The 107,574-nt window shown below is 35.4% G+C and overlaps 2 protein-coding genes across 4 annotated transcripts in view; both read left to right on the top strand.

The window, feature by feature from the left end:
- zormin (spectrin and immunoglobulin domain-containing protein zormin) overlaps positions 1–11,091 on the top strand; it is a 168,240-nt gene extending 157,149 nt beyond the window's left edge. For all 3 annotated transcript variants that reach the window (XM_089097975.1, XM_089097974.1, XM_089097976.1), the window contains exon 17: positions 10,913–11,091. In XM_089097975.1, coding sequence (XP_088954101.1) covers positions 10,913–11,004 — 92 coding nt within the window. In that variant the 3' untranslated portion in view covers positions 11,005–11,091. The remainder of the gene's footprint in view (positions 1–10,912) is intronic.
- A 28,925-nt stretch (positions 11,092–40,016) lies between these two features.
- LOC148945757 (proteasome subunit beta type-2-like) lies at positions 40,017–86,255 on the top strand. The gene is made up of 4 exons (XM_089097737.1): positions 40,017–40,188; positions 75,213–75,406; positions 78,093–78,255; positions 85,998–86,255. The coding sequence occupies exons 1-4, from the start codon at positions 40,098–40,100 to the stop codon at positions 86,207–86,209; spliced, it is 660 nt and encodes a 219-aa protein (XP_088953863.1). The 5' UTR covers positions 40,017–40,097; the 3' UTR covers positions 86,210–86,255.
- The last annotated feature ends 21,319 nt before the right edge of the window (positions 86,256–107,574 follow it).

Raw genomic sequence — 107,574 nt, 5'->3', positions numbered from 1 at the left:
GACCACGGATTCAAATGGGGAGAGAAAAAGTCTCCTGGACTTGGATTATGCTGATGATTTAAGCATCCTAGATGAAAGTGTGAGCAAAATGAATGAAGTTTTAGAGGTTTTGCGAGTTCAGGGTGCTAGTATTGGTTTGAAAATTAATGTTAGGAAGACTAAGTCACTAAGGCTAGGAATAAGTGAAGATGAAAAGGTGACGTTGGGTAATGAAAAGATTGATCAGGTGGGCAGCTTCACTTACCTTGGTAGTATTATTAGTAAAGATGGTGGGATCAGTGAAGATGATAAAAATCGAATAGCAAAGGCTCAGGGTGTTTTTTTAAAGATAAAAAAAGTATGGAAGAACAGGAAGATAAGTCTGCTAACAACGTTTAGAATATTATAAGCTGCACTGATGACAGTGGTCAAATATAGCTCTGAAGCATGGATGTTCCGAAAAGAGGATGAAGATTTGCTAGATGTTTTCCAGAGAAATTGCTTAAGGATTGTTCTGGGTACCCGGCTGACTGACCGTATTTCAAACAATAGGCTATACGAAAAATGTGGTTCAATACCGCTTTCTAGGTCTATAATGAAAGAAAGGTTGAGGTGGTCAGGGCATGTTGTGCGGATGAAGGATGACAGATTGCCGAAGCTTGTTCTTTTCGGCCAACCATCTAGGGCTAAACGGAAAGCAGGTCGTCCCCTTCTGGGGTGGGACGACGTCATAAAGAAAGATTTAAAGGAAATGGGAACTTCGTGTGCAGGTGTAAAAAGAGAGGCCTTGAATCGAGTGGGGTGGAGGAGGAGCGGGCGTAGCTGTGTTGGCCTCAGGGGGCTTGGTGCTGCGATGAGTTGTTAGTAGTAGTAGTAGTAGTATCTTAGTTTTGATGAGATTTTTGAAGAAACTAAATTCCAGCTGGGCTGGAGGGCAAACGGAGCTCTGGCGAAGGCAGTTGCCCCCACACCCCAAAGCGAATTACGCCCCTATACAAAGACACAGCCTTAGTACGCAATAGCTGGGAACACATAGTGCAGATACAAGTTTTTTAATTCTCTGCTTCTGTAATACAAGTGTGACGTTAAAATAAAAAATAGACACAATGCTAATTACGTATTCCGTTCATAATTTGCCGCATTGAACAACGTTCAAATTGCAAGCATAAAACATAAAATTCACCAATCAGAAACCAGCTTCTAAACTACGAAAGATGGAAACTTATAAGAGCAGTTTTGTATCCGTAAGAGGAATCTGGCAGAAGTTACAAGGACAGTTGTGTAATTTCGTCGAAATCCTGGGGTAGGGGCAACGTTGGGGCCAATTTTCCAAAGTCAAGTGAAAATGACAGGGAAAACTGAAAAATGAGCGATATAGTACCATAAAGGCAAAATATACTAAAGATTTGCTTGAATCATGGAGGCTTCTAAAGTGATTAGTGCTATGTACGAGAATAACACTGCTGCGGTTAAGGTAGGAAGTACGGTTAGCAGCTGGTTTTGTATTAAATCAGGAGTTAAGCAGGATTGTGTTCTATCCCCCTTTATATGGATTATTTTGATCGACTTTGTCTTAAGAAGCGCAGGAAAGGCAATGGGAGACCAAGGAATCAAATGGGGAGGAAAAAGTCTCATAGACTTGGATTATGCTGATGATTTAAGCATCCTAGATTAAATTGTGAGCAAAATGAATGAAGTTTTAGAGGTTTTGAGAGTTCAGTGTGCTAGTATTGGTTTGAAAATTAATGTTAGGAAGACTAAGTCACTAAGGCTAGGAATAAGTGAAGATGAAAAGGTGACGTTCGGTAATGAAAAGATTGATCAGGTGGGCAGCTTCACTTACCTTGGTAGTATTATTAGTAAAGATGGTGGGAGCAGTGAAGATGTTAAAAATTGAATAACCAAGGCTCAGGTTGTTTTTTCAAAAATAAAAAAAGTCTGAAAGAATAGGAAGATAAGTCTGCAAACCAAGATTAGAATATTAGAAGCTACAGTGATGATACTGGTCAAATATGGCTCTGAAGCATGGACGCTCCGAAAAGCGGATGAAGATTTGCTAGATGTTTTCCAGAGAATTTGCTTAAGGATTGTTCTGGGTACCCGGCTGACTGACCGTATTTCAAACAATAGGCTATACGAAAAATGTGGTTCAATACCGCTTTCTAGGTCTATAATGAAAGAAAGGTTGAGGTGGTTAGGGCATGTTGTGTGGATGAAGGATGACAGATTGCCGAAGATTGTTCTTTTCGGCCAACCATCTAGGGCTAAAGGGAAAGCAGGTCGTCCCCGACTGGGGTGAGAGGACTTCATAAAGAAAGATTTAAAGGACATGGGAACTTCGTGTGCAGGTGTAAAAAGGGAGGCTTTGAATAGATTGGGGTGGAGGAGGAGCGTGCGTAGCTGTGTTGGCCTCAGGCGGCTTCGTGCTGCGATGAGTTGTTAGTAGTAGTAGTAGTAGTATCTTAGTTTTGATGAGATTTTTGAAGAAACTAAATTCCAGCTGGGCTGGAGGGCAAACGGAGCTCTGGCGAAGGCAGTTGCCCCCACACCCCAAAGCGAATTACGCCCCTATACAAAGACACAGCCTTAGTACGCAATAGCTGGGAACACATAGTGCAGATACAAGTTTTTTAATTCTCTGCTTCTGTAATACAAGTGTGACGTTAAAATAAAAAATAGACACAATGCTAATTACGTATTCCGTTCATAATTTGCCGCATTGAACAACGTTCAAATTGCAAGCATAAAACATAAAATTCACCAATCAGAAACCAGCTTCTAAACTACGAAAGATGGAAACTTATAAGAGCAGTTTTGTATCCGTAAGAGGAATCTGGCAGAAGTTACAAGGACAGTTGTGTAATTTCGTCGAAATCCTGGGGTAGGGGCAACGTTGGGGCCAATTTTCCAAAGTCAAGTGAAAATGACAGGGAAAACTGAAAAATGAGCGATATAGTACCATAAAGGCAAAATACACTAAAGATTTGCTTGAATCATGGAGGCTTATCTTAGTTTTGATGAGATTTTTGAAGAAACTAAATTCCAGCTGGGTTGGAGGGCAAACTGAGCTCTGGCGAGGGCAGTTGCCCCCATGCCCCAAAGCGAATTACGCCCCTATACTAAGATACAGCCTTAGTACGCAATAGCTGGGAACACATAGTACAGATACAAGTTTTTTAATTCTCTGCTTCTGTAATACAAGTGTGACGTTAAAATAAAAAGTAGACTCATATCATTCATGAATATAATTTTGTTTTACCATCAGATGTAGCCTACTTCCCAAGCCACATTACAGTTAAATTTATTGATAAAATCAAAAGTACGCATGACTACAGCACCAATTATGTATGATATTTGTAAAAAAAATATCAAGTTGAACATTGTTCAACATTCAAGCGTAAAATTCCTGATTGACTAATCAGAATCAAGATTTAAGACAAGATTTTTGAAACCAGAAAAAATGGAAGCTTAGAACAGCAATTTTCTATTATCTGTATTTGGAATCTGACAATAGTCAGGAAGACGTAACATTAGTAGAGAAGATTTGAAAACAAATTGGTGTTGATGCAAACTTGTTAAACAAATTTCTTACATTTTTATTTCGCGCTTCTGAAATAAAAGTGTGGCACCCAAATCAAGAAAAACCCCATGTCATTCATAAAGCTTGGCCTTTTTATCGAAAGATGTGTCTATTTTATAGCTCGGGCATACCTAGTGCATAATACGCTATAATAACGTTACGTGCTTAATAACGCTACTAACGTTATATGCACGTAACTAACGTTAGACTTAGACAACTTGCAGGTCTGACATCTTGAGTTTTTACATCTATTAAGTTTTGATAAATAAATAAATAAATAAAAGTAATTCACAAACCAAGAAACTAGTTTGATTGAAGAGAAAAAATGGAAAAAATAGAAAAAGTGAATGGAAGAAGCAAAGCATATGTTTTGGAAAGGACCTCCGCCAAGCCTTCCTCACTGCTCAACATACACGCACACACATACACACACACACAAACACACATGCGCACACAGACACTCATACAAAGGAAAAAAAACACTTACCTTTTGAATTGGATTCTAACAGGACAAAGCGAATACTAAAAAAAAAAATCCATAAAAAATTAAAGACCAAAAACTTGATTGAAAAAGAATTCTGTCCTTAGCGGCTAAGGCAGCAACGGTCAATTAGTCTTGGTTTAAAATGAGTAGGAATAATATTTTGTTTTCTTTGTGTTAAAGTATGGTAAATTATGTTTAGAGAAATATCTCCAGTGTCTCAATTTAAAGCAAAGTCTTTGTATTTTTTATTTATTTATTATAATTGCCTCCCTAAAAGACCGTGATAAACTATTTACTTTGAAAACTAAGGTTACCTCGTCAAAAAAAAAAAAAAAAAAAATAATTGGAGTGTTCAAAAGGAAAAAGGATCAAAGCAGAGTCAAATTCATAGCTTTTACTTTTTAGAGAATTTTTGTTAAAAGCTTGTGTTCGTGTAGTCTTTCTCCAAACTGTTGACGGGTTCTGGCAACGTAAAACTTCCCACAGGAGCATGGAACTCTGCAAACACAATAAAAATAATTCGCAGTCACATTAATGTTTTTTTTTTTTTATCAAACGTTATGTATAGCCAGTGTAGTCTTAGAACGTATTCTCTTGAGTTTTCCACACACTCTTGACTAAACATTATCAAATTATCATCGACTTTTAGTTAGTGTGTAGATTAGAGCCAGAGATAAATAAATAGTTTACTTGTAAGAAATGTTCTATCTGAAAAAATTAGTTTTCTATTGTCTTAAAATTTCATAAACAAGAACCAAGCAGGTTGATATACATTTTTTTTTTTTTTTTTTTTTTTTTTTTTTTTTTTTTACGGGCTCAAAGTTTAAAAAAGTACCAATGAGTAACCACACCAAGGTTAAAGAAAGTGGGGTTGTTTCCCTTCCTTTTCTGACATACACTTAAAGAATAATTTGATTGGTTTTCAAACTTATCTCACAAAGATGGACCAATAAAACTGACGCACACTTTTTATCATGGAAATTTAGGACGGTGGTCTCTCATTTTCATACAGTTCGTGGTAATGAACTGTAAGTAAGGAGCGACCCGGCTTAATAGTAACCGAAACTCTAAAAAATGGAATTTTGATACCAATAGATATAACAAAAGAATCAGGTATTTATGCTGATTTCAAATATATAAATTTCATCAAAATTAATCCTACCCATCAAAAGTTATGCGCCTGAGAAAATTTGCCTGATTTTCGATAAAAGGCGGGAACACCCCCTATAAGCTATAGAACCTTAATGAAAATAACACCATCAGATTCAGCATATCAGAAAACTCTACTGTAGAGGTTTCAAACTGCTATCTGCAAAAATGTGGAATTTTGTATTTTTTGCCAGAAGAAAGATCACGGATGCGTGTTTATTTGTTTTTTGTTTTTCTGTTGTTTTTTTTCCCAGGGGTGATCGTATTGACCCAGTGGTCCTAGAATATCGCGCTCATTTAAACGGAAATTAAAAGTTCTAGTGCCCCTTTTAAGTGACCAAACATGGAGGGCAACTAGGCCCCCTCCCACGCTCATTTTCCCCCCAAAGTCTCCCAATTAAAATTTTGAGATAGCCATTTTGTTCAGCATGGTCGAAAATATGACAAATTTTGTCTTTGAGGATGACTTAATCCCCCACAGTCCCCAGGGACGGGCTGCAAGTAATGAACTTTACCCAATGTTTACATATATTGGCTATTGGGAATTATACAGAGGTTTTCAGGGGGTTTTATTGTCGGGGTGGGGAGGGGGTGGGTCAGGGGTTACATAGGAGGATCTTTTCGTGAGGGAAGGGATATTGCTATGAAGGGGGCGCCGGATTTCTCAGCATTATTTAGAAAAACGATCAGAAATTAAATAAAAAATGCAAGTTATTCAACTGAAAGTAAGGAGCAACATCAAAACCAAAAACGAACAAAATTTATTACGTATATGATTAAGTTCGCCCCCTAGTCAATACCTCGCTCTTTACTCTAAAGATTTTTTAGTACTTTCATAAGAGCTATTTATTCTAATTAACGGCCTTTGTGATTAAGGGGTCATTTTTAAAGAACTGAAACAAAATTTGAATTTTAGCGTAAAGAGCGAGGAATGGACTAGGGAGCAAACCCCCTTATGTACGTATTAAAAATATACGAATACAGAAGTTTGTTACGTAAGTTAATTCGTAAGTTACGTATATCTATCAGAGGCAACGCTGTAGCGTTGCCTATAGTAAAGGCCATACGGCTCCAATGTTTTATTATTTATTTAATTTTTTTCCCAGAGGCACTTCATATGGAAGGGGTCGTCGTAGAAGCTTCAAAGGGGGCTCATTCGATTGGAAATCGAGAGTTCTAGTGCCCTTTTAATAGTCGAAAATGATTGGAGGGCAACTAGCCCCCCCCCACGCCGCTCATTTCCCCAAACACCTCCAATCAAAATTTTTAGATAGCCATTATGTTGAGCGTAATTGATTTCCAGATAGAAAATATATTTTTGAGGAGGATACTCCCCCACAACCCTCAATGCAAGGGTTTTAAGTTGTGCCCTGGGGGCATATAAGGTTTTTATAGAAGGCGTTGTCGTAGAAACTTCAAAAAAGGCTCATTCGATTGGAATTTCAAAGTGTTATTGCCCTTTTTAATAGTCTAAAGTTATTGGTGGGCAACTAGCCCCCCCCCCACACCCATCATTACCCCAAACACATCCAATCAAAATTTTGAGATAGCCATTTTCTTCAGCGTAGTTAATTTCGAGATAGAAAATATGTTTTTGAGGAGGAAACTCCCCCACAACCCTCAGGGCAAGAGTTTTAAGTTATGCCCTGGGGGCCTATAAGGTTTTTATAGAAGGCGTTGTCGTAGAAACTTCAAATCAAGCACATTCAATTGGAAATTCAAAGGGATAGTGCCCTTTTTAATAGTTGAAAATAATTGGAGGGCAACTAACCCCCCCCCACGCCCATCATTGCCCCAAAAACAACCAATCAAAAATTTGAGATAGCTATTTTGTTCAGCGTAGTTGATGTCCAGATAGAAAATATGTTTTTGAGGAGGACACTCACCCAAAACCCACCGTGCACCAGTTGCAAGTTATTCCCTGGGGGCCTATAAGGTTTTTATAGAAGGCGGTGTCGTAGAAACTTCAAAAAAGGCTCATTCGATTAGAAATTTCGAGGACTAGTGCCCTTTGTAATAGTCGAAAGTGATTTGAGGGCAACTAACTCCCCTCTCACGCCCACCTTTTCCCCAAGACATCCAATCAAAATTTTAAGACAGTCATTTTATTAAACAGTTTTAAGTTCTGGAAATTAGGTCTTTGAGGATTACAACTCCCCCAAAGCCCTCAGGGCAAGGGTTGTAATTTAAGGATTCTCCGAATCCTTCATATTATTTCTTATGGAAGGGATGCTCGTATAAACTTTAGAGAGGGCTCATTTGATTGGAAATTGTAAGTTCTTGTGTTCACTTTTTGAAAGTCAAAAGAGATTGAAGGGCAACTAGCCCCTCTCCCTCCTCCACGCCCTAAATGCATCAGATAAAAATTTTGAGATAAACAGTTTGTTGAAATAGTTCAAAGTTCTGATAACAAAAAACTCTGGTGTCGACACAGCCCACCAGGGCCCAGGGGTAGGCGTTGTAAGTTATGCCCTGGGGCATAACTTATTAAGGCGGGTTTATAACTTATGGGAAGGGGTTTCGTATGGGAAGAACACATAGGAAATCAATTATAATTATCCAATTATAAGGTTAAAATACATACTCTGTGATAGATGCAAAATTGCTTTAGCACACAAATTCCTATTAAGGTCAATTCCAAACAGTCCTGATCCCTTTGTGTCAGCAAGTGAAATGGTCTAAGCCCCCTTATTTGAGCTATTTTTCCGATCCATTAAATGTTGTCAATCGTTGTCCACAAGTTATGCAAGCTGTCTATTGTTCATATTTAAGGTTTTTATCAAAGAGGTAATCGTATAGACTTTGAAAAAAAACTCCTTCAATTTATAAATTAAAAGTTTTAGATCCTTTTTATAAATTCAAGAATAATCGGACCGCAAGCCCCCCCCATGCCATAAAAACTTGAAACTTTTAGCAATCAAAAACGAACAAAAATTAATTTAAAAAAAAAACTCCGAAAAACAAGTTTTTCAAAGAAAAAAGGCCATTTAAAACTTAAGCTCAGCGGATACAAATACCTGTTAAAATTCAAACTCAAAACGACCAAAAATGACTATTAAAGAATGAATAAAACCCAAGACGAACAGAAATTAAATTAACAATCATAGCAAAAAACATACAACAAGTAATAATATAAATGAATAAATAGATCTTAAAGCGAGTAATGCTTAGATTGAATATGAAAATCAAGCTTAAAACGAAAACAAATATTTTTCTATAAAAGTATAAATGAAACTTAAAACGAACAGAAATTAAAGAAACAATCAATGCGAACAAACATACAATATATATTAATGTAAATGAATAAATAAATCTTAAAACGAGTGAAACTTAAATTGAATATGCAAATCAGGTTTGAATCGAATAAAAATAACTACAAACAAGAGTTTGGGTATCGTCTCACTGCAGAAGCCTAAAACATACTGCGTCATTGGCGCTTTACTGAAAACGAATTATATTACAAATGTTTTCTTTTGTACTTAATATGGAAAATAAATATTAAAATTTCAGTAAAATTTTTAACTGATGAGCTTTTAGCAATTAATATCATTATGCATCAAATATTCAGTTTAATTTATTAGTTCTTTTCAAGAATGGTCAAGACAAACATAGTTTCACTACAAGCAAAATTTGGATACTGCCCCCTTCTTTAACTGTAAAAACCTAAAGCCTTCTGCGTCATTGGTGCTTCACTGAAAAAGAATTACTCATGTATTACAATTTTATTATTCTCCAGTTCTTACAGCATTGAAAATGAAAATAAAAATTACAGTGAAAAAAAAATCTTGAACGGATGGATCTGTCAACAATTAATATCATTATATATCTAATATTCAATTTGATTTTGTTTATACTTTTCAAGACTGTTCAAGACTCATATAGTTTTGCCATTTTTTTTAACCCTGCCATTTTTTGTAACTAATCGTGTTAGTTTGTTATGAAAACATTCTATGGCTTCTAGGCATTTCTATTTGAGCGGAAAACTGCACCTCAAACTTTGTGGAACATGCATTTTCTTCCATGAAACACCAAAATATAATAAAATGACAACTTTCGGAGTGTTCCACCACTCGCAAGCAAGTGCCATTGGTATTTTTGAATCCGCATGGTCAATTTAGGGGGTGGAGGGTAGGCTAATTCTCGTAGCAGCCCTATTCCGTCATGGTATGGTTCACATTTTCAACACCTGGCGTCTGGACTATCATACAATCTACCAAGCATACAACTACCCCAAATCAGTATCAATAAATAAATGAAACCCAAGACGAACAAAAATTAAAATAAATATTAGAGTCAAACTCAAAACGAGCATAAATTAATGTGATTAGGGTTCAAAACCCCTATGCTTTCTAAAAGCCAGAATATAATTTGTACTTTACTGAAAAAAATTCAAATGAGTTTACTGAAAAAAAAAATGTGCATTGTCAATTTAATATACATATGGTGATATTTATTCCCTAAAATCTTAATTAATTTTTGATTTCTTAATTTACAAAAGTGAAAATATTTCAAAGAACTGTTTTCAGTAAAGCGCCAATTACGTAGTAGGTTTTAGGCTTCTGCACTGAGACGATACCCAAACTCTTGTTTGTAGTTATTTTTATTCGATTCAAACTTGATTTACATATTCAATTTAAGTTTCACTGGTTTGAAGATTTATTTATTCATTTACATTAATATATATTGTATGTTTGTTCGCATTGATTGTTTATTCAATTTCTGTTCGTTTTAAGTTTCATTTATATTTTAATAGCAAAATATTTGTTTTCGTTTTAAGCATGATTTTCATATTCAATCTAAGCATTACTCGTTTTATGATCTATTTATTCATTTATATTATTACTTGTTGTATATATTATGCTATGATTGTTTATTTAATTTCTGTTCGTTTGAGGTTTTAGTTATTCTTTAACAATAGTTTTTGGCCGTTTTGAGTTTGAGTTTTAAAAGGCTTTTGAGTCCGCTTATGTTATGTTTAGAATGGCCTTTAAATTTCTTTCAAAAATTTATTTTTCGGACAGTTTTTTTTAATTAATTTATAGTAAAAACGTTCATAAATAGAATTAAATAACTTTCGAGAAAGCCATTTAACCAAAAAAAAGTGAGATTAATATGTAAATTTCGTTTTAATTATTCATGCACGGTGAGCCAAAATCAAAACCTGCATTAATTCAAAGAAGTTCAGAAATTAAATTAAAAAAACAATTTTTTTGATCTGAAAGTAAGGAGCGACATTAAAGCTTAAAACGAACAGAAATTATTCCGTATATGAAAGAGGCTGTTCCCTCCTCAACGCCTATCTTTACGCTAAAGTTAGACTCTTTTTCACCATTCTATTTTTCAAAACAATAAAAAACGTTAGCGTAAAGAGCAAGGCGTTAAGGAGGGGACAGCCCCTTTCATATACGGAATAATTTCTCTTCGTCTTAAGTTTTAATGTTGCTCCTTCCTTTCAGTTAAAAAAACTTTTTTTTTTTTAATCTCTTTAACAAAGCTATTAATACTGAATTATTTCGTTTGTAACTTGCAGTGAACTACTTTTGCAGTTTTCAATTATTTTTCAATATGTTGCTTATGTTACAGCTAATATTTAATTAATATTAAATTTAATATTATTTTATTAAACAATATAATTCGATTTAATTTATTATATCTATATTTAACTTAATTAAATTATTGTTAAACTTGATTCAGTATTAAATATTCAATTTCTTTTTCAGAGGACACAGGAAGCTACACTTGTACAGTTTCAAATCCACATGGTTCGGTTTCAACCACTGCTATATTGTGTGTGCATGGTGATAAACTCTAGTCTTGCAACTGCCATTAATATTTCTAGTCATCTTTTTCCTTCATGTTTTATTATGTTCATTCTGCATATTAAAGTAGTTCTGCATTCCTCAGTTGTTATATAATTGCAAGTCGTACTAAATTATGTCTTATAGTGGAGTCATGCTCTAAGCAGTATCAATTTGTGGGGGATTGGCATCCGTCTTTTTAATTTCACCCCTCCCTCTGCCCTGCTTCCCCCTTAGATTTTAATAAACACCTTGTTTGTGTTTTCATTAAAAAAAAAATTGAAAAATAGCAAAATTGCCCCACCCCCTAGATTTACAAAAAAAAAAATCATTTTTCCACCCCACCCCATAATTTTTTAGAATTAACGCCAAACTCCCCTATATGAACTAAAATGGAAAAATAGTGTAAAACTTGGAAGCTCTAAGTGTAAGGTTGTGATTTTCTGCCAAGGCTTAGATCATCAGTCTTCACTTTTTTTCTTTCTTTGTCAAAACCTTGTCTCTTTCGAAGTTTTAATAGTGAAAACAAAGTTTGCTTTGATCCTACTCACATAACTTTGATCAGACTCAAAACCACAGGTAAGGAATAATTTGCATATAGGAGCATGGCTCCCATGGCTTCCCTAAAAATATGCTTCCCTAAAAATATGGCTTCCCTAAAAATATGGCTTCCCTAAAAATATTAGGATACAAACTTTATAATTGCCACTCAATAAAATTTCAAGGATCACTTAGTGACGTGGACTTCGGATCCCAAATGTGTCTCTTCAACCAAAGGCCAATAAGTTTATTGGCCTTGCTGTAAATGTATCGAAATCAGAGTTATGTATATTTAACAGGCCTGCAAAGTATAGTTTTTCTACTTAGCTAGATATTGAAGGTATCGTTATTTATGAATCAGATCGTTTGCGGTATCTAAGTCCTACAACTAAATCGACTGTCGAGCTTATTAAAGATAATGTGTCTCGGTCTCTTACAAAATGTTATTGAAAAGCAGTAAGCTTGAGAAATGGTGTTAATAAATCGACTCTTGCTAAAATATTCAACGCTGTAGTTACGCCTTCTATTCTATATATATCTATATATATATATATATATATATATATATATATATATATATATATATATATATATATATATATATATATATATATATATATATATATATATATATATATATATATATATATATATATATATATAGAACCTTTCAATGGGAGTTTCAAACTACTATATATAAAAATGTGGAATTTTGCTATTTTTGCTTAAAGAAAGATCACGGATGTGTGTTTATTTGTTTTTTATGGTTTTTTTCCCAGAGGTTATCGTGTCGAAATAATGGTTTTAGAAGATCGGGAGAGGATGCTTTCGAACGAAAATTAAAAGTTCTTGTGCCCCTTTTTAAGTGACCAAAAAGATTGGAGGGAAACTGGCCTCCTTCCCACACCCCCTTTTCCCCAAAAGTTATCTGATAAAAATTTTGAGGTAGCCATTTTGTTCAGTATATCTGAAAAATCAAATAATTACGTCTTTAGGGATAAAATGACCCCCTCCCCCACAACCCGTGGGGATAAGCCTGTAAGTTATGAAACTTGCCCCTTGTTTATGTATAATATTTGTTATTAGCCTTTACCGTCTAATAATACATACTTTTTGGGCTGGGGGGGGGGGGACTTTTGTATCGGGAATGAATTTCTATATGGATAATCTTATTTGGAGAGGAAGATTTCCAGGGGTAAATTTTCCAGGGAAAATTTTTTCACTGGGGGTATTTGACAGAATTCCTATACGAAATCCTTTTTAATTGTCTTACATTTTGTTTGCCAACTCAATTTTGCATGTGAAGATGTCCTGAAGAAATTATCGTGGGGCTATTTTCGGCGTGTTTTGATTTCTGGGAACCGATTAGAAATTAAAGTCTTTTTCGAATGAAAGTATGATAAGGAGAATTTTTAAGGTTAAATTGATCGCAAGAAATGTTATTGAGGGGGGGGGATTTTCTGCGAAGATGAAACTGTCTGGAGAGACTTTGAGAGGCGGGGGGGGGGGGGTATTTTACGTTTGATTAAATTTACAATTGGTATTTCCCGTGAGGGGTTGTATACTTCATGGAGAGTGAGCCAGATTTACCGGCATTATTTGAAAAATGAGTTTTTTTTTTAAACTGAAAGTAAGGAGCAAAATTAAAACTCAAAATGAACAGAAATTATTCAGAATATGATGGGTTGCCTTCCCCCCTTTCAATATTTTACTCTTCACGCGAAAGTTCAGGTGTTTTCCCCAATTTCTTAAGAACAACCACTGAAATCGAGGGGCCGTTTAATCAGAACAGGAAGCTTTTTTTAAAAAACGCTACCAGCTTTAACGTAAAGAGCAAGGTATTTGAGAGGGGGCAACCCTTCATATACGGAATAATTTCTCATCAATTTGAGTTTTAATGTTGCTCCTTACTTTCAGTTAAAAAAATTCTTTTTTTATTTAATACTATCAAAAGCAAAAAAAGATTTAACGACTAACTGATCCTGTTTACTAGCCAAAATTCCAGGAGCACTTGCACAGCTACCATAAAATTTTGGTGATTTATTGTTCTTGTCTAGCATCCTAACTGTGAGAAACCTTGAGATTTACCTTTCGGGTTGTTAACCTCTTGGTATGAAAAAAAAAATCAGAAGAAAGTTTGTGGCTAGACAAAGACTAGTATGTCTCTAATACACACTTGGAGTGTTTTCCAGCTCAGTTAATTGTGGAGGGTGCATTTGTTCATGACATGCATAGCTGAAAAGTGTGCAAAAACCCACAAGCCAACAAGCCCCACAAACCAACGACTCCTCGACGGACTTGAATCATCATCCCACCTTGGCAATTACCAGGTAAACAGCTGTTTAATAGATTAACCCAATTCCACTATAGTTCCCTGCGAAGTTAATAATATCCCCGTAAATTATCTGCTGTATTCCTTTTCTCTCGGGCCCGGTCCAATCCCCCTTTTAATCCCGCTTCCCAAACGAACTTCAGTCTTCATCCCGAAAAAGATGGCGTCCCTCTACCGGATCCATGTTCCTCCCACTCCCTTTTAGATCCGATTAACAAACAAAAAAACTCCCTTCCAATTAAAACACAAAAAACTGTTCGCTTCAGTAACCGTCTTACTTTCCCGGAGTCCCTCGTTACTAACGCTGAAAGCTTTAATTTCAAAAAATTAATCGAACTGGAGACCCTCTCTCAAGTACACAAACTTGATGTAATTTCCATAGCAGAGGTCCGAGCGCAGAACCTTCACTTATAGAAACTTAATAACCATTCCTATCTAATAAGACTTCGTCCTCATGACTACCTCCTATATAAAAAGGGAGGTGGAATATTATTATTCGTAGGTAACCATTTTTCCCTAAATTAATTCATACTCCGAACCTTTCAGATTCTGATGAAATCATTTGGGTAAGTGTAAGACCCAAGGTTTTACAACGCCGTCTTAATTTGATTGGATTTTGCTATTTTTATTATTCTCCAAATCAAAATGCTGCACAAAGACAGCGATTCTACCTGCAACTGCATAGTAGTGCTGACTTTGTCCTCTAAAAATTCCCGAACGCCAGTATTTTTCTAGCAGGTGATGCTAATGATCTAAAGTTAAATCCCTTTATAGTTCCCTCAATTTAAAACACATAGTATAAATACCAACAACCAAAGGAAATTCTACCCTTGATTTGATTTCCACGAATATGCACGCTATTTACATTCCACCTGTCCCTTTGCCCCCTTTAGGAGGAAGCTACCATTTTTGTTTATTAATGAAGCTTTTCTCCAGCTTTAATCATACTTTGTGTGCTACTGAATTCGCTTATCGCCCAATTTCCCATGATGGTCTCTTTGAATTTTGATCTTGGATTACAAATGAAAACTGGCTAGCTTTCAAAGGAAACAATGGTATTAATGTTAATGTCTCTAACTTTCAAAATCTGATCAAAACAAAATACACAGATTCCTCCCTTGAGAAAAAAAAAGTTTTAATTACAAACCGTACATTACTAGCCAATTGAAAAAGCAAATTAGAAATAAAATGAATCTACTTAGAATGGTAAAACACCCTAAGCTAACTCGCTGCGTAAACACGTAAAGAAAGAAATTCGTAAATCTGCTTTCTCATATTACAAATATAAATTCAAAGATTTGTTTTCTACTAAGCCAAAACAATTGAATAATAGAATAGAAAAAAAGTGGGAAAAGCCGGAAAACACATAATAATCTTGATTTTCATTTCCAAGGAGAGTACTCAGTTACAGTAAATGATTTGAACAAATATCTTTCCTCCATAGTTCACAGCCTCCCTCCCCTCTCTTTTGATAATCTTTATTATTTGTGCTCTCTTAACTTCCCCATAATTTCGCCCTTAGATGTGGAGACAAAAATTAAGGACATTAAAAAGTACAGTACTTGTCCACTAGACATCCCGATTGTACTAATTAAAGCCTTAGCTGACCATCTTTCAGAACCTTTGTCCTTACTTTTTAATTAAATTACCTCTACTGGTAGGTTCCTCCCAAATTGTTGGAAATTAGGTTTTATTACTCCCGTTGTTGTTGTTGTTGTTTGGGGTTTCACACGTTCGACCAATGGGTCATATGCGTTCGTATCACTCAATCATTTTGTTCCTTCTGTAATCAAGCGCTTGCTTGGGTGTCACATCAGTCAATATTCACTGAACCAGATCATGTATCACTTGTCCTGATATTGGTAGGGGGTTATTCACCTGCAGCAACTGACAGCGTTGATAAACGGGAAGCAGAATAATGCAGCTGCGCTTTGTCATACATGAATTAAAATACACATACAAAACAATTAAAATAAATAATACAAATTTACATTATACCTGTCACATGCTTTCAAAAATCTAAAAATTTAAATCGATAAAATAAATATAATAAAACAAATAAAACAGTAAATGTAATAGCTCTAAGATCAATTAATATGGGTATAATAATAATAAAAAATCTTATAGGGAATGAACCAATCCAGTAGTTATAACAAATCTACCTAAAAGGTTAGTGCTTTGTCTTCTATCCCAAGGAGGAGACGTGTGACGTACCAGAACAGAACACATTGTGAATGCCTTAAATGCCTTCTCCCAGCAATTCCTTACTATTTCCCTTTCTTTTTCATATTTTCTACAGTTGAAGATGATGTGACGTATGTCTTCATATACTCCACATGCGTCGCAGTTGGGGGATGGGGCCATTTTACAATAGAATATTGTTGATTTTGTATTTGAATGGTCACATCTAAGACAAAAGAGAGAAGATGAAAGGATGTGAGATGTGAGGTACATTATCTTTTGATGACTTACTTGACTTTGGTCTCCTGTCGGGTGCTACTCGGCACAGAGAGTGACATCTGCCTCTTCCATCCATTTCGGTCCATTGCAAGGGTTTGCGCTTCACTTGGTCAGATATTTGCCATCGCTAGGATCTCGGATGGATCTCGGATACGTTGTCGGACCATCACTTCTTTGGTCGGCCGTGCGGTCGCTTCCAACCGGCCTTTTACAGGGTCAAAGTCGAAGATCATGTTTGCAGGTAAGTTCGGGGGTATTCGAAGTAGATGTTCAAATAATAGTAAGGTACGCTCGGCTGATGGGTAGAAAAACAGGACTGCTTTGTGAGATGCAGCAGCGTCTCGTTATTCACAAAGTCGACCCACCGTAGACCTTCTAACCTTCTCAGACTCTTTGACTGGAGTCTATCGATGGCCATTAGGGTTGCGCTTGATGCTTTCTGAGTCTCAGATCCATAAAGCATCACAAAACTGACGAGAGCGTTGAAAATTCGAAGTTTAGTTGAACGACTGATATTCGGTTTTCGCCAAAGGTGACGGTTCAACCTGCCGATGGCAGAATACGCCTTGGATAGCCTTGCTTGCAGCTCGGGGAGAAGGAAGCCATTTGAAGAAATCGTGGATCCCAGGTAGATAGTGGCGGATCTAGGGGGTGGGGGGAACGCGCCCCCCTAACATAGTCTAAAGTCGTTTAATTTACTTAATTAACGCAAGTTTGCTTTAATTAAACTTGCTCCTAGTGCAAGTTTACCGGATCAACTTATTTTGCCCCCCCCCTAAAAAATTCCTGGATCCACTACTGCAGGTAGATAAACTTTTGGACAACTTCACTGCTAGTTGTTGCGTCCAGACTGACTGGAGAAACGACAGCAAGAGAAACCGGGTCTATGGGCATAATTTTCGTTTTGTTTCAGTTTATGATTAGTCACACAATTGCGGCCTCTTCTCATAATATTGGAAGCGCTTTCATCAATTGATCCACGGAGTCTGCTAGGATGGCTAGATTGTCAGCAAAATCAGCATCTGAGATGAGATTTTCAATCTCAAAGGCAACATTTCTTGCTTGGAGTTGCTGGTGTGAAAGGTAATCCAGAGCTGATAGAGAATCAGTGCACACAATTTACTTCTGATGTTTGATCACTGTTTGGCTTGATATGGCTTGAAGAAAAAACTTAATTGGAAAAGCTCTGCAGAGAAAATTTTAAGGTTGGGGGGTAAACGGTAGGAAAGAGACAAGCTCTGGGAAGGTATAACTACTGCACAGCAGCATTTTGATTCTGCCTTTGAGCCATCTGTGTAAACTTGGATGTAGTCCTGATCTCCTGCCAACTTTCACAGGAATATGATTTTCGTCAGTGCTTGGGGAAGGCCCTCCTTTTTTCCAATGCTGATCTTAGAAATAACAAATTCCCCAATTCCTTTGGAGGCGCTAGTAAAATCATCATCCAAATTAACAGTCAGCCTGCCATTCTCCATGAACTCTTCCATGCCAGGAAGGCAAAGGAATCTCTGGAAAGAGTTCGTCTCTGTTGGCTTATAGCGGACATTAGGGTTATGGTAGCTAATGATTCCTTTGTAGATAAGGTGGTTCTTGAGTCTCACCTGATTTGCAAAATATCTTGCAAGGAGATATTTTCTTCTGGAGTGAATAGACTGGAACCCCATTTCACAGTGCATAACTGCAATAGAAGTTGATTTTAGGCAACCAAGGGCTCTTCGTAAGATTGCATGGAGGGTAGTAACAAGTTTCTTCATGAGACATTTCTTAGCAGATCAATATATAAATGATCCATAGTCTATCTTGGATATCACCACTGACTTGAAAATAGTTGAAGCAAAGGCTGTGGGAGCTCCTCTTCTTCCAACGCAGAGAGCATTAATGAAGTTTTGCCTTGGTTTGAGACTGCCAATCAGCTCATCCAGATGGGGTTTCTATGTCATTTTTTGGTCAAATATAACTCCCAGGAAGCCAGCATGTTCTTCAACTACAATCCCTTGTCGATTCATTTTCACCAGTGGTTTGAAAGCAGCCAGATTATGCATTTTGTGGAAAAACAAGCTAACTGACCTATGGCTTGAGAAAACCGTATTATTACTTTTTGCCCAAATTGATAGCATATCTACAGCTTTTTGGGAGGCTGAGTGTAAGTATAAAGGGCCTCCCCTCACAACTGCAACAGCAATATCATCGGCATGCAGAAAAAGCTCTGCTCAAAGGACAGAGCTTTCTTTTTTTACTCCCGTTAAAAAAAATGCTACCAAGCAAGGTTTCGATGTTGTCCGGCCCTTCACTCTTACTCCAATTTTTTCCAAGTTTTATATCGCTTTTTAGCTGAGTGGTTGAAAAAAAGATAATCCCAAATGTTTAACAAACACAATTTAGAAACTTGCGCTGTACATCTACAACCCACTATCTTATTCACCTCATGGACATAATATGTAACACACTTGAAAACCCCAATATCTGGTTAAATATTATCGTAGTGGACTTGCAAAACTTTTTGATTTAATCTACCACAACACATTGGTAAAAAAAAAAAATCCAATGACTTTCAAGTTGACACCTATTTAATTAGAATAATGGCATATTTCCTCTCTAATAGAATTTAAGTAATCAAATACCTGAATGTTTATTCTGATCCTCTCCCAATCTATAATGACGGGCCCCAGGGAACCCTCCTAGGCTCAATTTTATTTTTTACAATGATAAACAACCTTGGTGTCAGTTTCTAGGATAGATTGGAATTTTTTGATGACATAACTGTGTTAGGGGCATGTTTGAAAAAGTTAAAAAGTAGCTGAATGAACATCTTTGAATCGATATAAGACAAAGTTGTTACTAAAAATATTAGAGTCAACCCTTTAAAGTCAACGGTTTTAATTATTAATTTCCTTAAAACTCTGCCATTTTTCTGCTGCTCAATCCCTCTCTGAAACATCGGTCACTACTATGAAATTACTGATTGTTACCATCTCAAGTGACTGAAAATGTAATTGCCATATTAGCGATATTTTAACAAGTGCAAATACTGGATTTACCTCCTTAAACTCCTTAAAAATTTTGAATGCCCTAAATAGCATTGTTCGAGGATTTTTCTTTTATTTGTATGCCCAACCCTCGAGTATGCCTGTCGTGTTTGGCATCCTAACCTCTTCATTGAATTATCGGACAGAATAGAGGCATTCCAAAACAGTTGCATAAGAATTATCTTCAATGAGGGTAAAGTGCCTTACATTTCCCTGCTTTGGAGAAACAATCTAGTCACACTTAAGGAAAGGAGAGCAAAAATTTCCTTGCGTTTTACTAACGCAAAACGCACACTGTCCATTACATTTCCTTTCATAACCTTTGGACACTTAGCCTTTTCCCTAATTAGTGTTCGCGCCTTTGAGCCCACCTCCCGCGTTCTGCTTTAAAAAATATATTCCTTCTTGCCCCAGTAAAAGTTTCTACTGAAATATGTAGAAAAAAATTCATCCCTTACATAGTTGACATACCCGATCAGTGAATCTCCTCAAAACTTCCCCCGTTTACTCCGTTTTTACCTTATAATTTTATTTTTCATTTTGCAAATTTCCAGCTTTGTATTTTTTGGTCGCATAACTGCATTGTTTCAGTTTTAATTATTTTACTCTCTTTTTAGTTTTATAAGCTCTCATTGTTTTGACATTTTGCTGCTCAGCCGTTGAAAATAGCATCCATTATTCTGAATTGAAAGCTTTGTAGAACAAAATATTGTAAGTAACTGAGAAACTAATCATGTTTATTTGAAGTTTTTCATTAGTATTTGACAAATAATACTTAGCCCTTCACAGGTAAGCCCTTTGAATGTTATATTTGGTTCTTAGAACTTTATGTAGTATATTCCTTTGCATTTGCTTTTTAAATATCTCATAATATTTGATGCCGTTCAACGGCTGCAATGAACCGTTTCTGTGTGTAAAAAAAAAGAAAAAAAACTTATAACATTTTTGCGGTTTTCTGACCTGTTTTGCGTTAAAAAAATCGCAGAAATACGCCTGTTTTTTATAAAATCATCATTCCTCGTCATTCCTCATCATTCCACAATTTGTATGTTTTTTAATGGAAGGACTATAACTTTCGTTAACTAACAGAGGAATGTGCGAATTTCTTGTGTTTTATTAGAATTTACCGCAATTTTCAAAAAATCATAGCATGTCTTATGTTGGTAAATCTATTTTCATGCTTGAAGTGCGATATTCTCCAAAAGTCTGTAGTTAGTCTCATTTAGCAACTTTCTTGTCATATTTACAAGTGGAACTTCATTAAGGGTCTTTTATTTTGATTCTATCTGGTCTCTTATCATGATTCTACCTGGCTGAGAACCAAAGGTTATAATATTTTTACTGTTGCTTGTGTAATTTTTAGGGATTTTAATCTGCATAACGATCGCGCAAACTGCGCCGTTAAGGTTTAAGGCTGTGAACTAGCACCTTATAAATTTTCCGATCGCGCCACTTGTAACGCTAAGGATTTTGCCAATTGTGCCATCGAGGACTGCGCCACAGCAGTGGGGAGTAAGGTAAATGGGTGACCGCGCCATTCTCAATCTTAGAGAAAGAATAAAATAAGTCCCAACGAAAGTGTAACCTCTTTTCCTCGAGTTATCTCCAGATCAATTCCTTGGGGAGCGCTACCTATGGTGTATAATTGAACTAATCATCTATTGTGCGATGAGATACAGGCATATAATAAAAACAAACACAAATAGAAAAGTAAAAGTTTTATTGAGACTTACATTTCAGGTGGACAACAACGTATGTATATGAGCAATGGTTCACTTCAGTCAGAATAATAATTTCATAATTGCTCGCAGAATGGTAGGAACATACTATCTGTAATCATAATGCCTGGGTTCTGAATAATAATAATCCGAAAAACACTTTTCTAACATTATAAAACACAACTCTTGATTTTGCGCGCTAAGAGCTATTTCATGATTGGCCCAACTCTTTTGGAACGCCCGCTACCTTGTGATTATGTTTGCAAACTAAACTCATTGTGCTAACTGCCCATCCAATAATTTGTTTTCAATATTTTTGATGATTAAACATCCATACTCCTATGATAACTTAAACTTTCTTTGAAATGTGTATTTCGTGACTTTTTTATTGCCAAGTATCTTCATGAAATTCAAAACCGTCTCCCTTGATTAGCGCTGATGTTTGGCTGAGACTAAAATGCAGTTTTTCTTTTGCTGATTAAGAATTTAGACTCAAATTTGAAACGGGATTTAAGCTTAATTAGGGGAAGTTTAATTTGTGTCGGAAGTATCCTTCGAAAGAATTATTTTTTTATTGTATTTTAAATATATCACATATTACTCACGGTACATATCACCCTTCTCATTATTTAATGACGTCCCGTCATTAGGATTTGCTTACCCTTGGGTTTTTGAAATATTCGCGATTTATTTACTATTGGTCCTACGTAATTTTAATTGACATTGTATTATTTTATACTTTTATATAAGCTTAATCGGGAGTGCTAAAAATTTTCTCTATTACTTTACTTATTTTATTATAAATCCCTTTCTAAAGTTCCTCTACCGGACTAAGATTATATATGGTTATAGCATAGCTACTATACAAAAGATTTTTTTGTTTTTTCTACATCTAACACTGATGACGCCTACATTTCCAACTGTATCAAACATTAACATGGGAAATGTTTTATGTGGTTGGGACTATTCTACTATTAATATAAGATTTTTTTTGAAAATTCACCTTTTACAAGTTTTTTTTTATTTTACTAACTATAGGATAATTATGCTTCCTATCTACACTACATTAATGGGGAAATACATCGATTTTACATTAACTCTGTTTAAGTAACAAGTAATACATATATATATATATATATATATATATATATATATATATATATATATATATATATATATATATATATATATATATATATATATATATATATATATATATATATATATATATATATATATATATATATATATATGTATATATATATATATATATGAACGACTTAAAGCATATAATAATGTGTTCACTACATTCACTGGTAATCATTAAAACATTTTCACTGGGTTTTTTCATTATATAATTCTGATAATAATTTATCGAAGTTGTTTTTCAAAACTATTTTTTATGAAAACTCTTAAGATGTGAAATGTGTAAATTCAAACCTATTTTACCACCTTATGTGTCTCTTAGCGTACTCACTCTTTCTGTTTTAAATTATGGTTCTTCACTCCTTTCGTCTTGGCAAAAAATTTTAATACACTTACAATATAGTTTCTTCAGGGAACAGTTCAAGCATGGTTATGTTCATCTTGGACGAAACGCTTTCTCTAATTGTCAAACGGGAAATGATACTCCCAGGTACAGGTGTTTGGAATTTTGATGTCAGGGTTCATTCTCACCTGTTGTTTTTAGATAGTTCATAAGGTGCCTTATCGTTAATGGGTCGAACACTGGAACTGCGTTGATAAAGGATGGGTTGATTTTCTTCTCAGTATATCGTTCTTGGGATGTTTTAAAGTACATAGAGAATGTAATTATCGTATAAAATTGTTCGTTTGTGCACTTAGAGATTAAGTTCTCATATAAAATTGTTCGTGCATGGCTTGCACCTATTAGCTTTTGCGGTGATTCCTTGGTTAATCACAGGGGAATTGATGTTTGGATTTGGAATGGGTCGACATCAAACTTTAGTGACTCCTTCAACATATTGTCTTTAAATTGTGGGAGGAGTACATAGTAACTGGGAGGTTAGTCACTGGGGTTACTTTTGGTTTCTGCGATTCAATAGTTGGTTTTCAGGTCCATTTTTCAGAAATTATTTCGTAACATTTATGGGATAACAGCGATAGGAACTTTTCGCATTTGATAGAGGTGATAGGATGGGTCCCGAGAAATGGTCGAAAGGGATTCAACGCATGAATCTGCGACACGGACATAATTTGGGTTCATCAATTATCATAACTATACAGTAATATGGTGCATGGGTCCATAAGGATTATCAAGGGTGATATTTATATACTTATATCTTGTACTGGTCGATGGGGTTCTCAGGACTAATTTGTTTATATAGTTCGGTAATACACTGGATACTGAGATTTATTAGATAGTGTTACCTGATACATAATATGGTTTTTGATCGAGGAACAACGATCAAAAAGGTAACCGTAATTTTTGTAAACGAAGCTAGGATGAAAATTGCCTGGAGTCTGTGGTGAGTACGCTTCGTTGGTTGAGGTATGATGAAAATAGATGCTACCAGGTTGTATCTGCACGGGACTACGTATTGTAATGATTGATTTCCAATATGTCATTCCAATCCCTGGAATAAAAATAACTAGGCTGAATCACACGTTCTTTAAAACGAGTCGTCATAATACATAATAAGCAATACGATTGGTTACATTTAATTGTTAATGTTACGCTACAAGGCAATATTAAGCAAATACCAATATTAATGCACATGTATTGATTTTAACAAAATGACATTGTTACTTTAAGTAAGGTCTCTTATTATTTTCCTTAGTATACGTTATTACACACACTTTATCTTAATCTTCTTCAACCCTCATTTAATTCTACATTAGATTTAAAATAACCATTTAAACGTAAGTTACACTACATTATTTAGTTTGAGGTCTCAGTTTACAACATAATTAATGCCTTCATTGTTCACGCACTTCCGTGCTGTTTAAGACACGTATGTTGCAGCGTCGTAACCGCACGGTTTTACGTAAAAGACACTTACAATGAGGGAACAAGATATAGCAAGGACGAGTGGAGACCTCTATACCCACTTGTTTTCTAATTTCTTCCCTTTTTCTTGGCTTAGACGTTCTCATTGGGTTTCGGGTTGAACTTCTGCATTTAAGCCGTTTCCTCGTATTCTTTCTTTGGGTTTTGCCGTCTTAATCTCCAGACTTTTCAATTATTAAAACTCAGTAAGGTTCTCATAGTCAGGGTAATTGCGAATACGAAACACACGGTCTGTAGTATGTTCCACCAAGAATTGGTTGAGAATAATCCGCATCTATTATCCACGTACTTTAACCTCTGGTCTTCATTTGTAAATAGGGGGATCTGGGAGTCTAATGCTTCTCTTATTTTTGTAAGCCTTAATGTCCCTTTGTTCTTTTCTATTTTGGACCATATTGAGGTTTTCATTTCCTCACTTTCTATATTGGGAATAGTGTACGACAGGTTATTTGCCTTAAAATTGATTATTTTAGGACTTATAATATTTGTGCTCGTGGTAATTAACGGCGTTTGAACTGTTGACTCTTTAGTTACAAGTCGACATCCTTGTTTTATGGTTATCGTACCCGCATCTTGTAATAGTAATTCGGTCCTGTAACTTGGATCGATTCTTTCTGTATTATTATAACAAGACAAAGTTCCAACAGTTTCTTTGGGAACAGAAAATAACCAAAGATCATTTCTAAGGTGTATGAATATTTCTCGTTTAGTACTTCCTATCAAGGCTTCGCACGAATCAGGTATTTCTTCCTACTGTGCGTTTTTTAAAAATATATCTAACATGCAAGGTTCAGATTTGACATTATAAATAGGTAACGTAAGCTGGCATACTAGGTTTTTGAATAATACGCACTCTTTTAAGTCTTGTGGATTGGCTAGGGCATATTTTCTTCTATCTTGATCAACAAGTAAATACTCTGCTTCAGGTGTAATAGTCATAAGCGAATTTGTCTTCTTTATATTAGCAGGGAAGGTCGAAATTTTGTACAAGTCGTAAATGGATTGCTGGTTTATCAATGGAATTGTTACTACTGCGAATAAATGTTCATTTATTTCCGTGATGTGGACTTTTAATTTGGTTTAGTAAAGAAATAAATTTGATACTTCTGGCTCTACGGGTAAATGTAAACCAAACGTTAGTTGCGTTTTTATTTCGTCTAACATACTTTTTAGGTTAGAAGGATCTAGTAGGTCGTATGACAAAGTTCCTCCCGTGAGGGCAAATAATGCGAATTCGAACTTACTAACATCTGTCGCCAGATTTAGCAGTGACATGGTAATTGTATCGAGTGATACCATGGTAAGGCTTGCGTCTGTCACCACGCGATCCACTTCGTACCTTGTATAATTCATTACGTATTCGGTTTTTGATATTTTCTTAGATATCACTTCAATTTTGTCTCCCTGGTAATTTGTTATACTGGCTTGTATCTTCTGGATGTGTATCCTTACCTTTAGGGCATTATTCAACTTTTTTAAATTTTAGCTCAGGCTGTTTAAGTCTTCCTCCGTTGTCAGGCCAAAAAGGCGGGAGGCAAGTTCTCCGATGATGGGAATTAGGCCTGTAGCCCTACGGTATTTATTTCTTCGAAATTATACTTCAAAAATCTTCGTGGTACTTTGTTTTAATTTTTGTATTTCCGTATTAAATAGTTCAAATAAGGCTTGTAATCTTTGTCTATATAGTATTAAGAAGGCTTGATGAGTTGACACTTTTTGGGCGTTTTCCAGGTAATGGTTCGATACCTTCTTTTGTCGGCTCGTGGGCCATGGCTAGTCTATCACAAGTACGTTTACCGTCTATTGTCCAACATTTCTTATGTACGTAATTATCTTCTTCCTCTTTTTTATAATTATTTTTCTTTTCTTCTGGCTTCAGCCCTTGTACTTTTATCGTTTGTATTTCGGTATATCTTACCGGGATTCTTGCCCTTGCGTTTATAAGGAATGCGCCAAAAGGATGGGTGTGCGTAAACGTGGGCCAAGTCCATTTTGTAAATGTCGTGGGTTTTAGATAAGTTAATATAGTTGAATTTCCAGGTGATTCTTTGCTAAGTGCGATCAATTCTGGCACTGTGTTTGCCGTGGTTTCCAATATTGAAGATTGTGTCTCTTTGGTTGGGGTCTCATACGTAGTTGTGGTTGTTGTTATATCTTTTTCATTTCCTTCTGTGGGATTTGCATATTCGTAATCTTGTTGGGTACTTGAGAAATTGTTTATTGATATGTTTAACTCCTTGAGATTGGTATCTTGTTTGTTGCTACTTTCCTTCCTTAGTTTGGATAATGTTCGTTTTGTGACGTTTTTCTCAGCATGACTTTGCCATAATTCTTTGAGAAAGGTCCATAGGCTTGGTAGTTCGTTTATCATTGCGTAATTTCCATCATAATGTTTTCCTTCCCTTGTAGTCCGTAATTTAGGGTTTTCTATCGATTTCATTGCAGTAAAGTCTCTCGACAAGTATTCAATATTATTCGCTGATCTTTTTCTTCTGTCTTCCTTGGTGCTTGTTCCAAGTGCCATGTCAACTTTTGCCATTTTCTTATCAAAGTCATCTATTACGAATTTTTGTTTTAGTTTGGGGACACCAGGAATTGGAAACTCTTTATTATCTTTACTATGCATTATTTTACTGGCCTGTAATCCTTTATCCGACCTTAGGAATTGGAATATCGATTCTTTGAATTCATTCGTGTTTTTATCTAGTCTTGTTACTTGTTGAAACAAGGTTTCGAAGGGTTTGGGGTCCAATTTCATAAGAATTTTCCATGCATTATGGCTAGCTAGCAATGAATTTTCATGCTTGAACATTATTCCAGGCTTTACGATATCTTGGGCGGCTGCGTTAACAACGAGGATTATGATGATATTCTTAAGCCTCATCTTTTTGTTTGTTTCTAGAATTAAATTATCATTAATTTTACCCATTTTTGCAAAATTTGTTTATTTTGTATTTTATTATTATTTTATATCAATTCAATTTTCGAATTGCTTTATGGCATTGCCCGAACAAAACTAAATTGTATACGCAAAATGGAATTTCTGTTTATGAATTATGTTTTGCGATTAGACTGGTCGCGGAGGTCATATCTTTACCCTGGTTGTGATATGCCTTTATGAATGGTTGAGATATACCTTAAATGCTTAGTTAATAATTACTATACGACTTAATTTTATATTATATTTTTCGAATAAGCAACACATAAATAAGTAATCAAGCAACATATAAATACGCTGGTAACCTATGTTCATTATAAGCCTTTTAATAAGATTAATTTTGTTATTGCAACTAGAATTATTGGAATCTGCACTGAGACAAAATAATTTATATATATATATATATATATATATAAAACACACCAAAGAAAAAGAGACACCTATAAAAATAATAGCAATGAAATTAAAAGAAGATTCTAAACTCTAAACCTAACAAAAAAAAACCCATCATAACCTCTGTTTTCGAAATTTTTTTTCGCCAAAAATAGTAATAATAATGAATCAAGTGAATCAATATTAAGGAAATGGGAATATGTAACTATGGAATAAGTTAATCTCATATATATATATATATATATATATATATATATATATATATATATATATATATATATATATATATATATATATATATATATATATATATATATATATATATATATATATATATGAGATTAACTTATTCCATAGTTACATATTCCTATTTCCTTAGTATTGATTCAATTGATTCATTATTATTATTAGTTTTTGCGAAAAAAAAATTTCCAAAACAGAGGTTATGATGGGTTTTTTTTTGTTAGGTTTAGAGTTTAGAATCTTCTTTTAATTTTCTTGCTATTATTTTTATAGGCGTCTCTTTTTCTTTGGTGTGTTTTCATTCGTTTTAGAAACAATTACTACCCAGGGATTTGTATTCTACAGATTCAGGGTCGAATAATTTTTTTTTTATAATATTGAATTTCTGCTAAAGGATGATGTATGCCTTCGTATTTGACACATTGGGGATTTTTTTCAAGATTATAGCAAATTTTGGGGGCTCTCCATTTATCAAGGAGTAAAAGGTCTGTTTTAGTGGGTCCTTTAGAGTAGAAATATTTGATATTGAGGTTCTTTTGTAGACGTCTTATTAACAGTTGGAAACAACCAAGTTACTTCGCGCTTCTTTTTCTATGTTTTGTTTTGACTTCCCCTCTAGCCGGACGATACGTGGGGGTATTCGCGAGTGCTAATCCGTACTTATAAGTGTGGGGTTCATACCCTTTAAGATTGTAGGTTAAATCCCATTCTTTCACATATATCTGATTTCCTTTTCGTCAACCAGCTATGTTGGTGCTGGGGCTGCCAAATATATGATATTCTTTAATCTTTACTATGATTCGAGAATAAAAAATATTCTTTAATATACTATGTTGGTGGTTGAAGAATATATAATGTTTTCCTTCGCGTTCGTTATTGTAATAAATTCAGTATTAATTATCGCCTTACGGATAGGCTTTGATCCTGTCGTCATGATATCTGAAAATGATCAGTTGATAATTGCGTATATTTATACTAATGGTTTTTTGTTTTCAGAAATATTATTTTCTGTAAGACTATTTGCCATGTGCCTTCAGCACGAGAATTTATTTTTGATATACTACACATATACTGAAATATATTGGACAAAATTTTCTTTAATATTTTTATAGCTATACCATTTTTATTCCTAGACAAAGATTTTTAAATTATTGTTCCTTTATGACACCAAACTATTCAAAATCTCGTAATCCTGTACTGACTAAGGGTAATTCCATCTATCGGGTTTTTTAACCGTTCTACCCGATTGTGTTGTTACTTTCTCCTCGACTTCTTGCGGTTTTTTTCTTTTCGGTTTTGCTAGGGATATAAGATCAAACTTTTTGTATTGTTTTTTTCAAAAATTCTTGCCCTTTTAATTTTGTTTCTTTCGTGTGCGCGGCCGCTGAAGTCGGTTTTGATTTACCTATTTATTTAAATACTACATGGGGTCTGATTCACCGTCAGACTCTTCGGAACTGGTTTCCGATGATTCTACATTAGAACTTTTAGAAGTGGCATTGCACGTTTTTGTGGTATCACCTGCCCTTCCATCGAAAATTTCTACTCCTCTGGAAGTAGAAGGTTTATTCTCTAAGCCCTTGCTTTGAATTTTCAGCTCGGGAGATTTGAAAAACTCTTGAGAACTCTGAGAGGAATCAAAAGTTTTTGCAGGGTTCCTCCATTGTTTAAATGCCAGGTCTTCAGGGGGATGGGGCATTTTTTGCACTAGTGTTTCCCTCCCTGAAGTCTATTGTTTAGGCTTGACCTTGGACACAGGTATATCATGATATTGTCCTTGCTAATCGTCCTTGGGAGTTTGACTCCAAGGCAATGTACTTTGTTTCGTTTTTATGGGGAAATATATTAAATCCATAGCTTCTCGCAGATTTGTTTTAATTGAATCTTTAGGAGGAGTTTTCCTTACGGTAATACCCGGAGTTTCTACAGCTCTGTTCAATTCCTTCTGTAGCGACAGGGGTCTCTCTATTGGGATTGCTGGGGAAACCATATCATCTGGAAATCTTTTGGGGGGACAAGGGGTCTAAATTCTATCAGACAAAAAAAAAATTTCGGAGATATTGTAGAATCTAATTTTCCTGCGCTCTCCGATGATGAACTTTCTGGGCTTGTTGGAGTTTTTATTCTCACTGGTATTAAGGATTTTCTTTTAGAAATAACTAGATTTTTCATAGCTAAGAATTCTTTAAAGTTTTCCTCATCACTATCATTCTCAAAATAGTCTTGCTTGAAATTTAAGGGTTTTAGCTCTGCCAATCTTGATTTAGGGGAATCATTTTTTGCATCTGACGAATCGGTACAAGAAGGACACTATACCCATCTTTCCAGGAATTAGGCTCTTTTTATTTGGCTAACATGTGCCTTGTAAGTTCTTCCATTGTCGGGGTTCACCATTTTAAAAGTAAAATCGTTATCATACTTTTGACTATTCTGTAAGGTCCAGAATATTTATTGGAAAGTTTTTTGCCTTCCGTCTTTGCCTCATTTTTTAGGTTGACGCAATCTCCCATCTTAAAATCTATGTTCCCCTTGACTTTGGGTCTGTTTCTTAGCTCTTGGTTTATTTTACATTTTTCCAACTCTTGCCTAACTATCTTATAAGTTTTCCTTTCCTATTTATGAACTCTTGTTTGTAATCCTCTTTGTTATTGTAATATTGCCGGGACTCAATAATCTCATCATACGCGATTCTAAAATCGCGACCAGATAGTAAATAAAAAGGGTTGTCTTTGGTTGTTTCTGAATAAGCAGTACTAATTATCTTAGTTAAATAAGGTAAGAATTGATCCCAGTCGTTCCTGTTGTCTTTTGTATAAATGTTTAATACATTAGAAAATATTTTATGCCTATTTTATATTTTAGCATTAGCTTGTGGGTGATATGGGGATGTCACCAATTTCTCTATGTTAAGAAAACTCATTAAGTCCTTTGTTACTTTTGAAACAAAATTGCTTCCGTTATCACTTATAACCTTATTTGGAATGCTAAGTTTAAAAAATAATTTCGCTAACGCCTTACTCGTGTCAAAAGCGCCTTGATTCTTTAATGCTTTTGCAAAAGTAAATCCAGAAAAGTGATCTATAACTGAAAGAATACAAGTATGACGTGATTCACGTGATGTGAATCGCCTGCTTAGATAAACCGGTTTAAAGCGGACTATGAGTGTTGCAAGCGATAATGACAGGTATGTTTATTCGCCTGTTTTGAACTTTATCCAAGTGAATTTCGAAGCGGGAATTGACGACGATATTATTGTGAGTCATGCGGTTGATTTTTTCAAGAATTCGGCTGTTTCAACTGCAAAGATTGAACTTTATTCAGCTACAGTTCCAGATGACTGTTGTCTTAAGCGCGTTGGCAATAAAGCAATTACAAACAATATCAGAGATATGATTGATTTAATCCGGAAATGTGATTCTGAGAACATAACTATTCCTATTTATGTGATCCGACTTCCAACCGAAGTTCCTACCATACCGGCTGTAGCATATTCACGCTTAGCTACCAAGATTAATAATATTGGCCGAACTCTAGAAGTTATTGATTCTAAGCTAACAAATTATGATATGAATTTCCCGGCATTACCTACTGTCCCCGCGAATGATACTCTAGCCACAGTTGTTATCTCGAATGTGCCTAAGGTTTTTAATAACCCAGCAAAACGTAGAGAGGTAATTGACAAGATATCCGGTCATGAGGCAATTAGCAGCATACGGTCGTCTAACGATAAACTTGTTGTAAGAATTGATAATGTGGCCGTGAATGATTTTTGCAAGGCTGTGCCCTCAGTTTTAGTGAACTCTAAAGCCAAACTTATCGAAAAGAAATATTTTGGTCTATTAAAGGGTATAGACACTGATTACGATATCTCTCGCCTTACTAAATACCCTGGAGTCTCTGACGTGACAAGGCTTGGAATTTCCCATGCACTCAGAATTTCGTTTGTAGATGTTGCAACTAAGATCAATGCCATTAAAAATGGATTGAAAGTTGATTACGAATTTTTGCGCGTTTTTGAGTATTTTCCGATCCCGCGTTGTTGCCATAGATGCCGTTCTCCTGACCATGTAGTTGCCAATTGCAGAAGCCCAGTCGTGAAATGCTCCCGATGCTCCAATCCCTACGAATCATCAAAGGACTCTCCCTGTCAGTTGTACCCTAAATGCGCTAACTGTGGTGGAGACCATGTGTCATATAGTTTGCGATGTCCCAAGTTGCGTGCTATTGCTACCAAAGGTATTGCCAAATGATATCTTTGCCTATCTCTATTTGTTCTTTTAATATTAATGGGACCAAAGATAAGGACATTTGTATTGATAATCTTCTTGATACATTTGATGTAGTCCTTTTTCAAGAACATTTATTGCCGGCTGTGAGCGTAAATTTCCTTCGACGTAGCCCCGGCCAGATTGTTTTTTCTACAAATACCCGAAGAACTCGTGGTCGTCCCTCCGGTGGGTTGGCTTGCGTGCTGAATCGGAAACTCTCTTCCCTTTCCCCTCAGTGTTACAGATCTGATGATATTTATTTAGCCGTCAGGATTGGTGATCTTGTACTAGTCAATGTTTATTTGCCGCATAATAAGAATAATCTTGCGTCATTCACCCATTTTGTTAAAGCGTGCAAAAAACTGAAAAATTTGGTATCGGGTATTGAGAAACTTGGTTATGATTGGCTACTAATGGGTGACATGAACTGTGATATGACAATGTCCTCCCCCCGATCCGATTCACTACTCGAGTGCCTCCCCCCTGGTTTCCGGAGTCTGACAAAAGATCTTCCATTTACTTACATACATGCCAGTGGCTCCCGGTCTAACCTTGACCACTGTGTATGCTCTGCTGGTGTTACAACTTCAACTGTCCATGTTGATGAAGATGAAAGAGATTATGATCACATACCCATATCTCTGTGTGTGTCAGTCACATCTAAACTAATAATAAATGCTCCCCAATCCGTAGAAAAAAAGTGGTTTCAACGGCGAAATTGGAATCGTTGTGATTGGCCTTTATATGTGGCCACGCTTGCAAGCCTGCTGAGTACCATTAATGTGCCTTATAACCTCCTCTGTTGTGGAGTTAGCTCACCTAGTGCTCGTTTGCAATTGAATACGTATTATCATCAAATCATTTTATGTTTGAAAAAAAACGAACAAGTAGCTGTCCCAATTGAACATATTCGGTCCAACACGCGAAAGTTTGTTTGGAATTACGACCCTCTTCTGAAAAAAAGTGAAAAATCAGGCCAAGCTATGGTTACGTATTTGGATTGCTTGTGGGCGTCCCTCTCGTGGTACTGTTTTTGATATTAAATGTAAAACAAAAACGGCTTATAAAAGACAACTGCGGTCCGTTCGTGAAGCTGGAGTTAATTTTCCAAACAGTTCGAAAGAGTGGAAGTTTGTGACGAATTCTTCTAAGTTTACTGATTATAAGAGTGATAATATTCCGCAATCAGCTTGGATTCAACATTATTCTAATATTTTTTCCCGTGTTAATTTCGCTGTACATAGCCGATATTTCCAACTACTTGCTAAGTGCCTTCCCGAAAAAATGCAACAAAAGCACGTCCTTCTTGTGTCAGCTGATATAATTACTGAATCGATCAGGCGGCTGAAGTCTCAGTCTATTGATATTGATGGTATAAGCGTTTTTCATTTACGGGAAGATTCTCGGGACCTAGTAAAACATTTGCAGCTACTTTTTCAAATGTGTCTTTGTTGTTCTTTAGTGCCTGATAGTTTCCTATGTGGTACTGTTACCTCAATTGTAAAGAGAGGAAAAGACGTAAATAAATGTGATTCTTATAGGGCTATTACTGTCGCCTGCAATATTAGCAAACTTTTTGAATATGTGCTTCTTCCTTATATTATTGATTTTGTGAATTATGATGCTAATCAGTTTGGATTTAGAAAGGGGATTTCTTGTCATTATGCACATCGGGTGCTTGCTCTCCTTTTTAAGGATGCACAAACGAAAGGTCAATCATTACATATATTTGCTTTAGACATATCTAAAGCTTTCGACAGTGTTGTGCACCCTCAGGCTTTTTATTCTTTACATCAGCTTGGTATAAACCCATCGATTATTTCTCTGCTACGTTTTTGGTATTCGAATTCATATGTTAGATTGAAATCGAATGAATGTGTTTTTGGAAATATTCCTGTTAAAAGCGGGGTTAGGCAAGGAGGAGTTCTTTCGCCTTATATTTTTAATGCTTGTATTTCGAGTGTGATTAATAAGATTCCCTCCAGTTGTTTTTTTTGTTTTTCGGATGTGTCTTATTTAGCATATGCTGATGACCTCCTCCTGATTAGTCGTTCCAAAAGGAGGCTTGAATGGAATGTTAGCATGGTGGGATCTATGCTTAGTGAAATAGGCCTATCATTAAATACTTTGAAATGTGAATATTTACTCTTTAACGCTGTTAATCCCCCTGCTACTCCCCTTGCTTGCAATACTTTTACGGTACCTAGGGTCCCTGTTATTAAATGGCTTGGTATTTCCATTTGTGAATCCGTAGGAAGTATCCGACGTAAATTTATTTGTGATTCGAAGGATAAGCTTAAAGCTGGTTATGGGAAAATTGTTGCAAATCGTGGACGTTTTAATAGGCATGGTCTTGCTAAACTCTACTGTAGTTTCTGTGACCATGCGATTTTATCCGCTTCTGGGCTGTATCCGCTTTTTACTAAGCATGATCTGAAACAAATGAAGGTTAATTATTTTAGATATTGTAAGTTCCTATTATATTTGCCGCTTGCTGTGCGCAATAGGCGCCTTGTTGGTCGTTATGGTGCAACAGAAATTCTGTCCTCGCTTGAAATGGTGCAAGCGAAGATCAGTCAGGATGCTAGTTTTCGGTTGGGCCCACATCACAGTCTTATCTGTTTTTTTTATTAGTGTTTATATTTGTGGTTAGATTGTTGCTGTTCTTTTTCTTTTTTTTTTTGTGTTTGTATTACTCCACTATTTTACATTTATTGTACAGTGGGTTATAAATAAAATAAATAATAAATAAAATATAAATCAAATGAGACAATATCAAAGGGGAACCTCGTTACCGGGACTCTTTCCATTGGGGGGTTAGGATAGGCTTGGGGTTTTTTTCTTAAGTTCCACGCTTGGCATGTACTTACAAATTCTTTAAGTTTTGTTAATGCCGACGGCACGTAAAAATATTGTTTTAATTTATGAAAAGTTTTCGTTATTCCTAAATGTCCACCTATATCTGAATGAAAATATTCAAATGCAGGTATTGTTAAGTTTTCGGGTAATACAGGTAATACTGAAGTTTGGTTTCTGTTTGCCTCAGCAGTCATGATTCTGCATAGTATTTCTTCATCAAGATCATAGTAAAAATTATATATTTCTTTACTAAGAGTTTTGAATTTATCTGGTAACATATCATCATTCACAAAATAATTAATAAGTGCTAAACACATTTTGTCCTTTTTTTATTTCATTATATATTTTCTAAAGACAAGGGACAATAGTTATCCTTATTTTTTCTTACTGTGTCTTTGACTTTGTTTTTCTTACATTTATGTTTACTCTTAGTATTGATAGCGTTAATTTTGTTCTCCTCGGCTACTAACGGCGTATTTTCTGGTAATCTACACAAGAAGTCATAAGCTGCATTTTTTACCCTTTAAATATTCAAATTCATAATCTAGATCTTGGATTTTCATAATCCATCTAGCTAGAATTCCCATGGGGTTTTAAAAATTGCGAAGGTACTGCAAGCTTTTATGGTCTGATCGTAGTATAAATTTTCTACCAACTAAATAGTGTCTAAATTTATCCAAGTGGTGGATTATAGATAATAATTCTAAGTTTGTGGCGGAATAACTACTTTCGCCTTTTGATAAAGTTCTACTCGAATAGCATATAACTTTTTCTATTATATTTTGTGTAGGCGTTCCCTCTAGAGGACTAGGGTTTTCTACCGGGATTATCTACGAAAGAATAGCGCCAATGCCCTTCGAACTTGCATCGGTTTGTGACCCCGAATTGTCCGTTTTCAAAATCAGGCAGCAATAATATTGGTTCCGAAGTGAGTGCCTTTTCGAGACGGTCTAGGGAAGTTTGAGCTTCCTGTGACCAGGTAACATTTTGGGAGTTCCCTTTAGTTAATTCCGTGAGGGGTTTCGCAATTTGGGCGTAATTGCGGACGAATTTTCTAAAGTAACCAGTAAGACCTAAAATTCCTCTTAACTATTTTATAGTTCTAGGGGGTTTGAGGTATTCGACATATTTTTTTGTCTGGGTCTGGGGACATCACTCCATGCGTAGCCACTACTCCTAAAAATTTAATTTTAGGTGGAAATAAATTCACTTTTTCAGGCCGGTATTTTAGATTGCCCGCTCTGAATTTCTCGAACAGATTAGCTAATGTTGCTAAGTGTTGTTTAGCGTTTTCTCCTACGCATATGACATCATCAACAAAATGAATGATATTCTTCAATCCTCTTAATAGATGTAATAAGGGTCTACATAGCGCGCCTGAACTTGTCTTAAGTCCAAAAGGTACTCTTAAATATTTGTAGAAATCACATTCAGTTGTAGAAAATGCAGTTTATAGACATCTTTTTCGGCTATTTTCACTTGGTGGTAACCTTGGGTGAGATCCAAAGCAGTAAAAATTTTGTTTTTGCTCGAGATAGAGTCAAGGATTTCATCTATTCTTGGTAAAGGAAATTTATCACTAACTAATTGTTTATTAAGGGCTCTATAATCTACTTCAAGTCTTAGATCACCATTCTTTTTTGGTACCAAGACCACTGGCGCTGAATACGGACTTATACTGGGGCGTTTAATCTAATTTTTTTTCTAATTCATGAATTTCATTTTTTTAACCACTCTTTGTGCTTATACGGTACACGATATGGCTTTTTCGCGACGGGATTTCCGGTTATTATAATTTAATTTTAAAAAAACCTCATCAGTCCGATTTCATACTATGATTCGGAAAAAACATCTTAAAAATTACATAATAATTAGCATAATTTTTTACCAAGATCTAAGTACGTAATATGATACATATTAAATTTGTTTAAGAATTGCGATATAGTTAGAGGGTATTTGTTATTTGAGGTATTAATGCCGTTAACTAGGTTTCTTTTGGAATTTTCCCATCTATCTAAATCATTCTCCGAGATAACTTGGATTTGAACAAGACATATTCCCTTTTTTATTGTAATTGCATCATTTTCGTGGTTATTAGTTACCCAAATAAAACCTTCTCCTTTGTCGTAAGATATAATCTGTTCTTCACATAACAGATTTTCAGGAATTTCATTTGACGGGATCGCGAGCCATATTTATGATTTGCTATCCACTGGTTCAATCATTTGGGATATTTGAACTCTTTGCATCGTTTTGGGAGGGACTTTTGTTTTCCGTATTGCGAATGCATTATATTTTTCTTTATTTTCATTGTCTATTAAATTTAGACTGGCGCTATCCGCCAATGACATTAGGTGCGCCTGAACCGCATTGGGGTTCCCTACTTTCTTCCATAATTCCGCTATTTCCTTGATTTCATTCGACCTATATCGTCGCATATCTCCTATTTTTATTTTTGCAGATTCAATCCACTTATTATTTAAATTTACTTCATTTCTGCAATGTCTCTCAGAATAATTAAACAAATTTCTGATTATGCCATGTCCTCTTTGTAGCGAGACATGAGGTTCAAAAGAATGCGATATGATACCGCCAGAAATTTTATTTACTGTTACATTCTCTTCGTAACCTCTGTTACAATGTCTTAAGATAGAAATTCCTTCCCCTACCTTAGCCAGGTAGACAAGCCTTTTGTTCGCTACGTCTAATAGTACTCTATTAGACCTTAAAAAATTTGTGCCGCTAATGGCTTCATATAAAAATTTTTTGAATATTTTAAAGTTTGTCGGGAAAATTCTATTATCCCTTTTTATGTCCAGGCGAATTAAACCTTTTGCATCCAATTTATGCCCTGTTATGCTAGTTAAATTGGTATTATTAAAATTCCTCTGTCTCCAAATATGTGGAGGCAACATATTAAATACGCATGAGTTTATGATATTAACCGTGGCACCAGAGTCAATTAAAGCCTTAAAGTAAACATTTGCCACACAATAATCATTAAATATAGGTAACTTATTATTACTATCACTAAAGGACAGTACTATTATTGATTTGGACCTATAAAATATTCTGGGCCCTTTCTGGGTCCAATTTATTCTTCTGAGGGGCCTTCCCTGAAGATTTATTTCATACGTCGGTGTCTGCAATAGAGATTCAGATATGTCCATGGAATCTCTATCTAATTGATTTACATTTGTTTCTCGATTTTGCCATGTATTATTACGATAGTTTAGATTTCTTACGCCAGTGCCGGGTGCTGGCGTCAACTGCAAATGTCGTTGGCTTGAAAAATTTGCAAATCCTGTCGGCAGATTTTCGGGATTTCTATATACCATTCTTGCACCATATTGGTTTTGACGAGTATTTGGGTTTTCGAATCGATAATTATTTTGTCTATTGGGGGGAGGATTGTACAAATTTGGTTGGTACACGTTGTGAGGTACTGGTGTTTGCAATCTTCCCTGCCTATAACCTTGTGCACCATTGACGGTAAAATTTGTTCCCCCGAACAAATGGTTGCCATAATTATGCGTATTACCGACGGCATTCCTTGGTGCCGTTTTGTCTCTAATCCTAAAGCGGTACTCTCTCGCGATATGCCCAGGTCGATTACAGTTATAGCATCTTACAATTGTGGAACTATTTCCATAATTGATTGGTTTAATGGGCTGAAAACGTACGAATTTCTGCCTATTGGGTTCTTGCGTTCTATTTCTTTCTGGCACTGGGGAGTTATCCCTTGAAAAGAAATTTGGAGAAGCTTGATCGCCCTTGAAAGTCAGGCTTGCGTTTGATTCGCCTAGGCTATTTATTTGTTTTACAGTGATTTGCCACGATCGTAAATTTCGATCATTCGTCCCATTTCCTAAACTGCAAGGTCCAACGTTTGGATGTTTTTGGATATTACCATTCTATATAATTTTGGGGGTAGCCCTTGCAAAAAGGCTTTTCATACAATTCTCCTGAACCTTTTCCGAATTTTGCTTCTACTGAAATCCGTATATTGTGAAAATATTCCCTTATATGGTCATGGTCAAAGCAAGGTCAAAGCTGTGTATGGTCAAAGTATACCATTCCGTGTTTTAATTTATTAGTTGAACTAGTTTCGATTAATCTATCTTTGAATGCCGTTAACAATTTTTCTATTGTATTTATCGGCAAGCTGTCATCATCTCCTATAGTATTTTCAATTTGCTTTAGGAAGATTAAGACCTGCCCTCTTAATCTTAGTAGGAGCTTAATCTTTCAGGTGGACAACAACGTATGTATATGAGCAAAGCTTCGCTTCAGTCAGGATAATAATTTCATAATTGCTCGCAGAATGGTAGGAACATATTGTCTGTAATCATAATGCCTGGGTTCTGAATAATAATAATCCGAAAAACACTTTTCTAATATTATAAAACACTAGTCTTTATTCTGCGCGCTAAGAGCTATTTTACGATTTTTCCAACTCTTGTGGAGGGCCCGCTGCCTTGTAATTATGTTTGCAAACTAAAATCATTATTCTAACTGCCCATCCAATCATTGTTTTCAATATTTTTGATGATTAAACATCCATACTCCTATATGATAACTTAAACCTCCTGTGAACTTTGCATCTCGCGATTTTTTTATTGCCAAGTATCTTCGCAAAATTCAAAACCGTGTCCCTTGATTAGCGCCGATGTTTGGCTGAGACTGAAATGCAGTTTTTTTTTTGGCTGATTAAGAATCTAGACTCAAGTTTGAAACAGGATTTAAGCTTAATTAGGGGAAGTTTAATTTGTGTCGGAAGTATCCATAGAAAGACTTGAACTTTTTTGTATTTTAAATATATCACATATTACTTACGATACACTTGTTTTTGGTTTTCGTGAGCCATTTTACGTTAAAAAATTGCATCAATGGAAGCCAAAGGCTATAAATTTCTCGTTGCTGCTTGTTTTTGGCTCTTTTTTTGTTTTTTGACGCTAAAATGCAAATTCGGCTGATATGGGCTTGTGATAGCTGTTTTTTAGTAATAAATCTATTCTTACCAGAATTAATTTTCTCAAGCTGTCTGAAAACATTCTTTTGTAGCCATATGAACTATTTCTTTATGTAAAACCACAATTTTTGCTGTCCTTTCAGTATTGATCTTCTTTCTTTCCATCATTCCGATTATTCTATCCATCAAACCGTGTTAAAGTTTCGGTGCAATACTGACACACTTACAATGACAAACTTGACAACACAGACAAATGACTTGAAGTTTTGCTAGGCTATTATTATAGGCTGCTGGAAATCTACAATTTTTTAACTTTCTTATTCAAACATGGAATGCATCATAGGAGTTGCTTTTAAGGACTTTGTAATTGTTGCTACAGATGCAACTTCTGTATCCAGTATTATTGTTCAGAAACATAGTAAGTTTTGTTAGCCAAAGATTAAAACCATGTTTCATTGCTTATTTTTTTTTGCATTCTCTGACTTCACCTAACACACTGCTGCTAAATAAGTATATTCATCTATGTTGGGTTATATCTAAGGACTTTGGGGCTACCTAAAGCTAAGACAGGTGAGGACCTGTTTTCTGTGCAAATTTCTAAGCCCTGGCAATAGCCTAAGGAAGATTAGCCTATCGGTCAATATATACCAAATCATATTATTGAGTTAGGACTAAAGTGAATACACCATTCTATGCCTTTTTTGGTAAAATTCTACTTTAGCTACTTTTGACTATCTTAGAATAGGGTTAGGTTAGGAAGACGGAAGGTTCAGGGATAGTCCTAGAGGCTAAAGTATGTCCCGGGAAGATATTTTGAAGTACCCACCTCCACTCCTCCCTCCAGAGGGTCCTGACCTTTGATGACCTTTAAAAATATGTGAGTTATCAAAGTGAAACCTTGCAAAATAGATCTTCTGCTTAAATAAAGTAGGCTACAACAAAATTGTTTTCAGCTTCACAACTTTGCTCAATCCTAATTTATAAGGTTTTAAAGATATGCAAATACATTTCCTAAATTTTGGAAATAAACTATTTATATGTCTTAAAATTCTGCTCAAATACCTGAAATTGCATTTTCAGAGCTAAAGCCAGAGAAAAAGAAACTGATAACTGAAAATTAAGGTAAAATGTTGTTTTGTCAAAATTTCAATGGGTACAGATCTGTCATGTAGGCAAATTTCATGACCCTCTAGAGGGAGAAGGAGTGGAGGTAGGTACTTCAAAATACCTTCCTGGGACATACTTTAGCCTGTAGACCCATCCCTGAAAGTTTCATTGTCCTAACCCAACTCCTTTCTAAGATAGTCATAAGTAGCTAAAGTAGAATTTTACCCTTTTTTTTATGCTGATTATCAATATAATAAGCATTTGTATCGTAAATTAATTTCAGCCCCCCCCCTATCTCGACCGATTCAGGGTGAGGTTAGGTTAGGTATAGCCTAGATAGGGGGGGGGGGCTGAAATTAAGTTATAATATAAAAAATTATTATATTTATAATCAGCATAAAAAAGGCATCGAATGGTGTATTCACTTTAGTCCTAACTCAATAATATGATTTGGAATATATTGACCAAAATAGGAGCTTGAAACACCTTCACAGGGTATTATTTAGACCATGAATTCATTCCAGAAAACTTTTGTACTTATTATAGGGTTATGTCTAGACTTTAGTAAGGTAATGTTAAGACACAATTGCAAAAGGGTAAATATCTACCAAATCATATTATTGAGTTAGGAATAATGTGAATACACCATTCAATGCCTTTTTTTATGCTTATTAAAAATATAATAATCATTTCTATCGGAAATGAATATCTGCTCCCCCCCCCCTATACAGACCTACCCTAACCCTGAATTGGCCGATCGAGGGGGGGGGCTGAAATTCATTTCTGATAGAAATGCCTATTATATTTGTAATCAGAATAAAAAAAGGCATCAAATGGTGTATTCACTTTAGTCCTAACTCAATAATATGATTTGGTAGATATTTACCTGAAAAAGATCTTACTTTTGGCAAATGAAATGGTATCATTCTTATTGGACATCTTTAAAGAAAGAAAATAAAAGTAGTAGTATTAGGTTGATTTCATACTTTATTTTTTTTTTTTAATACAATTGTTTTTGCCTTGACAATGCACACTTCCCCTCCTAATGGTCTCATATATGGCCCTTTGGTATGTAAAAACTAAAACAGTAGAGCAAAAGATAACATGATCACATTTAAAACCATTGATTCATGGACAGATTTTTAAAGAGTAAAAATAGAGTAACCAAGTTCCTTTGTTTAAATTTTCAAGAGGCTGAGTCAAATGTTGCCCAAAAATGTTTTGGAAACCAAGGTTCCAAATTGGATGCCAATCTTTGGCATCCACTTCTTCTATACATCCTGAAATGTCATAGTATTGATCCTGAAAAATCGCAACTTTTCAAAAGAGTATTAAGTTCAGTCTTCACACAAACCCCAGCAGAAAAACATCCTCAATTCACTCCTTCTGATTTATTATTAAGAATTTGATGGTTCAGATTTCATTGTTCAAAATTTGTGCTCTAGAAAGGCACTTCATTGATGGGTATTCAAATATAATGTTATGAAAACTTAACTTAGTGCTTGTAGGACCAATCATATATCTGTTTACTTGTCATATAACTTGTCAAAGAAATATTAATTTACCAATGATGCTTTGTCATCCCCTATGCCTATGATAAGCACAGTTCTGCAAGGTAGTTGTCTTACCCATGGTTCACAAATATTTGTTTGTTCTTGTTTTTTTCATGCAAAATGGCTTGCACATAACAGGTGCAGCAAAAATGCAGAACTGTTCATATTGCCTTTTGCATTTGCCATAAGTCTGTAATTCAAAAATTTGTCAACCTTGCATTGGTCCACATCACCAACATAAATACTCTGGTTAAGAGAACAGACATTAAGAAACATTATAAAGAAGTGAAGGAACTTTTAAAGGAAATATTAATTTACCAGATACCAAAACTTTAAAGAAAGTTGCTTAGTTAATGGAGGATCAGGGATACTCGCAAACAGAAAGAGGGTGGAAAAGCCCCTCTTGGAACAAGAAGATATTAAAAACTTGGTGACAGGACTATGCTCTACACTAGTGGGGGAGCTAATCTTCACCTTTACATCAACTTACCAAAAATTTAGCAACTATTTAAGGAATAGTAATCAACAATCAAATTTGTATTGTAAGTAAGCTATCAAATTAGCTAAGCTAGACTTGTCTAGAAAAATTTTCCTTCTAACCTCTTAGGCCAGTTTTCTCTGAAACTTTTCCCCAAGCTTTAGTCAACAAATGGCACTTACAGTGGTCTGAATACTTTTTATCATAAATAATTGGTCTGCATCTTACTGCTAAGATAAGTTTCTCAGTAATTTCTATTTTTAAAATTTTGAAACTTCTTTTTTTGCTGGACAAGTGCAAATATTTTAATGCATGTGTCAATCCATTGTAATGCAGAAATGTACATCAGACAACAGATAGAGGAACTTGACAGGTCATGTAAAATGTGCATTTTTGCATGAAATTGCATCTGTGTAAACCTAGAGTAAGGCGAGTACTCTTCTGAAGATAATTTCTTAAACCACATTGCTTTGCCATAATGTAAGAAAAGGAAATGATCAAAAATTGGGTTCTTAAGGCCAAACAAGAATACTGAATAAACAAACAATGTGAATATTTCAAGAGGACGGCTGCCTCTCTTCTTCAGAACAACACAAAATAATAGGTTATATTCAAGGAAAGTGCCAAAGAAAAAACCAACAAAACAAGCATGGAAAGTCAATATAAACTAATGAAATGTTTTTGGCCTTAAAAAATCCCATTTTTGATTGTTTCTTTTTCTTACAGCACTCTTCTGCCTTTTTATCAATGATTTCCCATATGTTCAAAAACATTCAACAAAAAAAAAATGTTCACAAATACAAATGACAGGAAACTATACAGTTCAGTTATGAATAAGCATGAGATTTTGTTATGTCAAGAAGATTTAAATGCTCTGCATAGGTGGTTTACCACAAAATTTGGGAGGGGGATAACATTGACAGAACAGCCACCATCATGGTTGGAAAGAGCATAAAATAAGGAATTTTATGTTACTACTTTTTTTTAGCATGTTTCCATCAGCCCATTGACTAAATATTTACCCAGAAAAGTGATGAAATTCTTACTTTATAATCTGCAGGGTGTTTCTATTCATTACACTATCATGTTTCCTTCCCTTAATATCCTCATTTTAAACAATATTTTATCTAATGGTTTCATTGACATCACTTATACTTACTGGTGTTTATATATCACAAATTCAGCAAACCCATTTAATCAAAGAATACTGGATACATCACAATACAATAATCAACAAAGAAATATATTATCCAAGACTATATATGGAACAACCAGGAGAGGGGGGGGGGGTGTGGTATTGTCAGGCATACAACTGTTACATTGAAAAGGTGGCTAGAGCAAGGAATATAATAGGCTACTTATTTATTCAAGTTCTATCCATTGTCATGAGACATTATTACCTTAAATTGCAGCTAGGAGCAATCTAAGGATTTCTCCTTTTAGAGCTCTGGAATGATGATTAATTGTATGCAAGAATCAATTTATATGTTATATGCGGCTTTTTTGAAATTTCAGAAAAAACAATGGTGAATTTGCTGCTCTGTTGGGTGCAGCTCTAGACAGTCAGTCAATAGGTAGGTAGTGTATTTCAAAAGCCCAAGGACCATATACACAACAAGGAGATCCCTTATAAAACAAACTACAAAATGGTAAATACCTAATCTGCAAACCAGATTTCTCAATCATTTAATTTTTTTTCTAAACATTTATCTATAAACACACCAACTAGACTTCTTGTGGTTGGGCTACCACTTTGCAGAATACCAAGAAGCAGCAAATCAATCTCATGTAAAAATTTTCCCCATGAATAAAAAAGCACCAGGCACTTTGAAAGAAAAGGGTCCAAGTCTTTATCCTCATCTTTACAAAGAGGACAAGCATAGGCCACTGCTCTTCAGGAACCACTCTTTTTATCAAATACCTTTTATATGCTATTGTTCAAAGTAAGTCCACCTCTTACAAGTTCTTCCCTGCAATCAGTGTCCTTCAACTGTCCCCTCTAGTGAAATCTTAGTTAGGCTAAGGGGATCCATTCTCCTGGCATGCCACAACTTGCCCCCCCCCTAATGGCCAGATGTAGCCTTAGGCTTGCCTACTTTTCTTTCTAAAATTTCATCTATAAACACCAACTTGAGTTATTGTGGTTGGGTTACTACTTTGTAGAATACCAAGAAGCAGCAAATCAATTCCATTTAAATATTTTCCCCTTAAATAAAAGAGTACCAGGCACTTTGAAAGAAAAGGGTCCAAGTCTTCAGGCGTGAACTCTGTCAGTGCGATTGGTCATTTGTCAAAACGATGGAGGTAGAGGACACGTGGGAGAAAATGAAAAATATGTTGTTAGACACCGTCAGTAGAAATACAACTACCACGTGGAGACAAAAACCGAAAACTCTTCCCTTTATGACCAGAGAAATGAAAACTGCAAGGAACAAGAAGAAGAAACTGTCGAAGCTCATAAATCAGGACCCCCACAGAACGGACTACCTGGTAAAGTTCAAAGCAGCAAGGACCAAAGTTCGAGCCCTGTCGAGAGAACTGATAGATAAATACGAGGAGGCCATCGCAGCAACCTCAAAAACCAATCCCAAGAAGTTCTGGAAATATGCCTCAGCACATAAGCCTGGTAGACACACGGTTTCGGAGCTGGTTTGTAATGGAGCCCAGTCAAACAACCCCCAAGAAATTGCTGATGCCTTGAACCTCCAATTTACATCAGTTTTCACACCCGCAGACAAAGCCCCCCTGCCAACCCCACCATGCTACAAAATCACCACTCAAATGTCACCAATAAGAGTAGATCAGGCTGAGCTCGAATCTCGGCTTAAAAAGCTTAATCCAAATAAGTCTGTTGGGCCAGATGGCATACATCCACGACTCTTAAAGGAAGCTCATTCCCAACTAGCAATACCCCTCTCAAGACTCTTCCAGCAATCTATTGACACTAAAGTCATACCAATGGACTGGAAAGTAGCCCATATCTCGCCAATACATAAAGGAGGAGAAAAGAGCAAAGCTTGCAGTTATCAGCCAATCAGTATTACATCTGCTGATGGGAAAATCCTTGAAGATATTGTCAATACTGCTGTTCTTAGACATTTGATCACAAATAACCTTCTATCAAAACAACAACATGGTTTCCGACCAGGCAGATCAGTCGAAACCAATCTGATTGACTCATATAATTACATAACTGAGCTCCTCAACCAAGGTCTCCCAGTGGATATGGTCTTGCTAGACTTTGCTAAAGCCTTCGAAAAAGTCTGCCATCGAAGGCTTCATTTGAAACTGAAGGCACTTGGAATTCAAGAGGGAGTGGTGGACTGGATCATGTCTTTCCTAAAGGGAAGAAAGCAGCAGGTCAGAGTTTTTGGTGAAGGTGGCAGAGCTTACTACTCCAAAATAGCTGAGGTCTTAAGCGGGGTTCCTCAAGGAACAGTTTTGGGACCTACACTCTTCAATGTATATATTAATGACGCTCCAAGAACTGTTATAAGCAAGCTTAGCCTGTATGCCGACAACTCGAAGCTCATTGGTCCTGTCGGAACTCAGCAAGGTGTGACCTCAATACAGTCAGATCTTGACAGCTTTAGTAAATGGGCCAAGATATGGAGGCTTGAGTTTAATGTCGAAAAGTGCAAGGTTCTCCATTTTGGAAGAAATAACCCACGATGGCAATACTCGATGTCAGCAAATGCCGGTGTGAGACAGCCACTCTCTGAGAGCCCCTCTGAAAGAGATATGGGGGTCGTTGTAGACGAAGACCTTAATTTCAACTGCCACACCCGAGCTGCAGTAGCAAAGGCAAACCAAACTCTTGGTCTCATCAAACGTACAATGACAAGTAGATCCCCTGCAATAATCACAAAACTTTACAAGAGCCTGGTGAGACCGAGATTAGAATTTGGAATGTGTGTTGCCACGCCAATTAATAAAACAGACCAGATGGCTCTCAATTCTGTCCAAAGACGGGAGTCAAAATGCGTAAAGGGGCTCAGAGACAAAGAGTATGAATGCCGACTGCAGAGCCTCAAGCTACCAACTCTGACATACCGTCAGCGAAGAGGTGATATGATAATGACCTACAAACTGCTCAAGTCTGACGACAAGGACCTCTTTCAGCCTGCCCAGTTGTCAAGAACCAGGGGTCATTCAGCAAAGCTTTTTCGGAAGTGTGCTAATACAAGAAAGAGGAACCATTTCTTCTCCACCCGCATCATAAGCCTCTGGAACGATCTGAGCAAAACGACTGTGAGTTCACCATCTGTTGACAGTTTCAAAGCCAATCTTGATAAGGAATGGGAAACCAAACTATGGCTCACGCAATGGGATGAAGCTGATGTCCCGCGCCCCTATCATCATTAACTGGCGTACACTGGACTCGTCCATATCGCTAGCAAGTGCGATTTAAGGTAATTTAAGGTAAGTCTTTATCCTCATCTTTACAAAAGGGACAAGCATACTGCCCTTCAGGAACCACTCTTTTTTATCTAACACCTTTTACATGCTATTGGTCAAAGTTGCCAGTCCACCTCTTAGAAGGTCTTTCCTGCAATCAGTATCCTTCAACTGTCCCCTCTAGTGAAATCTTATTTAGGCTAAGGGGATCCATTCTCCTGGCATGCTCAAACCAGTGCATCTGCTGTTGTTTAATTCTGCATATGATTGTGCCTGGTGATTAGTCTTCTTCTAAATTCTTTATTTGTGACATGGCCAGTATATACAATCTTTGCTGTCTGACAAGAGCATCCCATGCGGCCTCCAATTAAACTGCATTCGCCCATCCCTCCTCCCCCCATCATTCCCAGATGTAGCCTCAGGCTTGCCTATTTATGAAAGAGTAAAAATTTTGTTGCTTTTTCTTTCAAATTAAATTTTACCAAATGTGTTTCTTTTTCAAAGGAAATTAAAGAGCAACATCAAAACTTAAAACAAACAGAAATTATTCTTGATGAAAAAAGGTTGCCCCTTCTTTTTTATGTTAAAATTTTACACTGCTGTGCAGATATTAGTTTAGTAGCTAATTGCAAGGGAGAGATTTACAAGTACTACCAGGAGCTTTTTTTTGCCAAAATTTAAGTTGTGATGTATCTCACTTTCTTGTTTATATACAATGTTAAATGGCTTATTGTTTCACAGGAGTATTGCGTTCCTACTGGCATCTAATTCCTATAAATATAAAAATTGTCATGTAATAATAGAAATGATGAGTTATTTTAGAATCAGCATAAATAACAGATTTTGTTGTTGTGCATATTGGAATCAAAACTTAGTTTTTTAGACTTTTGGTTTCTATTCATGAGTGTAACTCTTTACTTACAGTTGAGCTGTTACTATGAGGTGGTTAATATGAGTCACTCTGAATTGTAATGGGGACTGCTACCGTTTCCATCAATACTGAATTTTTACATTCGAGTTTAATACCTGTACAACAATGCCTCAAGAATCACAATTATCTCTGAAAAACTATACCCTTCCAAATATTTATTAGGAGGGGAGGGGTTTAAAATATCCAAAATTTATTATAGTGTGACCTCTTCCATAGTTTTTAAAATGGGTTGTTCAAACAAATCTTTTTCACAGGGATGTTCCCATGGATACTGGCAGGGGGCCAGGTGAGTAATACCCCAGTAAACAAGAAAACATGAAAAAATGTATACAAGTAGGGAAATAAAATATATTCACATTTAAATCTTGGCAAAGAAAGCTCCTGGGAGCACTTGCCCCCCCCTTCAGAAAATTTCCTGGTAGTGTTCAGGAACCCTCCCCCACCTCTCAAACTTTGTGCTAGTAAGAATATGAATATAACGTTTTATGTTATACAGAACATAAAATGAAAGCTTTTCTGCAATAAATGAAGAGCTTTTACACCACAGCAGCCATATTGGAGGCTCAATAAAAAAAAAAATCCTGGGAATGAAGAAAGATTAGATTTTTATTACAAGAACCCACAAAAAAAAATGTATACAAGCAGGGAAATGAAATACATTCAGTTCTAAATCTTGCCAAAGAAAGCTCCTGGAAGCATTTGCCCCCCCCCCCCTCAAAACAATTTCCTGGTAGTGTTGACTGTTCTGTAGAGCCTAAAATGAAAAGATTTTCTGCAATAAATGAAGAGAGATTAGAAGTTTATCCCCCTTCCCCTTAAACCAAGCTCTTAAAATAAATGTCTGTATTTAAGTTCTTTACTGTGTGACATTGTTGCATTTGAAATTTTAGTTCTGAAATAAATATAGATTTTCAACAATTTAAATTGGTTGGGTATGTCAAAATTTTCACTTTGTAATGTTTTGGCCCTCTTTTAACCAAAATTGTTGTTTTGCACTATAAAATGGCAGATTATAGAACCATTGGTGTGATTCGATTATCCTGGGAGAAAACAAAATCCCAAATTTTGGCAGATAAGAGCTCAGGGTTTTCTAATGTGCTAAATTTGGTGGTTTAACTCTCATCATGATTACTCAGCCTGTTGGGACTGCTTTAATGTTAGTTTTTGAAAGTCATGTCTGTAACTTTTGGTATGTAACTTTAGATTTAATGAATGTTATATATTTATAGTCATGATAAAAATCCTATTCTTTAGATGTATGTATTGTTATCAAAATTCCTTTCTTTAGAGTTTGGTTACTATTAGTACAAGTTGCTCCTTAATTACATTTTTTTACCAGAAACTGTTTGTTTGTCAGTTTGAACCAATGAGGAATAAATTGAAGCCCCAAAAAACAGGAAGATTTTGCAAGTAGCCTTGGTTATATCCAAACATTAAGCAGTGGAGGGAGCTGAAATCCAGTTAAATAATGAGTAACTCTGAACATCCACCAAATAGAAATTTTCTGAATGTAGCAAAGTAATGATTCTTCAAATTGTTATGTTTCTTTTAGAGTTGGAGATAAACTCCACTATTAGTCTTATCTCCACTCCTCTATTTTTAATACTTGGAAGATTACACAGAAGACTTGACATTGCCAAAAGTTGTTTCCTTGTTTTTGATGAGTTTAATTTTCAGTTTCTGAATTTTCCATTTTTATAGCACAAATTTCATCTAAAATCATCAATATACAATAAAATTCATGGATTAATTTTATTGTGAATGCCTTTGCAACAATTGGGGAATGCTAGCAGTGATGCAATTATTTTTTTACATTTCATGTCACTATACAATTATTTTTAGTTATGTAGACCATATTGTCTTGAGACTAGCACCGTTTTTATGCATATTTGTTCTGGTATTGTGATGAAGGAAATTAATCATGAATTTAATAAGCAAAAGGTTGTGATGTAATTACTTGCCAAAGTTGGGAAGGTGCACTCAAAAACTCTTAAGATGATGAAGCCAGTTTGCTGGGATTGGCTTATAATCTAGGCTATATCCAAACTTTACATTTTTGTTGTACAAATTTTATCTAAAGTCATCAAAGGTTGTGGTTAGTGCACTTTAGAAGGTATAGATATAGCTTCTTTGAAGCCTTTGTCTGGGATATAGTTAAGCTCTGAATCCAGTCCTGAAAATTACGTTCACCTAATTGAACTACTCTCCAAGGTAGAAGAAAGCATATTAATAAAAGTCCACCTAAAAAAACAACTATAAACCAATATAAAATCTGGACCATACATTGGTAATTTCCAAAATGAGTTTTTACATTTCATTAAATAAACTATATCAAACGTTTTAGGGATTTGTTTTATAACAGATGTGCCTCCTGGAAATGCTGTTCTTTGTTCCTGAGAAAAAGTTGATGAAATTTTGAAAGTAAAGAATAACATCAACAAATAAGTAAATTCAAAAGGAGCTTTTAAAAACTGTTGTTCTTTTCAGTGGTAAGTACAACACTAATGAGACAGTGGCTGGGGAATTGGAAGGTTGCAAGGGTCCATCACTTAGTTTTCTTATATAAACTAAATTTATCTGAGGGAGCCTTATAACTTGTAAGGGCATCTCCTGGTATACCAATTAGGACCATTTTCTTTTCGTTATTTTTCATCAAATTATAATCTAGAAGGAAATTTATTTGTTTTTGAGGGGAATTTTTTTCTTTTTTCTATTTTTTTTTTATAGAAAATCTTATATAGCCTAATGTTCTGCAGCTTTCAGATATTTTGTTTTCATTAGAGACTGGACATTGTATGATAATATCTTCATTTCACCTATTTAGCACTGATATTAATTAATAATTTCATGAATTTCTGTAGAATTTATTTCCATTTTGAATGGAGTGTCTATTAAAGTACATTGTTTCCGCCATCTCTAGTTCCTCAATATCAGTAACTTCTGGTGCTTTGACCACAAATACAACAAGAGTTCTGAGTATATCTTTGTTGATTTTTCCTTCAATATTATTTTGCTAAGAAAAAGTTGTTCCTGAGAAAAAGTTGATGAAATTTTGAAAGTAAAGAATAACATCGACAAATAAGTAAATTCAAAAGGAGCTTTTAAAAACTGTTGTTCTTTTCAGTGGTAAGTACAACACTAATGAGACAGTGGCTGGGGAATTGGAAGGCTGCAAGGGTCCATCACTTTAGTTTTCTTATATATACTAAATTTATCTGAGAGAGCCTTATAACTTGTAAGGGATCTCCTGGTATACCAATTAGGACCATTTTCTTTTTCGTTATTTTTCATCAAATTATAATCTAGAAGGAAATTTATTTGTTTTTGAGGGGAATTTTTTTCTTTTTTCTATTTTTTTTTATAGAAAATCTTATATAGCCTAATGTTCTGCAGCTTTCAGATATTTTGTTTTCATTAGAGACTGGACATTGTATGATAATATCTTCATTTCACCTATTTAGCACTGATATTAATAATTTCATGAATTTCTGTAGAATTTATTTCCATTTTGAATGGAGTGTCTATTAAAGTACATTGTTTCCGCCATCTCTAGTTCCTCAATATCAGTAACTTCTGGTGCTTTGACCACAAATACAACAAGAGTTCTGAGTATATCTTTGTTGATTTTTCATTCAATATTATTTTGCTAATGGGATCCTTTGTCTGGAATTAACAGCATCTGCATAAGACCTGTAGGTAGCTGGAGCTCTTAAAGCTTGTACCAAGATTATTTACAATTTCATTTACTTCAGTGTTTTGAACCCTACCAGGACATACTCTGAAGGCGTTGTTATGGTTACCACCACAATATCTGCATGAATATGTTATGTAACATTCTTTATTTTCCCTTCAGAAGACATTCTTGAGCCATGTTCACCAGAGTAGTTTAAGCAGGTATGAAGGGAGTCTCTGCACTTGTCTTGAATGTGGCCATAATGTTGGTTTTTACGGCCCTGTGATATGTGCCTGTTATGTTCATGGATTTCTCCTTTTCTTTCCAATTCCCATGGATGTATTTACTTTCAAACAATGCCCAAATTGAAAGGCTATTTTCTGGTTTCTTTTGTTCTTATTAAATCGTTTCAGCCCTCTCACGCTTTATATACAACATTACATTCATTGCTCAAGTCAATCATGAACTCTTCTTCTGTTTCAGAAGAAGAGTTTTCATTGCTCAAGTCACTCATGAACCTTGCTTTACTCCATAAGTGGCACTTTCTTGGTTCTCTGCATTTACTTCTATTTTACCAATTCTAGTCATTTCTTACACTTTTTCTTTTGTTTGTTTGTCCTTCACATGCACAAATGCTATACTTTTAATGCTATTGCAAACAAACTCAAATCTTACACCTACTATTGTGTTTTGAGCATTTTTGTTATCTCTGATTCTGATAGGAGTTTATTGTCATTGCTTTTCACCTTAACAACCAGATTGTGACAATACTCAGCAATTTTTTCTGTTTTTCTCCTCATTTTATCAGGGATTCCTGCTGTTGGTGGATTTTCAAGATCAGGTGAAATTGTCCTTTTCCTATTTAGGGAGTTTCCCAGATCAGATACACCTTTGTTTTTGCCAAAAATCTCTTAATAAACTCAAACTAGACATTCTAGGATTGCCTGTTATACCTTCAAGAACCAACTTCAAGGTCAACTGCTTGCCCATGTTCTTTTTCATCATCACTAATAACTAAATTATGATTTCGTTAATAATTATAATTTAATAACTAAATTATAATTTAATAACTAAATTTCGCTTTATTTAATGGTGATAATGGAGCAAACTTGATAGTATCTACTATTCTCATAAGTACACAAGAGATTTTGAAAATTGACCAATTCAATATTAACAATATTGCTATATAATTTGTAATTGCCTCCACCATGCCTAAATTTTGAGAAACACCTATTTCAAGAAATTGGAAAAGCAACAAACTGCCCTCCTCCTATGTTTGACAATTAATTAAACAAAAAAAGTTTTTCTGAGGGAAGTAAAAAACGAAGTTAAAACTTAAAACGAACAAAATTACTAGTTCATGGTCTATCTAACATATATCAATAAAACTAGCACAAAAAAAAACAACTGATGATATTTCCCTATGTTTGTAGGATTATAGAAAACAAGTGCTTTAGTGGAAACAATAAACAATGTAGGATTTTTGGTACAGTAAAAGTAGACCATTTAAGGTTGATTTTTACAGTACAAAAATAAAGCGTTTTTGGAACATTTCATTATTATTTTTTTGACAAGTTTGAAGTGAAGCCATCTTGATAGTGTTAGGACTATAGACTAGCTTTAGAATTTTAATCATAACTTGAAACTCTCCATTGTGTAGACAGAATAACTGGATTTCCAGAGTTCATATTATGGTTTACTTGTTCTTCATTTTGAGTAATATTAAAGCGTGTTTTTTTTTACAATTTAAAATTAAATATTTCTCACTATTGGCATTGTAACTGGCAAGACCAGCTATAATAAGTTTCTATTATAATTTTAATTTATACTGAAAGCTACTGATATCACAGCTGATGTAAGATTATGAAAAGCGTTATAGATTAGATTGTTGCTGTGACACTATGTACTCACTTTTGATTCCTAAATCCATATTCTTTTTTTGCTTGGCTCTTGTGTTTTCAGTAAAGCACTCGTTTTTTATGATTCTACAAACATATGGAAATATCATCAGTTAAATTACTTTTACTAGTTTTATTGATATATGTTAGATAGACTGTAAAGTAATAATTTTTGTTCGTTTTAACTTCCAACTTTGCTCTTTACTTCTTTCAGAAAAATGTTTTTTTTTTTTTATTAATCTTTGGCCATTTTTGATTAAAAACGTTGTTAATTAGAAATTTCAGTCGCCCACTCGTTTGCAAATCCTGTGGACATGGTTGGTCATTAATCTTTGGATCATTTTTGGTCTCCAATAGCCTTCAAATTATTCACAGAACTGATAGACTGTCTAAATTACACTTATTTTATGACTATCTGCCTTAGGTCTGCCCTAGGATGGTAGAATATTATCAAGAAGTGAAAATAATTATTTTTCTACAACTCTGAAAAAGTTATGCCAGCTTTCTCTCTCATGGAGACTATCTAGCTCTCAAGCCTTTCATCACAAAAGGATTACAAAATATTTATAGTTCAAATCTTCCTGATTCATCCAGTGTAGCTCCAAATCTTTGCGAACCAGCAAGAAAACATTCGCTCTTCTATCAACTTCAACAATCAACTTCTAAGATGTGTACTACATATTGATTTCCTTGGTATTCTAGAAGTAATTGTTTTTCTCAAGAAGATTTTTAAGGTTTTCAAAACCTAAGCGTAATTTCCGCATCTATCATAAAGTTTTGTGAAGTTATACTGTACAACCTAACTTTGAAACAAAGAAGTTTCGATTATTTATTTTTAATGGGCTACCAATACAGCTTTGTATGTTCATTGTCCCAATCATTCAAGTGTGACTCATGGGTCCGAATTTATTTTCCCAGTACCACAAAATGCAATTATAAAGGGAAATTCCAAAAGTAATTTTTGGAAATTTTTGGAAATTTTGTCAACAAGGTAAATGACTGAAGGAGTTTCACCTGAGGACTTTTTAGAAGGTTGAAGGGACTTCTAGATTTTTCTAAAAATAGTCTAAAAGGATGGAAGCATTACCTGGAGAAATGATTGGACATTGAAGGAGGTTATGTTGAAAAATCCATTGTAATAGAAAAATCAATAAACAATTACAAAGTTCTGCTTATTTTTTTGTAATGGCCTTCTAGTATCAGAAATATGAACCGTGTTTATATGGAGCGTTCTTGAAGTAACTATTTTCCTATATAAGATTTTCAAGGTTTTCAAAACATAAGCAAAATTTTCGTATCTGTACCTTATTTCACTACCCCCCCCCTGTTTAACACCAAAAACTTTAGACATACAGGTGTGGAATAGCAATAAGCAAAAAAAGTTGGAATGTAACCTGACCCTCAAAAAATATCACAAGAAAAAAAATGCAAATAGGTTTTTTGTACTATGATTTCTCTATAGGTTATACATTACTAATAGTTTTATCTTGTCTATTAAATAGTAAAAATAAGTCGATAATTTGAATAAGTAAACATAACAGTAAGTAATCCTTCTTTTAGAATACACATTTGAGTGGTTCCAGAACCACTTGCCTACACTTCTCCAACCCCTAAGTGGCAACGGGTTGGGGTATGGATTTAGTGATGTACTAGAATGTAGTTGCAAACCATGGAACTAGATTATCTTCATTCCCTTTTGAATCAAAATACTTGACAAGCTTATGAAATAAGTGCATCACATTTACAAAAATATTGAATTATCAGCAAAATAATCATATTGAAGGGACAAAACCCTGATTGAAAAAAAACATACCAAAACAGAAATTGAATGCTTGACATTCTGACTTGAATGCTAAAGTGCTACTGACTGGACTGTGGGTCTGTTAATCTAATTTGATCTAATGGTATTTTAGGACAATAATTGCGTAACTTAATAAGGGGCTTAGAGGGGGAGTATGCGGGAAGTGTTCTTGTAAACCTCCAGTAAAGGGTTTTAGACCATAATTATTACAATGATACCGTTTTATGCTCCCAAGCTTTTCCACTTAAGAAGTGGCACCAAAAGTGTTGTTTCTTTGCTATGTTGCAGTTACGGATAGTAGAATGGATAAAAAGCACGTAGATTTGAGACCCAGCCCCAAAAGTGCCATTTGGCACTTGTAGAGAGTTGAATTTATAGGAAGAACGTAGATATGAGCAATATGAACTATGAAATATATGTATACAATGTTCTGGTAGCCCGCTAGCCATATCCTTTGAGAAATGGCTCAAAAGGTGCCATTTGTAGTGCCATATGGCACTTGCAGATGATGGACTTTGTAAAAAGCACGTAGATATGATAAATAGCTTTTAAACGAACCATTAAACATTTCTCTGATATCAGTAGAGATGCCATAATATCTCCGGTACCCACACCATATATGGGCATAGAACCACGTGGTTTATGGACTTTGTCAGTGAGAATTTGAAAAACAGGAATTTTGTCACATTTATGGATGGTTTTATGGATTTTGTCAGTGAGAATTTGAAAAACAGGGGCTTTCTCACATTTTTGTATGTTTTTATGGTTTTTGTCAGTGAGAATTTGAAAAAACAGGAACTTTCTCACATTTTTGTATGTTTTTATGGTTTTTGTCAGTGAGAATTTGAAAAAACAGGAACTTTCTCAAATTTTTGTATGTTTTTATGGTTTTTGTCAGTGATAATTTGAAAAAACAGGAACTTTCTCACTGAGAAAACCATAAACCACATGGTGCTGTCACGAGTCAGAACACCTGTGCTGTCGACCTCAATTCACCTATCGTGAATCAATAATTCCCCTTAGAAACAACAAATTAATTTCCCATTTCCTGACAGATCAATCAATCAATGACATCATCTGTCAGACTTTAAAAATTTTCGCCTAGAAACATTTCTCCAGGAATAGATCCAAGTCATTAATGTCTTCGCCTCGGGAACAGTTCTACTGGTCGAACTCCAAAAGATATTAATAACCAACGGCCATGGAAACAATTAGGCAAGAAACATCTTAGCGATGAATTGTTTTAGCGCGCGAAATGGTTTCATATTAATTTGAAATGCGTTAGCGCAGAGATACCAATAACAAAGGAACACGCTGAATTTACGTTTAGGGATTATTTGGGTGAAACCGTTTTAGACAGGTTATGGAACTATTTCGGCGAAACAGATAGAGACATTTTAAAAGAAGATTTTTGAAGAGATTTTAGAAGAGAATTTAATGGTGAAACTCTGTGGTCGTTATAATACACAAGCTTCATTTGAACAGTGTTGTGAGGTCCTCTAACCCAACCCCAAAGGGTTCCGATCCTCCTACCCCAACCCCGAAGGAGGCCCCCGGTCCTCAAAGCCCCCCCAGCTCCCCCCGGGCCCCCCGCGCCCCCAAAGGCCCACCCAGACCCCCAAAGGCCATCCCCAGGCCCCAAATGTCCCCCAGGCCCCCAACTGTCCCCCCGGACCCCCAAAGGCCCTCCCTGTGACCCAAAGGTCCTCCTCCGGTCCCCAAAGGCCCATCGAGCTCCCACAGGACCAACGGGGTCACAAAGGCCCTCCACAAGCCGCCCAATGTCCCCTCGGCCCCCCCCGGCCCACCCGGTGCCCCCCAAAGGCCCACCACGCTCCCAAAGGCTAACCGGCGCCCCCCAAGGCCCACCCCGTCCCCCAAAGGCCATCCCCGGGCCCCACAAAGGAATTATTTACTGACCTTCAGTTGTTGTGATTTTAAAAGTTCTGCTTTTGTTTTCTAAAATCATCGCCTAAAACGCCTCAAACTGTTTCACCCAAAGAGACACTTACACAGAGACACACACACAGAGACACAAACAGAGACAAACACACAGAGACACACCCAGAGAGACACACACACAGAGACACACACACAGAGACACACGCACAGAGACACACACCCAGAGACACACACAGGTTGTGGTTTACCTTGTCACAGTTACATTTTCATGATTTTTTCAAAGTTCATTTTGAATTTCTTTCGTTGAAATGCAAGAGTTGGAATATTTCAGCAGTGTTTGGTTCTGGTTTACCTTGTCACAGCTACATTTTCTTGATTTTTCAAAGTTCATTTTGAATTTCTTTCGTTGAAATGCAAGAGTTGAAATATTTCAGTAGTGTTTTGTTGTGGTTTAACTTTTCACAGGTACATTTTCTTGATTTTTCAAAGTTAATTTGAATTTGTTTTGTTGAAATGCAAGAGCTGGACTATTTCAGTTGCGTTCGGTTGTGGTTTAACTTGTCAAAGTTAAATTTTCTTGATTTTTCAAAGTTAATTTTGAATTTCTTTCATTGAAATGCAAGAGTTGGAATATTTCAGTAGAGTTTGGTTGTGGTTTACCTTGTAACAGTTAAATTTTCTTGATTTTTCAAAGTTCATTTTGAATTTCATTTGTTGAAATGCAAGAGTTGGAATATTTCAGTAGCGTTCGGTTGTGGTTTAACTTGTCACAGTTACATTTTCTTGATTTTTCAAAGTTCATTTTGAATTTCCTTTGTTGAAATGCAAGAGTTGGAATATTTAAGTAGTGTTTGGTCGTGGTTTACCTTGTCACAGTTACATTTTCTTGATTTTTCAAAGTTCATTTTGAATTTCTTTCGTTGAAAAGCAAGAGTTGGAATATTTCAGTAGTGTTTGGATGTGGATTACCTTGTCACAGTTACATTTTCTTGATTTTTCAAAGTTCATTTGAATTTCTTTCGTTGAAATGCAAGAGTTGGACTATTTCAGTGGTGCTTGGTTATGGTTTACCTTGTCACAGTTACATTTTAATTATTTTTCAAAGCTCATTTTGAATTTATTTAGTTGAAGTGAAAGAGTTGTAATATTTCAGTATTGTATGGTTGTGGTTTACCTTGTCACAGTTACATTTTCTTGATTTTTCAAAGTTCATTTTGAATTTCTTTCGTTGAAATGCAAGAGTTGGAATATTTCAGTAGTGTTTGGTTATGGTTTACCTTGTCAAAGTTACATTTTCTTGTTTTTTCAAAGTTCATTTCGAATTTCTTTCGTTGAAAAGCAAGAGTTGGAATATTTCAGTGGTGTTTGGTTATGGTTTACCTTGTCAAAGTTAAATTTTCATGATTTTTCAAAGTTCATTTTGATTTTCATTCCTTGAAGTGCAAGAGTTGGAATATTTCAGTAGTGTTTGGTTGTGGTTTACCTTGTCACAGTTACATTTTCTTGATTTTTCAAAGTTCATTTAGAATTTCTTTCGTTGAAATGCAAGAGTTGGAATATTTCAGTGGTGTTTGGTTGTGGATTACCTTGTCACAGTTACATTTTCCTGATTTTTCAAAGTTCATTTTGAATTTCTTTCGTGGAAATGCAAGAGTTGGACTATTTTAGTAGTGTATGGTCGTGGTTTACCTTGTCACAGTTACATTTTATTGATTATTCAAAGTTCATTTTGAATTTCTTTCATTGAAATGCAAGAGTTGGAATATTTCAGTAGTGTTTGGTGGTGGTTTACCTTGTCACAGTTACATTTTCTTGATTTTACAAAGTTCATTTTGAATTGCTTTCTTTGAAATGCAAGAGTTGGAATATTTCAGTAGTGTTTGGTTGTGGTTTACCTTGTCACAGTTACATTTTCCTGATTTTTCAAAGTTCATTTTGTATTTCTTTCGTTGAAATGCAAGAGTTGGAATATTTCAGTAGTGTATTGTCGTGGTTTACCTTGTCACAGTTACATTTTCTTGATTTTTCAAAGTTCATTTTGAATTTCTTTCATTGAAATGCAAGAGTTGGAATATTTCTGTAGCGTTTGGTTGTGGTTTAACTTGTAACATTTACATTTTCTTTATTTTTCAAAGTTCATTTTGAATTTCTTTCGTTGAAATGCAAGAGTTGGAATATTTCAGTAGTGTTTGGTTGTGGTTTACCTTGTCAAAGTTACATTCTCTTGATTTTTCAAAGTTCATTTTGAATTTCTTTCCTTGAAATGCAAGAGTTGGAATATTCCACTAGTGTTTGGTTGTGGTGTACCTTGTCAAAATCAGATTTTCTCGATTTTTAAAAGTTAATTTTTGAATTTCTTTAGTTGAAAAGCAAGAGTTGGAATATTTCAGAAGTGCTTGGTTGTGGTTTACCTTGTCACAGTTACATTTTCTTGATTTTTCAAAGTTCATTTTGAATTTCTTTCGTTGAAATGCAAGAGTTGGAATATTTCAGTAGTGTTTGGTTTTGGTTTACCTTGTCCCAGTTACATTTTCTTGATTTTTCAAAGTTCATTTTGAATTTCTTTCATTGAAATGTAAGAGTTGGAATATTTCAGTAGTGTTTGGTAGTGGTTCACCTTGTCACAGTTAAATTTTCTTTATTTTTCAAAGATCATTTTGAATTTCTTTCGTTGAAAAATAAGAGCTGGAATATTTCAGCAGCGTTCGGTTGTGGTTTACCATGTCAAAGTTATATTCTCCTGATTTTTCAAATTTTATTTTTAATTTATTTCTTTTTAGTTCAAGAGTTGTAATATTTAAGTAGTTTTTGATTGTGGTTTACCTTGTCACAGTTACATTTTCTTGATTTTCAAAGTTAATTTTGAATTTCTTTCGTTGAAAAGCAAGAGTTGGAATATTTCAGTAGTGTTTGCTTGTGGTTTACCTTGTCACAGTTACATTTTCCTGATTTTTCAAAGTTCATTTGTATTTCTTTCATTTGAAATGCAAGAGTTGGAATATTTCAGAAGTGTTTGGTTGTGGTTTACCTTGTCACAGTTACATTTTCTTGATTTTTCAAAGTTCATTTTGAATTTCTTTCGTTGAAATGCAATAGTTGGAATATTTCAGTAGTGTTTGGTAGTGGTTTACCTTGTCACAGTTACATTTTCATGATTTTTCAAAGTTCATTTTGAATTTCTTTCATTGAAATGCAAGAGTTGGAATATTTCAGTAGTGTTTGGTTTTGGTTTACCTTGTCACAGTTACATTTTCTTGATTTTTAAAAGCACATTTTGAATTTCTTTCGTTGAAATTCAAGAGTTGGTATATTTCAGTAGTGTATGGCCGTGGTTTACCTTGTCACAGTTACATTTTCTTGATTTTTCAAAGTTCATTTTGAATTTCTTTCTTTGAAATGCAAGAGTTGGAATATTTCAGTAGTGTTTGCTTATGGTTTACCTTGTCACAGTTACATTTTCTCGATTTTTCAAAGTTCATTTCGAATTTCTTTTGTTGAAATGCAAGAGTTGGACTATTTCAGTGGTGTATGGTTATGGTTAACCTTATCACAGTTACATTTTCTTGATTTTTCAAAGCTCATTTTGAATTTCTTTCGTTGAAATGCAAGAGTTGGAATATTTCAGCAGTGTTTGGCTATGGTTTACCTTGTCACAGTTACATTTTCTTGATTTTTCAAAGTTCATTTTGAATTTCTTTTGTTGAAATGTAAGAATTGGAATATTTCAGTAGTGTTTGGTTGTGGTTTACCTTGTCAGAGCTAAATTTTCTTAATTTTTCACATTTCATTTGAATTTCTTTTGTTGAAATGCAAGAGTTGGAATATTTCAGTAGCGTTTGGTTATGGATTAACTTGACACTTTTAAATTCTCGTTATTTTTATATTTTCTTTACTAATTTCTTTCTTTTAAATGCAAGAGTTTTAATATTTAATAAGTGTTTTGTCGTGTTTTACCTTTTAAAATTTACATTTTCTTTATTTTTAAATTTTTATTTTGAATTTCTTTAGTTGAAAAGCAAGAGTTTGAATATTACAGTAGGGTTTGCTTGTGGTTTAACTTGTCACAGTTACATTTTCTTGATTTTTCAAAGTTAATTTTAATTTATTTCATTTGAAATGCAAGAGTTGGAATATTTCAGAAGTGTTTGGTTGTGGTTTACCTTATCACAGTTACATTTTCATGATTTTTCAAAGTTCATTTTGATTTTCTTTCTTTGAAATGCAAGAGTTGGAATATTTCAGTAGTGTATGGTTGTGGTTTACCTTGTCACATTTACATTTTCTTTATATTTCAAAGTTCATTTTGAATTTCTTTCATTGAAATGCAAGAGTTGGAATATTTAAGTATTGTTTGGTTTTGGTTTACCATTTAAAAGTTAAATTTTCTTGAGTTTTCAAAGTAAATTTTTAATTTATTTCGTTGAAATGCAAGAGTTGGAATATTTCAGTAGTGTATGGTCGTGGTTTTACCTTTTCACAGTTACATTTTCTTGATTTTTCAAAGTTCATTTTGAATTTCTTTCGTTGAAATGCAAGAGTGGGAATATTTCAGTAGTGTTTGGTTATGGTTTACCTTGTCACAGTTACATTTTCTTGATTTTTCAAAGTTCATTTCGAATTTCTTTCGTTGAAATGCAAGAGTTGGACTATTTCAGTGGTGTTTGGTTATGGTTTACATTATCACAGTTACATTTTCTTGATTTTTCAAAGATCATTTTGAATTTCTTTCGTTGAAATGCAAGAGTTGGAATATTTCACTAGTGTTTGGTTGTGGTTTACCTTGTCACAGATGCATTTTCTTGATTTTTCAAAGTTCATTTTTGAATTTCTTTCGTTGAAATGCAAGAGTTGGAATATTTCAGTAGTGTTTGCTTGTGGTTTACCTTGTCACAGTTACATTTTCTTGATTTTTCAAAGTTCATTTCGAATTTCTTTCGTTGAAATGCAAGAGTTGGAATATTTCAGGGGTGTTAGGTTATGGTTTACCTTATCACAGTTACATTTTCTTGATTTTCAAATTCATTTTGAATTTCTTTCGTTGAAATGCAAGAGTTGGAATATTTCACTAGTGTTTGGTTCTGGTTTACCTTGCCACATTTACACACATGTATACACATTTACACACATGTGCTTATCTTGAGTGCTCATGATAAGTTAACCTAACCTTTTCCGGTGAGTATGGTTAGGTTAGACTAGATTAAGTTAGGTTAGATTAGGTTAGGTTAGGTTAGCCTACGTACGCTTCACTTAGGTTAGCTTAGGTTAGGTGAGAGACATGCGAAAAGTTAGGTGTATGATTAGGTCAGGTTAGGTTAGATTAAGTTAGGTTAGGTTAAGTTAGGTTAGGCTAGGTTAGCCTACGTACGCGCGCGTACGTAGGCTAACCTAGCCTAACCTAACTTAACATAACCTAACTTAATCTAACCTAACCTAACCTAATCATACACCTAACTTTTCGCTTGTCTCTCACCTAACCTAAGCTAACCTAAGTGAAGCGTACGTAGGCTAACCTAACCTAATCTAACCTAACTTAATCTAGTCTAACCTAAGCATACTCAGCGGAAAGGGTTAGGTTAACTTATCATGAGCACACATGATAAGCACATGTGTGTACATGTGTATAAATGTGTGTAACTGTGGCAAGGTAAACCAGAACCAAACACTAGTGAAATATTCCAACTCTTGCATTTCAACGAGAGAAATTCAAAATGAATTTTAAAATCAAGAAAATGTAACTGTGATAAGGTAAACCATAACCTAACATCCCTGAAATATTCCAACTCTTGAATTTCAACGAAAGAAATTCGAAATTAACTTTGAAAAATCATGAAAATGAAACTGTGACCAGGTAAACCACAAGCAAACACTACTGAAATATTCCAACTCTTGCATTTCAACGAAAGAAATTCAAAAATGAACTTTGAAAAATCAAGAAAATGCATCTGTGACAAGGTAAACCACAACCAAACACTAGTGAAATATTCCAACTCTTGCATTTCAACGAAATAAAATAAATATGATCATAGAAAAATCAATATAATTTAGCTGTTATAAGCTTAACCAAAACAAAACACTTTTGAAATAGTCCAATTCTTGCATTTAAACGAAAGAAATTCAAAATGAAATTTTAAAAATCAAGAAATGTAACTGCGATGATGTGATTACTACGCAACAACCCGTGAAATAGTCCAACTCTTGCATTTCAACGAAATAAATTCAAAATGAACTTTTAAAAATCAAGAAAATGTAACTGTGACAAGGTAAAACCACGACCATACACTACTGAAATATTCCAACTATTGCATTTCAACGAAATAAATTCACAATAGGCTTTGAAAAATCAAGAAAATGTAACTGTGACAAGGTAAACCACAACCAAACACTACTGAAATATTCCAACTCTTGCAATTCAATGAAAGAAATTCAAAATGTAATTTGAAAAATCAAGAAAATTTAACTGTGACAAGGTAAACCAATACCAAACACTACTGAAATAATCCAACTATTGCATTTCAACGAAAGAAATTCAAAATGAACTTATAAAAATCAAGAAAATGTAACTGTGACAAGGTAAACCACAACCAAACACTACTGAAATATTCCAACTCTTGCATTTCAAATTAAAGAAATACAAATGAACTTTGAAAAATCAAGAAAATTTAACTGTGACAAGGTAAACCACAACCAAACGCTGCTGAAATATTCCAACTCTTTCATTTCATCCAAATAAATTCAAAATGAACTTTGAAAAATCAAGAAAATGTAACTGTGACAAGGTAAACCACAACCTAACGCTACTGAAATATTCCAACTCTTGCATTTCAACAAAAGAAATTCAAAATGAACTTTGAAAAATCAAGAAAATGTAACTGTGACAAGGTAAACCACAACCGAACACTACTGAAATATTCCAACTCTTGCATTTCAACGAAAGAAATTCAAAATGAACTTTGAAAAATCAAGAAAATGTAACTGTGACAAGGTAAACCATAGCCAAACACTGCTGAAATATTCCAACTCTTGCATTTCAACGAAAGAAATTCAAAATGAGCTTTGAAAAATCAATAAAATGTAACTGTGATAAGTTAAACCATAACCAAACAACACTGAAATAGTCCAACTCTTTCATTTCAACGAAAGAAAATAGAAATGAACTTTGAAAAATCAATAAAATGTAACTGTGACAAGGTAAACCATAACCAAACACTACTGAAATATTCCAACTATTGCATTTCAACAAAAGAAATTCAAAATGAACTTTAAAAAATCAAGAAAATGTAACTGTGACATGGTAAAACACCGGCCAAACACTACTGAAATATTCCAACTCTTGAATTTCAACGAAATAAATTCAAAATGGGCTTTGAAAAATCAAGAAAATGTAACTTTGACAAGGTAAACCAAAACCAAACACTACTGAAATATTCCAACTCTTGCATTTCAATGAAAGAAATTCAAAATGAACTTTGAAAAATCACGAAAATGTAACTGTGACAAGGTAAACCACAACCAAACACTACTGAAATATTCCAACTATTGCATTTCAACGAAAGAAATTCAAAATGAACTTTGAAAAATCAAGAAAATGTAACTGTGACAAGGTAAACCACAACCAAACACTTCTGAAATATTCCAACTCTTGCATTTCAAAGGAAAGAAATAAAAATGAACTTTGAAAAATCAAGAAAATGTAACTGTGACAAGGTAAACCACAAGCAAACACTACTGAAATATTCCAACTCTTGCTTTTCAACGACAGAAATTCAAAATGAACTTTGAAAATCAATAAAATGTAAATGTGAAAATTTAAACCACAACCAAACACTACTTAAATATTCCAACTCTTGCATTTAAACTAAAGAAATTCAAAATGAACTTTGAAAAATCTAGAAAATGTAACTGTGACAAGGTAAACCACAACCAAACACTACTGAAATATTCCAACTCTTGCATTTCAACAAAAGAAATTCAAAATGAACTTTGAAAAATCAAGAAAATGTAACTGTGACAAGGTAAACCACAACCAAACACTACTGAAATATTCCAACTCTTGCATTTCAACGAAAGAAATTCAAAATGAACTTTGGAAAATCAAGAAAATGTAACTATGAAAAGTTAAAACATAACCTAACATAACTTAAATAGTCCAACTCTTGAATTTTAATTAAATAAATTCGAAATTAAAATTTAAAAATAAAGAAAATGTAAAACTGACAATGTACAAAAAAAGCAAAAACATGTTAAATATACAAAATCTTGCATTTACTAGACATAAATAAAAAAATGAAATTTTAAAAATAAATAAAATTCAACTGTGAAAAGTTAAACCAAAACGACACACAACTTAAATATTCCAAATCTTGATTTTCAACGAAAGAAATTCAAAATGAGCTTTGAAAAATCAAGAAAATGTACCTGTGATAAGGTAAACCATAACCAAACACCACTGAAATAGTCCAACTCTTGCATTTCAACGAAAGAAATTCGAAATGAACTTTGAAAAATCAAGAAAATGTAACTCTGACAAGGTAAACCATAACCAAACACTACTGAAATATTCCAACTCTTGCATTTCAACGAAAGAAATTCAAAATGAACTTTTAAAAATAAAGAAAATGTAACGGTGAAAATGTAAACCACGACCATACACTACTGAAATATTCCAACTCTTGCATTTCAACGAAAGAAATTCACAATAGGCTTTGAAAAATCAATAAAATGTGACTGTGACAATTTAAACCATACCCACACATTACTGAAATAGTCCAAATATTTAATTTCAAAGCAATAAATTCAAAATGAACTTTGAAAAATCAAGAAAATGTAACTGTGACAAGGTAAACCACAACCAAACACTACTGAAATATTCCAACTATTGCATTTCAACGAAAGAAATTCGAAATGAACTTTGAAAAATCAAGAAAATTTAACTGTGACAAGGTAAACCATGAGCAAACACTACTGAAATATTCCAACTATTGCATTTCAACTGAAGGAAATAAAAATGAACTTTGAAAAATCAAGAAAATGTAACTGTGATAAGGTAAACCACAACCAAACACTACTGAAATATTCCAACTCTTGCATTTCAACGAAAGAAATTCAAAATGAACTTTGAAAAATCAAGAAAATGTATCTGTGACAAGGTAAACCACAACCTAACGCTACTGAAATATTCCAACTCTTGCATTTCAACAAAAGAAATTCAAAATGAACTTTGAAAAATCAAGAAAATGTAACTGTGACAAGGTAAACCACAACCAAACACTACTGAAATATACCAAATCTTGCATTTAAACGAAATAAATACGAAATGAACTTTGAAAAATCAAGAGAATGTAACTGTGACAAGGTAAACCATAACCAAACACTGCTGAAATATTCCAACTCTTGCATTTCAACGAAAGAAATTCAAAATGAGCTTTGAAAAATCAAGAAAATGTAACTGTGATATTGTAAACCATAACCAAACACCTCTGAAATAGTCAAACTCTTGCATTTCAACGAGAGAAATTCTAAATAAACTTTGAAAAATCAAGAAAATGTAACTGTGACAAGGTAAACCATAACCAAACACTACTGAAATATTCCAACTCTTGCATTTCAACGAAAGAACTTCAAAATGAACTTTGAAAAATCAAGAAAATGTAACTGTGACAAGGTAAACCACGACCAGACACTACTGAAATATTCCAGTTTTTGCATTTCAACGAAAGAAATTCAAAATGGGCTTTGAAAAATCAAGAAAATGTAACTGTGACAAGGTGAACCATAACCAAACACTACTGAAATATTCCAACTCTTGCATTTCAACGAAAGAAATTCAAAATGAACTTTGAAAAATCACGAAAATGCAACTGTGACAAGGTAAACCACAACCAAACACTACTGAAATATTCCAACTATTGCATTTCAACGATAGAAATTCAAAATAAACTTTGAAAAATCAACAAAATGTACCTTTGACAAGGTAAACCACAACCAAACACTTCTGAAATATTCCAACTCGTGCATTTCAAAGGAAAGAAATTCAAATGAACTTTGAAAAATCAAGAAAATGTAACTGTGACAAGGTAAACCACAATCAAACACTACTGAAATATTCCAACTCTTGCTTTTCAACGAAAGAAATTCAAAATGAACTTTGAATAATCAAGAAAATGTAACTGTGACAAGGTAAACCACAATCAAACACTACTGAAATATTCCAAATCTTGCATTTCAACGAAAGAAATTCAAAATGAACTTTGAAAAATCAAGAAAATGTAACTGTGACAAGGTAAACCACAACCTAACGCTACTGAAATATTCCAACTCTTTCATTTCAACAAAATAAATTCAAAATGAACTTTGAAAAATCAAGAAAATTTAACTGTGACAAGGTAAACCATAAGCGAACGCTACTGAAATAGTCCAACTCTTGCATTTCAAAGAAAGAAATTAAAAATAAACTTTGAAACATCGAGAGAATGTAAATGTGACAAGGTATACCGTAAGCAAACACTACTGAAATATTCCAACTCTTGCATTTCAACGAAAGAAATTCAAAGTGAACTTTGAAAAATCAAGAAAATGTACCTGTGACAAGGTAAACCACAACCAAACACTTCTGAAATATTCCAACTCTTGCTTTTCAACGAAAGAAATTCAAAAATGAACTTTGAAAAATCAAGAAAATGTAACTGTGACAAGGTAAACAACAACCAAACACTAGTGAAATATTCAAACTATTGATTTTCAACGAAAGAAATTCAAAATGAACTTTGAAAAATCAAGAAAATGTAACTGTGACAAGGTAAACCACAACCAAACACTACTGAAATATTCCAACTCTTGCATTTCAACAAAAATAATTCAAAATGAACTTTGAAAAATCAAGAAAATTTAACTGTGACAAGTTAAACCACAACCGAACGCTACTGAAATATTCCAACTCATGCATTTCAATGAAAGAAATTCAAAATGAACTTTGAAAAATCAAGAAAATGTAACTGTGACAAGGTAAACCACGACCAAACACTACTGAAATATTCCAGCTCTTGCATTTCAACGAAAGAAATTCAAAATGAACTTTGAAAAATCACGAAAATGTAACTGTGACAAGGTAAACCATAACCAAACACCACTGAAATATTCCAACTCTTGCATTTCAACGAAAGAAATTCGAAATGAACTTTGAAAAATCAAGAAAATGTAACTGTGACAAGGTAAACCACAACCAAACACTACTGAAATATTCCAACTCTTGCACTTCAAGGAAAGAAATTCAAAATGAACTTTGAAAAATCAAGAAAATTTAACTGTGACAAGGTAAACCATAACCAAACACCACTGAAATATTCCAACTCTTGCATTTCAACGAAAGAAATTCGAAATGAACTTTGAAAAAACAAGAAAATGTAACTGTGACAAGGTAAACCACAACCGAACACTACTGAAATATTCCAACTTTTGCATTTCAACTAATGAAATTCAAAATGAAGTTTTAATAATCAAGAAACTGTAACTGTTACATGGTAAACCACAACCATACACTACTGAAATATTCCAACTCTTGCACTTCAATGAAAGAAATTCATAATGAGCTTTGAAAAAAAATTAACATGTAACTGTGACAATGTAACCCATAACAAAACACCACTGAAATAGTCCAACTCTTGCATTTCAACGAAAGAAATTCAAATGAACTTTGAAAAATCAAGAAAATGTAACTGTGACAAGGTAATCCACAGCCAAACACTACTGAAATATTCCAACTCTTGCTTTTCAACGAAAGAAATTCAAAATGAACTTTGAAAAATCAAGAAAATTTAACTGTGACAAGGTGAACCACAACCAAACACTACTGAAATATTCCAACTCTTGCATTTCAACAAAAGAAATTCAAAATGAACTTTTAAAAATCAAGAATATGTAACTTTGACAATTTAAACCACAACCGAACTCTACTGAAATATTCCAACTCATTCATTTCAACAAAGGAAATTCAAAATGAACTTTGAAAAATCAAGAAAATTTAACTGTGACAAGGTAAACCACGACCAAACACTACTGAAATATTCCAACTCTTTCATTTCAACGAAAGAAATTCAAAATGAACTTTGAAAAATCAAGAAAATGTATCTGTGACAAGGTAATCCACAACCGAACGCCACTGAAATATTCCAAATCTTGCACTTAAACAATATAAATTCAAAATGAACTTTTAAAAATAAAGAAAATGTAACTGTGAGATGGTAAACCATGACCAAACACCACTGAAACATTCCAAATATTGCATCTCAAAGATAGAAATTCAAAATGAACTTTGAAAAAATCAAGAAATTGTAACTGTGACAAGGTAAACCACAACCGAACACTGCTGAAATATTCCAACTCTTGCATTTCAACGAAAGAAATTCAAAATGAACTTTGAAAAAATCATGAAAATGTAACTGTGACAAGGTAAACCACAACCTGTGTGTGTCTCTGTGTGTGTGTCTCTGTGTGTGTGTCTCTGTGTGTGTGTCTCTGTGTGTGTGTCTCTCTGTGTGTGTCTCTGTGTGTTTGTCTCTGTTTGTGTCTCTGTGTGTTTGTCTCTGTGTATGTGTCTCTTTGGGTGAAACAGTTTGAGGCATTTTAGGCGATGATTTTAGAAAACAAAAGCAGAACTTTTAAAATCACAACAACTGAAGGTCAGTAAATAATTCCTTTGTGGGGCCCGGGGATGGCCTTTGGGGGGCTGGGTGGGCCTTTGGGGGCGCCGGTGATCCTTTGGGAGCTTGGGGGGCCTTTGGGGGGCACAGGGAGGGCCTTTGGGTGCCTGGGGGACTTTTGGGGACAGGTGGAGGGCCTTTGAGACCCAGTTGGTCCTTTGGGAGCCCGTTGGACCGTTGGGGACCGGGGGAGGGGGTTTGGGACCCCGTTGGTCCTTTGGGAGCTCGATGGGCCTTTGGGGACCGGAGGAGGACCTTTGGGGCACAGGGAGGGCCTTTGGGGGTCCGGGGGGCCAGGTGGGGGCGTGGGGGACTTTTGGGGCGGGGGGATGGCCTTTGGGGGTCTGGGTGGGCCTTTGGGGGCGCCGGTGGCCCTTTGGGAGCTTGGGGGGCTTTGAGGACCGGGGGCTTCCTTCGGGGTTGGGGTAGGAGGATCGGAACCCTTTGGGGTTGGGTTAGAGGACCTCACAACACTGTTCAAATGAAGCTTGTGTATTATAACAACCACAGAGTTTCACCATTAAATTCTCTTCTAAAATCTCTTCAAAAATCTTCTTTTAAAATGTCTCTATCTGTTTCGCCGAAATAGTTCCATAACCTGTCTAAAACAGTTTCGCCCAAATAATCCCTAAACGTAAATTCAGCGTGTTCCTTTGTTATTGGCATCTCTGCGCTAACGCATTTCAAATTAATATGAAAGCATTTCGCGCGCTAAAACAATTCATCGCTAAGATGTTTCTTGCCTAATTGTTTCCATGGCCGTTGGTTATTAATATCTTTTGGAGTTCGACCAGTAGAACTGTTCCCGAGGCGAAGACATTAATGACTTGGATCTATTCCTGGAGAAATGTTTCTAGGCGAAAATTTTTAAAGTCTGACAGATGATGTCATTGATTGATTGATCTGTCAGGAAATGGGAAATTAATTTGTTGTTTCTAAGGGGAATTATTGATTCACGATAGGTGAATTGAGGTTGACAGCACAGGTGTTCTGAATCGTGACAGCACCATGTGGTTTATGGTTTTCTCAGTGAGAAAGTTCCTGTTTTTTCAAATTCTCACTGAAAAAAACCATAAAAACATACAAATATTTGAGAAAGCTCCTGTTTTTTCAAATTCTAACTGACAAAAACAACAAAAACATACAAAAATGTGACAAAGTTCCGGTTTTTTCAAATTATCACTGACAAAAACCATAAAAACATACAAAAATGTGAGAAAGCCCCTGTTTTTCAAATTCTCACTGAGAAAAACCATAAAAACATACATAAATGTGACAAAATTCCTGTTTTTCAAATTCTCACTGACAAAGTCCATAAACCACGTGGTTCTATGCCCATATATGGTGTGGGTCCCGGAGATATTATGGCATCTCTACTGATATCATTTGGAAGTGTCCTTACGGTTTCAAGAAAGAAAGAAATTAAATTCAGGAATCAAATAAAAAGAAACAAGAAGACTCTGTAAGTAGAACAGTATGAGAGATGAAGAGGCAATGTAGACAGGGGCAGATCCAGGATTTTTTTCAGGGGGGGGCGCAAAATAGGTTGATCCACTAAACTTGCGGTAGGAGCACGTTTAATTAACGCAAACTTGCGTGAATTAAGTAAATGACACTACTTTAGACTACGTTAGGGGGGCCCGAGCCCCCTCGCCCCTCCCCTTGATCCGCCACTGAATGTAGATAAACTGGTGGAAGGAGAACACCCATAAGACAGTGCTGATGAAAAGTATACATGCTGATAATTCGTATATCACATTACTCTCAGTATATTCATTGATTTGTCACTTTTTGGATTCACACAGCTTTTATTGTGAGGTGAAGAAAAGGTGATACCATTTTTCTTGGGAGGGGGGGTCAAAACTATAGAGGAATGTAGTTTTCATTGCTCATTTTCCAAGGGGTTTGAAGTTGAATGTTTAGCCTGAATATGGATTCAAGAAGGTGTTTTGAACTTCATATATAGTCTTTCCGTAATGGTAAGGTTTGGTAAAGTGTGAAAAGGGGATTTAACCTTGAACAGAAATTTTAATTTGGCATAGGACAGCTCCAATTGTGAGAACTGCCTTATCAAGAACTAGAGCCTTGAGAAGTGTACTCTTAAGTATGTCAGCTGAAATATATGAAGTTCAGAGAGATTTACCTATCTCCACTGAAATCAACTGTTTCAGCAAAAATTTAAATTTTGTTCAAAGCAAGGGCCTATTTTCTTAGAATATCTCAAATTCCAAAAGTCAAAAACAACTATTGATACTTTTGTTTTACGAATTGAAAATAACTTCTTTGGTCCTTATTGAGGCTAAAGGTTCACATCTCAAAAGTTATATTGAACTGACACAACATTTTCCCAAGTTCATGTAGATTTGGCATCCTGAAGTATGAAGGAGGTTGGGTGAAGATAGGTTCTTTAAAACATTTTTTTTACTATGATTTGGATTTATATCTGCTTCCAAAAGTTTTGCTCATGTAGCATAAAAACCTTTGGAGGTATGGAAAAGCTACTATGCTGCGATTTTATTGTTTTTCTAACTAGAAAATGTTTTGCCATGCTATGCAACATAAAAACTTCCAGGAATAGATCTACAGCCAAAATTTGCGCTTAGGAAGAAATTTGTAAGCTCATGCCTCTACCCCTTCCCTCTTCCAGAACAGTGATAACTTGTAAACTTAAAAAGTCATTGTGCTACATGAGTGAAATCTTCAGTTTCTACTGTCCAAATTGTCTTCTATAAAATTTTACCTATCTCCAGCCTACCAACCAAATCGTTTTTAGATTTTTTACTGTTTTTGGTTAGAGCTGAGGATGACTTGTTGCTTTTTCCCCAGGTTATACAGATATTCACAATATACATATATATATATATACATATATATATATATATATATATATATATATATATATATATATATATATATATATATATATATATATATATATATATATATATATATAGTACCGAGAGCCCGGCGGCGAACGGTACGCGGCAGGCTTCTATATATGGATTCTCACTGTCGCTTGTCTTCTAAACGCAGACGATTTGCGCCTTTTCTTGATGTCTTGACGTCCAAATAGATTTTAAATTAGAAGTAGTGCCTTAGTAAAATTATGTTCTTTTTTATTGGGCCTTTAACTTTTGCCTCGGCTTGTCTTTTGTCATTATGAAAGACATATCACCAAACTTTTGTCTCTTTTAGTTGTTCAGGTGGAGGAACAAAAACTTCTTCTTTTCAGTTTGTTTTATTTCCAAAGGTATGGTAGGCATTGATGACCACTTTTGTTTCTTTTAATTGTTCAGGTGGTGGGACAAAAACTTTTATTTTGCCTCGGCTTGTCTTTTGTAATTATGAAAGACATATTGCCGACCCTTTGTTTCTTTTAATTGTTCAGGTGGTGGGACTAAAACTTTTATTTTGCCTTGGCTTGTCTTTTGTCATTATGAAAGACATGTTGCCGACCTTTTGTTTTTTTAATTGTTCAGGTGGTGGGACAAAGACTTTGTCTTCCAACGATTTATCTAGTCCAGGTTTTTTATTTTCAAAGGTACGGTAGGCGCTGATGACCTTATCCATGTCAAAATCCAAAACCGAATCATTATATCTATCATTTTCAATTCGTTTGTTTCGTTTTACCTCGACTTGTCTTCCCTCATTATGAAATTCATATCGCCGAACCTTTGTTTTTTTTTTAAAAAGGAATGGTAGGTATTGATGACGTTATCCATGTAAAAATCCCAAAGCCAATCATCATCGCTACCATTTTCAGTTTCAACATGTTTTGATTCTTGCTGTCCAGGTTAATTTTCATTGACTCGCTCACATGTTCGGTGTTGCATGTCTTCTAACCGCATGTGTCTTTGCTCTTCATTTTCATTTTTGACTTGCTCACATGCTCAGTGTCGCATATCTTCTAACCCTGTGTGTCTTTGCTCTTCATTTTCATTTATGACGCGCCGCTGCTGTTCTTCTGACCGCTTGTGTCTTTTCTCTTCACTTTTATTTTGAGACGTTTTTGGATTACTTCAGACAATTTAGAAATGGCCTTTGCTTTAGCTTCCCATATTGGTGATGTTGCAATTGATGGTCCAGGTTGTCAGTTTTCACATCTTATCATGTTTGATAGTTGAGTTGTTGGCTGTTGGTGTAGTAACTACAACTGCAAATTTTAGTTTCTGGGCCTTCCAATCTAATGCAAGGTTTGGTGATGACAGGTTAGGTTAGAATAGATTGTTTGGTTAGGTTAGATTAGCTTAGGTTAGGTTTTTAACCCATTTCTGATATTTATAACCAAATTTAACCTAATGCTAACTTTACCTTTTACCATAATGGTTTGCATAAGACTGAAAAAGCTGGCTCGCAAAGCTAATTTTAATCAAAGCAGAGAAAAAGAAATTTTGGACATTCACCAGTGAATGTCAACATTAATCAAATTTTGGACATTCATGGTAATATATATATATATATATATATATATATATATATATATATATATATATATATATATATATATATATATATATATAGCATGGTAAAAGCTGAAGCCCCCCCCCCCAAGTTTTTTTTTATATTCTTTCTTTTAATTTAACTGGGCCCAAGACACAATTTGTTAGGTGGATATGAGTTTCTGATTAATATAAAATTTGAACTTGGTATTTCTTTACTTTTCTTTCTTCTTTCTTCTTTTTTTTTACACCATAACATTGCTAGAATTAAAAATACAGCAATAAAAAGGCAAGTTCAAGTCTTGCTCAGTATGGGAAGTGATAGTGTCTCATTTCAACCAATACACTTTTTTTCATGATTAGACTTAGTCACATCCTTAAGCTCTTTGCTAATACTTTATGAGTTTTATGATTACTAAGCCTGTATGTTTCAAGTTCTGTTGAATAATTGGAAAGAAATATTTTATTTTTTAAAAGTGTTGGTGGCAAGTATTTAAGTTTTAGTACTTAGGATTTTAATACTGTGTTAGTTATATTTGTCTCATAGAATCATAACACTTCTTATAGACGAGGAAAAAGTGTACAAATTGTCTGATCATCTAATGATGGCTGTTTCTGGTGAATCTGGGGATACACATCAGTTTGCTGAATTTATTGCCAAGAATGTTCAGCTGTATAAGATGCGAAATAATTATGAGTTATCAACAGCAGCTGCTGCACATTTCACCAGACAAAATCTGGCTCAGTCACTTAGAAGTAGAGTAAGTTTAGTTACTAATCTTATGACAATTAAATTATAAATTATCTTTGTAAAGAGAGGTGCTTATAGGGGAGGGAAGAAAGAACCTGCCCTCATCTCCCTGGAAAACTGAATGTAGACTCTTGTAATTTTCCTAAACAAACACATTTTAGCAAGATCCTTAAACCTTTGCCTCCTCCCCCTTAAAAAGTATTATTTGAGTGATTGGTGTTAATGGTAAATGGATTAGCGAAAGGAAAAACGTCTTTTCCTAGAAGATTAATTCATACTATCTTTATTCTCATCATTGTGAAGGAGTACTACTGTTTTTGTAGTTTATTTTTATATTTGTGGTCTGTACCCTGGTAATGGGTAGAGATGGAAAAAAATGGTATTGGAATTGCAATACGGAGAAAAAAATTTCAAAGGAGTTAATAAATTTCCAGTAATTTTTCAGAAGAAATTACACCATTTTTCTTCTAGCTTACTAGATAGTTTAGCCTAGAAGAAATTTTAAACTATCTTGATTGAAAAAATAAAATTCTCACAGATTCTTTAATGTTAGACCCACAAAGAGAAAAAATTTTTAGTCTGAGCTTAATAATTGTGTGTCTCTGGTAGATTTATAGGAAATAATTCAGTAAAAGTAAATTAGAAATTTGTGAATTCGAATGTATTTTTTCAATCATTTTCCAGCATCGGAATACAGCATCGGAAGTGAGGATCAGACCAATTCGGCCCCCCCCCCCCTAAAATTCCGCTTATGAACGCCAATGACTGCAACTCATGAATATGAGGACTAATCTTTCATGAGTTACTGTATTAATCATATTATCATTTGTGTCTTAGGGGATTATGAGAACCTAGTCCCACAATATGGTTGGTTGATGTGATGAGAGAAGGGTCTTTAAATTCTTGTCATCAGGATATATGAAAAACCAGCAATTGGATCCCAATGAGATTTTGTCAGAAGTAAAGCTTAGTGTCTCAGTTGAGCCTTTAGGGTTTCCAAGCACAATCCATCTTCTTTGGGGGGAGGAGCTCCCTAAATTCTCGTCGTTAGAACTTTACCGGGATAGGTAGTCAATCTTGACCACAGTTCACACAAATTAAGAGTTAGTGTCTTGTTTATGAATTTGATGGAAGCATATCTGAGATGACGTTTGTGGGGGAGGTAAAAGGGAGAGAAACCTAGATTTTTATCGTGAGAACATCCAGCAGAAAGTTATTGCATGTCAACCATATTTGGCTAAAACTAAGAGTAAATGTCCTATCTGTGCTTTTTTGGGTCCGTGCCAACGAAACACGAAATGCTGTCCTAGGATATTGAGTATGTATCTCAGTTGTTCTTTTGGGGTTTAATTCATGGCTTTAAATTACTCAGTTCAATCCATGTGGAACCTAAATGGGTTCTTGGATTTGAACAAAAGTTGGTGGGAAGTAAAAGTTCAACTATTAACTCTACTCTTCGGGGATTGTTATTTAATCTTGTTTTTTTAGTAGGAGGAGGGGGCCTAGATTTTTGCGATCAGGTTGCCTGGCTGAAAGGGGCTATTAGGTCTAAACAAAATTCGATGAAGGAGGTTGAAGTGTCCTAGGTATGCTGTTTGAGGCGATTGTATGCATTCTGAACTCTTGGAGGGGATGGTCCCTAGCTTCTTGTTCCCAAGGTATTCATTAGAAGGGGTTGTTGGCTCATAAAGAAACTCGTTCTGACCTCTTTGAGTGGAGGATCCTCAAGGTATTCTTCAGAAGGGACGGTGGGATCATGAAGAAATTTGTGGGGAATTTAAAGCTAATGTAATGACTATTCTTTAGAGATTATACTGCAATTTAACTTTTTTATTGGAGGGAACGTGGAGGAGCTCTAGCTTCTTGCCATATGGATCACTAGGTCTGTACATCTATGAGAAGTGATTATTGAATCTCAGCCAAGCTTGGTCAGAAGATTGGATGATGCCTTGGGGTCATAATCCTTTTTAAAAGCCTAATTCTGGGAAATTTCATTTAAGAAGACCTGGTCTGTGGCTGTATGTTTGGTAATGTGTACTATTTTCTTGTCATCTGAATGCATAAATATGGTCCTTCTGGCCTCAATAAAATTTGGTTGGAATTGACAGCTAAAAATTATGTTCTTCCTTTTTATTATTGCGGTATCTGCCTGAAAAAGCAAATTTGGAGGGGGAGGGGGAGAGGCGGATTTGTAGTTGCTTCAAACGTTGCCACAAGGATATAGATTTGTGTCAAGATGTTCAATAGAATATCAAAACATTTTTGCGGGAGGGGCGGCAGAACCTTAGGAGTATTTATTTTAAATCTTCCACTGTAAAAACATCAAATACATAGAGACTCTGTTTCCTTTTAGTTGGAGTTCTCTAGTCTGGGGAGCTTAAGGGTCTACAAATTCTCATAATACATAAAAAATACAGATACCAGGTTAGACAGAAAATGTCTGGTCTTGCTGCCAACAACCAAATAAATGAATTCTCTCCTAGGAGATTCCGTTATCTAGGTAAAACAAAGGCTTTCCCAAAAAAGCTTCTCGGGTTTTTGTTCCAAAACCGGAAATTTATTTTTAAATAAGTTTTGTATTTAGTACTTGAAGTAGGATATCGAAGGGGATCGACAAAGAGAAGGTCGTCCAGAATGTCAGCATATCATGGAGGGGAAAATATAATTTGAGATATTAATTTTGACTAAATTTTCAGTCAGCATACAATGTGAACATGTTGCTGGCTGGGTTTGACAACGATGCTGGAGGAGAACTTTTTTTTCTTGATTATTTGGCAGCATCCATAAAGTTGAATTATGGTGCACATGGCTATGGAGGAATGTTTGCAACAAGCATTTTGGACCGATATTATAGAAAAGGTATGCTCTTACTGTCTTGTATCTTTCTCTTTTTTTCTGAATGATGTATTTATTTATGTATGATTGGAATTCCAAAGCTTCATTTTGTAAAGGACGTCTTATTTGTGATTTAAGCCGGAATTTAATTTCTTTATACTAATTCAAAAACCACGGGTGTCAAAATCACCTCCTAGATTTTGAAAAATACTTTTTTTGGTATTTTCATTGAAAAATACCCTCGTTTTTGGTATTTTCATTGACAAACAATAGCAAGATCGCTCTCTAGACTTTGAAAAATATGGTTAGCCTCTGGGCCCTCCTCCTTACCTTTTTATTAACTGGCGTCCTTGTCAAAAACAGTAACAAAAGGATTTTCCAAAGCTGCCTTTGAAATTAGACATGCAGAACAATACATAAAATTTTTGCTTTATATTTCCTGCCTTTATATATTTTAGACTTGCATATACTCATCTCTAATCCAGAATAGAAATCAATTCTATTTATGGACTGTAGATTTGGCTGATCTGTCGTCTATTTTTACTTAGTTATTTCCTTGTTCTTCTTTTTTTTTCGTTTTTAACTGTTGATTGATTTGCTTGCTGTCAATAATGTTTTTTTCTATTCTCTCTATCTTTTGTTCTTTTTTGCTACCGATAAGAAATTCTGGGGGGGGGCTTCTTCCCCTGCTTATGCAGATGAAATACTTGGATGAATTTTCTTTCTTTGAATTTCTCTGGCTGAGAGTCCAGTTTTCTTCTTGTTTTCTGAGTTTCTCCCCCATTTTTATAGCCAAACGGATTTACACGAACTTTACCGAATTTATAATTATAGTATAAGTTAATTTGTAAGTATAATCTTAGTTTAGCAATTTCCGGGAGCTTCTTCCCCTGCTTATGCAGATAAAATACTTGAATATGTTTTCTTTCTTTGAAATTCTCTGGCTGAGAGTCCAGTTTTCTTCTTGTTTCTCATTTTCCTGAAGCAGGAAAATAAGTTGGCTTTTACGTCAGTTTACATAGTTTTTAAACTTTTTTTTGCTACCTCTGAAATTTATTTTCAAGGTTAATGTGTTTTGTTAAACATGCCATATACATTTTTTCTTTATCTCTTTAAAGTCTGAAACATTTTATAAATTTAGTTTCGAAATATTAAACAAATTCCGAACCTGTTAGTTCAATTTTGAAACCTGGACTGAAGAGGTGGTGTCAGTAATGTTAGATGAGATGAAGCTTAAATAAAGGGTTTCCTGTGCAGGGGTATGAAATACTATAAAAAGGTATTTTAAAAATCTGGGGGAGGGGGAGTAAAACTTGCTGACAAATGGCATAAAGCAAGACTTGTTTTTAACTCTGTTATTTGACACATTATAAGCGACTTTGGGAGTGATCTTATATCCTACTAGAGTATAGAAACCGGTTTATCTGAATCACCGGCCAGTGATGGATCTGAATTTCAAGGTATCAATGAACTCTGTAGAAACTTCTGATATGTTTGTCGATGTGTACTTCAATGATACTTTGTTTAAGTTCCTTACCTTTATTTTAATATTATCGGCTACTATTTTGTTTTTTCCGATATTTGTAGGAATATGTTTATATTCCTTTATGGAATTTGATTTTAAAGGATCTTTGATTGTTTATTTTGTAATCGACAAGAAGATATTTACTGGTTTATAGTAGGCCCGACCGATATGGATTTTTGGGGTTCGATACCGATATTGATATATCGGTATCATACCGATATAATTTTCCGATAAATTCCCCTCCGGAAAAAGATCTTACCTAAAGTTTAACCCCCCTCCCCCCCATTCTCTGCCCAAATTCACATTCACATATTTCTCCCTGGTCTACTACACACCCAAGAACAACCTCAAATAATTCACTGTGGATTTCAAAAATTAGGCTATTTACAAGAATTGTTTGCTTTTCGTTACCTTTTCTAATCAAGAGCTTCTGAGCACACAAACGAAATGGCTGATATTAACGGAAGTGAAAAATGAGAAAAACATTGATCAAGGAAGTCGGTTTAGTTACATAAAGACAAATATGTGAAAATCTGATTGAAAAAAGTGTAATATGCTTGTTGAAATCGATTACTCACAACCCAAATTTCAATAGCGGGACTTTGAATTTTAATCATTCACGTATTAATGTGAAAATTTTACTTTACACTCCTATGAAATGGTCTCTTACTTACGAGTTCATGCTAGGCACACTGGATACACAGGAGTTCAGGTTGAGTTTTAAGTTAGGAGGAGAGGATTAACGAATATGCTGACAAAATCGTCCAGTACACCGACAAATGCAGACACACAAGCTAAATTTCCAAGGTAAATTTTTCAAGGTATTGACACGTGGCGGTGACATCGTGGACCCCTTCCCACCTTACAACATCCCCTCTCCCCCTTAGCTGCGCCCTGAATGGATATCATGGTTTAAACCAATTGAATCTTGGGTCTTCCCCTCATGCAAGTGAACATTCATTGAACAGAAATGTATGGTTTAGTGTATTCTTTTTTGCTATTTTGGTAGAAGATGTACGTTCTTGAAGTCACCAGATATTTAGAACGTTGCTACACCCGGTGTGTATTGACAACAAATATACTTTGACTTCATTTGAGTCGCCTCTGCTGCTCTCTCCACCATAGTCAGACTTAGCTGGTGGATCCGTCCCCCAAAGACTGAACAAGCAACAAAAAAAAGAAATAAAAATTCTTAAATTCAAAAAGAAATCAAATAAAATTTCAGAAAAAGAGATATTCAAAAAAATATATATTCAAAAAAAGAAATATTCAAAAAAATATTCAAAAATTTTAATAACAATAAAAATTCAAAAAAAAAGAAATAAAAAAAAGAAAAAGAGAAAAAATTCTAAGATTTCCGAGAAAGTAGGTTTCGGCTTTTATTTTTCTATCGCTTATTCGGATCTCTTATCAAAGCTCTATAAGTTATGGCAAGACGTCTCAATTAATTCCAAATAGTTTGGCCATGCATTCTAAAAAATTATAATGGACAAGATGAGAGGATTCTTCATTGCACCTCGTCGCCTTAAAGTGTTTTTTACTTTAGTATATCATGGTGCGTTTATTATCCCGTTAAGGCCCAAGAATAAATATGTCGGAGATTCTAATTGTCCTTTTCACCAGTTTATTTTATCACATAAGTAAGCCAAAGGCGCATTAGCAGATTTTTCCCGTTTTCGGTTTCCGAGATACAAGCTGTCCTATTTTTTAAGACAGTGGGCTTGTGGCATACAATTTCATCAAATATGTTTTTAGTTCCACATATTCAGTTAAATGCAATACAAAACCAAAACAAATAAAAAAATTAATTTGTTAAGACGCAAAACAGGTGAAGGAGGAAGGAGGCCCCTCAAATGTAGACTCAACAGGGCCCATCGGTATGTGTACACGTCCCTTGAGCTACAAACCTTCTCCAAGTAATGGGTTAAATTGCACGGTGATTCAGAACACCATCGTGGGAGGATCCTTTATTGGAAGGCAACTGCGGCAGGGCCAAAGATCCAGATCTATGGACAAGGGCCTCTGCAAAGAGCTGCCTCGACCATTTCGGGGTACCTGCAAGACTAGGGACCTTGCGGTCAACTTTATCCCCACTTGAAGAGGGGTGCCCTTCGAGGAAATTGTTGCCTAGTAAACGACACAGCATTCGCACGGAATTCTGATTGATTAATAATTCTTATGGGCTTGTTCTGTTTTGGTGAGTGTTTTCGGGCGGAAAAAAACCCTTTCTAGCTAATGTATCTACTATGGGCTGCCTCCCCGTAGTAGCATAATATTTGTAGGCATGAATATATAATGAGTCGGAGGTAATAGGCTTGAGACTGTCTTTGCAGGATTTCGACTCTTGTTGATAGAAGAGCGTCGCCAAGTGCTGAAGACCATGTTGTGACAAAGATAGGCCCGGGACTGCACAAAGCCTTCATTCATACTGGAGGTCCCAAGGACTTCTTGCTAAGCCGGCTTAAGCGCTTTGGTGTAGACTTGGGAAGATGTGTTGGTCCCCGCCCTGCACTGGTATCCGGGACCATTACTTTTCCTGAGGCCAAAATAATTTCAATGATTTAAAGATTATGTAAATTGGAACTTGGAATATTAAGACTTTAAAAAATAACTGTTGTATCGACATTTTGACTGTCGATTTCAGACGATTCAAACTGGACTTCCTAGGAATTTCAGAAACTCATATCCCAGGGGTAGGAAGCATGAAATTAGGTGATATAGAATTTATTTATTTACTAAGGCTGGAAGGATGGGGTACATAAACAGGGAGTAAGGCTCATAATGAATAAGGAAGCTGTTAAGTCTTGTTTGGACTGGGAAGGTATTAATAATAAAATACTAATCGCTCATTTTATGACTAAAAAGTTCAGGGTATCAATTATAGCAGTATATGCCCCTGTAGAACCGACTTACGGAGAACTAGTGACTCAGATTAATTTTACTTACAGTTACAAGAGAAAATAGACCGGGTCCTAGGTAAAAATATGGTGTTTTTATTAGGAGATTTTAACTCCCAAGTCGGTAGAAATAGGGATAGATGGTATCCTAATCTAGGTAAATTTGTTATAGGAAAAGAAAACAGCAATGGCTACGGACAGTTGAAATTTTGTAGGTATAACAACCTAGTTATAACCAATACGGGATTTGGTCATAAAACGTGGTATTCATACAACGGTCGTAAGTTAACATGGTATTCATGTGATGGTAAGACAACAAACCTTATTGATTATGTAATTGTAAACCGAAGACTGGCATGATCAATACAAGATACTAGGATATATAGGAGTGCTGTTATTAATGTTAAAGGTCAAGATCTAGTAGTGTCTAGGGCTAACTCAAAGCTAAAATTTCGGAGGGGTAACTACCTCCCGGGAAGTTATGATGTTGGTAGACTCCAGGATGAAAATTTGAGAGAAGCTTTCCAGGACCAGTTGAACACTAAGGTGGAGAGTTTAAAATTTGACAATGTGGAAGATGGATGGAATAATTTTAGGAAAATAATTTGTGTAGTTGCTGATGATGTCTCAGGGAAGAAAGTTTGGAGTGCAGCTAGAAATATTAGTGAAAAAGCTTTATGTTCAATAGACAGGAAGGGGCTTGTACAAGAATTATCTGAGTGATAGATCATATGAAAACATAAGGAATGTAAAGAAAGTGGAGAGAGCATTAAATAGGAGATGTGAAATGGAGGTCATGGATAAAATTGCTGAGGACCTGAAAAATGCAGCTAGACGACATAATAGTAAAATATTGTACTTGCATGTTAATAAATTGAGAGGGAGTAGTCAATCAGGACTTGCCCCAGTTAAAGATAGGAACGGGGCCATAATAGTGATAAGGAAAGAGTTTGAGAGAGATGAAAAGAACATTTTAAGATTGTGCTAAACCGAGATACAGTTGCAGGAAAAGATGTAGAGGAAAATGAAAAAATTTGTGATAACTTGGATGGGAAGGAAGATTTGTTTTGTCAGGAAGAACTAGCTACCGTACTAAAAGGACTTAAAAAAAATAATAAGGCTCCAGGTGCTGAAGTGCGGTAAATGATTTTCTCAAATATGGTGGCTCTGAGGTTTGAAATAAGTTACTGAAGATTATGAATATGATTTTTGAGAAATGGGAAGTACCTAGCAATTTTAGGAAAACCTTAATTAAACCACTGTATAAGAAATTTGTTAAGAGTTAGTGTGGTGATTATTGCGGCATTAATCTGGTCTCTGTATGTAGCGAATTATTACAGAATATTTTTTACTTAGATATGCTGTAGACAAAGCTATAAGAGAAGAATAGTGTGGTTTTAGGAAATGTAGAGGATGTGTCGACCAAATTTTTACTATTTAATAATTAATAATTAATAATAGTTAATAATTGAGAAGTGTCTGAGTTTTCAAACGCCTTTGGTCCCCAGTTTTATAGATTATGAACAAGCATTCGATTCTGTTGATGCAAGAGCTTAAGCGAAGGTCTTATCCTTGTATGACATACCAGACAAATAGATTAAGATGATTAGTGCTATGTACGGGAGTAACAATGTAGCCCTTCAATTTAGTGAAGGTTTTTTTAATTATATGAAATAAGTAAAGATGGCATGTTGAGGATAAGGCAATGGGAAGAAAAGAAATCTCTACAAAGGAATTTTTTTAACATTATTTAGTTAGTCTAATACTATTAGATTAGCAGATGTCATGTAGATTGGTAGATGTTTTATGTACTTGGTTCACACTTAATCACAGTGTTAGCTGAACAAGGGATCAGTTGACGCAGCCCCCCCGCCCGCCCGCCCCACCCCAAGTGGATTCATGCGTACGAACCTGATATGTGGTTTTGATTTAATGATAACTTTGTGATTCTATTTTAAAGCTTGACTCTTAAATGTCTCCATTACTTTTATTTGTATTGGCTTCTCATTATTCTTTTCTTTTATATTTAATTTAAATCAATACAATTTTCTGGCTAATTTCTCCTCACTAATAATAAACATTGAAAAATATTAATACCATGTCTGACGAAAAAATAAATACAAGAGCAAAAAACAAAGATAGATTAAAACTGACTACCGTACGTTTAAAACGCTTTGTGCCGTTTAAAACGCTTTGTACGATTAAAACGCTCAAATCCATTTTTGCCTCATTATACGTCAGTGTTTAGTTACTGCTAAACAGTATTTTTTTTTTATGGTAGCTAATTTTGATATTACTCCATAACTGATGTTTAATTTTGTATGTTTGCCGAATTATATTTTCGAAATTTGGTTCTTGTGGTTTTTAAATGAAAATTGGTTGAAAATCGTTGAAAAAGGGACAGTTTTCTATTTTTTTTAAGTCAGGTTAGATTCTTCTCCAAGAAGAAGTCAAAACAAAATTGTAGTTCCGGTTCAATGAATGGATAGATCTGAGCCTAATCGATTCAATGACAACTATCTTGTCCTTTTTGCTGAAAGTTTCAGCCGTACTCTTGTTGCGAACCATGGGCGTAGGCAGCATCTTGTCGGGGATTCTATGATGGAGGGGTGGGGGCTTATAAATACTATCCGAGGTTCTTTTAATATAGGTCTTTAGAAACTTGTCATTCTATATTTCGCTAAAAATGGGCCATTAGCATTTTTGATGTTCTGTTTTTCTGGCATTACTATAATATAATAAACCTACTTATAATTCTACTTATAATTTCCAGAAAACATAAACACCATAAAAGCGATTGGACACCAGTCACATTATGGTTAGATAACAGCTTCTTGTTCTAACAATTCAATTCAAATGTTTTAACTTGGACGATATTAGATATCAGAATTGATATACCTATATATCGGACCTAAAATCAATATTGAATACCGAATCGTAAATATAGATATCGAAAACGATATTTGGAAATTTCTGTTGGTTTTCACTTTTTTCGACCATCTACTAGTGAACATCCAACAGGAAAATTCCATCATATGAAAATTTCTCGTTAATATCTAGTGTAGATTTGAATTTCTAGGGGGGGGGGCTGCCCCCCCCCTTTTCCTACGCCCATGTTACAAACTCGCTTATCTTAAGAAAAATATACCTTAAAGTCTGCATTGTCTTCTATAATGCGTTTAAAATTACTTAGGATTAGATCCTAAATGTTTGGCTTAGTATTAGAAAAAATACTGAGTACAGTAAATGTTTTTGTAAGTATGAGTGTCATTTAGTTGGAATTTATTTTTTACTGCGACAGCTTGTATGAATAAAATGATCTGATTCTAAACGATTTTTCACAGATATGAATGAAGACGAGGCTTACAAACTGATTAAGATGTGCGTTTCTGATATTCACCGAAGATTACTTGTAAATCTAGCAAGGTTCCATGTCCATGTAGTTGACAAAGATGGTCTTAGAAAACTGGATCCAATTGTTATTGAAGGAGATAATCTTGTCCTTGGCAAGAGACCAGGAGATGAACCTATGGTTCTTGAAGAGATTATGGCCTAATTTTTGTATTTTTTTTTTTTTTTCATTTGATCATAATAAAGTATAGAAAATATTAGTGTTGTTATGTCAATCAGGCCATGAAAGAAGTGCTTGTCTAACTTATGATAGTCAGGATTGTCCTTCAGACAAATATGAATTTTCACCCATTAGAAAAAAGGACAATTTTTTTTTTTGGGGGGGGGGACTGTAAAATATGAGAGACTGCTGAAGGGGCTCTTCTTTCGAATGTCCCTGACCATTATTAATTTTAAAAAAAACTTTTCCACAAAATAAATTTTTCAAAGGAAAGTAAAGAACTCCATTAAACAAAAAAAGAGCAAAAATAAAATCAAACAATCTACTAAGCGTGAAACTACCACAAATGAGCATCGATAAATAAATGAAACCCAAAACGAACAGAAATTACAATAAATAGCCGAGCCAAACTCAAAACGAGCAGAAATTAACATTAGTTGGGCTCAAAACCCCTATGCCTTCCCAAGGCCAGAACATATGCACTTTACTGGAAAAATATATAATTTTTATACTTTTATAACTGTAATAAATCAAATAATATTAACATTTTGATTGCTAAATATCAGTATATTTATGTTAAACTGACAATGCACATTCTTTTATATATGTTTCAGTAAAGTGCAAATTATGATCTGGCCTTGGGACGGCATAGGGGTTTTGAGCCCTACTCATGTTAATTTCTGCTCGTTTTGAAGATTTCAATAAAAACTTATATGCCCCCAGGGATTAACTTATAACCCTTGCCCTGAAGACTGTGGGGGAGTGTCCTAATCAAATGTATAATTTCCTGAACTTTAAACTGCGTGGAACAAAATGGCTATCTCAAAATTTTGATTGGATATTTTTGGGGAAATATTGGGCGTAGAAGGGGTGTTAGTTGCCTTCCAATCATTTTCGACTATTAAAAAGGGCACTAGCCATTTCCAATCGTTTGATCCATTTTTGAAGTTTCTACGACAATGCGTTCTATAAAAACCTTATATGCCCCAAGGGCATAACTTACAACCCTTGCCCTGAGGGCTGGTGGAGGGGTTGTCATCCTCAAAGACTTGATTCCCTGAACTTTCACCTACGTTGAATAAAATGGGTGTAATAAAATTTTGATTGGATATGTGTGGAATGATGGTGGGCAGGACAGGGGGGTTAGCTGCCATCTTCATTCACTTTCGACCATTGGAAAGGGCTCGAGCTTCCTGATCTCCCGATCAAATTAGCCCATTTTGAATTTTATAAGGCAAAACTCTCTATAAAAACCTTATATCTCCCTGGGACATAATTTACACCTCTGGCCCAGGGGGCTGTGGGGGAGTGTCCTCCTCAAAAACATAATTTCTATCTTGAAATCAACTACGCTGAACAAAATTGCTATCTAAAAATTTTGATTGGATGTGTTTGGGGAAAAGGTCGGCGTGAGAGTTGGGTTAGTTGCCTTCAAATCATTTTCGACTATTAAAAAGGGCACTAGACTTTTGAATTTCCAATCGAATGAGCCCTTTTTCAAGTTTCTACGACAGAGATTTCAATAAAAATTTATATGCCCACGGGGCATAACTTATAACCCTTGCCCTGAAGACTGTGGGGAGTGCCTTGCTCAAAGGTATAATTTCCTGAACTTTAAACTACGCGGAACAGCAAGGCTATCTCAAAATTTTGATTGGATGAGTTTGGGGAAATGGTGGGCGTGGACAAATGAAACTCAGAGAGGAAAGAAAATATCAAAATGAAAAATAAAATCAAAAAAGGTGAAAAGGTGGCCGTGGAAGGGGTGTGTTGCCTTCCAATCACTTTTGACTATTAAATGGGTACTAGCCATTTCAATTTCCAATCGAATCAGCCCTTTTTGAAGTTTCTACGACAACGCGTTCTATAAAAACCTTATATGCAACCAGGGCATGACTTACAACCTTTGCCCTGAGGGCTGGGGGGAGTTGTCATCCTCAAAGACCTAATTTCCAGAACTTTCAACTCCGTTGAACAAAATGGATATCTTAAAGTTTTGATTGGAAGTGTTTGGGGAAAAGGTGGGCGTGAGAGGTAGGTTAGTTGCCCTCCAAATCACTTTCGACTATTAAAAGCCCTTTGAATTTCCAATCGAATGAGCCTTTTTTGAAGTTTTAGCCTTTTTTAGACAACGCTTTCTATAAAAAACCTTATATGCCCCCAGGGCATAACTTACAACCCTTGCCCTGAGGGCTGTGGGGGAGTATCCTCCTCAAAAACATCAATTTCTATCCGGAAATCAACTACGCTGAACAAAATGGCTATCTCAGAATTTTGATTGGATGTGTTTCGGGCAATGGTGAGCATGGAAGGGGTGTTAGTTGCCTTCCAATTACTTTCGACTATTAAAAAGAGCAGTATCCATTTCAATTTCTAATCGAATCAGCCCTTTTTGAAGTTTCAACGACAACGCGTTCGATAAAATCCTTATATGCCCCCAGGGAATAACTTACAACCCTTGCCCTGAGGGCTGTGAAGGGTTGTCATCCTCAAAGACCTAATTTCCAGAACTTAAAACTACGTTGAATAAAATGGCTATCTTAAAATTTTGATTGGATGTGTTTGGGGAAAAGGTGGGCGTGAGAGAGGGGTTAGTTGCCCTCCAATTACTTTTGACTATTGAAAAGGGCACTAGCCCTTTGAATTTCCAATCCAATGAGCCTTTTTTGAAGTTTCTACGACAACACCTTCTATAAAAAACCTTATATGCCCCCAGGGCATAACTTACAACCCTTGCCCTGAAGGCTGTAGGGGATTGTCCTTCTCAAAAACATAATTTCTGTCTGGAAATCAACTATGCTTAACAAAATGGATATCTCAAAGTTTTGATGGGTTATGTTTGGAGAATTAATGGGCGTGGTTGCGGGGTTAGTCGCCTTCCAATCGCTTTCGAATATTAAAAAAGAAAAAAGCCACTTCAGTTTTCCATTGAAAGAACCCCTTTACGATGATTTTACGGCAACTCTTTTTATTCAAAGCGCTCTTGTTTAAAAGAAAAAATAATAAATAACACATTCTGCCAATATCGTTCTTATATGCCCTCAGGGCATAACTTAAAACCCTTGCCCTGAGGGTTGTTGGGGAGTATCCTCCTCAAAAACATATTTTCTATCTGGAAATCAACTACGCTGAACAAAATGGCTATCTCAAAATTTGCCCTCCAATCACTTTCGACAATTAAAAAGGGCACTAGCTACTCCAATTTCCAATCGAATAAGCCCTTTTCGAAGTTTCTACGACAACTCCTTCAATCCGAAGTGCTCGGGTATGGAAACAAAAAAATAAATAATGCATTGTGCCAACATCATTCTTTACTTAGGCAGCGCTATTACGCTGCCTATGATAAATTGCTACTGTTCTGTAAAAATATGTCTTCATACCCATCACAATATACTGACTGTTGTAGTGACTCAAAAATCGTGTGCCGACAACCCTTCATGTCAACTCTTCGACAACTCAGCTAAGAAAGATGGGCTTGAAAATTATAGAACTAGGAATAAAGGTGTTGTAACGTGATTTTTATGGTATTTGGGTGATGTTGTGGTAGATACCTTTATTCTCCCTTTATAGGGGAGGTAAACTATGGCCCTAAGGTAATTAAACTTTGGTAGCGTGCCTTAGGCTATGAGCTGACTATTGAGACGTACCAGCTGGGTATATTCGAGGGACTAAATGTAAATTGTACAGAGGTTGGCTATAATATTATACTTTTATTCAGTTAACATATACTAATACAAGGTTTGATAATATATATATATTCTACTGGGACTGGTTGTCCCAAGTAGACCACAAGTCTCAAAAAACTACAATAATCTATAATAAGATATTTAGACACTTACAATAATCCGGCACTATTCCAAGGTATTCCTAATACGATAATAAACGGGCAGAGGTTCGCCTTGCAAGTCAAAAATTCCGCCCTCAGTCTAAAAAATCTGAGTATACGTATGAAAAACCAACCGCGTCCATCCGGTTCATTGACGTACTTAGCCAGGAAATTGGCTAATGAGAAAGTTCCCTCCTAGCTTACACATTCCAGGATGTGTATCTTTATCTTAATAAAAAGTGGTATTTCAAAACTTTTGTATTTGCGTCTTAATATTTTTACTAAATTCCAAATTGACTTAATTAGAAAGCTTCACCACAAAGGTATGAAATTCAGAGAGTTTGTCATTGAATAAATAATCTTTATTAATTACTGTAGAAGAAGAAGAAGCTAACACAATTATGTTGATAAAAGAAAATGCAAAGCCCCAAGTGCTACTTCAATGTTAACAAATTTAGACGTAATGAAATGTTAAGCAATAAAATTTTTGGTTAAATATAAAAAAAAAGACTAAAAGAATGTGGTATGGTAATTTTCAATCCCTACCGGTGGTGCCAATTTCCATTTCATGGCCCTTCAGCCAGTAAGAGCAATGGGTGGTTGGTGGCCAGCCATCCTGTACTTTCTCACACCCTTCCTGTTTACCTGCCACAGATTCCTCCAGGTACCCATTTAAAAATGGGTTGACTCTGGTTAAACTTACACAGTCACGCCACTGACCCCTGTTCCCCACCAAATAACCAGCGACACCAGGAATCGAACCTCCATCCTCACGGACGAAAAATTTCAAGTCAAGTCTAATTGTTGCTAAATTGTAACTTACTTTTGGTAAGAATTAAGGTGCACTCTTTGAGTTTGTCTGGTATATTACTTCGTTTGCAAATCATTTTTGTAGGGGGAAGAATGATATTGTGAAAACAGACAGTAGGTATTTCGGTCCAAAGTCCGTGGTAATTTCATGCTCCCTCATTTCTGAAGAAGTTGGTGAAGCTGATTTCATATCATGCGTACAATGCTTGCTGTCACAAGTGTGCAAGGGTTTCCTCTTCTGGGAGCTCATGGCTAAAACGTAGTTTTCGAGCATTTGAACCCCCCCACTCCAAACCATTCAAAAGTCAATCTATAAACTGAAAATTCAAATCCTCAACAGGAATGGTATCTAATCAACATTTAGGTTGGATTTGGTATATAAAGTGACCACTTAGACATGGCTATCGATAAATCAGTTATTTTCTTCGGCGCCGTGTATTTGAATAGGAAGGTTGGGCAGGGCTCACCCCCCTCGGGGCTCACCATTGTCATTTAACTAATAGTCGAAAGTGATTGGGGGGCAACCAACCCCTCTCCGACGCCCACCATTTCCCCAAATACATCAAATCGAAATTTTGAGATAAACATTTTATTCAACGTAGTTGAAAGGTTCGGAAATTTTGTATTTGAGTATGACAACCCCCCTACAGCCGTCAGGGCAAAGGTTGTAAGTTATGCCTTGGAGGCATATAAGGTTTATATAGAAAGGGTGATCGTATAAACTTCGGAGGGGGCTTATTGGATTACTAATCAGAAGATTTAGTGCTCTTTTTGAGATTCAGAGTGATGGGAGGGTGGATACCCCCACACCTCATATTTTCCCGAAATTCATCTGATAGAAATTTTGAGATGACCATTTGTTGTCGTAGAGACTTTGAAAAAGGCTCGTTCGATTTGAAATTGAAAGAGCTAGTGCCCTTTCTAATAGTCAAAAGTGGTTGGAGGGCAACCAATCCCCCCCACGCCTACCATTTTCCCGAACACATTCAATCAAATTTTTGAGATAGCCATTTTTTTCAACGTAAATGAAAGTCCGGAAATTATGTCTATGAGGATGACAACCCCCCGCCCAAACCCCTCAGGACAAGAGCTATAGGTTATGTCATGGTGGAATAGAAGGCATATATAGAAAGGGTGATCGTATAAACTTTGGAGGGGGATCATTGTATTGGTAGTTAGAATTTCTAGTGCCCTTGTTAACATTCAGAGGGAACTATTCGCAGGGTGGATGATACCCACCTACACACCTCATATTTTCCCGAAATGCTTCTAATAGAAATTTTAAGGTGGCCATTTCTTGTCGTAGAGACTTCAAAAAGAGCTCATTCGTTTGGAAATTGAAATTGCTAGTGCCTTTTTTAATACCAGAAAGTGATTGAAGGGCAACTAACCGCTCCTCCCACGCCCACCATTTCCCAAAACACATCCAATCAGGATTTTGAGATAGCCATTTTTTCAACGTAAATGAAAGGTCCAGAAATTATGTCTTTGAGGATGACAACCCCCCCCCCTCCAGCCCTCAGGGCCCGGGTGGTAAGTTATGCCCGGGAGGTATATAAGGTATATATAGAAAGGGTTATCGTATAAACTTCGAAGGGGGCTCATTGGAATGTTAGTCAGAAGTTCTAGTGCCCTTTATAAGATTCAGAGTGATCGGAGGGTGGATACCCACCCACACACCTCGTATTTTCCCGAAATGCTTCTAACAGAAATTTTGAGATGGACATTTGTTGTCGTAGAAACTTCAAAAAGAGCTCATTCGATTGGAAATTGAAAGGGCTAGTGCTTTTTTTAATACCAGAAAGTGATTGAAGGGCAACTAACCGCTCCTCCCACGCCCGCCATTTCCCAAAACACATCCAATCAGAATTTTGAGACAGTCATTTTGTTCAGCGTATTGAAAGGTCCAGAAATTATGTCTTTCGGAAAGACAACCTCCCCCCTCCCCAGAGCCCACAGGGCAAGGGTTGTAAGTTATGTCCTGGGGACATATAAGGTATATATAGAAAGAATGATCTTATAAACTTCGGAGGGGGCTCATTGGATTGGTAATTAGAAGTTCTAGTGCCCTTTTTATGATTCAGTGTGTTCGGAGGGTGGATAACCTCCACCTCGTATTTTCCCGAAATGCATGTGAGAGAAATGGAGACTGCCATTTGTTAACGTAGAAACTTCGAAAGGAGCTCATTCGATTGGAAGTTGAAAGGGCTAGTGCCCTATTTAATAGTAGAAAGTAATTGGAGGGCGACTAGCCCCCCCGCCCCTGCCCACCATTCCCGCAAACACATGCAATCAAAATTTTGAGATAGCCATTTTGTTCAACGTAATTGAAGGTTCCAGAAATTTTATCTTTGAGGATTGCAATCCCCCCCCCAAGCCCTCAGGGCAAGGTTTTTAAGTTATGCCCTGGGGGCATATATAATATCGATAAATCACTTATTTTCTACATTTCAGTTATCTTCGGCGCCGTGTATTTGAATACAGTTGGGCAGGGCTCACCCCCCTCGGGGCACACCATTGTCATTTAACTAATAGTCGAAAGTGATTGGGGGGGGGGGGGGGCAACCAACCCCTCTCCGACGCCCACCATTTCCCCAAACATATCAAATCGAAATTTTGGGATAAACATTTTATTCAACGTAGTTGAAAGGTTCGGAAATTTTGTATTTGAGGATGACAACCCCCCTATAGCCTTCAGGGCAAAGGTTGTAAGTTATCCCCTGGAGGCATATAAGGTTTATATAGAGAGTGATCGTATAAGCTTCAGAGGGGGCTCATTGGATTGGTAATCAGAAGTTCTAGTTTCCTTTTTAAGATTGAGAGTGATCGAAGGGTACCCCCCTCAACACCTCGTATTTTCCCGAAATGCATCTGATAGAAATTTTGAGTTGTCCTTTTGGTGTCGTAGAAACTTCGGAAAAATCTCATTCAATTGGAAATTGAAAGGGAGAGCGCCCTTTTTATTAGTCAAAAGTGATTGGAGGGCAACAATCCCCCTCCCCACGTCCATCGATTCCCAGAACACATATAATCAAAATTTTGAGATAGCCATTTTGTTCAGCGTAGTTGAAAGGTCTAAAAATTATGTCTTTGACAACCCCCATACCTTCTCAAAACCAGAACATAATTTGCACTTTACTGAAAAAAAAAATGGCAAGAGGGGTCCCTATCTGGATAGTCGAAGGGCATGGGATGTATAATATTTTTCTCCACATTATTGGTGGGGGGGGGCAAATGCCCCCCATGCCACCCCCAAACGACGCCTTTGCCTCGTGGGCATATAAGATTTTAATGGAAGGTATGGTTGTTTGAACTTTAGAGGAAGCTCATTTGATAGGAAATGTATAAATCTAGTTTACTTTTCAAAATCAAAATAGATGTAGAGAAACTAGCCCCCCCCCCTCCCTGACAACCGGTTTTCCCCAAACGCATCTAATAAAAACTATGAGATAGCCATTTTGTTCACAATAGTTCAAAGAGCATATAACAATAGTGTCAACTATCAGGGTGAACACATCCCTCAAGAGTATAAGGGTAAGGGTTTAAGTTATATCCTGTACATATAAGGTTTTTATGGAAAGGATGTTCGAATAAACTTTGGATCGGATGGGGCTCATTCGAATGGGTGTTGGAAGATCTAGTGCCCTTTTGAAGAGTCAAAGTAAAAGGAGGACAACCAGCCTCCCCCCGCAATCCTATCTTTCACAAAAACACATCCAATTAAAATTTTGAGAGAACTATTTTGTTCAGCATTATTGAAAGGTCCAGTAATTGTCTTTGGGGATGTCAACCTCCCCACATTGTCAACTTATATTATATGAACTTATATTATGAGTTTAGACCTTTAAGGGTAAGTTGTGAGGGATTTTGAACTAGCAAGAAGGCATTATATGTATACTTTCAATGCTGCCACTACAGTTAATGTAACTAACGACGCTAAAGGTATTAAGATGAAACTCTTAGGGAACGTTTAGGAGTTTCAATTAAAGGAAAAAACTGTATGCAGGCAGGTTTTCAAAAGGGCATATAAGCAATATCATAGGCAGCACTACTATATAATAGCTAGAAATATCATTGAAACTTTTAAAGGAGCTAATTCCATTTAAAATTGAAAGTTCTGGAGCCCTTTTTAAGAGTAACAAGAGATTTGGAGGGCGAGCAGCCCTTCTCTCAAACCCATCAGTAGAGTAGTACATTATACTTCTACGGGACATATAAGAATTACCATGCTATTCTACGGGCCCTCTACACCTTTTCAAAGAGAGTCAGAACTCCCTCACACAGTTTGACGCAGACATTTTTTTTTTAAGTTGGTAAGGTATAATGTGGTCTAACATGTTTTGAGAGTATGCAGTTTGTTATTAAAAAATTGGATGCTACAATCAGAATTGTTTGATTGACATTTAAAAAGGGGTAATGGGATTTGCGAATTGGAGTGTAGGATTTGCAAATTTGATCCTATTAAGGATTGACTTGAAATACAAATTTTTAACAAGAAATGGCTGAAAAGTGTTTTGTGGCAGATGGGGTGATTGTGTACTGTATAATACACAAGTGATGTTTGGACAGTGTTGTCAATTTAAAATAGTTTAACGTTATACTATACGAAGAAGTTGATTGTGTGTGTCTCTTTGGACTGGGTGTCTTTTTGGGGTGTTTGAGTCTTTTTGGTCTGTATGTGCCTCGTTGGGTTATGTGGGTCTCTTTAGGCTGTTTGAGTCTTTTTGGACTGTGTATGTCTCTTTGGACTGTTTGTGTCTCTTTGAACTGTTTGTGTTTCTTTGGGCTATGTGTGTCTCTTTGGGTTGTTTGAGTCATGTTGGTCTGTGTGTGTTTCTTTTGGCTGTTTGTGTTTCTTAGGGCCGTGTGTGTCTCTTTGGGCTATGTGTGTCTCTTTGGTCTGTTTGAATCTTTTTGGTCTGTATGTGTCTGTATGTGAGTGTTTTTTCTCTTTTGTCGTTGTTTGTCTCATTTGGCTTTGTGTGTCTCTTATGGGTGTGTGAGTGTTTTTGGTCTGTTTGTGTCTCTTTGGGTTGTTTGAGTCTTTTTGGTCTGTGTTTGTCTCTTTGGGCTGTTTGTGTCTCTTTGGACTGTTTGCGTTTCTTTGGGCTAAGTGTGTCTCTTTGGGCTGTTTGAGTCTTTTTGGTCTGTTTGGGTCTGTTTGTGCTGTTTGAGACTTTTTTGTCTGTATGTGTCTGTATGGGCGTTTTTTGTATCTTTGGTCTGTGTGTATCTCCTTTGGCTATTTGTGTCTATTCGGGCTGTTCGAGTCTTTTTTGTCTGTTTGTGTCTCTTTGGGTTGTTTGAGTCTTTTTGTTCTGTGTTTGTCTCTTTGGGCTGTTTGTGTCTCTTTGGACTGTTTGCGTTTCTTTGGGCTATGTGTGTCTCTTTGGGCTGTTTGAGTATTTTTGGTCAGTTTGTGTATCTTTTGGCTGTTTGAGTCTTTTTGGTCTGTGTTTGTCTCTTTGGGCTGTTTGTGTCTCTTTGGGCTGTTTGTATTTCTTTGGGCTATTTGTGTCTCTTTGGGCTGTTTGAGTCATTTTGGTCTGTGTGTGTTTCTTTAGCCTGTGTGTATCTCTTTGGGCTGTGTGTGTCTCTTTAGACTGTGTGTCTCTTTGGGCGGTTTGAATCTTTTTGGTCTGTGTGTGTCTCTTTTGGATGTTTGTGTCGTTTTGGGCTGTGCGTCTCTCTTTTGGCTGTGTACCTCTCTTTGAGCCATGTACGTATATTTGAGCTCTGTGTGTCTTTTTCTGATGTGTGTGTCTCTTGTCGTTGTATATTTCTTTTTGGTCTAGGTGTCTTTTTGGACTTTTTTTGGTCCGTCTGTCCCTCCTTCGTTTATTTGGGTCTCTTTAACCTGTGTGTGTCTGTTTTGACTGTGTATGTCTCTTTCGGCTGTTTGTGTGTCTTTGGACTGTTTGTGTTTCTTTGGGCTATGTGTGTCTCTTTGTACTGTTTGAGTCATTTTGGTCTGTGTGTGTTTCTTTTGGCTGTTTGTGTCTCCTAGGGCCGTGTGTGTCTCTTTGGGCTATGTGTGTCTCTTTGGGCTGTTTGAATCTTTTTGGTATGTATGTGTCTGTATGGGCGTTTTTTGTATATTTTGGCTGTGTGTGTGTCTTTTGGCTGTGTGTGTCTCTTCGGGCTGTGTGTGACTCTTTAGCCTGTGTGTGTGTCTATTTGGGCTGTGTGTGTGTCTATTTAGGCTGTGTGTCTCTTTGAGCAGTTTGAATCTTTTTGGTCTGTGTGTGTCTCTTTTGGATGTTTGTGTCGTTTTGGGCTTTGTGTGTCTCTGTTGGATGTGTGAGTCTCTTTGGGCTGTATGTGTCTCTTTGGGTTGTGGGTGTCTCTTTGTGATGTGTGTGTCTCTTTAGGATGTGTGTATCTTTTTGGACTGTGTGTCTTTTTGGGGTGTTTGACTCTTTTTGGTCTGTATGTGTCTCTTTGGCCTATGTGTGTCTCTTTGGGCTGTTCGAGTCTTTTTGGACTGTGTATGTCTCTTTCGGATGTTTGTGTCTCTTTTGACTGTGGGTGTCTCTTTGGGCTGTGGGTTGAATGGCAGAAGGATGTATTAGCGAAGTTATAGTGGAGGGCGAGTTGCTAGCGAAAAATCTAAGCTAATAAGGGTTTTTGATCGTAAACTCTAGTTTTTTGTAAGAAAATCGTTCCTTGACACCTTTTTAGGGTATGTACTTATGGATAATTTTATAGAAATAGTTTTATTTTTCGATCCGAAAATAGACTAAAGTTTCAGATTTCAACCAGTGAATTGTATTTTCTATAATTTTCTTACAAAAAACTAGAGTTTACGGCTAAAAACCCTTATTAGCTCAGATTTTATAGAAATAGTTCTATTTTTCGATCCAAAAATAGACTAAAGTTTCAGATTTGAACCAGAGAATTATATTTTCCATAATTTTCTTACAAAAAACTAGAGTTTACGGTCAAAAACCCTTATTAGCTCAAATTTTATAGAAATATTTTTATTTTTCGATCCGAAAATATAATATAGTCTTAGATTTGAACAAGTAAATTGTATTTTCTATAATTTTATTACAAAAAACTAGATTTTACGGCCAAAAAACCTTATTAGCTCAGATTTTATAGAAATAGTTTTATTTTTCGATCCGAAAATAGACTAAAGTCTTAGATTTGAACCAGAGAATTGTATTTTACATAATTTTCTTACAAAAAACTAGAGTTTACGGCCAAAAACCCTTATTAGCTCAGATTTTATAGAAATAGTTTTATTTTTCGATCCGAAAATAGACTAAAGTTTCAGATTTGAACCAGAGAATTGTATTTTCCATAATTTTCTTACATCTTTGCAAATGGTTAACGATAACAAACATGTTTTCAACCAGATGGGTTTTTGAAAGCACATTCAGCATGGCATGTAATATTTTTTTTTTTTTTTTTTTGGCAATTGGGATTTTTTTCTGTTAACAGGTACCATTAATTGCGATAATAGCTCTAAAAAAAGGAGGGATGGGAGCAGGGTGTATTAGCGTACTTGATTTAAACTTTTACCTTGAGCATCGATCTTGTTAGCAGAATTTCAAAAGGATCGCTTATGAGTGCTGGCGTATCTGATGAAATAATTTAGGTCGTATGATAAATTTAATTTATTTTTTTTAATGCAGTAGTTTTTCAGTAAGGACACTCGATATCCTAAAAGTTTTTGATTAAAACTTTTACCTTTACCATCGGTGTTGTTAGCAGAATTTCAAAAGGATCGTTTATGAGTGCTAGCGTATCTGATGAAATAATTTAGGTTGTATGATGAATTTAATTTTTTTTTTTAATGTTGTAGTTTTTTAGTAAGGACACTCAATATCCTAAAAGTGTTTGATTCAAACTTATACCTTGAGAATCGATGTTGTTAGAAGAATTTCAAAAGGATCGTTTTATTTTATAGAAATAGTTTTATTTTTCGATCCGAAAATAGACTAAAGTTTCAGATTTGAACCAGAGAATTGTATTTTCCATAATTTTCTTACATAAAACTAGAGTTTACGGCCAAAAACCCTTATTAGCTCAGATTTTATAGAAATAGTTTTATTTTTCGATCCGAAAATAGACTAAAGTTTCAGATTTGAACCAGTGAATTGTATTTTCCACAATTTTCTTACATCTTTGGAAATGGTTAACGATAACAAACATGTTTTCGACCAGATGAGTTTTTGAAAGCACATTCAACATGGCATGCACATTTTTTTTTTTTTTGGCAATTGGCATTTCTGTGTGTTTGATTCAAACTTTTACCTTGAGCATCGATGTTGTTAGCAAAATTTCAAAATGATCGTTTATGAGTGCTAGTGTATCTGTTTAAATAATTTGGGTTGTATGATAAATTTAATTTATTTTTTTTAATGAAGTATTATTTTCAGTAAGGACACTCAATATCCTAAAAGTGTTTGATTCAAATTTTAACTTTGAGAATCGATGTTGTTAGAAGAATTTCAAAAGGATCGTTTATGAGTGCTGGCGTATCTGATGAAATAATTTAGGTCGTATGATCAATTTTTTTTTTCTAATGCAGTAGTTTTTTAGTAAGGACAAAAACTTTTACCTGACTACCTTTTACAGACCAAAAAGACTCAAACACCCCAAAAAGACACAGTCCAAAGAGACACACACAGCCTAAAGAGACAAACACATCACAAAGAGACACCCACAGCCCAAAGAGACACATACAGCCCAAAGAGACGCACAAATCAAACAGAGACACACAAAGCCCAAAACGACACAAACATCCAAAAGAGACACACACAGACCAAAAAGATACAAACCGCCCAAAGAGACACACAGCCTAAAGAGGAACACACAGCCCAAAGATACACACACAATCTAAAGAAACACACACAGACCAAAAAGACTCAAACAGCCAAAAGAGACACACAAAGCCCAAAAACACACAAACAGTCCAAAGAGACACAAACAGCCCAAACAGAGACACACAGACCAAACAGATACAAACAGCCCATAGAGACACACAGCCTAAAGAGTAACACACAGCCCAAAGAGATACACACAGGCTAAAGAAACACACACAGACCAAAATGACTCAAACAGCCCAAAGAGACACACATAGCCCAAAGAAACACAAACAGTCCAAAGAGACACAAACAGCCCAAAAAGACGCACACATCCAACAGAGACACACAAAGACCAAAAAGACTCAAACAGCCAAAAGAGACACACATAGCCCAAAGAAACACAAACAGTCCAAAGAGACACAAACAGCCCAAAGAGACGCACAAATCAAACAGAGACACACAAAGCCCAAAACGACACAAACATCCAAAAGAGACACACATAGCCCAAAGAGACTCAAACCGCCCAAAGAGACACACAGTCTAAAGAGGAACACACAGCCCAAAGAGATACACACAGGCTAAAGAAACACACACAGACCAAAATGACTCAAACAGCCCAAAGAGACACACATAGCCCAAAGAAACACAAACAGACCACAGAGACACAAACAGCACAAAGAGACAAACACAGACAAAACAGACTCAAAAAGCCCAAAGAGACACAAACAGACCAAAAAGACTCAAACAGCCCAAAGAGACACACATAGCCCAAAGAAACGCAAACAGTCCAAAGAGACACAAACAGCCCAAAGAGACAAACACAGAACAAAAAGACTCAAACAACCCAAAGAGACACAAACAAACCAAAAAGACTCAAACAGCCCAAAGAGACACACAAAGCCCAGAGAGAGACACACAGCCCAAAGAGACAAAACACGCCCATACACACACATACAGACCAAAAAGTCTCAAACAGCCCAAACAGACCCAAACAGACCAAAAAGACTCAAACAGCCCAAAGAGACACAAAAAGCCCAAAGAGACACAAACAGTCCAAAGAGACACAAACAGCCCAAAGAGACACACACAGACCAAAAAGACTCAAACATCCAAAATAGACACACACAGACCAAAAAGATTAGAACTGCCATACTAGACACACAAAGCCAAAGTAGATACACACAGACAAAATAGACAAAAAACACTCAAACACACACATACACACCAAAAAGATTTAAACAGCCTAAAGAGACACACATAGCCCAAAGAGACACACATGGCACTAAGAGACATAAACAGCCAAAAGAAACACAGAGACCAAAATGACTCAAACAAACCAAAGAGACACACATAGCCCAAAGAAACACAAACAGTCCAAAGAGACACAAACAGCCGAAAGAGACATACACAATCCAAAAAGACTCAAACAGCCCAAAGAGACACACATAGCCCAAAGAGACACATACAGACCAAAAAGACTCAAACACCCCAAAAAGACACACAGTCCAAAGAGACACACACAATCAACTTCTTCGTATAGTATAACGTTAAACTATTTTAAATTGACAACACTGTCCAAACATCCCTTGTGTATTAAACACTTTTCAGCCATTTCTTGTTAAATTTTTTTATTTCAAGTCAATCCTTAATAGGATCAAATTCGTAAATCCTACACTCCAATTCGCAAATCCCATTACCCCTTTTTAATTGTCAATCAAACAATTCTGATTGTAGCATCCAATTTTTTAATAACAAACTGCATACTCTCAAAACATGTTAGGCCACATTATACCTTGCCAACTTTAAAAAAAAATGTCTACGTCAAACTGTGTGAGGGAATTCTGATTCTCTTTGAAAAGGTGTAGAGGGCCCGTAGAATAGCATGGTAATTCCTATATGTCCCGTAGAAGTACAAGGAACTACTCTACTCCCATCCATTTTCGAAGCGCATCCAGCCAAAACTTTGAGACAACCATTTTGTTCAGCACAGTAGAACGGTCCAGCAACTACGTCTTTAGGAATATAAGGCATGTCAACCCCCAACAGTTACGCAATTGGCGCATTATACTTTAAAACTAAATGTTGCTTGAAAATAAATCAAAAGGCATTGTGTTTATGATTGTCAATAAGACACCTCAGCAGTATATCGAGAACGACTGGGGGTATTAAGTTGAAACTTTTGGGGATACTACTGTTACTACTTCTGCTCTTACAATTTAAATAAATAAAAAGAGTGTAACTGTATCCAGGTTGTCAAAGAGCATAGATAGAATCTTTTGGGAAGGATATTAAGTTTTATTTTTCAGGTCAATTTCAGAAGCTATAAAATTAAATTAAAAAGTACAGTTTGCGTCAGGATTAAAATTGTTGGAAAAGTTTCTCCAGCAAAAAAATAGCAACCCCTACTATAGATTATCATAGAAAAAAATGAAAAGATATAAAATACTATTTTTCCCATGAAAACGACTATGTCAACAAAAAACGAACAAAAAGTTTAGAAAACTTTTTTTCCACAAGACAAGTTTTTCAAAGAAAAGTAATGAGCTCCATTAAGCCAAGAATGAGCAAAAATAAAGCCAAAAAATATTCCAAGCGTAATACTACCACAAATTACTATCAATAAATAAATGAAACTCGAAACGAACAGAAATTACAATAAACAGCAAATTCAAACTCAAAACGAGCAAAAATTAACATGAGTAGGGTTAGTCAAAAGTGTTTGGAGGGCAACAAGCCCCCCTCCCCCTTGTCCATCAGTTCCCAAAACATATCTAATCAAAATTTTTAGCTAGAAATTTCGTTAAGCGTAGTTGAAAGGTCTGAAAATTATGTCTTTGACAACCCCCATGCCTTCTCAAAATCAGATTATATTTCCCACGTTGTGGACACCGATATATCTCGTAGCTATTTTCACTTTTCCTACTTTCACAAATATGAATCTATAAAAACTGTGAGGAATAAATAAAAACAAATGTAAAAATGACAATCCACGGTCACTTTTTTTTCTTTTTTTTTTCAGTAAAGCGCAAATTGTCTTCTGATCTTGAGAAGGCATGAGGGTTATCAGCCCTACTTATGTTAATTTTTGATCGGTTTGAGTTTGACTCGGCTATTTATTGTATTTTTTGTTCGTTTTGAGTTTCATTTATATATTGATAGTGATTTGTGGTAATTTCACGCTTGGAAGATTATTTTACTTTATTTTTTATCATTCTTGGCTTAATGGAGTTCTTTACTTTTCTTTAAAAAACTTGTTTTGCGTAAAAAGTTTTTTAAATTATAAATAAAAATGGCCAATTTTTTTTAACGTTTTGAAAGATGGTGTGAATTTTTCGGCAAAAAAAAGATTATCTGGACCTCTTTTCCAAAAAAATATCAACAGGTGTAATCAACAGGCTCCCCCCCCCCATGTAAAAAATGTACTGGAATTTCTTTGATTATGTGATATACCACCTTGCTTGAATTGTCAATTAATCGTTATGCTTTGTAGCTACTTTGCTTATTTTGTTTTTATTTCAGGTTTGTGACCTGGGTGATAAAAAAGCTCTTACAGTTATATTCTATTTTGAAGATTAACACATAGTTTCAGGAGTGAGATGGACTTGTATACAAGTGCTCTATGTCCAGAGTTAACTACTCAGCTAATTACTCCATGCTCCATGTTAGTTACTAAGCATAATACAAACTGAAAGAAACTTGGTTAAAATTCAAGGATCATTCAAAGCTGATGTTTCACGGCTCATAGACTTAGAAAAGCGAAAAAGTACATTGCCTATATTTACTAATCTGGTTTGAAGAGACATTTTCAGCGCACAAACACTAAGTGATTCAGAAAAATACAAAATTTAACAAACGTGATCAACAAGAAGGTGAAACAATTGAACCGTATATTGCTGAATTAAAACTACAAGAAAGTGGTGCGCGTATCCAGCAGAGCTAATGACAAAGTAATATATAAGTGCGGGACCAAATTTGAAAAATATGCAAGAACCTACTGCAATCAAAAACCCAGCAGACCCAGTCATTGTAGACTGGGTCAATTTTGCTGCAGTTGCCCAAAGGAGTAGTGGAACCTTGAGAGCTTTGATTGGCCCCCATGAATTGAATAAAGCAATAAAGAAAGCCTCACTATCTTATATGAATCTTCTAAGAGGTCATACAGAATAATTATGGGGCAAAATTCTTTTCGCAACTAGATTCTAGGCATGGCTATTGGTCTATATGCCTATACATGGATTCAGAAAGATTAACAACTTTAAAACCCCTTATTGATGCTACAAATTTAAATGACTGCCCTTCAGCTCAACACGAATTCGAGTTAAACATTGAAGAGGATTTTGAAGGTATCTCTGGGTTTGCAGTCATTGTAGATAATATTGTGATATCTGAAGCTGAGCATGATGCTAACCTTTAAAAGAAAATGGCTGGAAATCCCGAATTTATCCAGTTGGAATAAGCTCTGCATACTCCTGTCAAAGAAAAGCAATTTCAGTGGACTTAAGAAGCATTATTTGGCACTCCAGGATATAAAATGATTCATTTCTGAGAACATTACCTTTTTCGACCCCAAAGTAAATTCCGATGTGATATACTCACCACAATGCAATATGTGTATACTACTATTACTAATACCTGAATATTGAAGGAGAAGTTGAACTGAATAAAAAAACACTGTGTGCATGCAGGTTTTCAAAAAGGAGTATCAGCAATATCTTCGGAACAGCTTGGAGTATGAAGTTTAAACTTACAGAGCTTGTTGTCAAGGATGTAGAACTAACCAAAAGTCAATATTTGCATGCTACTACTACTACTACTACTGCTACTATTTATAAGAAACATTATTTGGCACTCCAGGATATAAATGATTCATTTGTGAGAACAATAGCCTACCTTTTTTCAATCCCTAAGCAAATTCAGAAGTCAGAACTGAAGACCTCTACGACGGGCTTGAGAACTGTTATCATGCAAAATAAGTCATTAGTCTCTTATGTACCGAAGTCCTCCAACAGTACGGAATAAATATCCAAAGATTGAAAAGAAGTTTATACACTTTAGTTTTCTGGATCCAGAAATGTTCATCAAAACACACTTGGTTGAAACACTCCTGAATAATCTGAAACGCCAATTGTCTCCAATGTTACTAAGGATGCTCCTATGAATATAACTTCATGACTACAGCATCCTCCAGAAAAAAAAATATTCTCAGACACATAAAGACTATTGCCTAGAGGCAAAACGATATTGACTTTTATGCGCACTCCATGATGGAACGTACCTTTATTTGCAAGGGCAGATATCCATAACTTAAAAATGAAACTTATCTAGACTAGAAATTCATAGCAGTACAGCAACGCATAGAAAAAAGCTGACCAGCAACATGGAGTTGAATTTCCATTATTAGACATAGAATTAGCCTGTCAGAACATGTAGTGGATGCCATCATAAAGACACCTACCTTGTCAAACCCAAAAGAATATAAAAACTTTTCTAATGAAATCTCCATGCCTTTCATCTAGGTATTGATAAAGCAAAGAGCTTAGCTCTTTGCTTTAACTGAAAAGTAACTTGTGACATTTGTGATTATTATAGTTCTGTTCCACTTTCACTGGTATTACTAGAAATGACTTAAATAGGGTGATATTAGGCGTTTCCCCACCCCTGGAAAGTTCCCTTACGCTTAAAACTGAGCAGCCAGAGAGAAAAAACAAAATAGGTACCTCGAAATGTTAATCAGATATCCAAAGGGATAACAAAAGCACGAGGTATCAAAAATAATTCAGGGGATTGGCGGTCCCTAATCACTTTCGACTTAAAAAAAAAATAGACTCTAAATTTTCGATCCAATGAGCATCTTCCGAAGTCTCTACGACCACAATGGGTAGGTTGGGGATTAGGAGGGGCCAGTCCCCTTCTATAGAGAATAAATTCTGCTTGTTTTGGGCTTCAATGTTATTCTATACTTTCACAATAACAGCACAGATCACAAATATTCCCAAAATTCAAGAGGGAGAATATATATATATATATATATATATATATATATATATATATATATATATATATATATATATATATATATATATATATATATATACAATTTCTACCTCCCCCTTACTTAGAACTAGTTCTGTATTCATACGAAGCCTCAATGAGAGCTACAATGATTTGGAGTCAAAATGCACCCTTTGAGGCATCTGTCCCTCTACCCTCCCTAACTGTGAAACCGTCAGAGAACCCTACTGTGGAGGTGTCAAGCTCTCATTGACAAATTTTTGTAATTGTGTATTTTTTGCCAAAGAAAGATCATGGATGTGTGTTGTTTATCCTTTGGTTTCCCCCATAGAGGATTGTATCGAACCATGGGTCCTAAAAGACCAGAGGAGGGCTCATTCAAACAGAAATTAAAAGTTTAAGCAACCAAACAGAATGGAGGGCAACTAGCCTCCTTCCCACTTTTTCCCCGAAGACATCGAAATGAAATTTTGAGATAGCTATATTGTTCATCATAAATGAAAGGTTTAATAAATATGCCTCTGGGGATAATAAGCCACCCACAGCCCCTAGGGAAAGGGCTGTAAGTTTTGCAGTTTGTCCATTATTCAAAGGTAGAATAAGAAGTTCTACCCATTTTTAAGGACTCCCTGGTCATGGAGCCTTTCCAGAGGGAACAAATGTTTTGATTCCAAATTGTATGGTAAAATAAATTCTATTATTGTATGGGATTCTTCATCAATAAATCTTTATCTTTCGCTCAGAAATGTGAACATATTTTCTTGAGACTTTATGCTATAGGGCCAAAGAAGGGAAGCTGTTGTCCTCACGAAATTTTCGTCTCGTTTTGTCCAGTATTTTTGTTGGCCTTATAAAAAATCATTTACTCAATGTTCTTTTGTTTGGCTTTTTATCCCTTGTTTTCTATTACTTACTTATTTGGATTAAGGAGTTCTGTCTATTTTTTCTCAGCGAATGTGATGAACTGTTTGATTCCATTCATTTCTTTTTTCAATCATGTTACTGAAAATGCTTGTTAATTTTCATTAAAAAATCAGACATCTGGTCATTTTTTTCCCCTTAGCATATCTTATCGACATTTTGAGTATCCAATTTTTTATTTCTCATTGGCTGCTCAATTTTGCATGTTGAGGAATTTCCCATAAGGGAGGGAGGAGGTAGGGAACACCGGCCCCTCTTAACTAGACATTGGTTTCTTAGGAGCATAGAAGTATTTCTGAAGCTTCAACCACAAGAAACAAGTTTCAAAGATACTGAACGTTTAATTGAAACTGAACGTTTAATCCAAACAACACATTTGGGACTTAGTATTCTATGTTGGCAATTCTGGTGTTCTGTCTGAATAAAAAAAAGTAGGTAAATGAACATATGCACTTCATGCAAAAACTTGAGCACAAAACTAGAATTTTCATTTTATTTCTGATATTACATTGCAAGAACAAAAATTTGCCAAATGTTTTCAGAATGTCAGGTAACTCCAAATAAAAGAATGTCACATTATCTCAGTCACATATGCAGGAATTTACAATGGAGATATGAAGGAGGGAAAATTGTTGTTTTTTGTGCTAAAATTACGAGCAAAGATAAATTATACACAAACCTCTCATCGTAGAGAAAGAAAGAGAAATAGAAACCAAGCTCTTACTGGCTCCTTCCATTATAAAGATTCCTTTCTAAAATTTAACCTGACTTAAAATTAATGACAAAATCTGACTGCATAATTTTGAGTATCTCATACACTAGGATGTTCAAAAAATATGGGTCAGTCCTATTTTAATGAAAAAATGGTTGAGATGGCTTGGACACATTCTGCAGATAAAGGACGACAGATTACCCAAGATCATCCTTTTCGGGCAACCATCTAGAGCCAAACATAGAGCAGATCA

This window comes from Artemia sp. Qi Xiang Cuo, chromosome 12, assembly GCF_049724085.1.
Source record: "Artemia sp. Qi Xiang Cuo chromosome 12, ASM4972408v1, whole genome shotgun sequence".
Classification (NCBI taxonomy): Eukaryota; Metazoa; Arthropoda; class Branchiopoda; order Anostraca; family Artemiidae; genus Artemia; species Artemia sp. Qi Xiang Cuo.
This window is presented reverse-complemented; position numbering and strand designations above follow the sequence as displayed.

Coding starts and splice junctions, on each gene's coding strand:
- LOC148945757 (XM_089097737.1), top strand. CDS start 40,098: ATGGAATGCATCATAGGAGTTGCTTTTAAGGACTTTGTAATTGTTGCT. Junction 40,189..75,212: donor TATTATTGTTCAGAAACATA/GTAAGTTTTGTT, acceptor CACTTCTTATAG/ACGAGGAAAAAGTGTACAAA. Junction 78,256..85,997: donor GGACCGATATTATAGAAAAG/GTATGCTCTTAC, acceptor GATTTTTCACAG/ATATGAATGAAGACGAGGCT.